Below are 144179 nucleotides of genomic sequence, written 5' to 3' on the forward strand. Positions count from 1 at the left end.
TATACACTGTACTAGTGCCGACATTGTGCATGCTCTGTTGCCTGTGTCTATGTGCCTGTGGTTCTGTCAGTGTGATCATGTGATGTATCTGACCCCAGGAATGTGTCAATAAAGTTTCCCCTTCCTGGGACAATGAATTCACGGTGTTCTTATTTCAATTTCCAGGAGTGTATGTCCGGATACAAGTACTTGTTGAGAGGTGGACCACTTTATTTCTGTCAGTGATGAAAGCTGCTGTTGTCATTCACTGCTCTTTCTTGTTGGTTGTGCTTGTCTCTGTCATTTTGCCGCTGACATCACCCAGTTTTCAGACATGCACTTACAACCTGTGATAAACCCATTTTTTTCTAAATTTATTGGACAACAGACTGCTCCACAGGTGGAACGACGCAACGTAGTAAACCATCTATGTAAAAGTAACCTGTGACTCTTCAAATGGCAACTAATTCCCCTTGAAACAAATGATTCTAGCGTCTGTAGCGAGGGATCTTCTGTCCTTCACTCACGCTCTTCTGTCTTCCAATGCAGACGCACGGTTTGATAGGACGTGTAGTAATTCCAATGTATGCATATTTTGAGGCAATGTATCAGTTAAGCTATCAAATGTTTTTATTTAAAATAAGTCATTGTATCTACCTTGTCCTAAACTGTATTACCTGTGTCAGTGTCGACTTGAGACGAGGCAACTCGGAAGTCTTGATAAGGTGATGAAACTGATCGATCGACATTACAAGAGCCTATTTGCAAATTTTCATGATCAATCATACAGCCTGCTTTCATAATCTTTTCGTGATTTATAAAGTCCGATTACGACCTGTTGTGCGCACTTTTATGCACGCCAGTACTGGGTATCAAACCTTCATTACTGATACATGGTCTAGCGTCACGCAATTAATGAATGGTCACGAAAATTAGTTACGTCGAAATTTTAAACACGTTCTTTTACTCAATCGATTTTCTTTTTCACAACTTTTCGTCTTTCTTATAATATTGTTGCTCTCACGAATTCCATTAGTAAATATTTTTTGATGATTAAGTGCGACGTGGGGCAGAAATCAGGTTACCTTCCGTTCAGAAGGCTGTTGCACGCAGCGACTGTTATATTGACTTATAAATAATAGATTTCAGCTATCAGTCGTCCTTTTTAAATTTTATTGGCAGATCTAGATTTCAGCTAGAAACTAGCCATCCTCAATGCACTATCATTTTTGATCAATGCATGAAATGGCTGTTGGTAGGGCTTCATCGACAGTTCGTTGAGAATGGCTAGTTTCCAGCTGAAACCTAAATCTGCCAAATTCCCACGTCCGGGTTCCCGTGTTCGATTCCCGGCGGGGTCAGGGATTTTCTCTGCCTCGTGATGCCTGGATGTTGTGTGATGTCCTTAGGCTAGTTAGGTTTAAGTAGTTCTAAGTTCTAGGGGACTGATGACCATAGATGTTAAGTCCCATAGTGCTCAGAGCCATTTGAACCAAATCTGCCAATAAAATTTAAAAAGGACGACTGGTAGCTGTAATCTGTTATTTACAAATGTTATAAATGGCGAGGCCGAGTCAGGACGCGTAAACTTGTACTTTGTTTTCTTCTACACTGATCAGCCGATCATTACGACAACCGACCTACTATCGATACAGACCCTTCCAGGCGATAGCAGCTTTAGCCGGCTACGAGTAACTGCTAGTCAGACACACGCACGACGCTTGCAGTATCAGTGAGCGTGCAGTCCTTGTAGAGTGGGGAAGACGCGAGATCCATCTGAATTTGCCCGACGAAAGATTCTGATGGCCCGGAGGCTCGGCACGAGCATTTCGGAGACTACGCGACTTATCGGGTATTGGAATAGTGCTTTTGCAAGCAATTAAAGGTCTTTACATGGATAGTCAGGCAGCAGTTAGAGTTGACGGTAAATTGAGTTCATGGTTCAGAGTAGTTTCAGGGGTAAGACAAGGCTGCAACCTGTCTCCACTGTTGTTCATATTATTTATGAATCATATGTTGAAAATAATAGACTGGCTGGGTGAGATTAAGATATGTGAACACAAAATAAGCAGTCTTGCATATGCGGATGACTTAGTTGTGATGGCAGATTCGATTGAAAGTTTGCAAAGTAATATTTCAGAGCTAGATCAGAAATGTAAGGACTATGGTATGAAGATTAGCATCTCCAAAACGAAAGTAATGTCAGTGGGAAAGAAATATAAACGGATTGAGTGCCAAATAGGAGGAACAAAGTTAGAACAGGTGGACGATTTCAAGTACTTAGGATGCATATTCTCACAGGATGGCAACATAGTGAAAGAACTGGAAGCGAGGAGTAGCAAAGCTCATGCAGTGAGCGCTCTAGCTACGATCTACTCTCTTCTGCAAGAAGGAAGTCAGTACCGAGACTAAGTTATCTGTGCACCGTTCAATCTTTCGACCAACTTTGTTGTATGGGAGCGAAAGCTGGGTGGATTCAGGCTACCTTATCAACAAGGTTGAGGTTACGGATATGAAAGTAGCTAGGATGATTGCAGGTACTAGTAGATGGGAACAATGGCAGGAGGGTGTCCACGATGAGGAAATCAAAGAAAAACTGGGAATGAACTCTATAGATGTAGCAGTCAGGGCGAACAGGCTTAGATGGTGGGGTCATGTTACACGCATGGGAGAAGCAAGGTTACCCAAGAGACTCATGGATTCAGCAGTAGAGGGTAGGAGGAGTCGGGGCAGACCGAGGAGAAGGTACCTGGATTCGGTTAAGAATGATTTTGAAGTAATAGGTTTAACATCAGAAGAGGCACCAAAGTTAGCACTGAATAGGGGATCATGGAGTAACTGTGTAAGGGAGGCTATGCTCCAGACTGAACGCTGAAAGGCATAATCAGTCTTAAATGATGATGATGTTGATGATGATGGAATAGTGCTGTGGTGTCTTCAACACGTGCCGAGACCAAGATGAAACCACGTCCAGACGTCGTGGGGTTGGGCGGCTACCCCTCATTACGGATGTCTGACGTCGTAGGCTGGGCAGACTGGTAAAACAGGACAGGCGGCGAACTGTGGTGGAACTAACATCAGACATTAATTCTGGGCATAGTAAATGTGTGTCAGCATCCACCGGTGTAGCGATGGAAGGAGTAATGACACGATGAACCATTTCTGGCCTACTGCTGTCTTTCAATGACGTCCGACCTTCCAGAAATCGTTTATTCCATGAAACACGCGCGCACATGACATACTATATGAGCCGTGGCTGGCTCATGTTATGCTTTGGATTAAACCTTGTTTGCTATTCTGTGTTTAGTCTCCCGTGGTTATCGTGATTGTCCTGCTATCCTCTCTCTCCGCGAGTGGCAGCAGCGATGTGTATAGATACTCGCACCTTGTACTATCTTTGGCCTGGCGTTTATAGTTTCCGGCTGAGCTGTGGAAATCTCTGCGGCGCGTTGTTTGGCCGAGGCAGCTGCCGGCGTCCACGTGCGGTCGGAGTGTGTGGTGCTGTTCCCATTGCTACGAGCTCCGTGGCTCACCGATTCTGGACACGAAAGTTGAGTTTTGACTTAATCTATAAGCAAGTCACGACTGTTCACATTGTGTTGTTTGAATTTAGTTGTTGGTTCTTGCGACATTCCCGCGAGCAACAACATGCGTTTTCAAGTTGGCAAATTTTAGCCACCCTATCGTGGAGTTATTTTGAATTGAAGTACACCAGCGGAATCTTCTGCTTTGTGGCCGTTAACGTTCGGGTTATCTGCCCTGGCCGTTGATGTAAATTCAGGCAGTGTATTTTCCCCATCGTGTTGTCGCTGTCCAGCACGTTGTGTAGTTTGACAGCTCAATGGATAATTGGTTGTAGGCGCCAATACCTTCTACATTGTTCCATTGAACTCCCTGTTGTCTGCTGGTCGGGTGTAGCGGAAGTTATCATGTAGATGGGTCCGTTGACTGTCTGTCGGTTGGGCTGTCGTCGGATCGAGAATGGTTGGGCCGACTCACCTAAGCGAGCGTTAGTGTTTGAATTACAGGCCGACCCTCGGAAACTTCTGAGCGCCGTAGGGTGTACTGCCTTTTCTTATTTGTTCTTGTTGTTTGTATTTGTATGGCTTGTAGCCGATTTTTAAATTAAGGTTGTTTTGCCCTTAAGGCGCAAGATTGTTTGGGCCTTCAGTCTACTTTATAGAATTGTTTTATGTAAGGCCTTTGGCCTTATAAAAAAAAAAAATTTAATTTTGTTGAGTCTTAAGTGATGGGCCTTCAGCCGATTTTGAATTAAAGTTGTTTTGCTCTTAAGGTATCAGATTGTTTGAGGCTTCAGCCTAATTTAAAGAACTGTTTTAAGATAAGGCCTTTTGCTTTTTAAAAATTTAATAGTGGTTTGAGTCTTAAGAGATGGGCCTTCAGCCGATTTTTTATAAAATTAAAGTTGTTTTGCTCTTAAGGTGTGAAATAGAGGGAGGAGGAGGAGATTAGTGTTTAACGTCCCGTCGACAACGAGGTCATTAGAGACGGAGCGCAAGCTCGGGTGAGGGAAGGATGGGGAAGGAAATCGGCCGTGCCCTTTCAAAGGAACCATCCCGGCATTTGCCTGAAGCGATTTAGGGAAATCACGGAAAACCTAAATTAGGATGGCCGGAGACGGGATTGAACCGTCGTCCTCCCGAATGCGAGTCCAGTGTGCTAACCACTGCGCCACCTCGCTCGGTGGGTGGTGTGAAATAGTTTGGGCCTTCAGCTTAAAAGAAAGAACTGATTTAAGATAAGGCCTTCTGCCTTCCTGATTTTGGTTTGAGTTTTAAGTTATTGGCTTTCAGCCGATTTTAAATTAAAGTGGTCTTGCCGTTAAGGCATGAGTTTGTATGGCGTATTGAGCCGGTTATTAAGTTCCAAATTGATCCTGTGGGTCTTTTTTTTTTTTAATTTCTTGGCTCTTGTAATGTTTGGTCAAATAAAGTCGTATGGTCGCGTGTAGCTGACAGCCTCTTATTTTGGCCCCTTTCCACAATTTAAACTACCTGTCTTGTCCTGCGTGTTTAGCAGGGTGTATCACTATGTTCGCGTACATAGCAGACATTCTGTCATAAATTTCACTTCCTGACACTTCGCCGGCCAGTGTGGCCGTGCGGTTCTAGGCGCTTTAGTCTGGAACCGCGTACCCTCTACGGTCGCAGGTTCGAATCCTGCCTCGGGCATGGATGTGTGTGATGTCCTTAGGATAGTTAGGTTTAAGCAGTTCTAAGTTCTAGGGGACTGATGACCTCAGATGTTAAGTCCCATAGTGCTCTGAGCTATTTCAACCTGACAGTTCTTTCGCACTCAAAAACGGCACTAACCTCGCTGTTCCTGTGTCTCGGCCATCACAATGAAGTCGTTCGCACACACGGCTCGCTGGCATCGCGTCGAGCATGTATAACAAGAAATGCCACAGCTTTGAGCGTTCGCTCTGTTCCCCCCTCATTCCTAATAGTGGCCGCTTCTGTACACAGATCTACCTGAATCATCAACGCTGCACCATGTACGTAATACAGTATGAATCCTTTCATTTGACTGCCCCTTTTCTCGAAATCACAACACGACACAGTACGGTACTCATTGTTGAGCTGACGCGCAGTGATTTGGGCAGTCGGTCGCTTTCTCCCCCGGAACGAGACTTCCTCGGCGCCGGGCACAGGGCTTCAGCGACCCCTCTACCCCGTCCTCTCCCCACATAATCCCGCAAACTGCCTCCCGCCACCGCGGGCTCTCGCGTCCTCATGAAACACGATTGCGGTCGTAATCCGCGCACCCCAGCGCGGCGTTTGAAAAGAGCAATCGTCACGAAACAAGGAGCCATCACGGCGCGGGCTGCGGTCACCCCACCGCCGCTCTGCGTAAATCCGGGAACATCCGGCGGGCATTACGCGCCGGTTTATTTCATTCCAGTGAGGTCAGGAAGCAGCGCGGGCCGCCCGCTTGTTATGCACCCGGCGAGCAGCGGGACAGGGGGGGGGGGGGGAACACGGCAGGGGGTGGCGCTGAACGACGCTCGTTACGTACTGGTGGTGCTTGGCAACAGCGACAGCGGCGTCACGGAATAATATTTACTCCCCTCGAATGTTAAGAATGTTAATCAAAATGGTTCAAATGGCTCTGAGCACTATCGGACTTTATATATATATGTGATGATAGTAACTGTTCTCCAAAGAACAGATATCATTGATGACCGTGCAGCTTCTCTAGAATAAATGATAATTAATTGAAATCCTCAGCTGCTGACAGGTGTTGTTGATATACCTCCATGGGGAGAGCTGAAAACGTGTGCCCCGACCGGGACTCGAACCCGGGATCTCTTGCTTACATGGCAGACGCTCTTTCCATTCTTTTAAAAAAAATTTTATCGTTGGGTTTAGTCGTTGCGGACGTCACATGACATCCGTTAAAGTTCGTTTGTTGATCCTTCCACTCAGTTTTTTTTTATTACAGAGGCCAACCAGCTCTCTGACCGAACACGCTGAGCTACCATGCCGGCATCCATCTGAGCCACCGAGGACACAGATGAACAGCGCGACTGCAGCTACTTATCCCTTGCACGCTTCTCGTGAGACGCATATTCCCAAGCTGATTGTGGACAGCTTGGGAATGTGGGTCTAACGGGAAGCGTGCACGGGATAAGTCGCTGCAGTCCTGCTATTCACTGTGTCCTCGGTGCCTCGGATGGATAGAGCGTCTGCCATATAAGCAGGAGAGCCTGGGTTCGAGTCCCTGTCGGGGCAGACATTTACACACATTTCATAACTCTTGAAGTACGATTCTTGGTTTCCAACACCCTTTTCATAAATCAGAGTCCCTAACCACTACTCCTTATTCCTTACCTTACTCGTCGACACTTCTTCAATATTTCATCTTAATAAATATGTAGCATAATCAAATTTCTCATATAGCATCATCTTATTGTTCATAAACATACCTCAACAGCATAATACACATCGTCATCGCAATAATATCATAACATCTCAGTCAATTCTCAAAATCGTCGTAGCTTCCTCCAATAATTTCAAAACCTAAAGAAAGTTCTCTGCTCATTTCAATAGCGTCATCTACCTCGAACGTACTTTAAAAATCATGATCTCATACCAAATACATCATCCAAAGCCCTCATAGTATCACAATGGTTCCGAAAAAATATGAAGGTTCACAAAGTACAGACAAAATACAGTTTCATAAGTGTGAAGTTATCCAACTGTGAAATTGCGTAAACATGTGTCACTGTTGTAGTAAAAAAGTTTGTCTCTCCCACAGTTAAATGATCAGATAGCTGTGTAATTATGTGTTAGAGAAATATGGTACCGATGTGTGAAGTTGTGTAAGCAAATACCACAGTAGCTAGGGCTTCTTGTGCTTGCCAAACACATGGTACACAAAGTGAGCGTGTACCCCCCTGAGGAATAATGTAATTATACCCTCAGGTGTTACAGATTACAGCAATGGAATGAAATGTATCACGGAAAACTTTCTTTGTAATTCAAAAATCTTTAAAAATAAATGTTTTAAATACAAAATTAATCTCTCAAATACGTGTCCTGTAGCGCTAAATGTGCGTCTTGCTGTAAGATAATCTCTGTGGAAGTGTCGTAGTTATTGTCCTCCGAAAGCTAAGTTCTGCAGAAGTCAATGTACTTACCTCATGATAAACAAAAGTGAAATGCTTTGCGTATAGATTTCTTAGTTATTACGCTTATTGTTGTGATGAAGAAAGTACTGTGCTGTAACGTATTGTTGTGCTATGAAAGAGGCTGTCTCATTGTAGCTATACCACAAAAGTTACTACTAAAACATGTTTTACTTTCCAGAAGAATTCAGAAAAACTATGCAGATATAAAACAGATACACCGCAAAAGCAACATTGTAAATTGTCACTCATTAGTAGTGTCGTGATAAAATCGTGTAGCTGTCACATGAACTAACCACTGTGTCATCTGGTATCCCACAGAAAGTACTTTAAATCCAGAATGTATTTGCAAGTAAACCAAAATGTTGCATTAAAATCTCATTAGCAGTACTGGTAAATGGTCTAAGTATGTGAGCCTTATAGTCGTTACGTAATTGTGCAACTAACAAGCAAGAATGCACACACACAATAACACTGTCGTCTGTTCACAATAACAATGCATTCGTAATTTCTGTTTAAATAAGTTCTCTTGGTACTTGACTGGATATTTAACTTCAAACATTGTTCATGGTAACAGTTTCTAAACCATACTAGCAACGTGAAGTGAAACGTTTTATGGCAAAGACAAAGTTAAAAAGCAGATTATCTTTCAATAAACGGTTTTACACGTGAAATGTGGTGTAAACCTTTACTCTTCCTAGTACGCAGAGTTTCAACTTCAATGCAATTATCATGCGGTATTCGTCTGTAAAGAATACTGGAATTTTGCTCAAGGTTAGTGTCAATGTTAATTTTCCCTGAGCTAGCGGGCGCAGTTGGCTGCCTGCGGTGCAAGTCATTGTCTGTTTCTTTGTTGGCGCGCGCCATTACTGGGATTAGGAGACCTAACTTCTACAAATTCACCGTGGCGAGAAGGTCCTCCCCTGTTTAAATCCCGCCAGTTCTGATGCAGTTCAGGTCTGTCATTACGATCATATCGTCTGTCGTCATGTCGGTCGTTTCCATAGTTTCTTTCTTGTCGGTCACGTGGTGGAGAATTTCTCCCTGAGTCATAACTGCGCGCTGGACCGTTGCGTCTAAAGTTATTCTGTCTCCCTTGATAATAATTATTTTGGTTCCCATATTGTCTGTTTCTCTGATTGTCTCTGTGATAGTCATTACCGCCGAGAGTTGATCTTTCCCTGTAATTATTACTACTCTGCCAACGGTTGTCATACGGGTGGTGTCTGTTTCGGTCACGATTTACATTGAAAGAATAGCCTTGTCATATATTATTTCTGTCATCGCGGAATTGTGACGGATGTGATCTGTAATTGTTGTGCTCCTGTTTTCGCGTTCCGCGATTGTCAGTGTCAATTTCCAGTTCTTGTAACAGTCCCTGAAAAGCTTCAATGTCGTCTTTGCAACGTCCTGCCAAAATAGTATGTCGTAAATGTTCAGGTAATTTGATTAAGCAAATGCGTATGAGTTCTGAGGGGCTGTATGGGTTTGACAGGTACTGATTCTGATGCAACATGTCTTCAAAATATTTCACAAGATTGGAAAATTCAGATTGTTTGAAATGTTTCATCATTATGATGCTATGTTTTACTCGGTCTTGTGTAGCTTGAGACCAATATGCTGAGAGGAATGCATGGTAAAATTCTCCTTCACTGCGACAATCGTGCATGAACGATCGCATTCTTACAGCTGGTTCATTCTCCAAGTAGCCACACATAAATTCTAACTTGTGCTCCAATGACCAGTTGGGAGGAAAACAATGAGAGAATTGATGGAGCCACGCTTGTGGATGAATGTTGTTGGCAGAATTCTTAAACGTTTTGAATTTCCGTGTAGTAATGAACAGCTTATAGTCAAAATCATCGTGTCGGCGAGTAGCATATCGGTCATTGTTACGTCGTGTCGGCGATTCCATCTCAAAATTCGGTGTACCTTGCAATTTCTTTCATAATTTCCGAAGTGCCCTGAGTTATTATTTTGTGGCTGTTCCGTATTTCTATGTCCCTCTTCCCATATTGAAGCGCGAGTGGCCTCTGAAATACGTAATTCTTGTATTACCTGTGTCAGCTGATCTTGTACTTCCTGGATTTCTCTTTGGTGTTGCGTATTATTTTGATTCTGATTTTGTTTGAATTTCCTAATTTGTTCGCACTCTTCTGTGTCAGTGATGGCTACAGGTCTTGTGTCATTCAGATCATCATTTACCTTTGCAGATAAGTTAGTGAACTGATCTTAAAGTTCGGCTACTTTCTCCGATAGTGTACTTATTTCCTCAGTGTGTTTTTCTGAACCAAGTTTCAGAGTGTCCATTTGTGTTGAAATGGTATCTACTGTGTCCTTTAAGTTTTCTTGAGTTTTTGCAAGTTGCGTAACCGAATCGGCAGATGCAACTGAGTCAATTTTAGCTTGCAAGGTGTCGTGATTTTCATGAGCAATAGTTTGGAGTTCTTTTATGGCTGCTTCGTGATTCTGTAATGCATTTTCATGTCGCGAAAAAATAGGTTGAAAATGCTCACAAATTTGTGTTTTTACATCATTACAGATTTTTTGACATTTCGATTCAATGTTATGTAACTCAGTAGTTAAATCTTCACGTGTTTGTTCAAGCTTATGTTCCACTGAGTCTAACTTTTGAAGCTTTTGTTCCATTGTGTCTAACTTTTGAAGATTTTGTTCCATTGTGTCTAACTGTTGCTGTGTTTGTCTCTGGTGTTGTTCCATTGTCTCTAACTTTTGAAGATTTTGTTCCATTGTGTCTAACTTTTGAAGCTTTTGTCCCATTTGTTGCATTAATTGTAATAACAATGCACTGGTGTCTGAAACATGTTCCTCAGTGCTATTCGGCAATACATTTGAACCGGCAATATTCGCAGTTTGAAAAGCAGAAAATGTGTCTTGACTTATTTGAGAAAAGGGTGAGGACGCAAAACCTGAATCTACAGTATTTGCAAGATTGTGTTCTGTCATTTTGGATTCCTGAGGCAAGCTGTTGCCGACCGATCGATCGATAATGCTTCCCTGTTCACTAATTGTTTCACTGCCTACACCATTGATTGACGCCCGCTCCATTTCCCTATGCACAGTTACCAAATTACTACTTTGAATATTTGTTAATTCATTACATGGTGGCGTTGACACACTACTTTCGTCTTCACTGTTATTTCTCAGTTTACTTTGGAGCCTAGTATTACGTTTTTCACACGCCATTATTGTCACAATATTTCACACGACAACACAGAAAAACACAATTTGAAGAGCAAAAATAGGGGAACACATTAACATAGCACTGAAAATAATATCTAGTTAATTGCAAGCGTATCTGCGAAATACTTGGTGCAAATCTACATGCATGCCACAACTGTTTTACTGTACAACAATGAAAGGCTGCAACTACAAAGGAGATTCTCTCTACAATTACGCGCTAGCAATAAACAAAATCTACACTAATTACACAAACTACAAGAAAAAATGAGAAGATTCCAGTGAGATATCCTTGGCTAAGGGTCGACATATGAAACGTCCCCTTAGAACAATTATACACGACTGTGCTTAAACTGACACACAATATTTTTTAGCGCAACGCAATCTGACTTTCAGAAATCCCTACAAAGGAATGGCCATAACTAACATTAACCTGTACCTTTCACAAATCACTTACCTCACCAAAAATCTTCGTTACTCGAACTACTGCAATACAGCTAAATAAAAGATTCAAACTACAGAAGGCACTAACTACTGATAGGCATAGTTAGCAAATGAAAGATTTTGATAGAGAACAAACAATGTATTTACCTTAATAGTCATAATATATATAGCAATTCATGACAAATTTCAAAGCTCCGCCATCTCTCTCCCCACATCCACTACTGCTGGCAGCTCACCTCCAACTGCGCAACGCTACGCGCTGTTCACATGCAGCTGCCCAACACTACAATGGCAGACAACAATGCAAACTAGCCACAGACTGCACACAGCACAGCCAGTGATTTTCATACAGAGCGCTACGTAACGTTGCCAATAAGAAAACATAAACAGCCTACTTACAATCTTATTCGCCACACATTTCCAAATACGATCGCGCTTCTTGACTTCCATCCGCTCAACAAGGCTGTCACAAGACGAGAGGGGGGTGGGGGGTGGGGGGTGATATTTACTGCTCCCCTTAAGTCTTCCCTTGTATGTGAGAAGAAGTGAAAAAAGTTGTTGTGGTGTTGAGCCCGAAGACTGCTTTGACATAGTTATGCAGCTTGAAACTCCTTTATTTAAATGAGTGTGTCTGTACTTAAATTGCAGTATGAATGAGAAGATGAAACTTCTACGTTATTTGATTCTGAAACAGCTGAGTAAAACTGAATGTACTGAGCCAACTTTCTCTTTACTTTTTCTTATCATGTCAACACTGATCCACAATATTCTAGCACAATGCAATCTGACTGCTCAAAAAATCGCTACCTGACTTCAAATAATAAATTAAAAAAATGGCCCTGACTAAAAAGAAATCTTAACAATAACCTATACATTTCATTAAGCACTTACCTCACAAAAATCTTCATTACACAAACTACTGCCATACAGCGAGCGTCAGTACTGCCAGCTAAATAAAAGATTCTAACTACCAAAGCCACTAACTACTAATAGGCATGTGGTTAGCAAAGCAAATATTTTGTTGCAAACCAAATAATGTATTTTTTACCTTAATAATGTGACATCCAGTTCAAACATGAATATAAATCGTCATTGACATCCAGTACAAAGATATATAATCATGAATAATTTTCAATCTCCAAGTCGGATACTTCCAGATCGTTAGCCTACGCTAACACTTCAGACCTCTACCCTCCATCAATGCTAACTTCTCACATTTAACATCCAATACTGCTGGCTGTTCACCTCCAACTGCCCAACAGTACTTCCATCACTGCTGGTGACTAACTTCCAACTGCCCAACACTACTGGCGATTAACTTCCAACAACGAGTCCAACCAGCCACAGAGTCTCTTGCAAAGAAATCACAGTCAGAGATCCAATGCAAAGGGCTACACAGCGCTACCAACACAGAAGCAGCCCACTTACAAGCTCTCCATCCTAATCTCTCCTGGCAAGCCTCTTGAACTCTCAATAGCTATTGCAACCTACATTTGAAACGTCTTGTATTCAAATAAAAGCTTTGGTCTTGCTCTGCAATTTCTACAACCCCCTCCACCCAAGACACACACGGGTGTTATGGCGAAACGAGTCCTGTATCAATGGAGAGAGACAGAGGCGAGCGAGCGTGCCGGGACTTACCCCAATTCACTGCTATTAGGGCCACGCTGTCATAACGCGCCTGTGCGTAGCATACAAGAATTTCGCCATAATCTAAGGATGAAATTAAAATTTAAGGAAGCTTTTCCAAACTTTGTCAACATATGCTACAGTGCATTAAGGTTTAAACTGTCAAATCTCAGAGCGATCAGATGAAAATACATTCCTGGAAATGGAAAAAAGAACACATTGACACCGGTGTGTCAGACCCACCATACTTGCTCCGGACACTGCGAGAGGGCTGTACAAGCAATGATCACACGCATGGCACAGCGGACACACCAGGAACCGCGGTGTTGGCCGTCGAATGGCGCTAGCTGCGCAGCATTTGTGCACCGCCGCCGTCAGTGTCAGCCAGTTTGCCGTGGCATACGGAGCTCCATCGCAGTCTTTAACACTGGAAGCATGCCGCGACAGCGTGGACGTGAACCGTATGTGCAGTTGACGGACTTTGAGCGAGGGCGTATAGTGGGCATGCGGGAGGCCGGGTGGAGGTACCGCCGAATTGCTCAACACGTGGGGCGTGAGGTCTCCACAGTACATCGATGTTGTCGCCAGTGGTCGGCGGAAGGTGCACGTGCCCGTCGACCTGGGACCGGACCGCAGCGACGCACGGATGCACGCCAAGACCGTAGGATCCTACGCAGTGCCGTAGGGGACCGCACCGCCACTTCCCAGCAAATTAGGGACACTGTTGCTCCTGGGGTATCGGCGAGGACCATTCGCAACCGTCTCCATGAAGCTGGGCTACGGTTCCCCGCACACCGTTAGGCCGTCTTCCGCTCACGCCCCAACATCATGCAGCCCGCCTCCAGTGGTGTCGCGACAGGCGTGAATGGAGGGACGAATGGAGACGTGTCGTCTTCAGCGATGAGAGTCGCTTCTGCCTTGGTGCCAATGATGGTCGTATGCGTGTTTGGCGCCGTGCAGGTGAGCGCCACAATCAGGACTGCATACGACCGAGGCACACAGGGCCAACACCCGGCATCATGGTGTGGGGAGCGATCTCCTACACTGGCCGTACACCACTGGTGATCGTCGAGGGGACACTGAATAGTGCACGGTACATCCAAACCGTCATCGAACCCATCGTTCTACCATTCCTAGACCGGCAAGGGAACTTGCTGTTCCAACAGGACAATGCACGTCCGCATGTATCCCGTGCCACCCAACGTGCTCTAGAAGGTGTAAGTCAACTACCCTGGCCAGCAAGATCTCCGGATCTGTCCCCCATTGAGCATGTTTGGGACTGGATGAAGCGTCGTCTCACGCGGTCTGCACGTCCAGCACGAACGCTGGTCCAACTGAGGCGCCAGGTGGAAATGGCATGGCAAGCCGTTCCACAGGACTACATCCAGCATCTCTACGATCGTCTCCATGGGAGAATAGCAGCCTGCATTGCTGCGAAAGGTGGATATACACTGTACTAGTGCCGACATTGTGCATGCTCTGTTGCCCGTGCTATGTGCCTGTGGTTCTGTCAGTGTGATCATGTGATGTATCCGACCCCAGGAATGTGTTAATAAAATTTCCCCTTCCTGGGACAATGAATTCACGGTGTTCTTATTTCAATTTCCAGGAGTGTATTTGCCTATATACATTGTAAGTAGGCTATTTAGGTTATTCTACTGGTAACGCCACGTAGCGCTCTGTATGAAAATCACTGGATGTGCTGTGTGCAGTCTGTGGCTGGGTGGCGTTGTTGGAATTTGCTATTGTAGTGTTGGGCAGTTGGCTGTTAACAGCGCGTAGGGTTGCGCAATTGGAGGTGAGCCGCCAGCAGTGGTGGACGTGGGGAGTGATATGGCGGAGTTTTGAGAGCGGATGATCTGGACAGAGACAGTAAATTTGTAATATTGGATATCATGGACTGATATAGATATTATGACTTTTGAACACTATTAAGGTAAATACATTGTTTGTTCTTTATCAAAATCTTTCATTTGCTAACTCTGCCTATCAGTAGTTAGTGCCTTCAGTAGTTTGAATCTTTTATTTAGCTGGCTGTATTGGCGCTCGCTGTATTGCAGTAGTTTGAGTAACGAAGATTTTTGTGAGATAAGTGATTTGTGAGATGTATAGGTTATTGTTAGTCAGGGCCATTCTTTTGTATGGATTATTAAAAGTCAGATTGCGTTGCGCTAAGAATATTGTGTGTCAGTTTAGTGTTGATCAGAATAGAGAAAGAGCGAAATGTCTGAGTACTTTCAGTTCTGCTCAGCTGTTTGAAAATCAAATAATGAAAGAAGTTTATCAGCGCAGTAATTCATTAATTTTTCTAAGAGGACGTTACAACATGGTTTTAAATAAAAAACAAGTGGCACTGAATAATAATGCAAGAAAGCCAAAAATTGGTCGGAATGTGCAAATGTATGTTACAATCAACTGTTACAAGTTTCAAGTTGATACGAACAATATTTTGATAAAAATCGGAGATCTTATGAAAAATCGAAAACAATATTAGAAAGATGAAAATTCGAATGAAGCGTCAGTTTGATATAAAAGCCTCAACTATATGAGCCCATTGAGCTACTTCATAGTTTTGGGTAAATTTGCTGAGAACTTAAGTTGGAATAAAAACGTCCTTATTTGTAGTAGATTAAGTGTCATTTATATTAATGATTGAAAGTTTTTAATTTCAGTACCTGATAGAATCCGTTAAATAATAGAGCTATAACAAGTTTCAAGACTTTGATGTAAAAAAGAGTCAATACAAGGTCTCTCAAAGTTGTAGTTCAGAGATCATGTTCTACTGTCAGTTCCGTTCTAAAAATTCTAGACGGCAAAGTTTAAATGCAGGCGAGCTAAATCTTTTTCTGTGATTATAGCCAGCTTCATTCCGCTCATACAAAAATTACGAAGATTCTAACTTAACACACAACATGATGTGTGTCCGAGAAAGCGTCCATTTACATGCTACTACTTGGGAATAGAGCGAATGACGGCAGGTGTTTCCTTCGGCCGTCCTCTGCGCCCATATATAAATATGGCCTGAGAGGCAGTGACTTGACTTCACTTGGTTCCCAGCTATCATACAGTCCGTCTCAGATAAACGCCAGCTTACGCGCTGCCTCGGGTGAGATCACAACCTGGACGCTACTAAAGGCATGTTTTAGTAATAATAGAAAGTGAACTAATGAGGACCGTATACCGTCATGCATCGTTTAGATTTCTGAAAACACTTCACTTTGCAACCAGTTATCACAAGTTCCGCGTCGGTCAAACGCCGGCCTACGCACTGCCTTGGGTGACGTCACAGCCAGACTGCAACTAAACACATGTTTTCGCACAAATAAGAAGTGAAGTCGCGAGGACTGTGCACTGTCCTGGATCACTTACATTTCGCGGAAGTAACTGTTTGTGTGCCGCCGGTCATGTTAGCAAAACTGCGTGGCAAGTGGTGGCAGTATTCTCTAGTTTTGTGGCGAGCAATTAACTTTGATTATTAGAAGTCAGGGCGAAAGACCGTTTATTGGGAACTGCTCATGGTGCTGTTTATGATAGAGACATTATTATTATTATTTCTTTCCTTTCTCAGACGTTATGTCTGGTTAAAAATGGAAAGTGACGCGGACCTTGATCAAGCGTGACTTCCTTTTAACTGCACGGTATATTTTACATTGCATTTAGGAACTTTTGGGTAATTGAACATGTATCAATAATTACAGATTTCTGTAGTTGCATATATATGTTTGGATGTAGCTGTATTGCCTTGATGTACTGGTGGATATTGTGTGGTATGACTCCTGTAGTTGATAGTATAATTGGTATAAAGTCAACTTTATCCTGATGCCACATGTCCTTGAATTCCTCAGCCAGTTGGATGTATTTTTCAATTTTTTCTCCTGTTTTCTTCTGTATATTTGTTGTATTGGGTATGGATATTTCGATTAGTTATGTTAATTTCTTCTTTTTATTGGTAAGTATGATGTCAGGTTTGTTATGTGATGTTGTTTTATCTGTTATAATGGTTCTGTTCCAGTATAATTTGTATTCATCAATCTCCAGTACATTTTGTGGTGCATACTTGTATGTGGGAACGTGTTGTTTTATTAGTTTATGTAGCATGGCAAGTTGTTGATGTATTATTTTTGCTACATTGTCATGTCTTCTGGGGTATTCTGTATTTGCTAGTACTGTACATCCGCTTGTGATGTTATCTACTGTTTGTATTTGTTGTTTGCAAAGTCTGCATTTATCTGTTGTGGTATTGGGATCTTTAATAATACGCTTGATGTAATATCTGGCGTTTACTGTTTAATCCTGTATTGCAATCATGAATCCTTCTGTTTCACTGTATATATTGCCTTTTCTTAGCCATGTGTTGGATGCGTCTTGATCGATGTGTGGCTGTGTTAGATGATACGGGTGATTGCCATGTAGTGTTTTCTTTTTCCAATTTACTTTCTTCGTATCTGTTGATGTTATGTGATCTAAAGGGTTGTAGAAGCGGTTATGAAATTGCAGTGGTGTAGCCGATGTATTTATATGAGTGATTGCTTTGTGTATTTTGCTAGTTTGTGTTCGTTCTATAAAGAATTTTCTTAAATTATCTACCTGTCCATAATGTAGGTTTTTTATGTCGATAAATCCCCTTCCTCCTTCCTTTCTGCTAAATGTGAATCTTTCTGTTGCTGAATGTATGTGATGTATTCTATATTTGTGGCATTGTGATCGTGTAAGTGTATTGAGTGCTTCTAGGTCTGTGTTACTCCATTTTACTACTCCAAATGAGTAGGTCAATATTGTTATAGCATAAGTATTTATAGCTTTTGTCTTGTTTCTTGCTGTCAATTCTGTTTTCAGTATTTTTGTTAGTCTTTGTCTATATTTTTCTTTTAGTTCTTCTTTAATATTTGTATTATCTATTGCCATTTTTTGTCTGTATCCTAGATATTTATAGGCATCTGTTTTTTCCATCGCTTCTATGCAGTCGCTGTGATTATCCAATATGTAATCTTCTTGTTTAGTGTGTTTTCCCTCGACTATGCTATTTTTCTTACATTTGTCTGTTCCAAGAGTCATATTTATATCATTGCTGAATACTTCTGTTACCTTTAGTAATTGGTTGAGTTGTTGATTTGTTGCTGCCAGTAGTTTTAGATCATCCATGTATAGCAAATGTGTGATTTTGTGTTGTTCTCCTTTGCAACAGCCTTTTTGTTCTTCATTTATAATTTTTTTCTGTGTTGTATGTGTCATTAATTTCTGTGTAATGACTGAAGTTAATATTTTGTATATTGTTGGTAGGCATGTTATGGGGTGATATTTAGCTGGGTTTGCTGTGTCTGCTTGATCTTTAGGTTTCAGATAAGTTATTCCATGTGTAAGTGTATCAGGGAATGTGTATGGGTCTGCAATGTAATTGTTAAATAATTTAGCCAGAAATTTGCTATTTTATCTTTTCCAGGGGCTTTCCAATTGTGAGTAGAATTAATTGCTCGGGTGACTTCATGTTGCAAAATTATCACTTCAGGCATTTGTGGTATCATCTTGTATGTGTCTGTTTCCGCTTGTATCCACCTTGCATGCCTGTTATATTGTACTGGGTTTGACCATATGTTGCTCCAGAATTGTTCCATGTCTGTTATGTTTGGTGGATTGTCTATTTTTATGTGTGTGTTATCTATTGCCTGGTAAAATTTCTTTTGGTCTGTGTTGAATGTTTGGTTTTGTTTCCTTCTATTTTCACTTTTTTTGTATCTTCTAAGTCGTTTGGCCAATGCTTGTAATTTCTGCTTCTTTTCATCTAATTGCTCTATCGCTTCTTCTTGTGAGATTTTACCTAACCTATTTCGTTTTTTGTCTGATACTTCATTTCTTATAAATTGTGTTAGCTGTCCGATGTCTTTTCTAAGTTTTTCTATTCTGATCTGTAGCCTGTGTTGCCATGCTGGTTTTGTGGGTTTCTTCTGTGTATTGGTTGGTTCTGATCTCTGCCTAGTGTGTATATTTAGTGTAGTGAGTGCTCCTATATAAACCAGTAGTTGTAACTCTTCCATAGTTGTACTTTCATTTATTTTGTTGTGTATGATTGTGTTGATAGTTGTTATTGTTGTTTCGACTTGTGCGTTATTTGGGGGTCTATGCAAGAATGGTCTAATGTCTGCATTTGTGTCTTTGTATTCTATATATGTCAGCTGAAAGTGTTCTTCTATATCTAACATGTGTGCCACTTCGTGTTCTATTTGTGCTTGTTCTGGTGGCTGTCTTAAGATTTCGTTTTCCTCTGATTGTTTAATTGATGCGTGTTGTTCTTTGTTTGTGTGCTCTGGGATGTTTGAGTCAATTAATGTATTTTCTTCTTCTTCTGATTGCACATTAGTTTGTTCCAGTATTTGTTGTACTTGTTGTTTGATGTTTTCTAATTTTGACTGGGGTATCCTGTTATTTTTGATTATTACACGGATCTGATCAGCTAGTCGTTGTTCTGTTAAAATTTTTAATTCTGGGTATCTGGTAATAAATATTGTGTATACTTGTGATCTGTATCTTGGTTCCTAAGTTTGTTATTATTCTTATTATTATTATTATCAGGAATATTACTGTGGCCGGTCGGAGTGGGCGAGCGGTTCCAGGCGCTTCAGTCTGGAACCGCGCGACCGCTACGCTCGCAGGTTCGAATCCTGCCTCTGGCATGGATGTGTGTGATGTCCTTAGGTTAGTTAGGTTTAAGTAGTTCTAAGTTCTAGAGGGACTGATGACCTCAGCTGTTAAGTCCCATAGTGCTCAGAGCCAATATTACTGTGTTGTGCGTGTAAAATGTTCTTATATATAATTGAATCAGTTAGAACTCAAAACTTTTATTTATAATTATAGTTCCTGGTCCCGCTGAATAAACAGGGAGTAGGATCATTTCGTTCAGTGTATGTTGGATGTAAGTGTATGTTGACAACACAACAAAACACAGACCACAATACAAACTTAGAAGTACAACAGGAAACAGAAAACAGTGGTGTGCGAAAAAATGTGACGTGTAAAACAAATAATGCATAGTTCCTCAGAGCAACTAAAAATTAAATTGCAACTACCAGTGTCTAAAGAAGAAAAACATCAACGATGTGCAAGTAGACGGTATTTCCCGATGTAGGCGGTAAATCAAGCGAATATTACCGCAAGTAGAAACCAACATAGTGTTAACGAACAGTTTTTCGATCTTAAAGCAAATCCAAATGTAATCAAATACAGACTGCTGATGATACTTTGATGCTCAATAAAGAGAAACGCGTCTGTTGAAGAAACTCATTCCTTGTAGTTGCATCCACAGAACGAAAATACCCTCGAGAATTCTTTGTTTGTGTAGATGTTGACTCCCACAGTAGCCGACACAACAGTTACGTGTTATGACTCCGCAGCGCAAGGCCCGCAAAATGACGCATTAGGTGCTGTTATCTTCGCCGTTTGCCCCGCTTGATTATAGCTTGTCTCGATGCTTCAATGTAATATAAGCGGTGCTCTGCCTTCTGCAATACAACACTAGTAGCGCGCCCTAGACATAGCTTGTAACACGCCGCATGAGCTGGAAGTGATTCTCTACGTCGGCTCCGACTAATAACTTTAAAAATTTATATGCCCATACGGGAGTCGAATTTGCTGTGCAACAAATCTTAATCTGAATGACCTGACTTAGCTTTCAACAACTGACCTCCACAATGCGAATCCAGTATCTCACCACAGCTCCACCTCGCTCGGTAAAAGTCAGAAGTACATAATCTGATCAGAAGTATCCGGACACCACTACGTAATCCGGAATTGACCACTACATGTCGCGAGAAGTGGACCTGACAGTATAAAAGGAAGCAGGGAGTATTGTGTTCTGTATACAGAAGGAGTAATTGCAGAATGAATCGCTCTGCGGAGTTCAGTGACCTCAAACATTGGATCTCAACTGAGCAAAAGATCCATCAGGGTTAATTAAAAAAGAGGGGACATATTGGTCAAGTAGCTCTCCAAAATCCACACGTTTCTGCAGCCAGCGCAAAGCGAAGCTGAAGGTAGTGTAAAGAGTGACGCCGCTGGGAAATGGACAATTGAAAACGAGAGGAATATATGCTGTAGCAATTCAGTGGAAGGGTTTGGGTTTGGCGATTACCTGGAGACGTAACCGGCCACCGTGTGTAGTGCCAACAGTGAAATACCAAAGAGCCACGGAGGTGCATTTTTTTTCCTGCGCTTACCTTTTACTTATTCTGTATGGTCTTCTTCGAAATACTCTCCTCCACAACTGATTCACCGCTCCCAACGCCGTTTCCACTTCCAGAAGCAGTCTACGTATGCCTCTTTCAGTCTCGCGCGAAGCGCCGTCAGCGAATTTTCTTTTATTTCGTCTATCATTACAACTCTTCAGCATTTCAACCGGGTTTTTGACTTTGGGAAAATAAAAATGTCTGCAGGGGCCAGGTCTGGAGAGTAAGGAGGATGAAGCAGCACAGTGATTTCGCTTTTTGTGTAGTAGTCACGCACCGACAGCGGGTGCGCTATCGTGATGCAAGAGCCATGAATTGTCTCGCCACATTTCAGGCCGTTTCCTTCTGACATTTTCTCGCAGGGTACCCTGAACGAGAATCATCTTCCGTCCGGCCTTTTTTAAACGGTGTGAACCATTCCTAACACCGAATACGGCTGAAGCACTCATCACCGTAGGCTTCCTACATCATTTGATGTGTCTCTGTAAAGGTTTTCTTGAGTTTCACGTAAATTTCAATGCAGACGCGTTGCTCCTCTAAAATGGTTCAAATGGCTCTGAGCACTATGGGACTCAACTGCTGTGGTCATAAGTCCCCTCGAACTTAGAACTACTTAAACCTAACTAACCTAAGGACATCACACACATCCATGCCCAAGGCAGGATTCGAACCTGCGACCGTAGCGGTCGTGCGGTTCCAAACTGTAGCGCCTTTAACCGCTCGGCCACTCCGGCCGGCGTTGCTCCTCTAACTCTAAATTTGCAACCTGTGCGGTACAACGCTCTACTCAGTACAGATCTGAACAATAACTAACAGACGTACAACAACGAAACTTCCAGCAGTTACTCATTAACCACAGGTGTGTTCAGGGGTGCCAGGCTTCAACCCACCATTGGCGCGAAATTACAGATGTTCCTGAATTTTTTGATCATTCCTAGTACCCTGTGAGGCAGTAGTTTGTGAACAATAACATTCCTGACGTGCACCCAGAGACCCGACCTGAAGGCGAAGTGAGCAAGAAAGGAATTACTTCCTGGCAGCGGGACGGTACGGAAGAAGCCTTCGACTGTGGCGGCTGGGCGGCTGTCCGTATGAGTCGCCAGTGTTTCAGATGCCACTGTATGTTGCAGAGTGCGATTTCTTCCAAATGGAAGCAGTACTACGAACACATCAAATGGCTTCAGTGCTAAGCCTGTTGACAGGACTGTACTCAGCAATCCGTGTCTGCTCGCCATATATCCGGCAGGCGCTCGGCCTAATGTTTTCGATATCTGTTTTTTGATTTGGTTTTTAACATCATATTCGACATTTGTGTCGTGACTTCAGCACAACCCAGAAACTTGAAGATGCTCTATGAACGAAACTGATTGCAGCGCAGTATGTGTGTAATAATACAGCTGAGGTGTTTTCATTACTCATTAAAATGTCAGGATTGGATCTTTAACAAAATGATTTGACGGCCACTGGGTTATAACCGCTGTTCCTGTCGAAGGTGGCAGCTCAGTTTACAACATTTCACGCCATGTGTACCCCAAACCACCTCCAAATGTAACCATATATTCTTCCTTCTATATCGTACATGGACAATAGGTAGAATTTCATTATTTCTTCTCCATCTACATCTACATACATACTCCGCAATCCACCATACGGTGCAACTAGCATCTTCTCTCCCTGTTCCACTCCCAAACAGAACGAGGGAAAAATGACTGCCTATATGCCTCTGTAGGAGCCCTAATCTCTCTTATTTTATCTTTCTGGACAGCAACTTCTCTGTATAAAGGAAATTCATTGTATTCGAACTGAGAATATGTTCGAGAATCCTGCAACAAACCGATGTTAAGGATATTGGTCTGTAATTTTGAGCCGGCCGCGGTGGTCTAGCGGTTCTAGGCGCTCAGTCAGGAATCGCGCGACTGCTACGGTCGCAGGTTCGAATCCTGCCTCGGGCATGGATGTGTGTGATATCCTTAGGTTAGTTAGGTTTAAGTAGTTCTAAGTTCTAGGGGACTGATGACCACAGCTGTTAAGTCCCATAGTGCTCAGAGCCATTTGAACCATTTGTAATTTTGAGGATCCGCCCTTCTACCCTTCTTATATACAGGCGTCATCTGCTTTTTTTTCCAGTCGCTCGGGGCTTTACGTTGGGCAAGAGATTCGCCATAAATGCAAGCTAAATAAGGAGCCAATGCAGTGGAGTACTCTCTGTAGATCCGAACTGGAATCCCATCAGGATCTGGCGATTTATTTATTTTCTACCCATTCAGCTGCTTCATAACCCCAGGGATGTCTATCACTGTGTCCTCCATACGGGAATCTGTACGAGACTCAAACGGCGGTATGTTTGTACGATCCTCCTGCGTGAAAGATTGCTCAAATGCTAAATTTACAATTTCAGCTTTCATTTTGCTTTCTTACGTTGCCAGGCCAGACTGACCAGACTGGATTGAAGCCTTCGACCAGCTTACCGATTTTACGTAAGACCAGAATTTTCTTGGGTTCTCAGCAAGATATTTTGCTAAGGTATGACGATGGTAGTGGTTGAATGCTTCGCGCTTCGCTCTTTTTACAGCAGCATGAATCTGTACTAAATTTTGCCTGTCCTCATTCTCCCGATCTTTCTTGTACCGCGAGTGCAACTGCCTTTGGTTCCTGAGCATTCTCCGAATTGCGCTGTTAAACCACGGTGGGTCTTTTCCGTCCGTAACCCACTTGTTCGGCACATACTTGTCCAGTGCGTGATTTACAATGTGTTTATCCTCTATAGTGCTCCATTTTCAATGACAAGTAGGTTACAGTAACTACCAACAAAAAATAGAATAAATCTTGTCATGAGCACCTATTTAGTTGATTGGCGACTCCGTGTTGTCTTGTGCACTACGACCAGATAACAGGTATACTTGAAAAAAGAGACAGCATTGGTCGTATATTTTTTACTATCGTTTTTTTTTCTTGGTCGTATATTTTTTACTATCGCAAAATCGATTTTCTGTCACTGAGTGACCATCTTCAGTCCTAGAAGTTAAAAATTTTTTCACATTACGATCAGAGAGTACAACATAGAAAATCACAATTACATCTGCATATGAACATAACACTTGTTAGAAACAAACCTATATTGTATAACTTAAATTAGGATGCACTGTTGTCACTAAGCTTACGGCAATAACATAGACTGAGGTCGCTGTTTACCTGCACTTGTTCAGCAGACCTCGGTGTGACGGGGCTTGACACGCCCTCTATGTGACATGTGTTACGTGAAGACATAGTATTACTGGTTTTGCGAATTATTAACACTAAATAACTCTTGTACTTTTGTGAATGGTGTAGTACTTCAAATTTAAAATGTACGTACAACACATAGCAGACGCAGGGGAATATCTAAAATACATTGGCGTATTGTTTTTTATAAACTATAAAACATAAAATAGATCGATGATAAGTTGTTAGAGTGCAGAACATATAAAAAGCAAAAGATAATGCAAAAGAATAATAAATGAATAACATAAAAAAAGGCGTAACACAGGTTTTTTAAAAAACATAATACCCACCATCTGGCGTGGGAAGTCAGAAGTACAACGTTAGTAATTTACGTAACAAACGTTAATACCAAGGAGTCAAAAATATAAAAAATAATAACGTTGATACCAAAGAGTCAAATATATAAAAAATAATAACAGTACGAAACTGCCGTTACTTAATAATTAAAATGCCGTGCAAATATAAGGAGCGAACAAGTAGTATACATCAATCATCGAGAAACCATCATGAGGAAGGACAAGTAATAGTGTCACTTATACCAAAATATACATCGTACTTTAGAGAAATTAAACATAGATTATGCACGATATGCAGCACTTATTCAAATAGCAAAGGATAGTAAAAAATATACGACCAATGCTGTCTCTTTTTTCAAGTATACCTATTTAGTTGTCTAATCACCATGGACGAATAGTTATATAATCATTATGACCTCGAGGCAAGGGAGCAAAGCAAACAACGAAAATATGTTGATTCAATATCGCCAAACTAGACGGCTACCCATCCTCGTGGAAGGTGACTAACGTTATTTTGGACTGTAATGGTGTTGTACTAATACATCAAGCTCTTAAGTGTTGACGAGGTTACGGGAGCCTCCAAAGAATAAGCGTCGCGGAAAGCTGTGTGTTTTTGCTCCACAACGCCCTAGGTTACTCCAGTAGGACACAAGCGCACATGCTTGTTCTTTGGGCTCCGTAGTGTTTTGGCATAGCACCCAGTGACTTCTTCTTCTTTCCTCCGACAAAGAAACCACCGCGCGGCGAGCATCTGTCCACGACGCCGCCCTCATTTGTCTGTAGCGGCTGAAATTAGTCATGGTGTTGGAAAAAATGGTTCAAATGGCTCTGAGCACTATGGGACTTAACATCTTAGGTCATCAGTCCCCTAGAACTTAGAACTACTTAAACCTAACTAACCTAAAGACATTACACACATCCATGCCCGAAGCAGGATTCGAACCTGCGACCGTAGCAGTCCCGCCGTTCCGGACTTCAGCGCCTAGAACCGCAAGACCACCGCGGCCGGCTCCTGGTGTTGGAAACTGAAATTGCATCTGGTGGTGTAAATGAAGTTGAACGTGTGAGAACTGCACTGTGCGCTCATCGTCTTTCTTCCACTTAACTAGCTAAGTACCTAGCGCTGGCCGAACATGTATTTCTTCCAGTTATATTAGTCCATCTTCACCTTCCCTCCTCTGTCCATCGTCTCCTACCCCCACTCAGTCGATCTCTTCCTCTCTGCCCCTTCCAAATCTCATCCTCATCCCTTCTATCTCCTCCTCTCCCCTCTCTTCGTCCACCTCACCCTCTACTCCCTTCCCTCTTTCTGCCCATAGCCTCTTGACTTTTTCCTTTCATTTCCTTTCCCCACGTCTCTGTCCATCTCCTCCCCTCTCTCCCAGTCACTCCTCTCCCTATCTCAGCCCATTCCTCCTCTTACCTTTCTCTGTCCATCTCCTCCTCATTCCTTTCTCTGTGCATCTCTTCCTCTTCCCTTTCTCTGTCTGTCTTCCCCTCTTCATCTGTCCATTTCGCCCTACCCCGTAATTTCTGTGTGCATATCCTCTCCCCCCCTCTCTATCTGTCAATTTCTTTCTCCCCCCTTCTCTCTCCACGTGATCACCCCCCCCCCCTTCCCCATCCAACAGGAGGTTGCTGATTCTTACCACCACAGTACTTTTTTCCAGGCAGTAAGTAATACCTATACCATCTTTGGTTGAAATCGATCATTGGATTTAGGAGGAGCTTCTTTTCCGCGGCTTTACTCGCATACCCACGTGTCACATGTATTTCACACATATTTAACCTACCTCACACATTTGTATACACATATTTAGCTGTATCTCTAGCGACTTTCGCCCTACATTTTCACACAGTTCAGTGTTTACCACATCTTGTCTACTGAAATATGTATCGTACAATGATACTATTTTGTAGTTACATCGAGTTATACGTGTGGACACTGTGTGCAAGATGTATTGCGAATGGAGCCAGTAGTAAGGAATCAATAAATTAAAATGTCATGCTTGATGCAGCAGTTTTTCACGATTCTCAGTGTATATGATGTCATATATCCTGAACGATGTGTCGCAAAACGATGTATTTTTGCAGGCACTTTCAGAGGTATACGTGAATACTGTCTACTAAATGTGCTGCGAATATAGTTATTATAAAGAAGTGATACACTAAAGTGCCATAGTTTCCCTGCACGAACAGAGAAAATGTAGTAAAGGATAACTTTTTTTTGCTTTCATCATTTCGTGGGGATGTGCGCAAAGACAATCTCGTAAGGGTATGAGATTAGGAATTATGTGTAAAGTTTCTTGTAAGTCACAAAGAGCTCTCTTCCAAAAAAAAAAAAGAGAGCGGCCACCGCCACCCCTTTCAGCGGTAGGTGGTTCTTACTCTCACAGTGGTTCTTTCCAGACAACAAACAAGTGATATGTGTATTAAGTTTGGTTGAAATCGATGCAGTGGTTCAGGAGATGTGGAACACACATAGATACAGACAGGCTGAAGAGCCGAAGAAACTGGTACACTACCTAATTCCGTGCAGGGCTCCCGCAAGCATGCAGAACTGCCGCAACACGACGTGGCATGGACTCGACTAATGTCTGAAGTAGTGCTAGAGGGAATTGACGCCATGAATCCTACAGGGCTGTCCATAAATCCGTAAGAGTACCAAGGGGTGGAGATCTCTTCTGAACAGCACGTTGCAACGCAATCCAGATATGCTCAATAATCTTCATGTCGGGGAAGTTTGGTGGCCAGCGGAAGTGTTTAAACTTAGAAGAGTGGTCCTGGAGCCACTCATTAGCAATTCGGGATGTATTGCATTGTCCTGCTCGAATTACCCAAGTCCGTCTGAATGCACAATGGACATGAATGGTTGCAGGTGATCAGACAGGACGCTTACGTAAGTGTTACGTGTCCGAGTCGTATCTAGACTATCAGGGCTCCCATATCTCCCCAACTGCACACGCCCCACCCCACTACAGTGCCTCCACCAGCTTGAACAGTCCCCTGCTGCCATGCAGGGTCCATGAATTCGTGAGGTTGTCTCCATATTCGTATACGTCCATCTGTTCCACATAATTTGAAACGAGACTTGTCCGACCAGGCAACGGGTTTCCATTATCGACAGTCCAATGTCGGTGCTGAGGGGCCTAGCGGAGGGGGAAGGCTTTGTGTCGTGCAGTCATCGAGGGTACACGAGTGGGGTAGCCCCGCGGTCTGGGCCGCCTTGCCACGGTTCGCGCGGCTCTCCCCGTCGGAGGTTCAAGTCCTTTCTCTGGCATGGATGTGTGTGTGTGTTGTCCTTATCATAAGTTAGCTGAAGTTAGATTAAGTAGTATGTAAGCCTAGGGACCGACGACCTCAGCAGTTTGTTCTCATAGGAACTTACCACAGATTTCCAAAATTTTCCAATGATTCGCACGTTGACACTTGTTGATGGCCCAGTATTGAATTGTGCAGCAATTTGCGGAAGGGTTACACTTTTTTCACGCCGAATGGTTCTCTTCAGTCGTGGTTGGTCCCGTTCTTGCAGGATCTTTTTTCCGGCCGCAGCGATATCGGAGATTTGATGATTTACCGGATTCCTGATATTCATGGTGCACTCGTGAAGTGGTCGTACGGGCAAATCCCCGTTTTATCGCTACCTCGGAGATGCTGTGTCCCATCGGTCGTGTGCCGACTATAACACCGCGTTCAAACTCACTTAAATTTTGATAACCTGCCATTTTAGCAGCAATAACCGATCAAACAACTGCGCCAGACAGTTGTTGTCTTACATAGGCATTGCCGACCGCAGCACCATATTGAGCCTGTTGACATATCTGTATTTGAATACGTGTGCCTATAGCAGTTTCTTTTACTGTTCATTGGGTACATAACATAATACATACGTACATACACAAAATGCATGTATGTGTGGATGCATGAATTCATCATGGCATCACTTTTCGGCGTCTCCTCGTCGTTGAAGGGGGGCATCACAGGTCATTGACATCACCCTTTTCCCGCTCGTGAGTGAACTGGCGCGAACTAGCCTCAGCCTCGCTATGTTACACTTCCGAATGTAACAGCTAAACAGCGCTTGTCACTTCTTCAGTGAAAGCCTCCGAAAACCTTGTACAACTCGGCAGAATAAAATCTTCATTACGTTGAATGTACCTAATTTTCCCCTGTTAATTCGTAATACATCACAACGGCGTCACATTACTGAAGTGCAAAATGTTCTCTGGGTTCCCTTTAAAAGGGTGTGCTGTTACGAAAGCATTATGTTAGTGTCAAGTGTCTGTGTTTCCTTACGCACAATTTATCACTAAGTTTTGTTTAGAGAAATTTTGTTCAGCGTTAATTTCTTTTGGGGAAGAGCTCCAGTGTTGAAGAACGGTTTTAACGCCTCCCTAAACCCGCCATTATTCAGTGCATCCCCCGACGGCGAGCCTCAGATCTTCTTTTTTATATTTTTTCAAGAGGCGGATGCCGCCTGTGGCTGTTGGCTCTTATTTCCATAATAGGACGGGACAAAGTAATACTTCAAGCCGGCGCGGTGGCGGCGGCTTCATCTAAATTACCCGGTGGTATCTGCGCCAGTCGGCTGGAAATCGCATTAGCGGTAATAGGATTGGCGCGCCGCGACATATGCTGCCGCCGCCGCCGCCGCCGCCGCCGCCGCAGGGTGCACAGCCACGCGCGGCCCTCCCTTGGCCCTTTTATTGGTCGCGCGCCGACGCGTCCCGCGCCGTAATTGGCCGAGCGTGAGGCGGTCCGCGTTCGCATTGCTCGGGGCTTCCCCGCCGGCTGCGACTCGCGTGGCTCGGGGCTTCCCCAGCCGGCGGCGACCCGCTCGTTTGATCCGCGTCGCCCCCTCGGACACAGGCCGCACGTCTCGCCGCATTTCCATACTCGGATGCGCATTCAATTCCCGCCGGGCTTTGTGGCCTCTGTCACAAGGCGACTCGCCCTCCCCCGACCACATGCTACCGCAAAGTGGCTAAAAGAAAGGTCGCCTCTTTCGATAAAAATAAAAATAAAAGGAGGTTATTAATTACGGTCAACGAAGACCATCTTTGGTTCGTGAATACAAACGCTTTTTTAATAAGTCTTGCAGACTTAAGTATGGTCTAGTAAGGCCTCTTATTTTCTGACTGTATCTGACTTACATGTCTTCGCTGGCTACATGTGTCAGAAAAGCGTTTTCTCACAACTTTTGAAGTGTCTCAATTAATGTCTGTTGTATAAGATTGTGTAAGTAGGCTGTTTATGTTTTCTATTGGCAACGTCACGTAGCGCTCTATATGAAAATCACTGGCTGTGCTGTGTGCAGTCAGTGGCCAGTTTGCATTGTTGTCTGCCATTGTAGTGTTGGGCAGCGGGACGTGAACAGCGCGTAGCGTTGCGCAGTTGGAGGTGAGCCGCCAGCAGTAATGGATGTGGGGAGAGAGATGGCGGAGTTTTGAAATTTGTAACACTGGATGTCATGAACTACTATATATATTATAACTATTAAGGTAAATACATTGTTTGTTCTCCATTAAAATCTTGCATTTGCTAACTATGCCTATCAGTAGTTAGTGCCTTCAGTAGTTTGAATCTTTTATTTAGCTGGCAGTAGTGGCGCTCGCCGTATTGCAGTAGTTCGAGTAACGAAGATTTTTGTGAGGTAAGTGATTTGTGAAAGGTATAGGTTAATGTTAGTCAGGGCCATTGTTTTGTAGGGATTATTGAATGTCAGATTGCGTTGCGCTAAAAATATTGTGTGTCAGTTTAAGCACAGTCATGTATAATTGTTCAAACGGGACGTTTCAATTGTGGTTTGTAATGTGATAAAGGCATAAATATTTACTTATCAATTTATTTTTAGTATTTAATTTACCTTGAGCATCTACTAGCAGAAGCCAGAACAAAATGGCAAACCTTTGTTGCAGCCCTATGCTCCACATAAGGCCTGAAAGGCATTAATAAAAAATAAATATAAGCACCTCTACTTGTATACAGGGTGTTACAAAAAGGTACGGCCAAACTTTCAGGAAGCATTCCTCACACACAAATAAAGAAAAGATGTTATGTGGACATGTGTCCGGAAACGCTTAATTTCCATGTTAGAGCTCATTTTAGTTTCGCCCACCTACGCTCAATGGAGCACGTTATCATGATTTCATACGGGATACTCTACCTGTGCTGCTACAACATGTGGTTCATGCACGATGGAGCTCCTGCACATTTCAGTCGAAGTATTCGTATGCTTCTCAACAACAGATTCGGTAGAGGTAGAGGCGGACCAATTCTATGGCCTCCACGCTCTCCTAACCTCAACCCTCTTGTCTTTCAGATATGGGGGCATTTGAAAGCTCTTGTCTACGCAAACCCGGTACCAAATGTAGAGACTCGTCGTTCTCGTATTGTGGACGCCTGTGATAGAATACGCCATTCTCCAGAGCTGCATCAGCGCATCAGGGATTCCTTGCGGCGGAGGGTGGATGCATGTAACCTCGCTAACGGAGGACATTTTGAACATTTCCTGTAACAAAGTGTTTGAAGTCACGCTGCTACGTTCTGTTGCTTTGTGTTTCCATTCCATGATTAACGTGATTTGAAGAGAAGTAATAAAATGAGCTCTAACATGGACAGTACGCGTTTCCGGACACATGTCCACATAACATATTTTCTTTCTTTGTGTGTGAGGAATGTTTCCTGAAAGTTTGGCCGTACCTTTTTGTAACTCCCTGTATATAGAAACAATCAGGAACCAGTTGCGTAAAAGAAAAATTGTTTCCTTGACCGGCTGTGCCATTCTTCAGAAGGCTGTGCAGAAAAATATGCCACAAATAAGCAGAAGTGAGATAAGAATATTAAAATTAAGAACGAAAGACTTAAAATTTTTTAAAAAATTTCAGGATAAAAAATGTACATGGTTATACACTGATGAAGCAAAACATTATGACCACCTGCTTAATAGCTTGTTTGTCAACCTTTGGAACGAATCACATCACTGATTCTGCATATCAGGGATCCAACAATATGTTGGTATTTACTCGGTGATGGGTCCCGGGAGGAATCAGACGGATTCCACAGGATTTACACGAGGCGAGTTTGGTCACCGAGACATCAAAGTGATTTCACTATAATGCTCCTCAAATCACTGTAGCACGGTTTTGGCCCCAAGACACAGACAATTATTCTGCTGATAAATGACATCGCCATCAGGGAAGATATCAGGCATGAAGAGACGCCGGTGGCTCGCAGCTCTCGGCGTATCTTCAATTACTACCGTAGGTCCCATGCAATCGCAAGGCATAACACTGCTGCCACCAGCCTGCATCCGTGGCGCGCAGCACGTTTCGAGCCGCCGTTCACCTCGCTGACAGCGTTTGTGGGGACGGCCATCGACCTAGGGTAGCAAAAACGTGATTCGCCCAAAGAGCCGACACGTTCCCACTTATCAACGATCGAATCCCGATGGTCCCGTACCCACTGCCATCGTAAATGACGATGTCCTTGGTTCAACAATTGAACGCGTAGGTCTGTAGCGGAGCTCCAAGTTCAACAATGTACAACGAGCGGTGTGCTCCGAAACACTAGTGCGTGCACCATCATTGTGATCTTTCGGCAGAGAGGCCACAGACGACCATCTATGTTACTTTACAGAGCAGACAAGCCTCTTTCCGTAGATATACACGGTTTTCGAGACACTCGTTCAGAAGCTCTGCGTAATAATAATCAGCCCTATGTCAAAGTCGCTTGTCTCAACGAATTTCCCTATTTTCTGCCCATGCCAGGGTGATCCCCCATTCGTGTTTGCTCCGCTTACATAGTTTCATTATTGTGTCATGACAATACAACGTCACGAGGCGGCATCCAACGTCACGGTGCGCAGTGGTCACAATGTTTGTCGCCGAGACATAAGCGAGAGTTCACTATAATGTTCCTCAAACCACTGTAGCCGGCCGGTGTGGCAGTGCGGTTCTAGGCGCTTCATTCTGGAGCCGCAAGACCGCTACGGTCGCAGGTTCGAATCCTGCTTTGGGCATGGATGTGTGTGATTTCTTTAGGTTAGTTAGGTTTAAGTAGTTCTACGTTCTAGGGGACTGAGGACCTTTTGACTTATCAATGTAACTATCACATCATTTATATATCACGGTGAAGCTGGGAACATTGGACACTTTCTTATATCCCACAAATATTCTTCATAGTTTACATTGGGTTCAATGCGCAACACTGGTTATAACAGGTTTTGATCCTAATATGGAATCCAAACCATGGAAATAGTAATAACATAAACAATGCAACCAGTAATAGCTAAAACAGAAAAAATTACATTCGCTTTCCAAAAGTAAAAATGTAGAGAGGCGGGTGGCGACTGACGGTAGTGAGTTCTCTGAAGATGACAGTGAGACCCATGGTTTCTGAAGGTGGCATTGGTTCTCTCCTAGTGTGCTTCTTAACTTGCATGTTACAATCCTGCCTTCGAAATTCCAGGCACGAATACTGCTGAACTGACAACATGTATTACGTGCTCCCACGTCTCGCAGTATGAGAGTACATCCAGCATTGTCGAATATTGTTTTGGTGGCCCACGTATTATGCTATGGGGAGGGATAACATTGCATGGGGCTACTGACCACCAAATTTTCAAACAATGGTATACTCACCGGACAGCGTTATTGTGACACTGTACACTTTCCCCATGTATGTCTTTTTAGGGGTGCATTTGGAGGTGACATATTTTTACACATGACAATGCGCAGGTGGAGGAGCTCTTGGTACGAGCGAATGGACTGGCCTGAGCACTCAACCCACTTAAACAACAATGAACACGTTGGGGAGTCATATTGCACCAAGTCCACATGCACCAACGACCATTCAACAGTTGTCCGCCGAGCTGGTAGAGGAGTGGAACACCCTGTCACAAGAACCCGTTCCAAACTCGTGGCCAGCTTGAGAGCACTTTGCAGAGCATGCATTGGTGTAAGTGGTGATCCGCTCACTGTTAAAAATCATATCCTGATTTTTGTGATTTCCAAGGGTTCATCATGAATCGTTGTGAGTTCAGTGCAATTACTGTCTTAAAATAAAAGCGTCATTTCGGTTTTTCTTCCAGTTATCTCTTGTACCATAGTATAGGCTTCTTTCTATATATGGCCACTGTTTCGCCGGCTTACGCTGTTTGGTAGTGACCACAATCGCAAGCACAACCGTACTTGTGTTTTAGATACAGGCTTTAGAGTGAGTAGGGCTCTTCGACTAGTAATTAAAAAGCCTTCGGTCCCGGATTCGAAACCCGACGAACGTATCTTCGCTGAGAGTGCGGCAAATTTAGCGTTAAAGGGCTATGGCAGCAGACGATGTAGTGTAACGACGTAAGTTCTTTATAAATGATTTTCTTTCGACATATGACCATGTGTAGACTTCGTCACCTACGTCAGTTACAACCCACTTCAAAATTATTTATATTCTTTTTAAATTGTCTCAGAATGGTTCTTGAACGAAACTGCAAAACATCATTTGAGTCGTATGCACAGAATTTTGTCACTCGGGCCAATTGGTTTGCGTGAACTTTTTCAATTTAGATTTCGTTTGTTTCTCCTCAGAAATTATATTGATACACTTTATCTTGATTTAATCGATATTAGAATCACACATTGAATAAACTTTTGAGATTCAAAGTTGCGCTGAACGCTGTCAAAATTCAATAATCTTGTCAAATATATTATTAATCAATTCACATAATTCTTCATAAATAAATCCTCAGAACATGTATTTCAACTTTAGTACCATCCACTAGTTTATTATCTTCCTATATACAGACGTGAACCTGAGCCTTGACAAGATAGGACTAACATTTTCAATAAGATTAAACTTCCTATGATATCATTGTTGTACAAAAAAATTACATATTTTCATTTATCAGTTTTTAGAAGCACGACGAACAACTCGGTTCCAGGATTTTCTGTTGCTCTTTGGCTGTCGACCCGCGACGTATAGTGGCCAGCAATTTTCTCTCTGGTCCCGGCAGCGAAGATGCTGTCTCCGTTCGTTGCGCTGCCCTCTCCGTACATGTCACATAAAAAAATACAAAACTTTAGGCAATTCACAACCATTACAAAATATTACAAAAATACATAAACAAAACTAAATTAAACTTATATTCACCTGCAAACTGGGCTGACACTGGTGGATGGGTGACGCTTCAATTTCGTCCCACTACAACGACCGATGCGAGTGCCTTTGCTAAAAACACGACGTTGCCTGCAACGTCTTGTCTGGGCTCGTGACCACACTGGATGGACTGTAGACGTCTGGAAAACCGTGGCTTGGTCAGATGAGTCCCGATTTCAGTTGGTAAGAGCTGACTGTAGGATTCCAGTGTGAAGCAGAACCCACGAACTCATGGACCCAAACTGTCAGCAAGACGCTGTGCATGCTGATCTTTTTCGAGACATCACTCCTCTGGCTGGTTTGATGCGGCACGCCACGTATTCCTTTCCTGTGGCAACGTCTTCATCACAGAATAACCCTTGCAAACTATGTCCTCAATTATTTGCTGGAAGTATTCCAATTTCCACTACAGTTTTTTCCCTGTATAGCTCCCTCCAAGTAACATGGAATTAACTCCCAGATGTCTTAACAGATATTCTGTCATCCTGTCTCTTCTACTTGTCATTTTCCACAGAATCCTCTCCTCTACGATTCTTCGCGGAAGCCGGCCGCTCCTGGCCGAGCGGTGTCGGCACGGTAGCTCAGCGTGTTTGGTCAGAGGGTTACCTACCCTCTGTAACAAAAAACTGAGTGAACAGTTCAACGAAGAACCTAAATGGGTGTCATCGGACGTCTGCCCCAAACATATTCAACTAACAATAAACAATATAGAACAAAATGAGATAAAAAAGCGGTTCTAGGAGCTTCAGTCTGGAACCGCGCGACTGCTACAGTCGCAGGTTCGAATCCTCCCTCGGGCGAGGATGTGTGTGATGTCACTGGGTCCCACAATGCTGAGGACACCCCTTCGCTGTCTGCAAAATGGCTTGGCGTCGAATGGCTGCCTCAGCGACCCATGCACGCACTGTGTGTCAGCCTTGTACGGCAGTGGAGTTGTGGCATCGTCAGGATGGCGGCAGTCGACTCAGTGGTCTGCGTCCCTGCCAACTCAGCGCTGCTTGGTTGAGCCGCAGGCGACCAGCTGCGTGCTTCTCACCAGTGTGGCTGAGATCGCAGCGACAACAAGCGCCCGTGATCTGGCGTCTGAATCTGAGTCCCTCGCCTCAGGATGTCTCTGGCGTGTGTTGGAAGCCAGGACACCTGCCTGTGGTAATGAGGCATGCAGTGGCGTGCCGCTGGCTGGCTACGGATCCTGTCGCTGTGGACTGCAATGCTGGCACCCCATCTGCTGCTGCGTGTAGCTGGTGGTGAGACACTCCCCGCCATCCAGGAGAGCTGCCACACTTGAATGAATCTCGTTATAAACCTGCACCTATCTATACGCAGCTGTGTGCCTCTGTTTTGCCATACACGCCGCTTGGCTTCACGTACTCATAACGCGCTAGGTTGGCCAGTGGGCCCCTTCTGTCTGTGATTTGTGGCATGCAAAACCGCTACGATACTCTTTCAGCAATTTGACGGCCCTGTGGCCTCTATTCTACTTCACAACTTTTGGTAAGCATAATTCACTGCAATCTGGCCTACAACTGGCTGTCACTTGTGCTCAGACTATTGCACAAAACTAACTTTCCCTATCCTAAAAGGTGGTGCCGCTACAGCGCTAACCACTGCGTCACCCCACTCAGTCCTGCGTTAACCACTGCACCACCTGCACACAATGTTTATCGCAAATGGACAGACTATCTCGGCATGTTCCCCGTCTGACTGACACTGACACCTAGTGCCACCTATCGGCAGAACCGTCCCATGTCCTCTGTGCTCGTTAACTTTTAGATTCCCGCTGGAGGTCGAATGTAAATGAGCGCCCGCACTGAAGGTCCTGTATGCATTGCCCATCGAGTCGAATCGGTTACATGAATGCGTGTTGCCTGTTCTGTTTGACCCACCCAATTTACATAAAACAGCGGTGTGAATCCTGTGGAGTGTCTGTTCTTTAGGACTGGCGGAAAGTGATAAATGGCTAAGCAGGAATGACTACAGGACAAATGTAAGGCTGTAGAAGCACTTACAACCAGGGGAAATGTAGACATCATCTGTAGGAAGATTAAAGAGACCTATGGACTATAGAGAAAACAGCTGAGTGTGTACCAAGAGATCAGATGGGAAGCCAGCAGTAAGCAAAGAAGAGAAAGGTGGAAGGAGTAGAAAGGTGGATGGAGTATGTACAGAGTATTCCACAGTTCTTATTACAGACTTCTAGGGGTTGTAGATAAGGAATAAATGTATCGTTTAAATGTAAAACAAGTTCGAATATCGAATCACCTTCAGATAAATTTCCATTGTGACAATTTACGTGTGTAGATGTTTCAGCACTGTCTTGCGCACAATCTTACACCAAAAATTTTCAAAAATCTTGGGAAAAAAAGAAACGGACCCATATTTATGTAACTTTTCCATTTCTTCCATTTAAAAAGAGGATTTACTAACGATTATTGTAATTTTTGTGGAAAAGGCACATCAGCACAGGTGACTGAGTAGACTTCGACGGGTTGACAAGATCGAAGAAGTGAGATGGCGGTTACTTTATTGAAGAAAGTATTAGGCTTTAATTTTGTTGGTTGCAAAAAGATTGTATGTTACTGATCCAACGTGGAACTAGGAAAATATACCACTTAAACAGTATGTCAGTTGACACATTTCTTCCTCAACCTTATGACTGATTTCATGCGGTCGTCCTCGAATTCCTCTCCTGTGCCAACTACTTCAACTCGGAGAAGCACTTGCAACCAATTTTCTCAATTAGTTTTTGACTGTGGTGCAATCTCTGTTTTTGCATACAGTTTTTACCCCCAACAGCTCCTTCAAATACCATTACCGCTATATTTTGGCCTCTTTTATTATCAACCTGCCCATTGTTCTCGTCGATGTTTCTTCATCTCAAACGCTTCTGTCCTCTTCCGGTTTTTCCATAGTCCATGATCCACTTCGAAGCAACCCTATTCCTTATAACTTTTGGCTTTCTTCGATTTACTCTCAATCTGTAGTTGTGGTTATTAGATTGTTGATTACAGTTCTGCAAGTCCTGTAATTCTGCCTCACTTTCGTCAGGAATATGGTCAGAGAATCTTACCATTGGTATCCCTTCACCATTAATTTTAATTCTGATCCTGAACTTTTTTATATTTACGTCATTACTTCTTGGACGCATAGGTTCATTGGTGGGGGCGAAAGGCTACATACCTGTTTGTGTATCCTTTAAATCCTAGTATTTTGTTGTTGGTCCTCCATTATTATTTGTTGTCTCTCTTGCCTCTTGTACTTATCGTATATTAAGTAAATTGAAGGAGGGGGAGGGAGAAAGAAAAGCAACTAATGATATCAGCTGTATCGGGACTTCGTGCAGAATCTGCGGTGACAAGTGAAAATGTGTACCGGACTGGGACTCGAACCTGTGATCTCCTGTTTGCTAGGCAGTTTCTTTAACCAGTGCGCCACCCGGAAGCAGCGTTTATCACAAATGCACGAACTATCTCGGCACACTCCCCGGCCGACTCACACTTCCACCTAGCGCAACCTATCCCCTGCCCCCACTCACATCCTCCATATTAGATTCTTGCTGGAGGTCAAACGTAAATGTGCATCCTCATTGAAGGTTGTGGATTCATTGCCCATCGAGGGGAAAGAATTACGTGAATGCGTAGTGTCCGTTCTTCCGAAGAATTTCAGTCTTGCCCCAGTTTACATGTACTATCAATTTGTAGTATAATGGATATTGCAGTAATACAGCAGTGAAGTGAACATCCATCCCGGACAGATCAAAGTACTTTATCTTGCACAGTTTATTTCTCTTGGCAAATTTATCGCACGTGGCGGATTAGAGCGGCTTTTTTATCAAAGGAGCCTGGAGATCTGGAGCAGCGCGCAGAGTCGGCGGTGGGAAGGGCATCTCCCGATAAGCGGGGACTGATTAAACAAATGAAAGAGGAGGGGACGATCTAGTATCGGCAGACGACGCTGCGGGGTGGATCTGCGCACGCGCCGCGAATCATTACAACTGCTAATGGGAGGCACCGGAGGGGCGCAGTCCTCTGGGCGGGGCGGGGAGGGGGTGGGCATTGTCGCCCCGTGAGCAGTGGCTCCCCGGGGGCCGGAATCACATCAAACTTGCATACAGCCCGCCGCCCAAGGGCGCCGAGACTAAATAAAACATCGCTTAGCGGTCGCCTTTGAAATATGACGCGCATTAAACTTCATGGTCTCATTAATACAGCCTCCTTGGCGCACAGCAAACAAAGACTGGACGGCGCCCAAAATATTTGGATTACGCGGTCAGACTGTATTGGCTTCATGGTCCGCCTCGGCCAGGGTTTGTGTGGAGAGTAAATCCCACTGAATTGACGGTATCAGTCTATCAGCTGTTGTAGTTTACGGTTCGCACCCGTAGCTGATCAGTAGAGTTTTTGTTTAGTTTCTGCAATCAAACGACACCATTCGGTTGTCGATACAGCTTCTTGCAACCCGGTTTCATACTTCTTATACTGGTGCTATGGCCGGCTTCAGGTCATGCTGCGTCCGTAGTATTGGTGACCTTCGAGACCCCCCCTCTCCTGTTAAGCAATGTATACTCAGACTTTTTTGAACATGCAAGGATAAATAATGTTTCAGCGAAATTCTCACCTCCTCCCACATCACCATACCATAGACCTTCCTAACCGTTGGCGCCAATATGTCGCTAACAGCGAGCGGGAACGGTCGTTTCCTGTTTATTTGTGCGATTTTCAAACGCGTCATCAAATTAACGATCACGTCAAATGTGAGTTTGTAATGTAATATTGTTCCTCTCTCGCCATCATGTCACAGACCCGCCTATTCTTTGGTGCCAATATTTGGTGGTAACAACGAGCGTTAACGGTAATTTGCTGTTTATTTGTGCGATTATCAAATGTGTGACCAATGGATCATCTTGTCATGTGTGAGGTTCCTAATGTACAGAACGTAAAAAAATTCACGCTCTCGCACTCTACGGGACAGCTAAGAGAAGTTTATGGAAATGTGATGAATCAAGCTTCAGTTCGATAATGGTGCATCATGTTTAACGGTGGAGGAACCAGTATTTGTGATGAACGATCAGACCGACTTTTACTTGTGACTGACGAATATAAATAAAGGATTTAGGGAAAAATTTCCAATCAACTTTTTGCGAATAGGAGAGACCATAAATCTATAAATGTAGTGGCCTACCTTCATATCCTTCAAGGACTACATTGTATTGGTTACTTACTCTTTTTTCTTATTTCCCAGCAATACTGTGCTTCTTCAATATGATGCTAGCACACATTCTGCAGCGATGACGAAGGATTTGCTTCGGAATTTAAGTGGGGATTTTCTGAACATTCGTTTTATAGCCGGGACTTGGCCCCTATAGATTACAATCTTTTTCTGGAACTGAAGGCACTTTGTCTTTGGTGAGGGTAGAGAGGCAGAAAGCACGTGAAATGAGCACGAAATAAATGAAGACCTGGGTGATGTAGAATGAGGCTCGTTCTCTTCTACTTTCATATATCTGACGGTAACGACAAATAAAGTTTTATTTCGCTGACTTAAGAACTAATAGAAGCTGTTCCCTTTGATTTATGAAACCTTGTCCAATCGACGTTGTAAACATTAGACTGCAATTAAGTCTTAATATATCTATTCGCATTACGTGGAAAACCACGGTTTCAAAAATGGTTGAAATGGCTCTACGCACTATGGGACTTAACATCTGAGCTCATCAGTCCCCTAGACTCAGAACAACTTAAACCTAACTAACCTAAAGACATCACACACATCCATGCCCGAGGCAGGATTCGAACCTGCGACCGTAGCGGTCTCGAGGTTCCAGACTGTAGCGCCTAGAACCGCTCGGCCACCTCGGCCGGCTCAAAATAGGAAATTTGCTTACTATACTTACATTGTCACTACCATACCCTGTGGTGTCATATACTGCTTGACATTAGCGTTGCAACAAACTGAAGACAGCAAGCAACAAACGTCAGATCAACCTGCTTCAATATGTAAATGATTATTATGAGGAGCAAACAACTTCCTGGGCAGGGCAGCTACAGTTCAGACGCATTGTGGATAGCAATAACTATTGCACTCAATAACTATTCAAATTATCATAAAAATTACAACAATTAAAAGGTCAAAATGATGAAATGTTTCCAAAAGTCGCATAGCTGTGTGAACGTGCTTTATTCGCAATTACCGGTTCCACATCAGTATAGACGCATCTTCAAGTTAACAACTTAATCAAAGGAAAGTCGTTATTAGTGTTATGTCACTTGATTAACTGCTCTGATATCACAAAACAAGGCACATTGTGTTCCATAACTGGCAATATCGCAGATAGTTTTACAAAATTAGTGAAGTTTGACAGAAGTCCTGTTACAGCTAAGAAGGCTTCTGGAACTCGAATCAGTGTACATACGGGTTAGTACTTGGTTGCATAACCATTCACCTTAATTACAGTCGCACAACGTGATGGCATGGAGTCAAAGAGGGGAGCCAAACGATACAGGGGGATTTTCAGCCATTCTTTGATCAAAGATCGCAATAATTGATCGCAAATCGAGAATTCTTGTCGCCTTAGGGTTCGATCGAGTCCTTCCCACAGGTGTTCAATCGGACTGATATCTAGGCTTTGGCTAGGCCACTAAAACACATTTCCTCGCATCATTCTCAAAAACTCTGCGACATGAGCAGAGATGTGCTTAGAAAAAAAAAAGTTCAAATGTGTGTGAATTTCTAAGGGACCAAACTGCTTAGGTCATCAGTCCCTAGACTTACACACTACTTAAACTAACTTATGCAAAGAACAACACATAAACACCTGCCCGAGGGAGGACTCGAACCTCCGGCGGGAGGGGTAGCGCAATTCGTGACATAGCGCCTCAAACCGTTCGGCCACTCCGCGCGGCTCCGTGGAATCATTGTCGTGCTGAAATACTAAGTTTCGTTCCATTTTATCTTTGGCATAGGGGGAAAAAATGTGCGCTTTCAAGAGTTCATAGTATTTTAAACCATCCACAATGCCTTCAGTAAGCACAAGAGGGCGGTACAAGAGGCCCGAGTCCGAAGCTCGTGGTCGTGCGGTAGCGTTCTCGCTTCCCACGCCCGGGTTCCCGGATTCGATTCCCGGCGGGGTCAGGGATTTTCTCTGCCTCGTGATGACTGGGTGTTGTGTGATGTCCTTAGGTTAGTTAGGTTTAAGTAGTTCTAAGTTCTAGGGGATTGATGACCATAGATGTTAAGTCCCATAGTGCTCAGAGCCATTTGAACCAAGAGGCCCGACATCTGGACGGGAAAAACATTCTCACGCTACGGCGTTCCCATAGTCATACTTAACTTTGGGTACATCGCCCCAGACATCGTTTCTTATACTTGCCTAAATTCGAACATATCGAATCCCATGAGAAGAAAACAAATTAACCTTACTTTCATCGCTCCAGAGCACGTACAACTGCTGTTGAGGTGTCCGGTGTTCACGTGCTCTGACAATACCTCAGGTCGGGCTTTTCTGTTCTTTGCCGATATTAATGGCTTTTTGCTTGGGCGCCGGTGATGAAGATTAAACTTTCCGAGGATCCGTTAAACGATTTAATTAACAATTACATTCATTATCTTCCTCATTTTGCGTTCTTAGATTTCATGGACCTCTCAGCTCTTTCTTCGACAGCGTCCTCTCCATGTCCTATCTCCACCTCAGCAGGTAGCGTGGTCTGACTGATGTACAGTCAATGGATCGTTAGCCCTGGTGTCAGCACCTACGATTTAAAACACAGCCCACCAGAAGGGTGCTCTTTCCTTATCGTCTACTCTCAGTCGCGAATAAACTACTGATACCAAGGAGTAACATATTCTAGCAATGTTTGCTTCCTTTATCTCACTGGCTGTGAGCACCATGGGACTTAACATCTGAGGTCATCAGTCCCCTAGAACTTAGAACTACTTAAACCTAACTAACCTAAGGACATCACACAACACCCAGAGGCAGAGAAAATCCCTGACCCCGCCGGGAATCGAACCCGGGAACCCGGTCGCCCTTCATCTCACTCTTCGCGATCACGAGCCCACGAAATGGTTTTGGAATTTCTGTTGTTACAAAAAATTAATTTCTGAGGAACTATGCTAGTCACAGCTATGTGGTTTGTTGCAAATGGTAGCTTGACGCATTAAGTTATTTTTGGTGGATACCCATCCACTTGCGTATGCGGTTTTTGAAAATTCAGCTTAGCTCATTACATTTTTGTGGTTAACTGTTACACTTCCACATGTGTTGTGACAGCATCTGATTTATTTCCTCTCTCTCTTGTTACAGGTAGCGTTGTTAAGGAGTGATGCTGTCAGAGTGGCGTCTAAGAAGGAGAAATCGTAGTGAGTTGTTTGGTTTCATGAAACACGGTCGCCTATTACAGTTCAGGGACAGTGCCCAGTGTCTATGGTCGAGCTCCACCAGGTTGAAGGTTAGCAGAGGATGATATGAGAAGTTTAAAAACACTGGTAGTGGTGGTGACAAGCAAAGAAAGAAGTGGTAGGCCAGTAGTGAGTCACTGCTTTGTTGGTACCGTGCGTATAACATTGCAACGCTGTCCACGGATATCGGCGCATTGTGTTTTCGGAGAAACAGGCATACATCAGAGCACTGGGGTGAAGATATCACATAAATGGCTGCATTTGCATGCATAAAAAGTGCAAGTCCCGAAAGCTTTGAAGCCAGAGGCTGGCTAGGCCCAGACATATTGTGTTCGCTACGGACATGCTGGATCAAATCCATGCAGATAATGAAGGCTTTAATAAAGGTTGTTTTCAGACTAAGCGTCTTATCATAAAAATGGTTCAAATGGCTCTGAGAAATATGTGACTTAACATCTGAGGTCATCAATCCCCTAGAACTTAGAACTACTTAACCCTAACTAACCTAAGGACATAACACACATCCATGCCCGAGGCAGGATTCGAATCTGCGACCGTAGCGGTCGCGCGGTTCCAGACTGTAGCGCCTAGAACCGCTCGGCCACCGATAGAGGTAGTCCATTGCCACGACATGCACGAGACATAATCCCTCTATTTGGAATTTCGTTTTGTGTAGAGTGTTCAGGTCAGCTGTTTATAATGTGCGAGAAAGCGTGCATAGGCTGTGATGGAGGAGATGTTGGCAAAGACGCCGAGAGAGCCTGAAATCTGTTTGACATTGCGCCATTCGTTGGGGGCGCTCTGAAGAATCAAGTTTGCCAACACAGCTAGTAATTCTTTTTTTTACTATTTCCGGTTTCGACAGATCTACACTGTGATCATGCGATCTCTTAACATTATTACATGTACGTGCTTTTTAGAACACTGAAAGTAACATAGTGATGTCCGTCAAATTGTAACAAAAAGTGGCAGCGAACACCAAATTGTCACAAATATAATACCACAGAATTAAAATATATGTGTTTTGCTGATGTCCCAGCGTTTAGTGAAAATCTGTCGAAACCAGTAACAATAATAAAAAGAATTACGAGCTACCTTGCCAGACTTGACGATCCAAGAAAAAGAAAAATTATCGCCTAGACGTCCTATAGGCAACAAATGGAGCACACGTGAAAATGTGTCTACAAAAAAAAAGCGTTATTGGATAAGCAAAAAACTGCATAACTGCACAACTATATCTAGCGTAGTTCCTAAGATATTATTTACCCCTCGATACGTAGTGGTTTATTTTGACCAGATGTGGTATCTTTCCCTTCTTACTCTCTCCGATTCAGTTGTTGCCGACGACCTACGGAGTGTCACATTGCAAGCAGAAGATACGGATCTGTGATTCACGCCAGCGGGTGACACCTTGACGGCCCATCGCGTCCTCGGCGTCAACACTGGTGGGCCATATGTCGCCCCCGCGGCCCTTGCCCGCCCCTTTATCTCTTCCATATGTCGCGCCACGTTAAACCCGCGCACTTCACGCCGCGGCTGTCATTTGTATTTATTCACCACGCCCTTCCGACCGCGAAAGTCGGCGCCCTCGAGAGGCGCACCGGAACCGATGGCAGTGAAAAGGACGCGCCAAAGGGTTGTCCGCCGTACTCTGTCCCGTAGAACGGTCCAGCTGCGCCTCATTAGCAGGTCGCAAATAGGAGGTTACGGTCCAATGTACAGGGCCACTAGAGACAGGGAACGTCCCCGGAATGGGTGGCCAATGAAATCGGCCGTAAACTAGCTTCGAGAATGGTCCTTCTGCTCTCCTATAGAGATTTACTCAAACAACAGAAAACATAAGTACGTAATTCAAGCTCCCAAATGGTCGATTTTTTCCTGTCGCCATAATGCGTCGATTTCTCTCACTTTCTAATTATTCCATTCCTAACTGATTTATATACACTACTGGCCATAAAAAGTTCTACACCACGAAGATGACGTGCTACAGACCCGAAATTTAACCAACAGGAAGAAGATGCTGTGCTTTGCAAATGATTAGCATTTCAGAGCATTCACACAAGGTTGGCGCCGGTGGCGACCTACAACGTGCTGACATGAGGAAAAACGGTTCAAATGGCTCTGAGCACTATGCGACTTCTGATGTCATCAGTCGCCTAGAACTTAGAACTAATTAAACCTAACCAACGTAAGGACATCACACACATCCATGCTCGAGGCAGGATTCGAACCTGCGACCGTAGCGGTCGCTCGGTTCCAGACTGTAGAGCCCAGAACCGCACGGCCACTCCGGCCGGCGACATGAGGAAAGTTTCCAACCGATTTCTCATACACAAACGGCAGTTGACCGGCGTTGCCTGGTGAAACGTTGTTGTGATGACGCGTGTAAAGAGAAGAAATGCGTACCATCGCGTTTCCGACTGATAAAGGTCGGATTGTAACCTATCGCGATTGCGGTTTATCGTATCGCGACATTGCTGCTCGCGTTGGTCGAGATCCACTGACTGTTAGCAGAATATGAACCGATGGGTTCAGGAGATTAATACGGAACGCCGTGCTGGTTCCCAACGGCCTCGTATCACTAGCAGTCGAGATGACAGGCATCTTATCCGCATGGCTGTAACGGATCGTGCAGCCACGTCTCGATCCCTGAGTCAACAGATGGGGACGTTTGCAAGACAACAACCATCTGCACGAACAGTTCAACGACGTTAGCAGCAGCATGGACTATCAGTTCGGAGACCATGGTTGCGGTTACCCTTGACGCTGCATCACAGACTGGAGCGCCTGCTATGGTGTACTCAAAGACGAACCTGGGTGCACGAATGGCAAAACGTCACTTTTTCGGATGAATGCAGGTTCTGTTTACAGCATCATGATAGTTGCATCCGCTTTTGGCGACATTGCGGTGAACGCACACTGGAAGTGTGTATTCGTCATCGCTATGCTGGCGTATCGCCCGGCGCGATGGTATGGGGTGCCAATGGTTACACGTCTCGGTCACCTCTTGTTCGCATTGACGGCACTTTGAACAGTGGACGTTACATTTCACATGTCTTACGACCCGTAGCTCTACCCTTCATTCGATCCCTGGAAACCCTACATTTTAGCAGGATAATGCACGACCGCATGTTGCAGATCCTGTACGGGCCTTTCTGGATACAGAAAATGTTCGACTGCTGCCATGGGCAGCACATTCTCCAGATCTCTCACCAACTGAAAACGTCTAGTCAATGGTGGCCGAGCAACTGGCTCGTCACAATACGCCAGTCACTACTCTTGATGAACTCTGGTATCATGTTGAAGCTGCATGGGCAGCTGTACCTGTACACGCCATCCAAGCTCTGTCTGACTCAATGTCCAGGCGTATCAAGGCCGTTATTACGGCCAAAGGAGGTTGTTCTGGGTACTGATTTCTCAGGATCTATGCACCCAAATTGCGTGAAAATGTAATCAGATCTCAGTTCTAGTATAATATATTTGTCCAATGAGTGCCCGTGTATCATCTGCATTTCTTCTTGGTGTAGATATTTTAATGGTCAGTAGTGTAGGTGTATTTCTGCTCTTTCCAGAACTTTTTGGCTTCTCGCTTTAGCTGATGGAGCATTATTTGAAGAAAGTCATCTCTTTTAAATATAACAAATACTTCAAAGTGATTTTGTCGCGCGAATGCTAAGGAAATGTCTCATCTTGCGTATGAAAAACGTAAGAAAACGTGTATAAACTGTGAATTCAGATCAGTGATTCCAGAGAAATCATGCTGTTGTTGGAACGAATTGGAGGAAATGTATTTTCAAATGTCTTATAATGAAATATTCCCTTTTCCCTTTTTATAAAGAGGCTTTACTACTGAGTACTTTAATCGTTCAGGAAACTGACCATTCCTAAAGGAAAAATTACAAATATGGCTAAATACATGGCTAACATGTGCAGCCCAGTACTTTAATATTCTTCTAGGCACTCCATCATAACCATGAGAGCCCTTAGTCTTTAGTGATTGAATTATTGACTCAGTCTCCTTGTAATCTCCCCACGGAGATTACGAAAGCCTTTGCCATGCCGAAGAAAAAATGATAAAGCATCGGCAATTTCAGATTTTTAATACTGACAAAAGGGGGGTCCATCCGATTGTTTTTATTCGAAGTTTTAGAGGAGTTCTACCCAGAAATTGGTCGGAGTGGCAGAAGATCAGTTTCGTTACTGGGTATATACAAGGTTCGGGGGCGATATGGGCCTCGGATATGACTTCTGTTTGCTCGACCTATGACGATTTTGAGAAAGCGTTTTTAGCAAAGTTCTGGTCAGAAGGAGTACAGGAACGCCTAAGGCAGGAGGTGCTCTACCCAGAGCCTTTCTCCTTTTCGAAAGGAAGCCTTAGGAAGTATTTTGAAAAATATATAAATAAAACTAGATATTGGGACAGACCTATGCCTTTGCCAGACATAATAAACATACTTAAAGCAAGATTACCAACGAGCATCCGGAATCAATTAATTTACGGCAACGATAAAGACCTGGAGTCGTTCCTCACGACGTTAGATCATATAGATATTATAGAAGAGAACAACCAGAAAGCCCGTAACAACAGAGTCCAATATCGGGAGATAGAACCTCCGCCAAATGGTAGGCAAGGGAACGCACAGAGATCGATAAATAGTGGATAAACCCCTCAAAATCTCAATAATAATACCGGCAATAGTCTTGCGAGGGGCTATCCAAGGAACAACAGGAATGGGAAACGATATAATCCCGTATGGGGGAACGAAAGGAATTTCAGACCACAAGCTTGGAACAATAACAGTAATAGAAAGTGGAACCAACCGGGGGGAACAAACTCAAATAACCAACATCAGTGGGGACGGACATCCGTGAATCAACCGGTAATTACCGAAGTGACGGATGAGGTCAACCACCAGGTGAATCAAAATCCAACAAACTTGTAAGGACCCACTCGTGCCCCGGAGGAGCGGTCAACAATAGGTTGAGGGGCAACAGGATATGTATACCCATGCTAACGTATAATGATGGACGATTACTGGCTGATGAATTGACCGAGGACTTAGAACCCCAAGATGAGAATAGGGAACAGGTGGCAGTAGCCCAAGTGCAAGTCATTTTGGAAACTGTACCTATAGTGGCAGTTTTAGACACAGCTGCAACCACAAATGTCATTTCGGAGGCTCTATTCAACAAGATCAGAAATATAAGACGAGTACCAATTTTTCCAGTTCAAAATTGCAAAATAATAGGCGCCGTTGGGGCTCGATCGGCGAATGTAAAAGTGCAGTCACTACTTAGTGTAGAAGTAGGAAATGTAGCAATATTAAGCACATTCCTTGTGGTGAAAAATTTGGTGGTAGACTGCATTATCGGAGTCGACAGCCTGCGTCAATACGGATGCAGAATAGATTTTAAAACAGGAAAAATTTGGTTAGATGTAAATAAACAAGAAATTGAATTGGACTTGTTGAAAAAAGAAAGCCTTACCAGAAAATATAATAGTGGGATCAGTGTGCAAGTAATCAGGACTGCACGAAATTCTAAACAGCACGTGAATAATGAGTTCAAAGTCAAAGGAGATTTCGGTCAATTAGTGGATGAGAAGTTAAATGAATCGGACTGCATCACGGAAGATCAGAAGAAGCAGCTCAAAGGGTTATTATCAGCGTATGAAAACGTGTTTGATGAAAGGCCAGGAGTGATTAAAGGATACATATGCCATCTCTACGTTAAGCCGCACGAAACGTATTGTAGAACTTTCTATCCTGTTCCCTGGAGGTTAAAGGCTCAAGTTCAAAAGGAAATAGATCGCATGTTGAAATGGGGTTTGATCGAACCCTCTACAAGCCCATACTGCTCTCCATTGTTGGTTGTGCCAAAAGCAAATGGAACTGTGAGACTGGTACTCGACGCCAGGGAAATAAATAAAATTATAATTCCAGTGAGGACACACCCGGCAAACATAGACGAACTGACACAACGGTTCCAGGATGTCCAATATTTGACGAGCATCGATTTGCGGAGTTCTTATTGGCAAGTCAAGCTGGATGAGGTATCGAGGAAATATACAGCTTTCATTTATGCAGGAAGAAGTTACCAATTTACTGTAGTTCCTTTCGGACTCAACATTAGTGCTGGAATTTTTATAGCAGCGCTAGATTACGCATTAGGCCCAGAACTAAGAAGCAGGATAACAGTATTTGTTGATGATATGCTTATTGCATCGAAGACCTGGGAAGAGCATATTACTTTACTGAGGCGGGTGTTGGACGCTTTCAAAACCATGGGAATAACTGCTAACCTACAGAAATCACATTTTGCACTAAATAGAATCAAGTTCCTGGGGCATATAATTGACGCAAAGGGAATTTTACCGACCAAGGAGAAGCTAATGGCGATTAGTAAGTTTCCAACACCAAGAAATAGGAGGCAATTAAAAGGGTTTTTGGGTCTTGCATCATTTTTTAGAAGATTTATCACGAATCAGGCCATGAATGCAGCAGCACTGAATAGTTTGCTGAAGAAGGATGTGCCCTGGCTCTGGACATTAGATTGTCAAGAAGCATTCGAAGAGATAAAGAAGCAATTAGTAAATGCACCGCTTTTGTACCATCCGGACATGCAAGAGGAATTCTATTTGTCAACAGATTCGTCAAATGTGGGTCTTGGAGCGTGCCTTTTCCAAGTACGCAAGATAAATGGACAGCTTAACTTTTGTCCGATTGCGTTTGCTAGTCGTGTTTTGTCCAACTGTGAACGAACGTACACGACGACAGAATTGGAGGCTCTTGCGGTCGTCTGGGGATTTAAAAAATTTCACTATTACTTATATGGGTCGAAGACTATCGTATATTGCGATCACCAATCATTAACGTTTTTACAAACGTGTAAACTGTTACACCCCAGACTGGCTAGATGGACTCTCGCTCTGCAACAATACCAGTTTCAGATCGTACATGTCTCAGGGCAGCAAAACATTATTGCGGACGCTCTATCAAGGTCACCGCAGGGTTTAACCAAAGAGATTGAAGTAAATAATTCCTCAGAATTCCCGATATTGCTGCTGCAGGAAAATCCATATAAGACGTACTACATCAATTTGTGTGTGCATATGGCCCAGTTACAGAAAAAGGATGCTCAATGGGGAAGTGTCATTCAAAGGTTACAACAGCAACCTTCGGATCAGATTGCACATTATTACAAGCTAGTAAATGGCGTATTATTTTTCCGCTGTGGAAGGCCAAACAAAGTCCGTTGGTGTGTTTGTATACCTGAGGCACAAATAGAGAAACTTGTCTGGTTCACTCATTTGACCTGGGGACATTTCGGTGCGACAAAGTGTGCAGACAAGATAAGTGGGTACTGTTATTTCCCCAACATAAAGCGCAGAGTGCACGAGGTCTTAAAGAGGTGCATAATCTGCCAAAAAACAAAGCCGGATTCAAAAGGGACTAAGCACCCATTATGCTCTATAGTAGTACAAGAACCAAAAGGATTAATTTCGTGCGATCTGTGTGGACCGTTACCTACTTCAAGAGGTGGTGTTAAATATGTGTTAGCATTTCTGGATGTGTGCACGAAATACGTAAAGCTATACCCGATAAAGACGGCTACAGCAAAAGTAATTGTATTAAGATTAATAAGAGATTATCTTCCACATGTGGGTATACCAAAGGCGATCATAACTGACAATGCTAAAATATTTACGGGACTCCGGTGGAAGCAGACTTTGTTTCAAGTAGGTGTGAAACACGTACTAACATCATTTTACCACCCACAAGGTAATTTGGTGGAGAGGGTTTTTAGAGAATTCAATCGATTTATGAGGACGTATTGCCATAATAAGCAAACTGCGTGGGCAAATTATGTGGAAGAGTTTGAGCAAATATACAATAACATGCCACACTCCTCAACTGGATATACACCTCGTGAATTGATGTTCGAAGAGAAGGAGGAAAACTTCTGGACTCACCATATCCCCAAAACTCAGGAAACCGAGATGCCTTGGGAAGAAAAAATAAGACAAGCTATCATAAATATGACGAAAAAGGCTGATCAAAGAAAACAACGATATGACAAATTGATCAAGAGGGTACAGACATACCATGTCGGCGAGAAGGTACTAGTCAAACGACATACCAAATCATCCGTAATAAAGAAAAGTATAAAGAAGTGGGAGTTACTATATACTGGACCATACATTATCCTACAAATTCCGAATCCTGGAGCTTATCTGTTAGCATACCCGGGATCGAACAAAATAAAAGGGTTATTTCCTCATAACGACTTAAAAAGATATAATGAAGATTAGAAGATAGGGAGGAATGGTGTTCCGAGTGACAGAGATGAACGCTCGTAAAAAATATAACAATAAACTGTGTGTGTGTAATGTTAAAAGCCTTTAAATTGAAATAGTTAGTTAGTGACATAGAGTATAGAAATAATGACTAATTAGTACTATTGAGGGTTGTAAAAAAGGATAGTGGAGATAGGCTTCACCTGTGGTTTGGGTGAACATAGAACTTTAGCATTGCTAATGTTATCAAGATGTATAAAAGATCTGACTGACCTTCAAGAAGAATAAAATGTTTCCCTGCAAATGACGCTGAATAATCTAAAGAGGTTCGAGTGAAGATTCGTATATAATCTCATGTGAACGCTTAAATGTGTAAATATGTGAATTGTGGTAGTGAATCGTGAGTGACGGTTAACGCCGCAACGATTATTTCCCGCGCAAAACAGTTGACGTCAGCGCGAGAATTAAAATCGATATAGACGATACAGATATTCTTTGTAAGAGACTCGCACCAAACGCGAGGATAAATTGATTCATGTTGAACTTTAAAAGGAATAGGTGGTATAATTAGAAGCTAAGAGTTTTAATTTTTTATTGAATGATTAAAGAAAGTAGTATTCATAGATTCACTAGTAATTTAATGGTTCGTATTCATTTGGGAATTTTGTGTGAAAAATCCATTTCCATATATGAGCATGGATGAACGCCGTATGAATCAGAGAGTAAATGAAAGAAGTGAATCCGCATTCTTCAATGCTAATAACTTCTACATTTCAGCACTCAAGTGTAGAAATATATGTATTTAGAATAAAAAGTTTTTTTTGAGTATAGCTAAATTATATGACTTATCAAAGAAATATGGATGATGTCTTGAAATAAAATGAACTACACTTTCCATTATTCGATAATTTGAATCCAAAATCTATAGTCAGTTACATGAATCCTTTAAATTACGAAGAACAAATCAGTCACAGAAAATCTGTTAAAACTTTTGGACTTATAAGCACAAGTGGGGAGGCAAAGTCAAAAGGAGTATTCAAACGAGAGTAAATCGGATGATGCTTTTGGCAACATCATTAATTAAGAGTTGAATTCCTTGAAGTACGTCGTAACAAAAAGGATCCATGAAGCCACAAGGATTTTGCTTTCAAAAAGGAGAATCTTGGACGGTGCTACCTAATCAGTTCTCTTACAGGAAGAGTTTCCCTTTTGGTCATTGCTAATCCTTTTGGAATGAATGTTGCATGTGAATTCGAGTATCCCTGTCCCTTCTACTCTTCCCATTGTGGGCCGCGTAGAAGATCAACGACAGAGGGGGCCGCATAGAAGACCGACTACAGCTGTGGACGTCGGGGACATGCAAGACCCGGGGGAGTTTAGCACCGCAAGATATATTGTCCTAGAAGCAAGATTGTAAAACGCAAATTCACGTTATTTATTGTAAAACGTTTTTTTTTTTTTACTAGAGGCACAAACTACTCTTCTCCAAATCGTGGTACTAATTAGGCCCTATCTTTCCTTTAGAGATAAATTTCAAAATTATTTTTGTTCTTCTATAGGCTTTCCTATCTTCTATGTACCGTAGGCTGGGGGTCTAAGCTTAAGAGGTTTTCCAAGGTTTCCCTGCTTAAGAAAGTTCCCGAATGGGTAGACCCTGACATACGTTCATGAAAGATCATCTTCCTTGGTTGTGCATAGCAAACATAACACCTAGATGCACGTAAAAGTAATACAGCCGCGGTACCGGTCTCTTCATTTCTTCTGTCTTCCACATTTCTTTTCTTCGTCTAGTTCAAACACAATATTCTTTTTCAGTCGGAGGACTGACAATCATCACTTCCGGGTTATCCACGCTAATAGATAGCTCGCGAAGTGTGTTCGGTGAATAAAAATTGACCTCACAAACTTCGCTCGCTGCGAGGGGCATTGTAATCTCCCCACGGAAACTTACCCTCTACCACGCAATAATTAATAATGGTCAATCAAATCATCCACATTTATTTACGTATGAAAAGTATCTGAGCAGATTTTCTAGTAATATATGCGCCGACAGCTCGTCGACGCCAAGGTATTTTTCGAGTACGTTTATTCTTTGGAATAACAGAGGTACACAGATGTATGCTCCATGGTCATTATAATTATAGTTATAGAAAGAGAGAGAAAGGAACAGCTTCGGAAAGTATCGGTTGGAAGATTTTCGTATTGCAAAAGGAGATTTATTTACTCTTCTTCGCGATAAAGCGAGGCAGGAAAGTTTGTGCCGCTAGCGGGGTAGACAAAGAGAAAGAAGGACTTGTAAAAGTAAATTTCATGAGACTAAAAATCCACGGAAACGGAACATGTACGGAAATGGATTCAATATACAATTTTCCTCAGAAATAAGGTTTGTGACCATTTCATTTTAGAGTGAATGACGAATGCGTTCTCTGTCTGAATTGTTGATGATTGTCTGGGGCCTGTAATTAATTGGGAAGTTTCAGCTGTGACGAAGAGAGCCTGCAATCTCTGAGTTTTATTGAAATCGTCCAAAAAGGCTTCGTCCACATCTGAAATTTTAGATCTGTCGTAAACTGAACGAAGTGTTCAAAACGATCGATTTTTTCCCAACTGAATGCAGCGCTTAATAATAATAATAACGTATGTGAAGATCTTTTCTAGCAAGCCAGCCGCTGAATATTAAGAAGAAGGGCTCCACCAGAGATTTTAATAGGCTGATTTCATGTAACTTAAGACTTTCAGCAAAATCGATTTAAGTAGTAAGGGCATTCATTAGATCCTCCTCGTCAGTATCACAGAGGAGTATTTCAGACATCAATCTCGGAAAAGGCATTTTCCAAGGAAGTTGCACGGTTCCCTGTAGAAACTAAATTTTTATTTCGTTCACCAGCAATGCTCACAAAATGATTGTTAAATAGTGTACATATATTTGATTTATCAGTAACAGAAATAGTTTTACTACGAACTGGCTTTATACCGTCGACCTTGTGCTGCTGGCCAGAGACACTTCCTTCACAACTGACCATATGGCTTTAATTTTATCGTGCGAATTAGCTATTCTATTTGCATAACACATACTCTTTGCCTTCCTAATAACATTTTTAAGCAGCTTAAAGTACTGCTTGTAATGGGCTGTTGTAGCTTGATTGTGACTACTTCTAACATTTTGATATAAGTTCCGCTTTGTTCTACATGATATCCTTATCCCAGTAGTCAGCCACACGGGCTGCCTGTTACTGCTAGTACCCCGTTTAGAACGTTCTAATGGAAAGCAACTCTCAAAGAGCATGAGAAATGTGTTAAGGAAAGCAGTATATTTATCATCTATGTTATCGGCACTATAAACATCCTGCCACACTTATTCCTTGACAAGGTTAAAAAACTCTCTATTGTTGTTGTCTTACCATCTAATCTGTATCCTGGTAACGGAAGCCTCTGAATTGTCAGATTATTTAAGTGGTGCTCCGACATACCAATAATTCCAGAGTCAACATCTACAAGCAGTTTACTAACTTTATCTCTAATACCTTATACAGGGCAGTCCATTGATAGTGAAGGGGCCAAATATCTCACGAAATAAACATCAAACGAAAAAACTACAAAGAACGAAACTCGTCTAGCTTGAAGGGGGAAACCAGATGGCGCTATGGTTCGCCCGCTAGATGGCGCTGCCATAAATCAAACGGATATCAACTGCGTTTTTTTATATAGGAATCTCCATTTGTTATTTACATATTCGTCTAGTACGTAAAGAAATATGAATGTTTTAGTTGGACCACTTTTCTCGCTTTATGATAGGTGGTGCTGTGATAGTCACAAACGTATAAATACGTGGTATCACGTAACATTCCGCCTTTCCTCTCCTTCCCCCCCCCCCCTTTTTCCCGTCATCTGACCAGTTTCCCCCCACCTGCTCTCGGATGTGGTATGTCGTATTTGTGCCAACTTTTAGCGCAGTGTTTAAGTGAGTGTTCGGTGTTGTGCGTCCTTCCACAGTGTTGCGAACAGAAATCATGCTGTCGCTGGGTGTGCTTTTTATATCTCTTGCGAACAGAACCCAGACTGTCGCCGTGTTTTTTTAATTATCTGTCTATTGTTTTTCTGCTTCCTGTGTGTTTTATTAGCTTCGTCGACCCTGTGTTTTATGTTTTACGCTCCAGAATTTTCTGCCATTTTTACCTTTAAGTCACCGATTTTATCGCCAACTGTTATTATTTTTTATTATCTTCATCTTTTTAAAACAAATTCTGTAGGCTGAAGAGCGGCGTAATAAGCTGCTGCCAGCCCGCCCCCTTTAGGGGGAATCGAAACCCAATAAAGGAAAAAAAAAACATTCCGCCAGTGCGGAATGGACCGTTTACCAGTTGCGGAAAAGGTCGATATCGTGTTGATGCATGGCTATTGTGATCAAAATGCCCAACGGGCATGTGCTATGTATGCTGATCGGTATCCTGGACGACATCATAAAAGTGTCCGTACCGTTCGCCGGATAGTTACGTTATTTAAGGAAACAGGAGGTGTTCAGCCACACGTGAAACGTCAACCACGACCTGCAACAAATGATGATGCCCAAGTAGGTGTTTTAGTTGCTGTCGTGGCTAATCCGCACATCAGTAGCAGACAAATTGCGTGAGAATCAAAAAATCACAAAAACGTCGCTGTTGAGAAAGCTACATCAAAATCGATTGCACCCGTACCATATTTCTATGCACCAGGAATTGCATGGCGAAGACTTTGAACGTCGTGTACAGTTCTGACACTGGACACAAGAGAAATTACGGTACGATGACAGATTTTTTTGTACGCGTTCTGTTTAGCGACGAAGCGTCATTTATCAACAGCGGTAACGTAAACCGGCATAATATGCACTATTGGGCAACGGATAATCCACGATGGCTGCGACAAGCGGAACATCAGCGACCTTGGCGGGTTAATGTATGGTGCAGCATTATGGGAGGAAGGATAATTGGCCTCCATTTTATCGATGGCAATCTAAATGGTGCAATGTATGCTGATTTCCTACGTAATGTTCTACCGATGTTACTACAAGATGTTTCACTGCATGACAGAATGGCGATGTACTTCCAACATGATGGATGTCCGGCATATAGATCGCGTGTGGTTGAAGCGGTATTGAATAGCATATTTCATGACACGTGGAGTGGTCCTCGAAGCACCATACCATGGCCCGCACGGTCACCGGATCTGACGTCCCCGGATTTCTTTCTGTGGGGAAAGTTGAAGGATATTTGCTATCGTGATCCACCGACAACGCCTGACAACATGCATCAGCGCTTTGTCAATGCATGTGCGAACATTTCGGAAGGCGAACTACTCGCTGCTGAGAGGAATGTCGTTACACGTATTACCAAATGTATTGAGGTTGACGGACATCATTTTGAGCATTTATTGCATTAATGTGGTATTTACAGGTAATCACGCTGTAAAGCATGCGTTCTCAGAAATGATTTCACAAAGGTACATGTATCACATTGGAACAACCGAAATAAAATGTTCAAACGTACCTTCGTTCTCTATTTTGATTGAAAAAACCTACCTGTAATCAACTGCTCGTCTAAAATTGTGAGCCATATGTTTGTGACTATTACGACGCCATCTATTACAAAGCGAAAAAAGTGGTCCAACTAAAACATTATATTTCTTTACGTACTACACGAATATGTAATAAAAATGGGGGTTCGTATTTTAAAAAACGCAGTTGATATCCGTTTGACCTATGGCAGTGCCATCTAGCGGGCCAACCATAGCTCCATCTGGTTTCCCCCTTCAAGCTAGACAAATTTCATACTTTGTAGTTTTTTCGTTTGACGCTTATTTCGTGAGATATTTGGCCCGGTCACGATCAATGGACCACCCTGTATATTTTGATGAAATATGCTAATTCCTTCTTTACTAGGAAACATGACATCCTCTGAAGGTGAGCCCTTAATTAGAGGGACTTTCTTTAAGCAGTTATACCTATCAGCTGACTTCAATCTAAAAAAGGTGGAGCTTTAACACCAACTACTACAGGAATTTTTCCATGAGCGTGAGAACCACCGCACGGTCAGTTTAACATGTCATGTATTCAAACTACACGGAAGAATAACACGTCGAGAAATGGAAAACAAAATTGAGGATCTGGTGGAAGATGTTCCGCGTGTTTTTAAGAACGGTAAGGGCACCGGTGAGGCTGTTCTGAAATGGCGCTTGATAATGGAAACAACATTCGTTCATAAGACTTGTCTACCTAATCGAAGTGTCTAACAACTTAAAACGAATTAAGGTGTCCAGAACATTGAAGCTACACGAAACGACGGTTTGGACGCTAAGTACGAGAAAAATGAGGAAGAAATAAATATGGAAGACCAAGAATGCAGAACGTGGATTAGAAATGGGATAAGTCAGGGGGGGGGGGATTAGAAATGGGATAAGATATGGGATGTAGCTTTTCGCCTCTACTGTTCAGTTTATATTTTTGTCTCTGGGCGGGGTCAGGGATTTTCTCTGCCTCGTGATGACTGGGTGTTGTGTGATGTCCTTACGTTAGTTATGTTTCAGTAGTTCTAAGTTCTAGGGGACTGATGACCATAGATGTTAAGTCCCATAGTGCTCAGAGCCATTTGTCTCTGGGGCTCGTCAGTCCTGCGACTGGTTTGATTCGGCCAGCCGTGAGTTTTGTCTTCACCTCAGAGCAGTACTTTCACCAAAGGTCTTCAATTATTGGTTAGGGTCTTCCCCTACAGTGTTTACTCTGTACAGATTCGTCTTGTATCAGAAACCAACCACATGCTAGCGGACGGTATTTCCTGAAGTACGTGAAAAACCAGGCAGAAATTACAGTAAGTCAAAACCAACAGTAAGTAAAAACTAACAGGTTGTAAAGTAACTGCTCTTCGACATAGAAAACAAATCAGACTGTAAATCTCTTTAATTACAGATCACTGATGATGCTTTATTTCAATAAATCGAAGCGTGCCTGGCGAGCAAAACACGCATTTTCGTGTAGTTGTAGCAACGGTACAAAACTATCGCATGAATTGTGGAAGTTATTGTCTAACGACATAACTCATGTCCCATCAACCTGCCATACCGAGGGAGTTGGCGCAGTGGTTGGCACACTGGACTCGCATTCGGGAGAACCACAGTTAAAACTCGCGTCCGGCCGACCTGATTTAAGTTTTCCGTGATATCCCTAAATTACTACACGCAAATGCCGGATGTTTCCTTTGAAAGGACAGTGTCGACTTTCTTCCCCATTCTTCTCTAATCCGATGGGACCGATGGCTTTGGGCGCAACCCCGAATCCCTCCGCGGTCAGAAAAATGGTACCGAATCCTCCAAAGCTCGCAAGGGTCTGAAAAACGAATCCTCCCGTTTGAAGCAGGTAGCGGTTCTAAACGTTATGAGTACTTCAAGCAGGCAAAGGAAAGCATGTGAAGTTGCAGTGGAAGATGCAAAAAAATTTCGTGTGTATTCTGAGTATGTTTAAAAGTTTTATCTTTTATCTTATTTAGGTATTTATTTTTAGAAACTGTAATCGTTTATAGTCTTGATTTCTAAATAATTATTTTATTAAAATAGCAAATCATGATTTCGCAATACATATTCTATCTCAGTTTTCATTTTATGAATTATGGTTACATTTCTAGTAAATCTATACATACAACAAATTGATAAGTTTCCGAGGTCTGCATATAGGAGATGGTTAATAAAACTTATTTTGAATGGTCTATAGAAGATTTTGTATGAGACTGATTTTACATAATGAAATCTGGAAATTTTACCAGCTACGAAATTTGCTACTTGCTGTTCCATAAATTTCAAGTGTGGGCAATTTCTTTCCTTTTTCTTAGTTTTCGACGAAGTTATTGCAATTTTAGAATCGATTATTTTTGATGGTCTTTCACGAATATCTCCTATGGCTTTTCTTTTTGGGTCAGAAATGATTTCTTGCCTCTGTATTTTGTTATGAACCATTTCTTCATGATTGTGCTCTTCTTCACACTCCAAGACATCCAGCTCCTCAACAGAAATAGTTTTGACAAAACTTCTGCATTCATTAATGTTGCACGTCCATCGCGCTAGAGCACCTTTCAGCAGTTTTTGAAAATCGAAGGTGTTACCTTTCAAAACCAACACTTTCCTTCCCCTTCTACTTACTGAAAATGTAAGCTCGTCTGAGGACATGTTCACCCTACAACGAACTGCCGCGAACTGCGAAGTGGCCGCAGGCATGCTCTGGTCATTAGCGCACACAATTCTCTGTCACACTGTGTCAGTTTGGGAGGTTTCGGTCCTGTTACCTGCTTACCTATTTGGTTTCGGGGGTATTCGGGGCTACGCCCATGGCTTCGCTGTTTGGTGCCCTTCCCCAAATCAATTAAACAATCTGTCGCTTTTTCTTGTCTCTGTTCTCCACATATATCTTCGACGGTTCTGCGAAGAACCTCATAATTTCTTATCTTATCCTCCCACCTAATTTTCAACAGCTTTCAATAACACCACGTTTGAAACTCATCGATTACATTTATGTCTCAAACGAGTGGGTTCTGATCTTTTACGGTTTATGCAAAGTCCATGCCACTCCAGAGACCTTTTGTTTCCGTCAGTGCTTCTTCGATACATAGTTTGGACAATTGGGACAAAAGTTTACATGCTTGTCTTATAACCATTCTAATCCAATCACTTCGTTCTTTGTATTCCATTCTTACTGTTCCCACTAGGTTCTTGTACGTATTGTAAATTACCTGAGTTTCCCTACAGCTTAGATCTTTTTTGCTGAGAGTTTCGAACATCATTTTACACTGTCGAACTGATTGTCTTGGTCGATAAATGCTGTGAACGCATCTTCATTTTTCTTGAGTCTCGCTTCCATTATCAAATGTAGCTTCATATATGCCTTTCTAACCAATCCTGTATCATATCAGTAACTTTGAGCTGTTACACTGATTGTACGATAATTCTAGCACTTACCTACCACTGCTGTTTTCGGGATTGTTTGTTGCTTTTAGAAATTCCGAATGATTCTTATCTTTCCCTTCCGCCTTATTTGATCGCAAGTCTCCCAAAGTCAGTAGCAAGAGCAGAACCACAACGACAATGACCACATTAGATAAACTGCAGCGTCGATTGTAAATACTGAAATCCTTTATTTGACAGATCGATTTCCGTCACTGTGTGACCATCTTCAGTGCAAAAAACACATAAGAACCATCAGACATGAGAATCTTAACACAAATGTGGCCCTACTTATAACCACCATCAAGAAATACAGAAACAAAAAATATATGAAGATACACAGATTCTCGTACATACCGTATTTTCCGAACTTTGTAGGCCCATATCATAATAGCACAACATTTTCAATGAGGTGTGAAGTGCACTGTGATGATACGGGCCTACAAGGTTCGAATAATTCGGTATGTACGAGAATCTGTGTATTTCTATATATATTTTTCTGTTTCTGTATTTTTTATGGTGACTATAAATAGGGCCACATTTGTGTTAAGATCCTCCTGTCTGACGGTTGTTATGAATTTTTAGATTAATGTCTTCACGTAGTGACCGAAATCGATCTATAAAAATAAACGATTTCAATGGTTACGACAGATGTTGACATTTATCCGAAATATGTTGACAATAATACTGTCGTAGTGCACACGGTTCCCATTGGAATTAGACAGATTAGGGTACGTTTAATCTACAGCTGCGATTCCGCCGCTAGTGACCGAGGATGAATGTGTGAAAAGTAAGAAACCAAACGTAAGAAAAAAAAAACGTTAAAGAAACGTCGGGCGATGATGCGGAGGTGAAAGGCTGAGTAGGTGGATGATGTGAACATAACACTTTGTGAATGAATCTTTGTTTCACCAGTGGAGCGTTCGATGTTTCCAAAGTTCATGGCCTTTTATGACTGTTGCTCCGCACGAGGGAAAGCTCTTACCAGCTAAGTTTCCTAGGCACGAGTTACGAGATCTACTGCAAGGCAGGCGGGTTCGTGTCCAGGTCGGGCTCACAGTTTTCAGTTGATTAGTTGGTTGGTTTGGGGGAGGGGACCAAACAGCCAGGTCATCGGCCCCATCGGATTAGGGGGGGGGGGGGTTGGGGTTGTTTGGGGGAAGACACCAAACTGCGAGGTCATCTGTCTCATCGGATTAGGGAAGGACGGGCAAGGAAACCGGCCGTGCCCTTCCAAAGGAACCATCCCGGCATTTGCGTGTAGTGATTTAGGGATATCACGGAAAACGTAAATCAGGTCGGCCGGACGCGAGTTTTAACTGTGGCCCTCCCGAATACGAGTCCAGTGTGCCAACCACTGCGCCACCTCCCTCGGTATGGCAGGTTGATGGGACATGAGTTATGACGTTAGAGAATAACTTCCACAATTCCTGCGATAGCTTTGTACCGTTGCTACAACTACACGAAAACGCGTGTTTTCCTCGCCAGACACGCTTCGATTTATTCAAATCATCAGTGATCAGTAATTAAAGATATTTACCGTCTGATTTGTTTTCTTTGTCGAAGAGCAGTTCCTTTACAAACTGTTAGTTTTTACTTACTGTTCGTTTTGACTTACTGTAATTTCTGCCTGGTTTTTCGCTTACTTCAGGAAATACCGTCCGCTAGCATGTGGTTGGTTTCTGATACAAGACGAATCTGTACAGAGTAAACACTGTAGGGGAAGACAGAGATTGGCACATATCTAACCAATAATTGAAGACGTTTGGTGAAAGTACTGCTCTGAGACGAAGACAAAACTCACGGCGGGCTGAATCAAACCAGTCGGAGGACTGATGAGCGACAAAGACAAAAGTTCTTGGACGAAACATTTCCCCACAGAGGGATCGATAGAGACAGTCCAACGTCATTGCCACGACATTCACCAGATATAATCCCTCTTTACTTTTTTATTTGGTATTTCGTTTTGTATAAAGTGTTGAGGTCAGCAGTTTATCGTGTGCACGAATGCGATAAGTACAGAGGCTGTGATAAAGGAGATGCTGGCAAAGCCATTGAGAGGGCCTGAGAATCTGTTTGATATTGCGCCATTCGTTAGGGGAGATCTGAAGAATGAAGTTTGCCACCAAGACAGATGGTATTTTTTTTTTTTTTTTTACCGTTGTCGACAGATCTACACTGTGATGATCCGATCTCGTAACATTATTAGATGTACACTCCTGGAAATGGAAAAAAGAACACATTGACACCGGTGTGTCAGACCCACCATACTTGCTCCGGACACTGCGAGAGGGCTGTACAAGCAATGATCACACGCACGGCACAGCGGACACACCAGGAACCGCGGTGTTGGCCGTCGAATGGCGCTAGCTGCGCAGCATTTGTGCACCGCCGCCGTCAGTGTCAGCCAGTTTGCCGTGGCGTACGGAGCTCCATCGCAGTCTTTAACACTGGTAGCATGCCGCGACAGCGTGGACGTGAACCGTATGTGCAGTTGACGGACTTTGAGCGAGGGCGTATAGTGGGCATGCGGGAGGCCGGGTGGACGTACCGCCGAATTGCTCAAGACGTGGGGCGTGAGGTCTCCACAGTACATCGATGTTGTCGCCAGTGGTCGGCGGAAGGTGCACGTGCCCGTCGACCTGGGACCGGACCGCAGCGACGCACGGATGCACGCCAAGACCGTAGGATCCTACGCAGTGCCGTAGGGGACCGCACCGCCACTTCCCAGCAAATTAGGGACACTGTTGCTCCTGGGGTATCGGCGAGGACCATTCGCAACCGTCTCCATGAAGCTGGGCTACGGTCCCGCACACCGTTAGGCCGTCTTCCGCTCACGCCCCAACATCGTGCAGCCCGCCTCCAGTGGTGTCGCGACAGGCGTGAATGGAGGGACGAATGGAGACGTGTCGTCTTCAGCGATGAGAGTCGCTTCTGCCTTGGTGCCAATGATGGTCGTATGCGTGTTTGGCGCCGTGCAGGTGAGCGCCACAATCAGGACTGCATACGACCGAGGCACACAGGGCCAACACCCGGCATCATGGTGTGGGGAGCGATCTCCTACACTGGCCGTACCACTGGTGATCGTCGAGGGGACACTGAATAGTGCACGGTACATCCAAACCGTCATCGAACCCATCGTTCTACCATTCCTAGACCGGCAAGGGAACTTGCTGTTCCAACAGGACAATGCACGTCCGCATGTATCCCGTGCCACCCAACGTGCTCTAGAAGGTGTAAGTCAACTACCCTGGCCAGCAAGATCTCCGGATCTGTCCCCCATTGAGCATGTTTGGGACTGGATGAAGCGTCGTCCCACGCGGTCTGCACGTCCAGCACGAACGCTGGTCCAACTGAGGCGCCAGGTGGAAATGGCATGGCAAGCCGTTCCACAGGACTACATCCAGCATCTCTAATCGTCTCCATGGGAGAATAGCAGCCTGCATTGCTGCGAAAGGTGGATATACACTGTACTAGTGCCGACATTGTGCATGCTCTGTTGGCTGTGTCTATGTGCCTGTGGTTCTGTCAGTGTGATCATGTGATTTATCTGACCCCAGGAATGTGTCAATAAAGTTTCCCCTTCCTGGGACAATGAATTCATGGTGTTCTTATTTCAATTTCCAGGAGTGTATGTGCATTTGCCTTAAGCGATTTATGGAAGTCACGGAAAGCCTAAATCAGGATGGCCGGACGCTGATTTGAAGCGTCGTCCTCTCGAATGAGTGTGCAGTGTGCTATCGACTGGGCCATCTCGCTCGGTCAGTTTTTTGTCAAATGACTTGTTGCTGTGGCACCGAACCGTTGTTTTCACGTCGGACTCTTTTGACCAGAGATCCACTTGTCGATATCGCAAAGACAGAGAAAAGCGCCGACTACGCGTGTCTCTTCACGAGCAGCTGGCTGACGTAAGGCATTTAAACGGTCAGGGGGCGACGGAGGCGGCGGCGGCGGCGACAGAGGCGGAGATCGGTGCGGGCGAGTCCGCACGCACTGACACGCATACACACACGCGCGCGCGCGCGCAGTGACACGCACATGTGGTTTGTGACGAAGCAGCGGCGGCCCGCGTGCCATTAGCATTTAGATGGCCTGCCGCGACGCACCGCCGCCAGCCAGCCGAGCCGCGGGATCGCCAATCTTGATGGCCGTCCAGACAGCTGGCACGGCGGGGTGACGTGTCGCAGCCGGAATAATGGCGACACACACACATACACGGACGCGCACACGCGTGCAGGCTGCGGCGCACCCGAGACGCCATTTACGTAACAATTAGAGATGGGCCGCGCTGATTCCGCGTCCCCGGCAGCACGCTGGCGCGTCAGGTTGCGCGCCGTAGCACTGCGCTGGTGTTGGTGGCTTCGGCGCGTGTGATTCCGAGCCGCGGAGCCTTCGCGGAGCAACACGGATCTGCGGCGAGCAAACGACGAGACAATATGGGCTTCCACACCTACCATTGTTCTTCAACTTGTACGTCCAGGAGTAGATTACGGGATATGAAAGAAGATTTTGGTAGGGGAATGAAGGTATGAACAGGACAGGTACAGGGTGTTTCAAAAATGACCGGTATATTTGAAACGGCAATAAAAACTAAACGAGCAGCGATAGAAATACACCGTTTGTTGCAGTATGCTTGGGACAACAGTACATTTTCAGGCAGACAAACTTTCGAAATTACAGTAGTTACAATTTTCAACAACAGATGGCGCTGCGGTCTGGGAAACTCTATAGTACGATATTTTCCACATATCCACCATGCGTAGCAATAATATGGCGTAGTCTCTGAATGAAATTACCCGAAACCTTTGACAACGTGTCTGGCGGAATGGCTTCACATACAGATGAGATGTATTGCTTCAGCTGTTCAATTGTTTCTGGATTCTGGCGGTACACCTGGTCTTTCAAGGGAGGCCAATCCACGCCGCCTCCTCTATGTTTCGGATAGCCCAAAGCAATCACACGATCATCGAAATATTCATTCAGGAAATTAAAGACGTTGGCCGTGCGATGTGGTCGGGCACCATCTTCCATAAACCACGAGGTGTTCGCAGTGTCGTCTAAGGCAGTTTGTACCGCCACAAATTCACGAAGAATGTCCAGATAGCGTGATGCAGTAATCGTTTCGGATCTGAAAAATGGGTCAATGATTCCTTTGGAAGAAATGGCGGCCCAGACCAGTACTTTTTGAGGATGCAGGGACGATGGGACTGCAACATGGGGCTTTTCGGTTCCCCATATGCGCCAGTTCTGTTTATTGACGAAGCCGTACAGGTAAAAATAAGCTTCGTCAGTAAACCAAATGCTGCCCACATGCATATCGCCGTCATCAATCCTGTGCACTATATCGTTAGCGAATGTCTCTCGTGCAGCAATGGTAGCGGCGCTGAGGGGTTGCCGCGTTTGAATTTTGTATGGATAGAGGTGTAAACTCTGGCGCATGAGACGATACGTGGACGTTGGCAACATTTGGACCGCAGCTGCAACACGGCGAACGGAAACCCGAGGCCGCTGTCGGATCACCTGCTGCACTAGCTGCGCGTTGCCCTCTGTGGTTGCCGTACGCGGTCGCCCTACCTTTCCAGCACGTTCATCCGTCACGTTCACGTTCACAGTCCGTTGAAATTTTTCAAACAGATCCTTTATTGTATCGCTTTTCGGTCCTTTGGTTACATTAAACCTCCGTTGAAAACTTCGTCTTGTTGCAACAACACTGTGTTCTAGACGGTGGAATTCCAACACCAGAAAAATCCTCTGTTCTAAGGAATAAACCATGTTGTCTACAGCACACTTGCACGTTGTGAACAGCACACGCTTACAGCAGAAAGACGACGTACAGAATGGCGCACCCACAGACTGCGTTGTCTTCTATATCTTTCACATCACTTGCAGCGCCATCTGTTGCTGAAAATTGTAACTACTGTAATTTCGAAAGTTTGTCCGCCTGAAAATGTACTGTTGTCCCAAGCATATTGCAACAAACGGTGTATTTCTATCGCTGCTCGTTTAGTTTTTATTGCCGTTTCAAATGTACCGGTCATTTTTGAAACACCCTGTATCAATACTAACGTTTTGTAACGGAAGGCACGATGTCTCTGGCATCCAACGGCCACTGAAAATAAAATGCGAGTAAGACTGCGAGGGTTCCGCAGGAACTTAATTCTGTATATCCACTCTTGCCCATAAAGATAATGCTGATACAGGGTGAAACAACGGTCTGGTGGGCGGTTTGCGGGTTTAAATCACCTCGGGGTATGACCATGCGGTGCATTTGACATGCGGTCATCGCACGGTGGCGCTGGCAGCAGTCCACATACGCAGAGGTGTGTTGGTGTATGTCAGAGTACGGTGCAGACGTTTACAGACGTGCTAATGGTGACTGTGTGTTGGAAATAGCTCAGAGAACACATAGTGATGACGCTATGAGGGGTAAAATTCTAGGGCGACTGGAGGTTGGTCCAACACAGTACGGGCCCTCCGTGTGCCACGAAGTGTGATCTCAAGATTATGGCAACGATTCCAGCAGGCAGGAAACGCGCTACAGTACGGGACGTCCACAGTGTACAACACCACAAGAAGACCGATATCTCACCATCAGTGCCCGCAGACGGCCACGGAGTACTGCAGATAGCCTTGCTCGGGATCTTACTGCAGCCACTGGAACAGTTGTCTCCAGACACACATTCTACAGACGACTGAACGGACATGGTTTATTCGCCCGGAGACCTGCAGTGTGCATTCCACTGACCTCTGGTCACACAACAGCCCATAAAGCCTGGTGTCAAGAACATATTACATGGTCATTGGAACAGTGGTCCTAGGTTATGTTCACGGGCGAGTCCGGGTATAGTCTGAACAATGATTCTCGCCGGGTATTCATCTAGCGCGAACCAGGAACCAGATACCAACCCCTTTATGTCCTTGAAAGGGACCTGTATGGAGGTCGTGGTTTGATGGTATGGGGTGAGATTATGAATGGTGCACGTACACCCCTGCATCTCTTTGACAGAGGAACTGTAACAGGTCAGGTCTGTCGGGACGTCATTTTGCACCTGTATGTCCGCCTTTTCGGGGGTGCAGAGGGTCCCTCCTTCCTCCTGATGGATGATACCGCACGACCCCACCGAGCTACCATCGTGGAGGAGTACCTTGAAACAAAAGATATCAGGCGAATGGAGTGGCCTGCCTGTTCTCCAGACCTAAACCCCATCGAGCACGTCTCGGATGCTCTTGGTCGACGTATCGCTGCACGTATTCAAACCAGTATGACACTTCAGGATTCATGAGGTTATCTCCATGTCCATCCCCTCGATACAATTTGAAACGAGACTCGTCCGCCCAGGCAACATGTTTTCAGTCATTAGCAGTCCAATGTCGATGATGACGGGCTCAGGCGAGGAGTAAAGCTTTGTGTCGTGCAGTCACCTAGGGTAAACGAGTGGGCCTTCTGCTCCGAAATCCCCTACCGTTGATATTTCGTTGAATGGTTCGCTCGCTGATACTTGTTGATGGCCCTACATTGAAATCTGCGGCAATTTGCGGCAAGGTTTACGCCTCCCACGATGAACGATTTTCTTTAGTCGTCGTTGTTCATGTTCTTGCAGAATCTTTTTCCGGCTGCAGCGATGTCGGAGATTTGATGTTTTACCGGATTCCTGATATTCACGGTACACTCTTGAAATGGTCGTTGGGGAAAATATCCACTTCATCGCTACCTCGGAGATGCTATGTCCCATCGCTCGTGTGTCTACTATAACACCAATCAAACTAACTTAAATCTTTATAGCCTGTTATTGCAGTAGCAATAACCGGTCTAACAGCTGTGCCAGACACTTTTCTTATATAGGCGTTGCCGACCGCATCGCCCTATTCTGCCTGTTTACATGTCTCTGTATTTGAATACGCACGGCTATATCAGGTTCCTTGGCGCTTCAGTGTGACACTGGCAACGTCTTGGTCCAGAGGAGGTATTCTAGAATGACAAAAATAAATTTTTTCGTGTGATACTATTACATGTAAACTACTCCGGATTTCTCTCTTTACTTGTACTGTGAAACTTTGCTTCTTGCCAAATTTCATGAATCTAAGTCAGCGGGAAGTACCCTACATATGAGTGAAATTGCGAGTATGAAAATATGTGACACAAATTGCCGTATCTTTTGATCACTTTGACCTAGAAGTTTAAATTTTATGCAGAGCAAAAGCACGATGGAACTTAGTATGTGATATACATTGCTGTTTCATACGTCTTCCCGTTCCTGAGAAAAAAGTGTCTTCACAGGCGGACAGATACACCATTGGATAAAATATGACAAACATTATTTTTTGTGTGATAAATAATTTAAACATTTTTCCTTTACTTGTACGGTGAATCATTGCTTCTTATGAAATTTTATGATTCTGGGTCAAGGGGAGTTCCCTATATTGCGTGAGTTTGCAAGTATCAAAATATGTAACAATGACTTAGAAACTTTTGATGTAACTCTTCAGGCTTTCCCGGCGATCTAATGACATCTTGGGTTGTCGGGTGTTCTGCCGGATATCAGCGTCGTACTTGCACGATATTTCGGTCACGAAGCTCGTAACCTTCATCAGGTGCGACCTGAGACTGCTCCTCGAAGACCTGCTAGTATCGTGTCGGACTTCTTTACCCCGGCGTAGTGCAACAGCTCGATGTGGCGTGGACCCAACAAGTCGTTGAAAGTTCCCTACAGAAATACTGGGGCATGGTATCTCCACAGCCGTTCATAATTGCGAAACTGTTGCCGGTGCAGGATTTTATGCACGAACTGACCTTTCGATTATGTCCATGGACCTGGTCCAGTATTTATGCCTATGGCCTTCCCCCTCCACCAACGGCTGCAGGCGCTTCCTCTGTGGTCCGCGCCCATTCCCTGTGACCTGCTGGGGCGTTGCTGCTCCGTTTTCCGTCCGCTGCGGTTCTAGGTGTTCCCTCTGCGGTCCGCGCCCACCAAACCCGCTCCTGGGGATTTCATCTACGGTTTGAGGTACCAAGCGTTCCCCCTGCGGTCCGCGCCCTCTCACCACGACCTGTTGGAGCGTTGCCGCTCCGTTTTTCGTCCGCTGCGGCTCTGGATGTTCCCTCTGCGGTCCGCGCCCACCAGTCCCACTTCTGGGTGTTCCATCTTCGGTCTGGTGCGCCTGGCAGTCCGTCAGGGGCTCGTTTTCCATCTCCATGTCTCTGGTTCTTCTGTTTTTGTGGTGTTGCAGCTGGCCCCGTTGCTCCTTTAACAATTCCAGAGCCGGATCCCAGGCTCTGCTTAGCTGGTACCCTGTGTCACGGTTCATAAGATCGTCAGCCATTTTAATTTCTATCGATTCTCTTATAAAACGGTTCCAAAATCTGGGTGTTTGTGCTAGAATCTTGGTATCTTCATACTTCATGGCATGATCTAGTTCTAGACAGTGTTCAGCAATGGCCGACTTAGTCACCTGTCTTAATCTAGTGTGCCTCTGATGTTCTTTGCACCTGATCTCCACAGTTCTTGTCGTCTGGCCAATGTAGGACATGCCACATTGACAAGGTATATTGTAAATCCCTAGTTTTCGTAACCCCAGGTCGTCTTTGACACTCCCCAGCAGTCCCCCGATCTTCTTGGATGGACAGAAAACACACTTGATATTGTGTTTACGGAGGATCCTACTGATTCTGGCAGAAATAGAGCCAGCATAGGGCAGATATGCCACCTTCTTGGATTCATCTTGGTCTTCTTCAGGAACCTTTCTCACCAAGGCCAGACCGCCGAAATCGAACTTCACAACCGAGGAGAGGCTTGCACTCAAGAAACTCCGGGAAGACAACAGCAATGTGGTACTGCCAGCAGACAAAGGGAACTCCACTGTCATCTTGCAACAGGTGGATTATGATGAGAAAGTACGCCATCTTCTGGAGGACCCTGCATACAGAATTCTGGAGTGTGACCCCACGGACAAGGTGGCCAAGAAGGCTAGTGCCCTCTTGAAGGAAACAGGGATGCCCGATAAGATCATCAGACAACTACGGGAAAAAGCGCCAGTGTCACCTAGACTTTATGGTCTGCCTAAAATACACAAGGAGGGCGTGCCCCTATGTCCAATTGTCAGTAATATTGGGGCACCTACGAACACAACAGCCAAGTACTTGAAAGGTATCCTGTCTCCAGATGTGGGGAAATGTATTCACCACATCCGCAACTCAGAAGATTTCCTGCAACGCCTCAAGCAACTGCACATCACAGATTCGGACATCATGGTTAGTTTTGATGTGGTATCGCTGTTCACCAGGGTCCCACTGAAGCATTCACTAGAACTGATTGCAGAGAAATTTGACGGTGCTCTGTTGGACCTGTTCAGTCATACACTGACATCCACGTATTTCCTGTACAGAAACCAATAGTACAAGCAAACTGAAGGTGTAGCTATGGGCAGCCCAATGTCCCCTGTGGTTGCCAACATGTTTATGGAGAGTTTTGAGGAGAGGGCATTGGAGACAGCCACATTTAAACCCACATGCTTCTTTAGGTATGTGGATGACACCTTCGTGATCTGGCCACGTGGGATGGACAGGCTCAATGAGTTTCTTGAACATCTTAACTCATGCCACCCTAATATCAAGTTCACGATGGAACTGGAGAAGAATGGCCAGCTGCCATTTCTGGATGAACTCATGCCACCCTAATATCAAGTTCACGATGGAACTATGCCACCCTAATATCAAGTTCACGATGGAACTGGAGAAGAATGGCCAGCTGCCATTTCTGGATGTACTAGTCCAGAGGAAAGCAGATGGATCAATTGGCCACAGTGTGTACCGAAAACCAACACACACTGATTTATATCTGCAGGCCAGCAGCTGTCACCATCCTGCACAGAAGAATGGGGTTCTGAAGACTTTGGTCCACAGAGCACGTTCCCTGTCAGACCAACAGAATCTACCTATAGAGATAGAACGTCTCAAAACAGTTTTCTCCAAAAATGGATACACGGACAGACAAATTGAGAGGGCACTCCAACCAGCCACTATACCACAGGTTCCTGAAGAAGACCAAGAAGAATCCAAGAAGGTGGCATATCTGCCCTATGCTGGCTCTATTTCTGCCAGAATCAGAAGGATCCTCCGTAAACACAATATCAAGTGTGTTTTCTGTCCATCCAACAAGATTGGGGGACTGCTGGGGAGTGTAAAAGACGACCTGGGGTTACGAAAACCAGGGATTTACAATATACCTTGTCAATGTGGCGTGTCCTACATTGGCCAGACGACAAGAACTGTGGAGATCAGGTGCAAAGAACATCAGAGGCACACTAGATTAAGACAGGTGACTAAGTCAGCCATTGCTGATCAGTGTCTAGAACTAGATCATGCCATGAAGTATGAGGATACCAAGATTCTAGCACAAACACCCAGATTTTGGGACAGTGTTACAAGAGAATCGATAGATATTAAAATGGCTGACGATCTTATGAACCGTGACACAGGGTACCAGCTAAGCAGAGCCTGGGATCCGGCTCTGGAATTGTTAAAGGAGCAACGGGGCCAGCTGCAACACCACAAAAACAGAAGAACCAGAGACATGTAGATGGAAAACGAGCCCCTGACGGACTGCCAGGTGCACCAGACCGAAGATGAAACACCGAGTAGTGGGATTGGTGGGCGCGGACCGCAGAGGGAACATCCAGAGCCGCAGCGGACGAAAAACGGAGCGGCAACGCTCCAACAGGTCGTGGTGAGCGGGCGCGGACCGCAGGGGGTACGCTTGGTAGCCCAGACCGTAGATGAAATCCCCAGGAGCGGGTTTGGTGGGCGCGGACCGCAGAGGGAACACCTAGAACCACAGCGGACGGAAAACGGAGCAGCAACGCCCCAGCAGGTCACAGGGAATGAGCGCGGACCACAGAGGAAGCGCCTGCAGTTGTTGGTGGAGGGGGAAGCCCATAGGCATAAATACTGGACCAGGTCCACTCGAGGAGCAGTCTTAGGTCGCACCTGATGAAGGTTACGAGCTACGTGACCGAAATATCGTGCAAGTACGACGCTGATATCCGGCAGAACACCCGACAACCCAAGATGTCACTTAGAAACTTGTCTTGCTATGGAAGGCTATTTCGTTCGGCTTACTCGTAATGTCCTCTGAAGTATGGTCGTACAGTTGACATAGAGAAATAACACTGAACACTCGAAAACAAAATTTTTGGGAAAAGCTAGGTTATTCTTTATCCTAAAAAAAATAAAGCCTATGGGATCATCTTACATCAGTACTCAGGTTCAGCAATGAAAAAACAGGGAATTTCTTGAAGATGTTATACTACACGATGACAAAAGTCGTGGGACAGCGATATGCACATATACAGATGGCGGTAGTTTTGTGTACACAAGGTACAAACGGATAATACAATGGCGGAGCTGTCATTTATACTCAAGTGATTCACGTAAAAAGGTGTCGGACGTAATCATGGCCGCATGACGGAACTAACAGACTTTGAACGTATAATGGCAGTTGGAACCAAAAGCCTGGGATATTCCATTTCAGAAATCTTTAGGGAATTCAATATTCCGTGCCTCACACTGTCAAGAGTGTGCCGAGAATACAAACATCATTTCAGGCATTACCTCTCGCCAGGGACAACGTAGTGGCCGACTTCCTTAGCAGCGGCGTACGCGTAGAGTTGCCATTGCTAACAGACAAGCGACACTGTGTGACATAACCGCAGAAATCGATGTAAGATGTACGACGAACGTATCCGTTAAGACAGTGCGGCGAAATTTGGCGACCGACGTAAGTGGCTTTGCTAATATCACGACATCGCCTGTTGAGCGCATGACGATATCGGTTGGACCCTAGACGACTGGGAAACCGTGGTCTGGTCAGATTAGTCCCGATTTCAGTTGGTAAGAGCTGATGGTAAGGTTCGAGTGTGACGTAGACCTCACGAAGCCATGAACTCCATGAACGAGAAACAGTGCAAACTACAGGTGGCTCCTTAACAGTGTGAGCTGTGTTTAGATGGAATGGACTGGGTCCTATGTATGTTCAGCTACTTGGAGACAGTTTTCAGTAATTCATGGAAGTCATGTTCCCAAAAAGCGATGAAATTTTTATGGAAAACAATGAGCCGTGTCACCAAGCTAAATTATGGCGACTGGTTTGAAGAACGTTGTGGAAGTTCGAGAGTGGTTTGGCCACCCAGATCGCCAGACATGAATTCCGTCGAACAGTTATGGGACATAATCGAAAGGTCAGTTCGTGCATAAAAGCATGCACCGGCAACACTTTCGCAATTATGAACGTCTATGGAGATACCATGCCCCAGTATTTCTGTAGGGAACTTCCAACGAGTTGTTGGGTCCACCCCACATCGAGCTGCTGCACTACTCCGGGGTAAAGAAGTCCGACACGATACTAGCAGGTATCCCGTAACTTTCGTTGCCTCAGTGTATCACAACATATTTCCTGGGAAATGAAGGACGAATAAAAACTTACTAAACACATATCAGTAAACAGACTATATACTAAAAATTGCACGACACACAGCTTGCGTACAGCTGACAAAATGAGTACAGTAAATCAGAATATAGTTTGTGATGATCTGTGCCATATACGGACCTTTTTACTGTGAATTGTTGAATTATTTCATGTTTGAAATGAAACTGAATTTTCCCATGAATAATGTAGAAAAATTTAGTGTTACTCAGTGCTGAATCGAACGTCAGCAGCGAATGAAGTACAGAAATCTAGAAAAATCTACTGTTGCCGAACGGAGCCTAACGAATAAGCACAAAATCTTGTTTGGACAGAAACGGATTCTAGACCACAATTGACACTCAGTCGTCAGAGAAAAAAAAGAGGTCCTGTAAATCGAGATGTTTGTGAGGGGACGGGGGTAGGGGAGGAGGGCGGAGAGTCGTTCGTCGTTCCACACACTGTTATTTTCTTTTGAGCCGTAACTATCGACACCAAAGGAAGATACTTTTTTTCTTTTTTGGGGTCATGAGCCATCTGTCTGGTTTGATACGGCCCACCACGAATTCCTCTCCTGTGTCAACTTCATCATCTCACAGAAGCACTTCCATCCTACGTCCTCAATTATTTGTTCCAAACTTCACAGTTTCAATCCATTGGAGGTTTCTAATCTGTTATAACCAGGAATAACACAATAACCTCTTCAGTCTGGTTTATTAAATCACAAATCGCTTTTTAACAATTATGTTAGCCAAGCGTCTACCCAGGCTCACACTCAGAAGTAATGCATAATTAAAGTTTGGTTATACCAATGTCCAAGTGCGCATGGTGGGGTGCACGTCGCGTAATTATTCCCAAGTCCAGTGAAGTTCAGTCTCTCCAAGTGAAGTCGCAAGATTTCCGCCGAGCAGCCAGGTGGTGCGGCGAGTCATCTACAAGCAGCTGTAACACGGCGTACTGCACTTCCCGCTGAGAACTGTCGTTTGCACTGCACTGCACTGCACTGCAAATCTCTGGTTACATCTACCAGGAGTGAGACAGGCTAAGCAGCAAAGCTGCTGCTCCTGTGTTGACCTCAAGAACTATTGTTTGGCCTCACGGTTAGGATTGGCCTAAGTGAGCGGCCGCGTGGGGGCGGACGCTGCGTCAAAAGCGTCATAGGGGCTGCGGAAGAAACTACTCCCGCAGCAGATCAGGCTAACGCGTGGTCGGCATGCGGTGGACTTGGTGTCCCAGTCCGCGACTGCCAGAGTGTTCTGCAGAGGCATTGAACACCCTGGCGGACTGCCTGAAGCGATCCAGCAGCAATGGGACGCCAGCTTCCTCATGAAGCAGCCTCGTGGAGTAACGAGGCGGCTTGTGGAGAGCGAGTCGCAGCGCCCGATTCTGGACACGCCGGAGCATCGCAACGTGCGACGGAGCAGCATTGCCCCACACGACGGCGGCGTACTCGAGTACCGGCCGGACGAGGGCCAAGTACACGGTCAGGCCGTGCCGAGGGGGGAGGGTGGATGCGGGGTTCAGCAGCGGGTAGAGCGCCCGGAGACGCCCAATGGCCCGCCCCCTGATGTCTCGGATGTGCGGCAGCCAGGTGAGACGCCTGTCCAGCGTCACACCGAGGTATTTGCCGGTCGGTGACCACGGGATGGGGCCTCCCGAGATCGAGACAGGCGGCAGGGCAGGAGGCAGCCGTCTCCGAGTGAAGACGACCTCCTGGTTCTTGGCGGCGTTAAATTTGAGTCGCCACTTGGTGGACCACGCCCCCAGGACGTCGCAAGCTAGTTGGAGTCGGCGGCACATCGCGACCACGTTCATGCTGCGGGTGAACAGCGCAGTGTCGTCGGCATAAAGAGCCAACTCCGCGCGCGCCACCCGCGGAGCGTCAGCGGTGTACAAGGTGTACAGCAGGGGGCCGAGAACCGACCCCTGAGGTACCCCCGCACGAATCGGCCGGTCGGTGGAGGTGCCGCCGGCGGCCCGGTCGTGGAAGGTGCGGCCCGCGAGGTAGGACCGCAGCAGAAGAGCGTGTGACGTCGGGACCCCATGTACAAGGAGCTTGTACACGAGGCCCTCGTGCCACACGGAGTCGAACGCCTTGGAGACGTCGAGGAGTACCGCCCCAAGGTACTCCCGCGACTCCAACGCCCGCATCGCCTGTTCCACCAGGCGTAATAGCTGTTGCGTGGTCGAGTGGCCCGCCGGAATCCGAACTGCTCCGCTGGAAGGAGCCCTTCGGCAGTGACGTGGCGCGACAGCCGCTCCACGTACAGTCTCTCAAAGATCTTGGACAGAGACGGGAGCAGGCTGATCGGCCGGTAGTGCTCCGCCCGACGCGGATCCTTGCCGGCCTTGGGGATAGCCACCACTTCCGCGTGTTTCCACGCGGAAGGGAAGATCCCGGAGCGGAGAACGCAGTTGAAAGTGCCCGCTAGTGATCGATGGAGTGCCGGCGGCAATAATCGCAGGAGGCGGTTCGTGACACCATCGGAGCCACCCGCCTTCCTGGGGTTGAGGCGGCGGAGCTGGAGTCCAACCTCATCGGTGGTGATGGGTGCGATCATATCGTCAGCGGCCCTGGCGGCGAGGAAAACCGGCAGGCGGTCTTCCACGAGACGGACGTGGTCGGCATCGAAGACGTCCGCGATCGGGCGGAAGTTGTCGGCGAACACGTCGGCGAGGGCGTTGGCCTTGGCGTCTGGGTCACAGACAACCTCGCGGCCGACGTGGAGCGGAGGAACAGGCTGATGGCGGCGGAGGAAGCGCTTGACGGTCCGCCAGGCACTCCCATTAGTCGTGTTCAGGGTGGCCACAAGGCCAGCCCAGTCACGGTTCCGGTGTCGGTCGACAGCGGCCCGGATTTCGCGCCGTGCCCGATTGAGGCGGCACTTGGTCGCAGGCTGGCGAGTGAGCTGCCACTCACGGAAGAGACGGTTTTTGGCCGTTATAGCCTCCAAGATGTGCGGCGGAAGCTGCCGGGACATCTCGCGAGGCCGCCGCGGCTCTCGGGGAGACGCAGCGGCAGCAGCGCTGAGAGTGTGCCACGTAAGGAAGGCCAGCGCAGCATCGGCCCCCTCCAGGGCAGGATCTGGAGCACCGTCGAAGCGACCGAGCAGTTCAGCCCGAAATCGGGCCTCGTCAATGCCGCGGAAGGTGCGGCGGTCAGGCGGCAGGGAGGCGCCGACGACGTCCATGTCGTAGACTAGACCACCGGAAGGTGGTCGGAGGACAGGGCGCAGCGGACGGTAGCCGACGTAAAGTGCCCGACGCCTTTCCGGACTGCGACGTCGAGCACGTCGGACTGGCCTCTGTTGGGGAAGAAGGTGTGGTCAGATGGACCCAGGACGACAGCGCCGTGACGTTGAGTGATGCGAAGAAGGCGCCGCCCGCTGACGTTGGTGACTCGAGAGTTCCATTGCGGGCTCTTGGCGTTCAAGTCACCCGCAATGAACAGTTACCCACGCAGCGTCAGCAGGGCATCAAGGTCGGCCTCCAGGAGGTGGCCCCTCGGTGGCCTGTAGACGGCGACGAAGGTAATGACCCCCGCCGTGGTGGTGACAGCCACCCCAGTGGCCTCCACTGCAGCTAGAGGCGGCATCAGGACTGCATGGTGCTTCAGCGAATTCTTCACATAGATGGCGGTGCCACCGCCATGGGTGGGCCGGTCGGTACAGTAGCAGCGATAGTTCGCCACCCCAACGGCCTCACCAGGTTTCAGAAACGTCTCGCAGACGAGACAAAGGTCTATCGCCTCATCCCGGAGGTATTGCCAGAATTCCCCTTGTTGGGGAACCAAGCGGGCGTTAAAACCGCACACTGTGAGCCCATGGACATGCTCATTATCCATGGCGGTCAGCAGGAACAACGCCGGCCTGGAGGGCGGACGTGACGGCGGTGACGAGCACCGGGAGCTGCTCGAGCAGCTGGCTCAACGAACGCAGGAGCGTACGGAGCTCAGCTGCATCGGGAGCCGTGGGGGCCCCCGGGGGCGGCCTCCAAGGCAGGAACAGCACGCTGCGGTGGGACCGCAGGAGGCGGTGGTTGCGGGGGCACAGCCCGAGGGGCAAACCGCCGTCGCGCCAGCGGGGCATCAGTCGCCGGACGTTCCGCCGCGGGGGCGTTACGCCGCGGCCGTCGGCGGCGCCAGCGGGGGGCGGCAGCTGGTGTGGGAGGCGTGGGTGCAGGGGCAGCAGCCGCTGCGGACAAGGCAGGCAGCTGCGGCGCAGCCCCAACGGAGGCAGCAGGCCGCGGTGGCAGCGGCAGCTCGGGAGGCCTTAGGGGCCTTCTTCCGCGGCCGAGCAGTGTCGGAGGCTTGGGGGCGGACGTCAGAGTCGGCAGCCGTGTCAGGACGGCGCTTCCGGAGCGCACGAGCATCGTCAGCGTCACGTCTGTCTGCGTCAGCAATGGCCTCCGCAAGATTTGCGTCTGGCAATTCGTCGTCGCTGGCAATCACGGCGGCCTCTTGAGCTGGCTTTGCACCCGCCCAGACCGCGTTAGTGCCCTTCGCGCAGGGCGGGGCAGAAACTGGCGTGGCTACGGGTTCTCGCTGTTGCAGAGCCGTAGGAGCAGCCACGAGCGAACCGACCTCTTGCATGGCCGGCCTCTGTGGCGCACCCAGTGAGACCGCCGTCGCCAGGGACGCAGACTTAGCGCCTGGCTAGGCCCCCACTGGCTCACCTGCCTCCTGTCACCCCGTGCCCGGCAGTGCAGCAGCCTTCCGGATCCTGCAGTAGGCAAGCACGGCAGCTACGTCGTCCTCACGACCGGGGTAGTCACCCCCATGCGCAAGCTTGTGCATGCGCACGAGCATGCGCTCCTGGGAGCGAGAAACGTCACCAGAAGAGACATCCAAGTCATTGTCAGGTAGTCGGCGCCGGTTCGTCATAAGTGGGGGGCCGGATGGGGCCGCCGACGGGAGCAACTCAGTAGCCTAAGCTGACCCCGCCGGACAGCGATCCGCCACACCCTTCGCTCGATCGTCAAACACGTCCTTTCGCCTCGACATCGCAACTCGAAAATGTGCCCGCGTCGACGCGTGGACCGTCAGAACTGTCGTTTGCGGCGGCGGCCGGGTTTATATAAGGCTTGCTAGTTACTGGAGCCGTCGACTGGGGTCGCTGTTTTCCAGGGAAAACCAATCGCAATGTTTCCTGGCGTAGCCAATTGCTGTGTGCAAGTGCGGCCAGCGATGTATTTGGCGGCCGCGTACTGGAGCGCGTTGTTCGGTGTTTGTTAGAAATGGTGTATACCACATAATCAAACTCTCTGAAATACTTTAGCAGGTGAGGAGCCGCGAACTATAATGTGACAGGGAACAAAAACCTAACAATCCAGGTTATACAGATTTATTTAAGGAAACTTATAATTTCAACAAGTGAAATTTGTCATGTTCAAATGAATACAAGAAAATCGGCAATAAAGATTCACTATGTGTAGTTCGAGCAATATCCATCTGAGGTACAAAATGGTGACACTTCGTAGAGCTTCTGTCTCAGATATTTCAGTTAAGCACAGTATGAGTTCCTATACTACTAGAAGAGACAGAAAAACATTTCACTTAATAAATTTTCCCAAGAAAGCCACACCAAGCATCTATAAACATTTAGCTAATACATCATATAACACGTGTAATCACAGCAAATCAAAAGTGTCAATGGCACTAAAAAACTTTAAATGCAACCATTATGTGGGTCAAATAGTATTAAAATAAAACTGTCATAAATACTTAGCGGTTGTCTCATTAAAATAGCGAAACGTAGTCTTAAGTAGAATGCATATCTCAGCCAAGAGAGAACGTACCAATGTCCGCAACATACACAGCCTGATTTTAAGCTGCGGTGAGTTCCATAAAATAACCTATAAATAAAACTTCGCGAAAAACACCCACATATATTCAACTAAAACAGCAATCAGTAAAATCTGAGTACCAAACAAATTTCACAACAGAAAATTATGTAATAATCATAATTACTAACAGGGTTCAAACTCGATAGACATGAACCAGATAACCGCCCCGAATAACTGTGTAATAAACAAATAATTCTATCAGTGCAATTTAGTTAAGCTGAAACCAGTTACGTCACGACATAAATCGATTTAACTCAGATTATATAACACACACAGTTTCAACAATCATAGGTACAGCCAATATCTCTGGATAACAGTTCACCTACGTCTACATAGACACTCCGCAAGCCATCGTACGGTGCGTGGCAGAGGGCACCGTCTACCACTACTAGTCATTATTTTTCCTGTTCCACTTGCGAATACAGCGAGGGAGAAACGACTGTCTATATGCCTCCGTATGAGCTATAATTTTTCGTATCTTGTCTTCGTTGTTCTTTAGCGCCATGTATGTTGGAGGCCGAACAATCGTTCGGCAGTTAGCTTCAAATTCCGGTACTCTAAATTAACTCAGTAGTGTCTTTCGGAAAGAACGTCGATTTCCCTCCTAGGATTGCCGTTTGAGTTACCGAAGCATCTCCGTAACACTGAAATCGACCATTCGCCTTCCTAACCACACTTCTCACATGCTCATTGCATGTCATATCCCTTTGCAATGTTATGCACTGATATTTAAACGACTTGAATGTATAAAAAAATGGTTCAAATGGTTCTGAGCACTAAGGGTCGTAACATCTGAGGTCATCACTCCCCTAGAACTTAGAACTACTTAAACCTAACCTAAGGACATCAAACACATCCATGTCCGAGGCAGGATTCGAACCTGCGACCGTAGCGGTCGCGCGGTTCCAGACTGATGCGCCTAGAACCACTCGGCCACACCGGCCGGCCTTGAATGTATCAAGCAGGGCACTAATAATACTGCATTCGAACGTTACAGGTTCGTTCTACCTACTCATCCGTGTTAACTTACATTTTTCCACATTTAGAGCTAGCTGTCGTTCATCCACATTAACTTAGATTTTTCCGCCGGCCGCAGTGGCAGAGCGGTTCTAGGCGCTTCAGTCTGGAACTGCGCGACCGCTACGGTCGCAGGTTGAATCCTGCCTCGGGCATGGGTGTGTGTGATGTCCTTAGGTTAGTTAGGTTTAAGTAGTTCTAAGTTCTAGTGGACTGATGACCTCAGATGTTAAGTCCCACAGTGCTCAGAGCCATTTTTAGATTTTTCCACATTTAGAGCTAGCTGCGATTCATCAACAGTGCGCACCAAATTAGTACAATAAGGACCGATGACTAAGTGTCACTAATTCGACTTTGCCCATGAATTTTGTAGAGAGAAATAAAGTTCCAAGGACGTCTTCCACCACAGTCAAGCGACGATCTTACCTATTGTGCAAGTTGGTGGAATAAACTCACACCGACGCTCAAGGTTATATTCAATTTCGACAATCGGTGACAGCTTCCATGCCCCAGATGACTGCCAGCACCTGTCACTGAATTCCACTGCTACTGTTAGCGAGGTAAACAGCTTAGGCTGGGCTCATGCTTGTCTGTTAAGTCTTTACGGCAGAGAGCGCGCGAGCCCATTGGCGGGATGCAAAAGAGGCGGCTCCTTAGCTAAACACCTTTAGTATCAGCTGATAGTTGTCCATACGTACTGAAGTGGTCTCCTGTACGTTTTTCCAAAGGGGTACAGCGACTAACGGAGCGACCGCACTTTTTCCAGTGTTCCTCTCGTGCTGTACTGTGCGCCACAAATCCAGGCGCTCACAGCAGAGCAGGAGTCGTGGCGTGGCGTTAGTGACCATTAGCGTGATGCACGCCCTGTCGTGTCCGACACGCTTTTACCCGTGTCCTCTTCCGCCGCCCACACACGGCTTCCCCCTACTAACGCTCTCCGCCGCCCCCCCCTACACGAGTAACATACCACGTGCCGGGACACACGACACGCGACACGGGCTGGAATGCCGCCATCCATACTCATTGGGGGGCTTTTAAGCGCTGATGCCGCTGACCGTGTACCAGCTTTCTATTATTTAAACAGTTCCGCGGCGCGCTAGCTGTCGCGTAAAAAACAATTTTTATTCCCTCGGCGTCCAGGCGCGGAGCAAATGTTGACGAATGTGGAAACAAACCGGATTTTTTAAAAAAACACGTGTTCATGATTTCTCGTTCCAGAGTGAAATGTTTATGTTGGCACCGTTGTTGACCAGCTTTTCTAAGCGCCGCGCCGCTTGTGCCACCCGGAATGCTGTCGATACTGCAGTCCCGGTGTCAGGCGTAACTGCATTGTTTTTCTACAATCAGCAGATATATGGCGGGCAAATCGGAAGCGCAGTTGAAAACACAGCCCTTTTATTTTCGAATGAAATAATAACTTTGTTTCAATTTCGAATTTATTGCTGTGGTAAAAATTTTTATCGGCTTGAAGGACAGTGCCTGCCGCAAGGCATTCAAATTTAAAGGCTTTTCACCTGAATTCAGAATAACGAGGTTAAATTATTGAAGAGCCAATAAAAGAGTAAATCATATAGATTTCAGTTACATAATGAAACGAATTAAGCCGGCTATTTGATACTACAACAATGCTTTAAGCCGAGTACCGGGTACTACAACATTTACTTGCCGCGTATCAGATACTTCAATACTCTTTTGCAACCTGTAGATGAAGCAATACATGCTGAATTAGTATCTTTGATATTAATGCTTATACAGCTTTATAATGTTGCACGTATTCACATAGTAAGGAAAAATTTCGGATATATAGTTATTAAAGGATGTTTGCGACCATCTACACACCTAATGACAATATCTTGAGAAGCAATTTAATTTTGGCTATACATTGATTCACTTCTACAGCATCTTGTGTAAAAACCAGAAAAGTCAACCAAACTGTTACTGAATACGTGCTACTACAAAATCTGATGAAACACTTAGCTTCATAATTTAGGCATTTTTATTACCTTTAGATACTTTACATCTCAGTGAAGGGTGTAGAGGACAGAGTAAACTTTGTACGTTTTAGACGATGTCAAAAGTGTTGAATTGGGATGAAGTGCAAGTATTAATTATAGTATGCCAATTTTGTCTAAAATCGAAATTCTGAAACACACTTAATTCATACAAAAACTGATATGCATAAAGACGACCGTACGAACAACTGGATTGACTTTGGACAGGTGCGTCAGCTTCCACACGGAAAATCGTGTGTTACCCGTCACGTTGTTATGAGAAAGACGTTGTCTGTAATTTCTTCTTACGTTAAAGTGTTGAAACTTCAATGATAAGTGGAGCCAGAAGCACCAATAAACCATTAAGAATAGTGAAGCTAACGGTATTTTCTTAATTTGCTATAATTAAGATCGCGAAAAAAAGGTAGGCAAATTTCTTCAAAGCTCTGACTATGAATATTAGATACTAACTACACTGTTTCCACTTCTACGAGGTCATGAAGAAGAAATCTAAATATATCGTGCTCCTTCGTTTTCTTCAGCGAAAAAGGAGCCCATAGTGCTGAACTCACGCCAGACCTGTAGCCGCATGCAAATCTTCCACCGATATTTTGAAGGGAAAAATTTCGTTACTTGATAAGGACATACGATCAAGTACTCGCAATTTTTCTGAAAATAAAGAAGATCCACAGTAATTTATGGATCACTGCATTATCGAAAAGATATTTAATTTGCCAGATCTTTTTCGTTTTTACCTGAGTTGCCATTTTCTTTTTACCGGTACCTCGCCAACCTCCCTGGTTGTTACCGTCAGCTGTAACTGCTGTCTCTCTAGATTGGAACTAATCTGTAAGAGCTACACATAGCTTTTCACCATGGAAATCTTTTCCCTGCAATGATAAACAGTAACACAGTCAACAGAAATTAGAAAACAACAGAGGCTATATCATAAAGTCGAACAGTTTGGGCAAAGAAAATGTAGTAGCCATCTATCTACGAACAGTGAGAAAGGACTGAGATGTTTCCCGACATGATGTAAGTAAACTGAGTTCCGAATAGCAGGCTTTATTTAAGCTAAAAACTATCAAGTTTGCCAAAAAGCCTGAAGGATGATAATTTTGCCGGCCGCCGTGGTCTAGCGGTTCTGGCGCTGCAGTCCGGAACCGCGGGACTGCTACGGTCGCAGGTTCGAATCCTGCCTCGGGCATGGGTGTGTGTGATGTCCTTAGGTTAGTTAGGTTTAAGTAGTTCTAAGTTCTAGGCGACTTATGACCTAAGATGTTGAGTCCCATAGTGCTCAGAGCCATTTGATGATAATTTAAAATTAAATAATTTAAATTGTCCCAAAACGTAACCACGTGATGAAGTTATTTTCAATCCCCTTACCGTGCAAACAGTAACAAGAAAATGTTTTATTTTGTGAGGTATGGATGTACTCTCGCATATCTTGACCTGTAGTGTAACTACTTCATATGGAAGCTCATTCATGATGTAAGCTGTTGAAGATGTTCTAGACTATCAGCCATGTCAACTAACGTATCAGTTGATACGGTCGTCTGCCAAATTGACAATTTGCACAGTGTAGAATAGTTGGCACAGATGTATTGGCATGTATTGCTTGACAGTGAGTTAAAAGGCGTAACAGGCCTGTTGTAATCTTTTTCTCAACCTTAACAAATAGACGTTACTTTTAAGGTTTTGTAAATAAACCTCTCTTTGATTTTCATTTTACGCATTAAAAATGGTCAGTGATGCATGTACAGTGGGAAAGTGTAATCTGAGTGATGACAGTCGTCTGAGATGTCATTGGCAAGGAATATTCACACTTTCAAAGTGCTTTCATCTCTCTCCGGAAGTCGATAATGTACTGTGTAAGGGCAACTCAGTCGACATTAGAAGGAAAAGCCACGTGGCCGACCTTGTAGAGTCCTAAACTCATGTTATGGCAATACCAGATACTATCCAGGAAATCGGACGTAAATGACTGTCTAAAACGTGGCAAGTGACACCAAGAGTAAACAATAACTTGTGTTTTTCATTGCACACTACTACAATGAAACACAAGAATCGTATATTCTGAATTATGGTTATTGAGGAAGTACGAATAATCACATAACTGGTTTACACCGCACCGTAGTATCTCGGTTCCTCAGTGCATCGTGTGTTTCCGTTATGTGTTCTGTGTTATTACGTAAGCGCCTGTATATAATTCATTTCAAAAGGAAGTGTTTTGGGGAACAAATTTCCTCGCATGTACAACGATTGCTTTCTGAAAGCGACATGCATTGCAAGTGCATTGGGTAAGGACCACGTCCAGGCACAAAATGAACCATGCCTCCGCTGGAGTTGACATGGCGAAACCGTAACCACTCCCTGATGTTGGGGAAAAATGAATAGATTCGACGGGCCTTACCGCTCTCGTCCCACTCTTTATGCCAAGTGTCCACTCGCCAATTGCCGCCCATTGTGGCCAAAAGGTTCTAGGCGCTTCAGTCTGGAACAGTGCGACCGCTACAGTCGCAGATTCGAGACCTGCCTTGGGCATGGATGTGTGTGATGTCCTTAGGTTAGGTTTAAGTAGTTCTTAATTCTAGGGGACTGATGACCTCAGACGTTAAGTCCCATAGTGCTCAGAGCCATATGAACCATTTGATCTGCAACACTGTCTCAGGTCTATCCGTCATCAGTCAGTATGTTGCAGCCCGATATCTGATAGTTACATCAATCGGGTGTATTCCAAGCGATACTATACAGACTGAGTAAAACAACGAAGTGTAGCCAAAGAGTAATAACATCTTTCTTTCTTTTGCTTGTTCCTTTTTTCCACAGTGACGCAGGGTCGGTATGATTAATCGTATTTTTCAAGGTTAAGTTAAGGGGTGGCCGGATGCCCTTCCTGCCGCCACCCCATACCCCCGGGACGGAATTAGTGTACCCCAGCTGTCTGCGTCTAATGTAATCTATGGAACAGAGTGAATGTGTTCAGACGTCTGCGAGCCGTGTAACTGAGGTGGGATGTGGGGACCAGTCCGGTATTAACCTAGGGGGATGTGGAAAACCGCCTAAAAACCACATCCAGGCTGGCCGGCACTCCGGCCGCCGTCGTTAATCCGCTGGGCGTATTCGATCCGGGGCCGGCGCGCCTACCCGAGTCCAGGAAGCAGCGCATTGGCACTCTCGGCTAACCTGGCGGGTCCAAAGAGTAATAACATGCTATGGTATTAAAGTTTCATTCGCGTCCTACTGTCAGCGCTCACGGGAGAGTGTTCTTTGACCCAGAGCAAACGGGTGTGAAGTGCTACGTGTACACAAAGCAGCTGTGAAGATCTTGCAGCTCTATACTATGAGGAGTAGAACTGTAACTGCGGAACTTCACAGGCTGGCCCAAGAGTTTAACATTGACGTCATCTGGATTCAAGGACCACACAGTGGAAATGAGAAATTATTATGTTCCCCCCCCCCCCCTCCTCCGAAAAACTCAGATAACAGGAGATAGAGAGGCTATGGCTGTTATAGTGATAATGGTCAACAACTGCCAGACTACAAAAATCACACAGTTGTGCAACAGACATATTGTAACAGTAGAGGTCACCAAGGGTACAGACACATGGGCACCAGTGTCATTATATACCCAGTACTCCCATACAATTCAAACATACACAGACATGATTCAACAGATAGCCCTTTATTAAAGAGGGAAGAAGACGATTGTTACAGCCGACATCAATGCATCACCCACCTTGCGGCATTGTCATCAGACTGATGACCGAGGTCACATCGTCAACGACATCCTAAAAGCTAACAACCTGTACATTGTCAACAAAGAAAGACAACCACCTACATACGTGGGACATGCTGGAGGCAGTAGCAATATAGACATAGCTATTTTTAGCCATATAAATGTAAACATAGAAATATATTGGCGTGTGTATCTGAATGTAACTAAAAGTGATCTTAATGCAATCATCACTTACATCAACACTACAGCACATCATACACCATCATCAAACAAATATATGTTGAGCAGGGCAAATAGGGAGAAGATTCAAAACTAGGTAAGAGATAAATTGCTGGAAAACGTAGATGAAAGTGAAGACGTAAGGGCATATAGACTTAAGCAAATATTACAAACTGCCCAAGGAAAATAAATACCGACTTCCACTAACAAGCGTAAGACAGATGCTCCCTGGAGCTCCGAGCTATCTAGACTAAGACAGGATATGAGACGCAAGAAAAGGCTCTACCAGAAGGCTATTACCACCCGGAACAGACGGATTCGACTTCAGGAAGACAGGAACACAAAAACTAAATTCAAAACTGTACTAGTCACGACTAGACGAGAACATTGGGAACACTACATCACAACACATTTACAACAGAACACATGGGGAATATCATGCGAACTTATAACTGAGAAAATTAAGTCTCCTCTTGTCCTGGCTACGCTAAGGCAGAATGACGGAACTATGACACGAGGACGGAGACAAACAGCGCAATATCTACTCGACGATCCACGAAGAAATACACAAGTACACACACACCTCCGGGAGGACAATGTATGGGGATTACACTACAGAAACCGTCACCTGCCCGTTTGGCCGAGAGGAGGTCGCACTAGCAGTTGCTAGCTTGAAAAACAAGAAAGCACCAGGACCAGACCATCTCGACAGCGAAAACAATGCCCCAGCTCTCAGGTCTCACGATAACCCCATAGTTAACAAATCTAATAAATTATGCCCTCAGACTGGAACGGATGCCTCTACTCTGGAAAACAGTCGGCACAGTAGTTATTGAAAAATACGCATATAAGGACCCACCAGAAACAAAATCGTACCGACTAACTTGTTAAATCTTGCGTGTTAAATACATTGGATAAAATCCATGAGAGGCTACTATGTAAGAGCCTCCAAGGTCACAGGGAGTTCCATGGCCTTAGTCAGCACCAATTTGACTTTAGACTGGGGAAACCTGTTTACAACGCGTTTAATCGGGCTTTCCAAATTGTAGAAAGGACATTACAGAAGTACGCAGTTGTGATTGTTATTGACATTGCTGGCGAGTTTGATAATCTTTGGTGGCCAGCAATGTTTTGAACGATTTAGAGAGCTACACGTCCCCGTATCCCTGCACAATAGTCTTCGAGAATATTGCAGGAGCAGAGTGACTGGGTGGTAAGAGGGCAACCGCAAAGCAATAAAAAGGGTTACCAAAGGATGCCCACAAGGCTCTATATGCGGACCCGTCTTTCGGGTACCATAATTGAACAGCTATTGAATTTAAACGAGGGAGATGAACGTTTAGACGAAATCGTCGCGTATGCTGGCGATCTGTTAGCTGTCTTATCAGCCAACACAAGAGTAATGTTGGGAAACAAGGCCAGTGATACGCTACACACAATACAACAATGGTGAAACCAAAACAAATTATCCATAGCAGATCAAAAAGAAACTGCCTACATAAAACTTAAAGGTTCACTACAACGACATCTGGCAGTTAAAATAAACAACACAAACATAAAACGTGAAGGATTAACTAGATATCTTGGAGTACACACTGACGAACGAAACAGCTTCAGCGAACTCAAACGAATAATCACAAGCAAATCAGAAAATGTACTTCACAAACTAGCGACATTAAAATCGACAAGATACTGACTGCCACTCACGCACATAATAATGTACCACTGAGTACTTTTCGAGTCGGTATTGAGCTTTGTAGCTAGTGCATGGGCACACAGCACGCTCTCGTCATGAACAGGGTCACTGTTAGGCGGGGGCAGAGAAATGTGCTACTTAGACTATCTGGGGCGTTCGGCACTACATCAGTCGATTCGCTGTATGTGGCGCTTGGAATAAACCCGACTGATATAACTTTCAGATATCGGGCTGCAGCGTACTAGCTGAAGATGGATAGACCTTAGAGAGTGTTGCAGATCACTGGGCAGCGCATAGAAATTGGCGAGTGGACACTTGGGATAAAGAGTGGGACGACAGTGATAAGCCCCGTCGAGTCTATTGATTTTTCCCCAACACAGGGAGCGGCTATGGTTTCGCCATGTCAACACCAGCGGAGGCATGGTTCATTTTGTGAGTGGACATGGTCCTTACCCCATTCATTCGCAATGCATGTCGCTTTCAGAAAGTAATCGTTGTACATGCTAGGAAATTTGTTCCCCAAAACACTTCCTTTTGAAATTCATTAGATACAGGCACTTATGTAATAAACAGAACACACAACGGAAACAACACACGATGCACTGTTCAACCCAGATACTTGAACACAGTTGAACGCAGTCACCTACAACATCTCTAAAGCAGAACATGACATATACAGACAGCCCCATCAATACAGAAGTCGCAGAAGACTAAGACAGGTCGACATAGATAGCCCCAGTAGATCCAGTACTGACAATGATACGAATGACGCTGACGTAACATAGACACACAAAATACACGTAACATAAAACACATAAACATGCACAACCGCCCACGTGAACGTTAGTCAAAGATTGTAATTTATATCATCTTATTAATGAATCTAATTAAAGGTAGGATTAATTAGAATACTCAGTGTGTAGATATTGCTGTACAGTCCACGTTAAACCTGTATCCTACATTGTTAAATCGTTACGTAAATGAACACATTATTGTAAGTGTAGTAATATGAACTTAATACAAATTTTGGATAAAGTAAGCAAGCACAATCAAACAGTGCAAATACACAACAGAAAAAGATCATGCATATAACGCTATTATACAGAATTCATGGGTTCACTATTCAAAAACTCTAGTTTTATTCTGCCAAAATGTTTTTACAAGAGTGGCTTGTTATTTCTCCTACAGCTAGGAACAGTATATAATTTATGGTTCAAATGGCGCTGAGCACTATGGGACTTAACTTCTGAGGTCATCAATAGCCTAGAACTTAGAACTACTTAAACCTAGGTAACCTAAGGACATAATACACATCCATGCCCGAGGCAGGATTCGAACCTGCGACCGCAGCGGTCGCGCGGTTCCAGACTGTAGCGCCTAGAACCGCTTGGCCACCCCGGCCGGCAACGCAAGAATCGTCGGGAATAAAAAATTTCGGAAGAAGTGGAATACTGAATTATGAGGAATGTTTATGCGCGTTTCAAGTTGTATGAGGCTTAGATCGTACGATAATAAGGAAGGAGAAGCATACAGCTGTCAGACGCAATCCCATTGGTTTTTATTACTCTTGTACGAGTATATCTAGATTTCGGCTACAAACAGCCATCATGAGTGCTTGGTGTTATCGCAATACGTGCTTTGTTAAACAGAATACGCTGGACAGCTGTAGTAAGTCTAAGCCTTACATTTTTATATTGATAATATGTTGCACTTGCACAACTCGCAGACTCTTAACTAACTTTGATTCTATAAGGAACTGTTGGGCGCAGCAACCGTACACTATTAGGAAGGTGAGGCACATAGCAACCAGTATCAACCCCGTTTTTGATACTCTTGCATATCTACACTGATGTTCATAAAATTAAGGATAATTGCAGAATGTGGTGCCTCAAAACGTGGCACCGCACAAAACTGGCGCTAATAGCATAGGCACATAGGGAACACACACAACACAGATCTGTAAGTCAACGGTATTGGTGACAAGTTGAGAAAACTGTCCCGAAACACATGTGCTACAAAACGACACTGTTTCTTGCGCATATAACCCGACATCAATATGGAATATGATCACCATGCGCACGTACACAGGCCGCACAACGGGTTGGCGTACTCTGGATCAGGTGGTTGAGCAGCTGATGGGGTATAGCCTCCCATTCTTGTACCAGTGCCTGTCGGAGCTCCTGAAGTGTACTAGGGGTTTGAAGACGTGCAGCGATACGTCGACCGAGAGCAGCCCAGACGTGCTCGATGGGGTTTAAGTTTGGATAACAGGCAGGCCACTCCATTTGCCTGATATCTTCTGTTTCAAGATACTCCTCCACGATGGCAGCTCGGTGGGGCCGTGCGTTGTCATCAGTTAAGAGGAAGGTGGGACCCACTGCACCCCTGGAAAGACGGACATACTGGAGAAAAATGACGCCCAGATACACCTGACCTGTTACAGTCCCTCTGTCAAAGACATGCATGGGTGACCGTGGACCAATCATAATCCCACCCCACACCATCAAACCACGACGTCCATACAGGTCCCTTTCAAGGACATTTGGTATCTGGTTTCCGGTTCACGCCAGATGAAAACCCGGTGAGCATCACTGTTCAGACTATACCTGGACTCGTCCGTGAACATAACCTGGGACCACTGATCCAATGACCATGTACTGTGTTCTTGACACCAGGCTTTACGGGATCTCCTGTGACCAGGGATCAGTGGAATGCACCTTGCAGGTATCCGGGCGAATAAACCTTGTCTGTTTAGTCGTCTGTAGACTGTGTGTCTGGAGAAAACTGTTCCAGTGGCTGCGGTAAGGTCAAGAGCAAGGCTACCTGCTGAACTGCTGCCAGCGCCACCTTGCGATGACCGCAGGTCAGATGCACCACATGGTCATATCCCGAGGTGACTTAAACCCGCAAACCGCCCACCAGAGCGTTGTTTCACCATGTATCAGCATTATACTTAATTTATGAGCATGAGTGTGGATTTCAGCTATAAATGAACATCTTCATTGATTGCTGTGTGGCTCTCCTTCCTTAAGGTTCTTCGGCCGCTGTGCGCAGCAGTTCCTTATGGAATCGAAGTTGGCGATAATAAATTTCACAGTAGGCAATTCTGTTTCAGAGAGGCACTTGGGTAACGGAGTAACAGCTTCCATTGCTAAATACAGTGGAGAGGGCAGATAGGTAGAAGGGATCCATTGAGGGCCTCTACGTTGAGAAGGTTCTGGCTACTGACTTGACAGGAGAAATTGATGTCAAGACATCAGAATTAGAGTTTGAAAGAGTCTTACAATAATTGCGAAGATCATGGCAGAAGGAACAGATAAGATGCCTTCGGAATTTCTAAACTCATTGGGAGAACGATTATTCAAGTTTGTGCTTGTAGTCTATTGGACCGAAGGCTTACACAATAATACGTAGGGATTTCAGATAGTAAGTCACACATGTCTTTCCGTGCTAAGACCTTTGAGTGCGTGCGTTGGGTTTTCTGTAGAGACAGTTCTGCGACGATACGGATAAGAATGTATCACTTTATGAGAGTGAAATAGCGGGGCAACTGGAAACGTACTCAAAATTTGACGTACGCGGGACAGTACGATTCTCATGTTTTCATAAGGTGAGATTCAAAAAATGGTTCAAATGGCTCTAAGCACTATGGGACCTAACTTCTAAGGTCATCAGTCCCCTAGAACTTAGAACTACTTAAACCTAAATAACCTAAGGACGTCACACACATCCATGTCCGAGGCAGGATTCGAACCTGCGACCGTAGCGGTCACGCGGTTCCAGAATGTAGCGCCTAGAACCGCTCGGCCACCACATCCGGCAGGATGAAATTCAACAGCCGTTAAGTATTTCATAAAACGCATTTTAACCATCCCATTAGTCATCTACTGGGTTCGGTTATTAGCCATCATCCAGGATGTCAGTCAACATCAACACTAAAAAATTATGAAAGTACAGTGCAAACCCAACAAATATATGGGTGTAAAATTCCACCTGTATACTTACAGGGTGCAACAGACGTGTTAAAAGCATCCCATATTCCTCCGAAGCTGAACAATATCGAAATTAGCAAGTGAAATTGTTTAACCACCTGACACAATTTGTCTTAGCATACTGACAGTCATTTCTCATGTCAAATACGCAGACATCACGGGAACAACGAGACGAACAATTACTGGAAAAATCCTTCAGCAGTCAAGTAATATCAAAGATAGTGCATTTGTACTGCATAGGTTTTACATCAGTGGTAAAGTTAAGCAACAGAACAACTTTACCAAAATCTTTGACTGAAAGTAGACAAAAACAGAGAAACATTAATACTGAAAGTTACAGTGAAAGCAGTCGCAAGATAAAAGTGAAACCACATAACAGTGAAACCAGATATGTTTACGACAGCAAATGTGTACACGTGGCTCAGGGTGCACAACAAATTACGTAATAAAAAAATTACTACTGATACAGGTGTACACATTTGTTGTTGCAAACATATCTGGTTTCACTGATATGTGTTTCCACTTTTATCTTGTGATTATTTTTACTATAACTTTCAGTATTAATCTTTCTCTATTTCTGTTTACGTTCAGTCAAACATGTTAGTGAAGATGTTCTGTTACTTCACTTTACTATTGATGCAAAAGTATGTTGTTATGTTACCTATGCAGTACAAATGTACTATCTTTGATATAACTTGGCTGCTGATGTGTTCTTCCAGTAATGGTTTGCTTTGTTTTTCCTGTGATGTCTGTGTATTTGACAAGAGATACAACTGTCAGTATTCTAATGGAAATTATGTCAGGTGGTTATACAATTTCACTGGATAATATCGATATTGTTCAGCTTCAAAGGCATATGGGATGCTTTTAAATAATCTCTTCTACCTTGGAAGTATACAAATGGAATTTTGCACCCGTATATTTGTCCCCCCCCCCTTCCCCCCCATGAACCATGGACCTTGCCGGTGGTGGGGAGGCTTGCGTGGCTCAGCGATACAGATAGTCGTACTGCAGGTGCAACCACAACGGAGGGGTATCTGCTGAGAGGCCAGACAAATGTGTGGTTCCTGAAGAGGGGCAGCAGCCTTTTCTGTAGTTGCAGGAGCAACAGTCTGAATGACTGACTGATCTGGCCTTGTAACATTAACCAAAACGGCCTTGCTGCGCTGGTACTGAAAATGGCTGAAAGCAAGGGGAAACTACAGCCGTAATTTTTCCCGAGAGCATGCAGCTTTACTGTATGGTTAAGGATACAGGGTACTTTTATGGCACAATATTATGTAAAAATCAACACCCATTTCTTTCAGGCACTGTTTATAATTTGTATGTTTTACAGATGTTTTTGGTTGATATCTGGTAATGCAGCACACTTTCTAAACAAATTAGAAGTATTTTGAATATTTTTGAACCTGCTTAGGGTTACTAAAAAAATTACAAGGAAATTGATGCAATATTTTTTCCAATATGCTTCCTCAAATTGAGGTACCATTTAATCCAATGTTAAACATTTGAAGGAGACAGATATTCATGACATGATGGTTGAGCTACTAGACCTATTTAATTCCACCTATTATATATATTACAGGGATAAAAAATTATCATATCTTACATTTTAATTTTTATAATTTTTTTCCTAATAAAAATGTTATTTTTCCTATAATTTAGTTGATTCTGCAATAAAGCTTACGTCTACTACATAAGATTAAGCTATCGCAAGTTACAGTAAAAATTAGAGCAATACTTTATAAACCTTAGGAATATTTGTACCTGCATTGTAAAAAATACAACTTGTGAGAATTTGCAAATGAAGATATGAGTCCAATTAAACTGTGCTGCAGAACATTCCTGAAGCATAATCTTTACCCTGCAGCGTTTCTTCATCTTCAAGCTTCCTCTTGGCATTCCTTTTAGCACTTCTTGTTTCTTTGGTAACTTGAAGAGCCAGTCTTTCAGCTTCATGCACCCAATTTCTGTCACACGCAAGCAGTTGATCTTCCATATTAGAGCCACATTTTAATCCTAAATTTCTCAGGACTTCCAACTTTTCTGTCTCTCCATAACTGAAATATATCACTGCATCTAGTTCACCAACTTTTAATGTATTTGGTCCTACACAAACATTATTGGGTAATCTTTTCCATACGCAATAGTCGAAACTTTCATTTGTATTCTTAGTGCCCCATGAACACATTTACTAAGCAAAACAGGGTCACTCAGGTCTCTAAAAATTGGTTTCTTTTTATTCATAACAGGCTCAGGAGGAATATACTTATGATGGTATGTTTGACCACTATCTTATGCTTATTGGTAACCAAACCAAGAATATACTCCTTTAGGGTGAAATCCGTGAACAGGGTGGACACCTGCGGACAGCTTCAGAAAGTAGGTGGCCCATACAGCTTTTCTCATTGCTGTAACGTCATTCAGAGGTGCATTTCGTCTAATGGCTTGTCCAGAAGAACTCTTAAGAAGGTCTATTTCAGTTTCTGTCAATCTACCTCGGCCAGACAGAGATTTTCCATCGGATAGTAATTTTCCTTTCATTTCTATTTGTAGATTCCTCAATCTAGCACCCATCCTATTTTGCACATATCCACGACACTCCAGTTTTGTTTCCGAGGTACCACCATTAACATTGAACTCATTTATTTTATTGAAAGCTTTTGAGTCCCCACTGCCTCGATACTTTGTATATCTGACGTTATAAAGGGCACCGACCTCTGAGCTCCATCACACTCCTTACCTCCACTGTAACTATTGTAATTCTTAGAACACTGATGTTCAATATGTCCTTTAGTGTTACCATGGCAGGTGTGGCAGTACTTAGATAAGCACTCAACATCAACAACTTTTCCATTCTCCAGAGAAGTAGCCTTTACAACACAGTTCAAGGAACGATATCCTCCACGTTGTCATGTCCCACCAAGTGCAACAGCAATGTCTCTCGTTCCACTAATATTTACAGTTTCTTTTACTGCACCTTTCATAGATGCTTTGGACACAACTGTCAAGGCGCCTAAAAGTATTTTTACGTACTTGCTGAATCTACTGGGAGGAGGAGGAGGAAGGTCCATCAAACCACAAAACGTTTGAGCAGCCTTTTTTGCTTTTCCCATGGCAAGCATTGCATACATTAACTTCTAATTCACATTACATGAATTATGCACAATATTCGAAGTTATTATCGAGTTAGATTTATTGCAGGATCTACACAGAGCAACTAATTTTGACGCTAAACCCTTCCTGCTACTTTGTTGTACAGTTATTTCCAGACAGCCTACACCATGAGATTCTTTATATTTCCCCACTTCCTTTATCAGAGAAGATAGGATGCCCACATCAATAACAACAAATCCATTACAAACAGCGTCATTGTTAATACAAAAATTTGAATCACCAGGAGACGTACCACGTGGGAGATTCTCCCTGATGAACTGATACATAGATTACTTTCAACAGTGTGGCTTGCTTTGTTAGAGAACTGGTTACCACGGAATTTCCTTTTATTGATTTTCTTGATGCGTGGCATAGTTCGTATTTATTGCACACTAAATGATATGTACTTCCTCAAATATATGTAGCACTTAGGCAACAAACATTCAGTAACACGTGAACAGTGATCACTCTGCTTCAGCGAAACGAAAGTAAATACTAGCAAAGATAATCATTTACAGACACTAGAAACCTGCACTGTTATCAACATGTACAATGTATTAATTCGTATAATCGCTGGAAACAGAAAGTTTACAGTTTTTTCGAAATAATACTGGTTCTTATAACAGAAATAAAGGGGAAGTGGTGGCATACATGCCCGTAACTTTAAAATTTGGTATATATAGGTCATTTTTCATTTGAAACACTATTTTTTATATATCAATGTAATCAGGAAAGACTATAGAATTTAATAGCCATAAAAAATTTCGATTTTTCCGTCATTTGTAAGTACCCTGTATCCTTAAATGATTATGGCGTCCTCTTGGGTAAAATATTCCGGAGGTAAAATAGTCTCCCATTCGGATCTCTGGCAGGGACTACTCAAGAGGACGTCGTTATCAGGAGAAATAAAACTGGCGTTCTACAGTTCAGAGCATGGAATGTCAGATCCCTTTATTGAGCTGATAGGTTAGAAAATTTAAAAAGTGGGAATGGATAGGTTAAAGCTAGATATAGTCGGAATTAGTGATGTTCGGTGGCAGGAGGAACAAGATTTTTGGTCAGGTGAATACAAGGTTATCAATACAAAATCAAAGTGGGGTAATGCAGGACTAGGTTTAATAATGAATAAAAAAAAGGAAAGTGTGTAAGCTACTACGAACAGTAAGTGAACTCATTACTGCAGCCAAGGTAGACACGAAGCCCATGCATACCACAGTAGTACAAGTTTCTGCCAGCTAGCTCCGCAGATGAAGAAGTGATGGAAGAAATGTACGATGATATAAAAGAAATTATTCAGCTACTGAAGGGAGACGAAAATTTAATTGCCATGGGAGACCGGAATTCGATAGTAGGAAAAGGAAGAGAATTAACAGTTGTGGGTGAATATGGAATGGGGTCAGAAAAGAAAGAGGAAGCTGCCTGGTAGAATTATGCACAGAGCAGTACTTAATCATAGCTATCACTTGGTTTAAGAATCGTGAAAGAAGTTGTATACGTGGAAGAGACCTGGAGACACTGAAAGGTTTTAGTCAGATTACATAATGGCAAGACAGAGATTTAGGAACCAGGTTTTAAACTGTAAGACATTTCCAGGGGCAGATGTGGACTCTGGCCACAATCTGTTGGTTATGAGCAGTAGATTAACACTGAAAAAACTGCAAAAAAGTTGGGAATTTAAGGAGATGGGACCTGGATAAACTAAAAGAACCAGAGGCTGTAGAGAGTTTGAAGAGAGAGCATTAAGTACCAATTCACAAATATGAGGTGAAAGAAATACAGAAGAAGAAGAATGGGTAGCTTTGAGAGATGAAATAGTGAAGGCAGCAGAGTATCAAGTAGGTAAAAGACAAGGGCTAGTAGAAATCCTTGGGTAACAGAAGAGATACTGAATTTAGTTGATCAAAGGAGAAAATATAAAAATCATGTAAATGAAACAGGCAAAAAGTACAAACGTCTCAAAATGAGATCGTCAGAATGACCAAACGTGGCTAGGCGGGGATGGCTAGAGGACAAATATAAGGATGTAGAGGCATATATGGGTAACATAGATACTGCTTACAGGAAAATTAAGGAGACCTTTGGATAAAAGAGAACCACTTGTATGAATATCAAGAGCTCAGGTGGAAAACCATTTCTAACTATAGAACGGAAAGCAAAAAGGTGGAAGGAATATACGGGGTGTTACAAAAAGATACGGCCAAACTTTCAGGAAACATTCCTCACACACAAAGAAGGAAAATATGTTATGTGGACATGTGTCCGGAAACGCGTACTTTCCATGTTAGAGCTCATTTTATTACTTCTCTTCAAATCACATTAATCATGGAACGGAAACACACAGCAACAGAAAGTACCAGCGTGACTTCAAACACTTTGTTACAGGAAATGTTCAAAATGTCCTCCGTTAGCGAGGATACATGCATTCACCCTCCGTCGCATGGAATCCCTGATGCGCTGATGCAGACCTGGAGAAGGGCCTATTGTCTCACAGCCGTTCACAATACGAGCACGAAGAGTCTCTACATTTGGTACCGGGGTTGCGTAGACAAGAGCTTTCAAATGCCCCCATAGATAAAAGTCAAGAGGGTTGAGGTCAGGAGAGCGTGAAGGCCATGGAATTGGTCCGCACCTACCAATCCATCGGTCACCGAATCTGTTGTTGAGAAGCATACGAACACTTCGACTGAAACGTGCAGGAGCTCCATCGTGCATGAACCACATGTTGTGTCGTACTTGTAAAGACACATGTTCTAGCAGCACAGGTAGAGTATCCCGTATGAAATCGTAATAACGTGCTCCATTGAGCGTAGGTGGAAGAACATGGGGCCCAATCAAGACATCACCAACAATGCCTGCCCAACCGTTCACAGAAAATTTGTGTTGATGACGTGATTGCACAATTGCGTGCGGATTCTCGTCAGCCTACACATGTCGATTGTGAAAATTTACAATTTGATCACGTTGGAATGAAGACTCATCCGTAAAGAGAACATTTGCCCTGAAATGAGGATTGACACATTGTTGGATGAACCATTCGCAGAAGTGTACCCGTGGAGGCCAATCAGCTGCTGATAGTGCCTGCACAAGCTGTACATAGCACGGAAACAACTGGTTCTCCCGTAGCACTCTCCATACAGTGACGTGGTCAACGTTACCTTGTACAGCAGCAACTTCTCTGACGCTGACATTAGGGTTATCGTCAACTGCACGAAGAATTGCCTCGTCCATTGCAGGTGTCCTCGTCGTTCTAGGTATTTCCCAGTCGCGAGTCATACGCTGGAATGTTCCGTGCTCCCTAAGACGCCGATCAATTGCTTCGAACGTCTTCCTGTCGGGACACCTTCGTTCTCGAAATCTGTCTCGATACAAACTCAAATGGGCATCTGCCAAGTCTGCATTTATAAACATTGCACTGACTGCAAAACCACATTCGTGATGAACACTAACCTGTTGATGCTACGTACTGATGTGCTTGATGCTAGTACTGTAGAGCAATGAGTCGCATGTCAACACAAGCACCGAAGTCAACATTACCTTCCTTCAACTGGGCCAACTGGCGGTGAATCGAGGAAGTACAGTACATACTGACGAAACTAAAATGAGCTCTAACATGGAAATTAAGCGTTTCCGGACATATGTTCACATAACATCTTTTCTTTATTTGTGTGTGAGGAATGTTTCCTGAAAGTGTGGCCGTACCTTTTTGTAACACCGTGTATAGAGGGTTTATACAAGGGTGATGTACTTGAGGGCAATATTATGGAAATGGAAGAGGACGTAGATGAAGATGAAATGGCAGATAATATATTGCGTGAAGAGTTTGACACAGCACTGAAAGACCTAAGTCGAAACAAGGCCCAGGAGTAGACAACAGCCCGTTAGAGCTACTGATAGCATTGGGAGAGCCAGCAATGACAAAACTCTTCCATCTGGTGAGCAAGATGTATGAGACAGGCGAAATATAGTAATTCTAATACCAAACAATCCAGGTATTGACAGGTGTGAAAATTACCGAACTATCAGTTTAATAAGTCACGACTGCAAAATACTAACACTAATTATTTACAGACGAATGGAAAAACTGGTAGAAGCCGACCTCGGGGAAGATCAGTTTGAATTCCGTAGAAATGTTGGAACATGTGAAGCAATACTAAACCTACGACTTATCTTAGAAGACAGTTTAAGGAAAGACAAACGTACGTTTCTAGCATTTATAGACTTAGAGAAAGCTTTTGACATTCTTGACTGGAATACTCTCTTTCAAATTCTGTAGGTGGCAGGGGTGAAATACAGGGAGCGAAAGGCTATTTACAAGATGTACAGAAACCAGAAGGCAGTCATACGAGTCAAGGGGCATGAAAAAGAAACAGTGGTTGGGAAGGGAATGAGACAGGGTTGCAGCCTATCCCCGTCGTTATTCGATCTGTATATTGAGCAAGCAGTAAAGGAAACAAAAGAAAAATTTGGAATAGGAATTAAAATCCATGGAGAAAAAATAAAAACTTTGATGTTTGCCGATGACACTGTGATTCTGTCAGGGACAGCGAAGGACCTGGAAGTGCAGTTAAACTGAATGGATATTGTCTTCAAAGGAGGATATAAGATGAACATCAACAAAAGTTAAACGAGGATAATGGAATGTAGTCGAATTAAATCAGGTGATGCTGTGGGAATTAGATTAGGAAATGAGACACTGAATGTAGTAGATGAGTTTTGCTAATTGGGGAGCAAAATAACTGATGATGGTCGAAGTAGAGAAGATATAAAATGTAGACTGGCAATGGCAAGGAAAATTCTTCTGAAGAAGAGAAAGTTGTTGACATCGAATGTAGATTTAAGTGTCAGGAAGTCTTTTCTGAAAGTACGCTCATGAAAAAAGTTTTGTGTCCCCTCGGTCCCGAGAGTTCCGGAAGCTGTTCAGGAAACTGGAGTAGAGATCAACACAAACATCATTTCCTCCCTTTTTATTGCTCATGAAAACCACACATACAATGAAGTGATCCAGACTGCTGTACACACCGGTACGTCTAATGCACGATGTCGTTGTCCTGTAGGAAGACATTCACAAGATGTGCACGATGGGGGCGTGAATTGTCGTCCCCTGAAGACGAATGCCTCGCGATTATGCCTCCGATATGGTTGCACTATCAGTAGGAGGATGGCATTCACACATCGTACAGTCGTTACGGAGCCTTCCGTGACCACCAGCAGCGTACGTCGGCCCCACATAATGCCACCCCAAAGCAGCAGGGAAACTCCGCCTTGCTGCACTCGCTGGGCAGTGCGTCTAAGGCATTCAGCCTGACCGGGTTGCCTCCAAACACGTCTCCGACGATTGTCTGGTTGAAGACACACGCGAGACTCATCGGTGAAGAGAACGTGGTGCCAATCCTGAGAGGTCCATTCGGCATGTTGTTGGGCCCATCTGCATCGCGCTGTATGGTGTCGTGGTTGAAAAGGTGGACATCGCCATGGACGTTAGGAGTGAAGTTGCGCATCATGCAGCCTATTGCGCACAGTTTGAGTCCTAACACGACGTCCTGTGGTTGCGCGAAAAGCATTATTCAACATGGTGGCGTTGCTGTCTGCTGTCAGGGATCCTCCGAGCCATAATCTGTAAGTAGCGGTCATCCACTGCCCTTTGGCAGCCTTCATGTCCTAACAACATCGCTTTGGTTCACTCCGAGACGCCTGGACACTTCCCTTGTTGGCACAAAGTAACAATGCTGACGCTATCGAACCGCGGTATTGACCAAAAAGGCATGGTTGAACTTTAAACAAGACGAGCAGTGCACGTCCTTCCAGGTGAAATGATTGGAACTGATCGGCTGACGAAACCCCTCCGTCTAATAGGCGCTGCTGATGAATGGTTGTTTACATCTCTGGACGGGTTTAGTGACATCACAGAATAGTCAAAGGGACAGTGTCTGTGATACAATATCCACAGTCAACGTCTATCTTCAGGAGTTCTGGGAACTGGGGTGGCGCAAGACTTTTTTTGATGTGTGTATTTGTATAAAGTGTAGCCCTGTATGGAAGTGAATCATGGACGATAAATAGCTTAGACAGGAAGAGAACAGATGCTTTCGAAATGTGGTGCTACAGATGCTCAAGATTAGATGGGTAGATCACGTAACTAATGAGGAGGTACTGAATAGAATTGGGGAGAAGAGAAAATTGTGTCACAACTTGACTAGAAGAAGGGATCAGTCGATAGGACATGTTCTGAGGTTTCTGAGGCATCAAGGGATCACCAATTTTGCGATGGGGAGGGGGAGCTTGGAGGGAAAAATTCGTAGATGGAGACCAAGAGGTGAATACACCAAGGATATTCAAAGGAATGTAGGTTCCAGTGGGTATTTGGAGATGAAGAAGCTTGCACAGGATAGAGTAGCATTGAGATCTGCATCAAACCAGTCTGAAGTCCACAACAACAACAACATATTTCTTGGGTCTAGTTTTGTTTGCATTGTACTTACATAATTTTTAATATTTGTGTTGATACACATCCTGGATGGTGCTTGCCGGTCGGTGTGGCCGAGCGGTTCTAGGCGCTTCAGTCTGGAATCGCGTGACCGCTACGGTCGCGGGTTCGAATCCTGCCTCGGGCATGAATGTGTGTAATGTCCTTAGGTTCGTTAGGTTTAAGTAGTTCTAAGTTCTAGGGGACTGATGACCTCAGATGTTAAGTCCCATAGTGCTCAGAGCCATTTGAACCATTTTGGATGGTGCTTAATAACCGAAAGCAGCAGATGAATAATGGGACAAATAAATTGCTTATAGTTAAAATGCGTTCCATACGATAAGATTTTTGTCGACAAATCGTCTAAATTGCAAATAGATTCCGTAAAATTCTGGAAATATGTGGGCTAAGTGTAATGTCTAGTCGTAGTGAATGGTGCCAGCAATTTGACCAACGCCACCCAGAAATGGGTAATTCTGATCAGAAAATAAGAAATATTTTCCACCACGCGATTTCCATCTTTTCCGCAAACTGAAAGAACATCTGTGAGTAAAAAGATTTACGAGCGATGAAGACGTTCATTCAGCCGTTCCCCAGTGACTCTGCACCCAGGAGCCGATTGCCACAGTCGAGGAACTGAACGTTCTAGTAGTTGTTTACAGGGATTTGGTGACAATGCTGGAAGGCAGTGTCATGCGTCTGTGTCTCTTTGGAGTGTAATGCAGCTGTTTGGCCTGCCATGATAATACATAACTTCCTTTTTGAAGTCCGCTTTTACCGTTTACGCAATAGTCAAGATATCATAGGCAGATAAATACGACAACTATATTCACAGATACCTGTGTTATTAAAACGGTCCCTACAATAATGTAATTTTTCTCTTTGTGGTCAATAATTCCGGAAATTTGTGCCTGTCTCGTTGTATTAAACGAAAATTCCCTCAGTGTTCGTTTATCAGCGCGAATAACTTCAGAATGGAGAGTGGGGGACGAAATGCCCCTTGGCGATGCTGCGGCCCAGGGTAGGTCAAGGGTGCGTTAATGAAGAGGGATGGAGGCTGTGTTAATTAATACAGAGCGGCTGGCGTCTGGCCACGCCACTACACGTAGGGGTCGCCTAGGCTGTCCCGCGCTACAGCAACCACGTCCAGCAGGAAGCAAAGTACCAGTAGCGGCTTCTCGTTTGAAAATTAAGTACATAAAGTGTACGTTCATGACTACCATCTGTCCATACTCCTTTCAGATGAAGATGAAGATTCTACAAATGAACTTTACACCACATACCTAACATGTTCTACATGAAGTGCTTCCAAAAAATATTTACGGACTCAGAATACCATGCTGGGATAGATAAAGAGCTGTTAACTGCGCCGCCCTTTAGCTTTCTAGAGCAGTCCAGTTTTAAAGGATTCCATCTCGGCACTCTTGACGTTATTTCTGTTTTTAGTAACGTTAGTGTTTCTCATCGCCTGGCCACTGAATCATAACACCGTAAAGTGAAGGAGAGATTTTTTGGTATAGTATCCGTTGCCAAAGACTTTGTGCTGCGTTGCGGAAGGTTTTCTGCTGTTTCAGATTCCGCAAATGCCTTAGCGATCATTAGACGTATTTCAACCAGCTACTGTAACGTCTAGTAGAAAAAAAAAACATATTATGTAGTAACGAGAAAATTATATGTATCATATTGTGTTATTGTATAAAATTATGTATTTTTTTTATTTATTTTAGAGGATATCTGCGTCGGCGAGTAATGAAACCGCCACAGACGATAAATAGCAAACAAAGATTAGAATAGGTAACTAGTATATAATACTTGACGAACATTAATTTCTCTGTCTTCTTCTTCTTGGAGTTAAGCGAGTAGGATATGCTGTGACGTTGTATTGGACGCTAGCGTAGCATTCTTTTGTCAAGACTGAAAGATGTACGCCATTACGTGCGCATTTTAAAGGTGTGTATTTAAATGTTTGGATAGAGTTATTTAAATGAAACTTGCATTATTAATTGTTATAGCCTGCTTGCATATTATCCCATCCCGTTGAGACATTTTTCAGTTATTTAAAATATTATCTGTGGTTCCAAGCTGCGCGGCGAACGAAGGAGCCGCTGCCGCGGCGTATTCAAACTACCTCAAATAGAATCTATCATACCGCAAGGAAGCGGGAAGGTAACAGTGAAATAATATTATTTCTTTTAGCTTCCGGACTTGCAGTGCAGAGCAGCAGATTTTATGATGTGTTGCAGGTTGACGCGGGCTGCTGATAATATATAGCTAACAGTACAAAAAAGATAATGTACCTTCAAAATCTAATAGGAATTTTGCTGTGCTCGGTTCTGATCTGGCAAACTTTATAGTGAAAACGTATTTTTTCAATAAGAGTCTCATGTTCTTGTGCTAGTCGTGGTATTGAATGGTGTTTTACCGAGAAACAAAATCCACTGCAAAATCTTGTTGTTGAACAATCATACGAACTGTAACATCAGTATTCATAACAAAGTAATTTTCATTTTCAATAACCATAAAGTAGGGAAGATATGTTGATTTTTAGAATGAGTTACAGTCACGAAAAATGTTCCTTTAATAGAAGGCCAGATACAGAACAATAAGAACTCAATATATTCTGTTTTGTTAAATAAGTAATGATGATAAAGAAATTCATAGCATAGCATTACTAAAAGATATTTCGCGGCTATTTTCATATATGCGTTGTTACGCAAGCAATAATAATAATAATAGAAAAGAGTAGCATAGAACATTATAGAACAAATTGACGCGAAACTGTCGCCCAAAAACGTGGGGCACGAATTTGCAGTGGCCACAAAAATAAAATTTTTATGTATTTTCCTTTCAGTGTCTATTGTTATATATGTATATATGTATGTATTTAGTGATAAATGTATGTATGTGTATCATGATTAGTGCAATGTATTAATGAATGTACAAACACTCTTTCATGAAAAAACGCACTACTGCAAGCGAGTCAGAGGAGACGATCCTGATAGTACTGAGAAACTGTAACGACTACGTAATCCGGGGGCAGCCGAACCCCGAGATCAGATAAACTAAAGGTAAGACTACAGTGTAGTTGTCCTGTTTGTAGAAGCTGAACTCCAGTGAAGTGATCTCATATCGCTAGTGGTGTGCGTAGTTTGATGTTAGTGTCTATGACAGGACAAAGTTGATGGTAGATAGTAATTTTTAGTGTGCAGCGTAGTGTAGATAAATTAACGTATTTCCTGTGCAAGTGGCAAAACTGTTAGATCTTGTGTTAGAGTAGGCAATTTAGGAATATGGTTAAATTGCGTAGTCAACGTCCGAGCAATATGGATACTGAGGAACAGCAATTAGTTAGTGCAGGAAATGTAGAAACGGGTACCTTAAGCAGTACAAGTACTCTCTTTGAGGATATACCATGCGAAAATGTGAGGGCAGGGGCACAGGAAGTGGTACCACAGCCCACTAGTGCTCAAGGAGATGTAGATAAAGAAATTGCACCAACCCCAGAAAAGCAGGAACCAGAGAGTGGTAATCTGCCTGGGGGGTATTCACTTCAGGCGATATTAGAGCGCGTGCTGGATTACCAGGCAAAATTTGCGCAACAGCAAGCTGAGCGAGATCGCCAGCAAGCTGAGCGAGATCGCCAGCAAGCTGAGCGAGATCGGAAGCAAGCTGAGCGAGATCGCCAGCAATCTGAGCAGGACCAGCAACTTGCGCAATCGTTAGAAAATATGAAAAAGGAGATTGCCGATATGAAACAGAATTATGAGTCTATACCTAAAGCCGTGCAGGAGTTGACGGTACAGGTCAACAACCTGCAAGTAGCAAATACCAACAGGGTAGACGAGATAGGTGTCTTAGCTAACCGAGTAGAAAAGCTAGAAATAGATTCCACACAGCTTGTAGAGCAGAAGTGGAACGAACAAGCGAATAAAATTGAAACCGAATTCAACTCATGGCTAGAAGCGAAGGAGAGTGAAATCGACAAAAATATTAATTCTAAGGTACAAGCAGCCATGGTAGATAGAGATGCTGAATCGTTCAGTACCGCAGTAAATAGTCAGGTACAGAATGATGTGCAAACCATCAAACAAATACTCAGTGAGGATATTCCGCAGTGGCAAGTGAATATTAGTAAACGGATATCCGACTTGGAAAAGGGTTTAGCACAAAGCAGAAAACATCTAGAATATGAAACTATGTCGCCAACAGCCAATGTTTTTGGCAACGCACAAACTTATACGCGACACAACAATGGTGAAGCTGTAGGCGATAATGCGAAGAGCTGTAGCTTCAGTTCGGAGCACACAGTCCATGTCCCAGGAGCAAATCCATATAGTCCAAAAATATTAGTTGAAGAAAGTTTAATCAAAAATAGGCAGTTTCAAACGTTTACTACTGAACGGAAGTCAGTACATCCAGTAGTATTCATAAAAAGCTTTAAAAATATCTTGCCTAGTGTGTGGAACGAAGCACAGAAAATTCAATACGTAATGTCATACATTCAGGGTGATGCAGCGTTGTGGGCTACGGAAGTAGCAGACAGCTGAATGACGTATGAACAGTTCGAAAGGGCGTTTTTGTCGAAATATTGGTCGCCTTGTATACAACAGCGGCTAAGAAAAGAAGTATACAATCCCGAACCGTACTCACCCCGTCTTGGGAATTTGAGACGGTATTTTGAAAAGTATATAAACAAAACGCGCTACTGGGACGAGCCGATATCACCAAGAGACATAATAAGACTCCTAAAATCACATTTACCCATTCATATCAAAGAGAAAGTAATACACGTACCAGAGAGCGACATGGAACACTTCCTGTCTGTTCTAGATTCAATAGACTTAATCCAGGAGGATGCAAAAGCAGCGTGTGATCACTCGCGGAATAATGGATTAGCGTGTAAACATGACAGAAATAATAGTGCACAAAACCACAACCATGGAAATGGTGGGAGTGGTAACAAGCGGCAAGAGCATTCGCAAAATGGTAATAATGGGAGAAGTCAGAACGGGTATGGGAAACCAACATATAACAAAAAGCGTCGATTTGACGACCGGTACGACTCCGGAATGTCAGGGACCAACCGCTGGAAAAATGCGCGAGGTCAGTGGCATAGCAATTATAGTGACAGTAATCGCAACTGGAATCAGAATCAGCGAACAAGCCCAGAGCGACAGGGTAATGACCGGTACGACAACAACAGACCGCTACCGCAAAACGCGCCTATTGCGCAGTCGTGGCGGCCTACAAATCAAAGCGTACACATAGTAGAGGTTGCGGACAATAGCCGTCCAAGTACCTCACAAGCAAGCAATCCAACAAACTAGAATCGGCCTTGATATGCTCTCCATCGCTGGCCGAGGGGTGGAGTGAGAGCAACACGAATGACAATAATATACCTGGAATATGTATGCTGCGATACAACGACGGTATCAGTATGGTTAAAGATCTACTGACCGAACCGCACGAATGTAAGAAAGATAACAATGAAAATGTGCAAGCCATAATAGAAGCGAAAATCAATGATGTTGCAGTGAATACAATCATCGACACAGGTGCCTCAGTAAGTGTAATGTTTAAAGCGCTGGGGAAGGGACGTAGCATACCGACTTTCCCGGTTAATAATTGCAAGGTGTCTGGAGCCATAAGTGCACAGAGCCAATTAGTTAAGTACCAGGTGCAGGTGGAGATTTGTAAGGAGGGCGAAGCCATAGTGAGCTCGTTCCTCATTGTTAAAGGGTTAAAGGTGGCCTGCATTCTGGGAGTAGATTTTCTCCGTGAGAGGGACGCAGTGATCGACCTCTCCTTGGGGAAACTGAGCATAGTTAATAAAGGTAGGAGGATTGAATTGTCTATGATGAAATCGAAGGAGGTACTTGTGCCATGTTGTAATCGAATGAATATCAAATGTAGGAACCCCTGGGTACTACACCTCGATGATTTTTCACATCTAGCAGACCTCTATTACCCGAATTTAGAGGATCGAAATTTTGAAACAAATGTTGAGGCATTTCAAACTAAAGTACAGGAATCTGAAGGTTTAAGCAATATACAAAAGCAACAGTTGACGCAGCTGCTATCGGAATATACCATGGTATTTACCGACCGACCAGGAATAGTCAAAGGGTACCACTATCACATAGAGGTGATGCCCCACAAAACATACTGTCGCGCAACTTACTCCATCCCTTGGTCGAGGAGAGAAGTAGTGGCTAAAGAGATTCGGAAGATGTTAAGAGTGGGATATCATTGAGCCCTCTTTCTCCCCATACAGTAGTCCTCTTGTAGCAGTGGCGAAAGCCAACGGAAAAATCAGGCTAGTGCTAGATGCGAGGGATATTAATAAAATTATTATACCTGTCAGGACTCGCCCAGAAAATTTAGACGAGCAGATACAAAAATTTCATGGAGTACAGTACTTGACCTCGGTCGATCTTAAAAGTTCGTACTGGCAAATCCCACTTACACCGGAATCAAGGAAGTACACAGCCTTCATATTCGGAGGGCGAAGTTACCAATTCAAAGTACTTCCCTTCGGATTGAATGTGAGTGCTGGAGTATTTATTACTGCTCTAGACACGGTACTGGGTCCAGACTTGTTAGAAAAAATCACAGTATATGTTGATGATCTTGTAATCGCTACTGCTACTTGGGATGAACATATGGAATTGCTGCATAGAGTATTAGAGAGATTTAAGCAAGCAGGTGTGACAGCAAATTTAGAAAAGTCAAAATTCGGACGAAATAAAATTAAATTTTTAGGCCATCTTATCACGCCGCTTGGTATCAGCCCAGACAACAAAAAACTAGAGGCGATCAGAGTATTTCCGAGTCCCCGAACTAAGAGACAATTGAAAGCGTTCATTGAACTTACGTCTTTTTTTCAGAAGGTTCGTACCTAATCAGTTGTTAAATGACACGTCATTGCTAAATCTACTACGAAAAAATGTGCAGTGGGTTTGGACTGACAAATGTCAACAAGCTTTCGAAGCGATTAAAACCGCCCTGCTGAATCCACATATTTTGCAGCACCCAGATCTGTCAAAAGATTTTTGTCTTGCGACGGATTCGTGTTCCTATGGCTTGGGAGCGTGCCTGTTCCAGTGGGAGGAAGGCAACGACCCGGCAACAATAAAGATTATCAGTTTTGCCAGTAGGACTTTAACTAGCTGCGAGAGAGCCTACTCGGCAACCGAACAGGAAGCGCTTGCAGTAGTCTGGGCTGTAAAAAAGTTTAATTACTATCTACATGGGAAGGAGATTAGAGTGTATAGTGACCACCAGGCGTTAAGTTTTTTGATGTCATGCAAGCTATTCCATACCCGACTGAGGAGATGGATGCTTACCTTACAAGAATACCGAATAAAGATTATGTACATAAACGGTCAAGATAACATAATAGCGGATGCTCTGTCGCGGTTGCCGGTAGGATTACCGGAATTAGCAGAAATGCTAGATCAATCCGCCGAGTATAAAGTGCTTTTAGTACGTGACAATACTTACAGGAAGGATTTTTTTTATATATGTAAAAATATGTTTGAATTGCAGAGATCAGATCCGATGTGGAAAAAAATCATTAATAATATTGAAAAGGGTGCTAACAATAGAGATGAGCAAGGTTTTAAGATTGTGAACAATATTTTGTATCATAAACTTGGCACGAAAGAAGACTGCTGGGCAGTATGCATACCTAACCAGTCTGTAAAAGTTATAATATGGCACACGCACTTGGCGTGGGGCCATGCAGGGATCGGGAAGTGTGCAGAAATCATAGCGAGATCCTGCTACTTTCCCCGAATGAAACACCAAATTCAGGCAACCGTTAGGACTTGCGTTATATGTCAGAAAGCAAAACACTATAATAGGTCCACCAAATTTGAACTACATCCCATAGTTCCACTCAGGCCGCTTCAATTAGTATCTGTGGATGTAGCAGGTCCCTATCCCATGGCCAGAGGAGGTATGAAATATATACTGGCCATGTACGATATTTTTTTCCAAATACTTGGCAATTTATTGTATAAAATCAGCTACTGCCAAAACCATTGTCAGACGGATCAACCAAGAATACTTGCCTCAAGTGGGGAAACCCGAAGCCATAACGACTGATAATGCCTCTTATTTCACGGGTCGCACTTGGAAAAATTACCTACGGGAACAAAGTATACAGCATATTCTGGTATCCCGGTTCCATCCAGAGGCAAGTTTAGTCGAAAGAACATTCAGAGAATTGAATAAGTTCCTTAGAATTTACATAGGGAACCGACACACAAAATGGCCTGAGTTGGTACCTAAATTCGTAGAAATACACAATTTAACACCCCATTCAAGTACGGGATACCCACCAGTAGAGATATTGAAAGGGGTTAATGAGACACAAAGTGAATGGCTCACTCCTTTACCGAGCCTGCCAGCCAGGGCAGAAACAAGGGAGGAAAAGATAAAAAAGGTATGGGACAACCTAACTAGCTGTGCTACAAAAAGAAAAAAGAAGTACGACCGAGGTATAACTAATAAACAGAAATATAACGTAGGGGACATGGTACTTATTCGTAACCACCCTAAATCCTCAGCCACCTTAAAGCAAAGTAGTAAGTGGCAATTGTTATATTCAGGGCCTTTTGAAGTAATAAACGTGCCACACGACTGCAGCTATTTGTTAGCACATCCCCATACGGGGAAGATAAAAGGATTGTATCCACGTAAAGATGTAAAGTTATTTATTCAGTGACATGTCACATATAAGTAGTAATAGTTGTAAGAAGATTTCAATTGTGTTTTAGAATATAAGTATGTTAGGTTTAAGAAAAAATTTGTATGTAATTAAACTTGGAGGAAGTGGAATCAGTAAAGTGAGCAATAGCATACAAAGGGAAGACTTTGTTTACAGACAATTAGAGTCATTAAAATACTATATGCTCATCAAGCAACGAACAATCTTCTTGTTGATAAAGTGAGGGTTAATTTCTTGAATCATTTTCCATGTGTAGTATGTAAGTACAATTAATGATGCAATCTCATATAGTAAAGTAATAGATGTAATGGTATTAGAATTAAGAAACCCTGAGAGAGAGAGTCTCTATTAGCCAAAAATTGACTTTGTAATATGAAACAATTATGTGATGTAACGTTTGTTGCCAGTAGTGATCTGAGAACGACACTGGAGCAGAAGCTAATCAAAAACAAACCTGTTCCGTCTAAACTCCGCTTTGTATGTATCGATGCTTCAATTGAAGCCTGTGTACTTGGTACACACCCTTGAATATTAATTACGCGATACGCGAATCAAGTTAATCAATGCGGAACCTACATTGTAGTCATGTAGGAAAGATCATTAAAAATAACGCTCGTACTAAATGAAGTATTTATTGAGCAATATGCCCAAGTCAAGCTGTCATGCACATGGTAAAATCTGTTTGCTAGATGGGTGATAACCAGGCAAGCTACACTAAAAAAGGAAAGGAAAGCTATGTACCAAAAATAACACACCTTTAAAAAATTACAAAAAGGCCATATACGCCTAGTAATAGCATTAACAATGTGTAGTGACAAAGTAAAAACAATGGACGCAATGTAGATGAGAGTGATTATGCTAAGAACAGTTCAGATGCATTAAAAAGAAACTGTGTGCATAAACAATTGAGGAAAGGACGGAATATTGTGTGTAGTAGGGACAGAAAATGACTGTTGTATCTGCACCAATATATACGTCGATATAAGTCAAGTGTTGAGTGACAGACTGTCATAGTTCAGTGCTCAACGAACAAGAGACAGTGTATAAAAACAATAGTTATTGATCCGTTCGGAGTCGATTCAAACAAACATCGCTCGACGGAGACATTTAGTATGTGTGAACCGAAACATTCTCGCGTGTTGAGAGACGCTCTGGCAGTGTATCAACCGTGAGAGCAGGTGAAAGTGTGTAGTACAATGTGCGTGTGACGAGCCCTGAATACCAGTGTCACAATGCCACAAGAAACCTGTTATCACGCCAAAACATCCTGTGCATACCAGTGAAGCGACGGCTTACTGAACAATAAACGCTTTTAAACAAGTTGCATTTTCTTCCACAGCTAGTAATCTGTGTCCATAAAGACAGTTCACCGTTGTGGAATATTTGTTTCATGCGCTACGACGAGGAGCCATGCGGAGAAGCAGAGATGAGTGCCGTGCCGCCAGCCAGCCGGTCGCGGTAAACCACTGCAACACGCCGACATTGGTGAATGGTTCGGCGCGGTTCGCAACTGCTTGGGCGCCACGTCAGCACGACGTCGCTGTTACTGAGAGCCGGTCGTCGACCCCAGCGGGCGTCGGCACGCTGCGTTCCAGACGACGCTACTCAACAATTGCTTCGCGCAGCACGCTCCGTACATTGTTGTCATTCAAATGAACTATCAACTATGTGGTTAATGTACTAATATGAAAATGGTTTATTAGACACGAAATGACGTGACAAACATTTTTTTTTTTTAATTACGGGGTGCAGACTCAAAATATTCATTGGTTCAGTGATATATAGATATAATATGTTTTCGTCATGTGAATGAAGTAAACTCGCACAAATGCCAGAACATTATAGAACAATTGTCGTGAAAAAGTGCAGAGACAATCAATTACATTTATGTAAAACTGTTTAATGATTGACTTTCATTGCAACACAGAACACAAATGTGAAAAAGGGTAAAAGGTACATTTGTAACAAAGAGACTAAAAGTTTAACATTTTGTCATAAATAGCCTTTGTTAGCTGTGAACATTGGGTAAAGTCTGAATTTTTTGTGATGAACAATCAAACTGTGTGTTAAGACAAATCAGGTGAGATGACCATGGCTCCAGCGCAGTTTTCCCAGGTTTTCTGACGGCACGTAGCCCGAATGGGGGAGCTAGATAACTGTAATGACCCTGGGACAAGGTTTACGGTCACCTCGCTAAGTGTAAGAACACTATAAAGAGTGTAATTAAAACTATAGTGCAAAAGAACTAAGAAGTGAAAAGTGGATGTTCCAATCAAGGTGACAGACAATAACCAAACAGATGTTAGTGGCAGCATATTGCCGAACATTCTTAACGTTAGTCAATTGCTGCCAGGGGGCATTGTAACGCCTAGTAGAAAAAAAAACATATTATGTAGTAACGAGAAAATTATATGTATCATATTGTGTTATTGTATAAAATTATGTATTTTTTTTATTTATTTTAGAGGATATCTGCGTCGGCGAGTAATGAAACCGCCAGAGACGATAAATAGCAAACAAAGATTAGAACAGGTAACTAGTATATAATACTTGACGAACATTAATTTCTCTGTCTTCTTCTTCTTGGAGTTAAGCGAGTAGGATATCCTGTGACGTTGTATTGGACGCTAGCGTAGCATTCTTTTGTCAAGACTGAAAGATGTACGCCATTACGTGCGCATTTTAAAGGTGTGTATTTAAATGTTTGGATAGAGTTATTTAAATGAAACTTGCATTATTAATTGTTATACCCTGCTTGCATATTATCCCATCCCGTTGAGACATTTTTCAGTTATTTAAAATATTATCTGTGGTTCCAAGCTGCGCGGCGAACGAAGGAGCCGCTGCCGCGGCGTATTCAAACTACCTCAAATAGAATCTATCATACCGCAAGGAAGCGGGAAGGTAACAGTGAAATAATATTATTTCTTTTAGCTTCCGGACTTGCAGTGCAGAGCAGCAGATTTTATGATGTGTTGCAGGTTGACGCGGGCTGCTGATAATATATAGCTAACAGTACAAAAAAGATAATGTACCTTCAAAATCTAATAGGAATTTTGCTGTGCTCGGTTCTGATCTGGCAAACTTTATAGTGAAAACGTATTTTTTCAATAAGAGTCTCATGTTCTTGTGCTAGTCGTGGTATTGAATGGTGTTTTACCGAGAAACAAAATCCACTGCAAAATCTTGTTGTTGAACAATCATACGAACTGTAACATCAGTATTCGTAACAAAGTAATTTTCATTTTCAATAACCATAAAGTAGGGAAGATATGTTGATTTTTAGAATGAGTTACAGTCACGAAAAATGTTCCTTTAATAGAAGGCCAGATACAGAACAATAAGAACTCAATATATTCTGTTTTGTTAAATAAGTAATGATGATAAAGGAATTCATAGCATAGCATTACTAAAAGATATTTCGCGGCTCTTTTCATATATGCGTTGTTACGCAAGCAATAGTAATAATAATAGGAAGGAACGAACGAAGAGACGACGCGAAACTACGCGCATGGAAGTGCTAGTGATTCTTTTATGGTTATCTATCATTCTTACTGTGTCATGCTTCATGCTTCGACGTATTGCTAGAGGAGGGCTACGAGTGCACCTGGATGGTTTGTTAACCTTTTATGGAAATAAATTATATTTGCGCTTGACAAAATATCCTGTTTCAACACGTCGTGTAATACGTAACGTAAAATGTAGGGGATTTAATAAAATCATTTTCTACGCAAATGCCAGACTTTCTGGTATAGATTCTTTAGATTTCGCCATTTCGTTATGTTGCCACACGGCCGTTAACTTTATTTTGATGTGTGGCAGTGGAATGAGCTCCGCACAAGTGTATTTATAGTGATCGACTAACACTGTTTCACCACAGAAGTCAAGACGCCAGATGCGTCCTCTTCAGAATAATGTTCACAGCCAAGTAGCACGAAAAGGAAAGACGACTCTCAAATTGCAGGTTCAGGGTATACCCATAACCGAAACTGTAATGGTCCTAATCTACAGAGAAGTGTATGGCTTGATTACACCAAACTGCATTAGGTCTATTTTATATTTTCCTTTTTACTGTCGATGCCATACAGATGACATTCAAGGTACTACGGATACACTAAATAGCCTGCGGAATTATCGCCTTTCCTATAGTCCGTTTAGCCAGTTGAAGTGGACTTTGCGTTGTTGCATCGTGTTCCTGACATATTCAATCAAGCAAAAAGGTTTATAAGTATTTTTGTTACATTCCATCCCGACCAGTGTGCGACATATGTGAACATCAAGTAAAATAAATGCATGTAATTTATAAAAAAATATATTTACTTATGTTTCTGTTTTACGTTTTGCTCATTTTCTAAGGTGGGGTTTGACACACAATCTTTGAAAGATATTTCTTCGCATTTTTAGTCACTTAGTAGCAACAGATCAGCTGTTCACGACTAACTTTCTACAGACAAATCAGGCAAATGACCAATATCTTCAGCTGAAAGCTAAACACAGACTCCCACAATTGACGTGCAACTCCAATATTTATAATCTTAGCTTTCCCATGAGAATTTTTGTGCAACAATAACTTGTTAATAGCAATAACTTTATTGTTAGGACATATATTCTGATAAAATTATACATTTTTAGACACGTGAGAATTAGGGTTATAAGAATATAGTATTGATTATTCAAGTATAATGCAATTTTACAAAATAATATTCCAGAATGCGAAACGTGAAATCATGAATAAATTTTTTAAACAAATAATTTTTAGATAAAGAAAATTGTTCTCTCAGAATTGGGGAAAAGGAAGTTTCAATTGAGGAATTCAAGGCTTGTACATACAATTTCACATGTGTATAAATTTTAGGTAACACAGATTTTCTAGATATCATAATTATATCATATTTGTTTTAATAAAATGTTTTTAATAAAACTAACTACATTACTAAAATCACGAGACTGCTGACTAAATACTGAATAATGAACTTTAATATGAAGCATTTTTAATATAAATTCGACAATTTCTGGAACATATGGATTACACATTACGTATTTATTAGACAGTGTTGAAGAAATATAATGTCTTATTTCGATTATTAGTTGAACTTTCGTTTTTAACTACTTCCTTTACTTTAAAATAAATGATGTGATTGTGAACCTTTGTTATGCGACTTTCACAGGTATGATTTTGCGGCAGGGGCTCGTGAAATTAAATACTATGAGACATTCTAAACGTAAGCAATTATTAATTTCAACACAAACTTTTTTAATGGTCACCCTGCAGTGTTTCATAAGCACTTAATAACACGAAAAATCACAAATTGGATGGGGTTCGTTGCATCGCAAAACGTCAATCAATCCCCCAAAAATTGCAAACCAAAGTTGACGCTTGAAATAATTAGAGAGACTGTCACCAAAATGGCACAAGATCCGCACAATTATTATCCCAGCGTTACCATAATAGACATCATCTGACCCACCCTACCTTCATGAATATTGTTAGAAGGCCTCGCCCGACAGGATGCATGTCTCCACTACCGCGGATATGGAAAAAAAGAGTAACACATGAAACAGCAGTACTAACTGTTCTGGCGGCTGTTGGAATAAACCCTCATACCAGTTCTTGTGAAACTGAAAGACTGGTGGGAATCTCTCGAACAAAGGTGCTGCACATTTTTCACCCGTGCCACGTGTTGCTACATCAAGGTCTTCGTAGCAACGACTATCAAATTCGAAACGTCAGCATACCAATGTGCACTACTGGTCATCGAAAAATCGACATTGGCTTCAATTTGTGGTTTGGTATTGTAGGATAACACATCAATGGTCCGTATTTCACTGACGGCACTCTTAATGGGCGACAGTACGGGCGGTTCTTGAAATGTACATTTCCTGGACTGATGAAAGACGTACCTCTTTATTTGCGTCAAGTTATGTGGTATCAGCATAATGGAATATGCCATAGTGGTAAGAAGTACACGAAGCCAACAATCCCAAATCGATGGATAGGACGGGATCGCCGGACCTCGTCCCCATAGACATTTTGTCTGGAGACATGTGAAAAATGTGTTGTATCAACAGGTTCCAACTACAATGGACAACGAGAAAGCCAGTATTTCCGCTGCATATGCTGCAATAACGCTAGGAACACTGATAGCTGTGAATCGATTTGTGCTGGAGCGTGTACTCCGGTGTTGCTACGTAAATGTCGATCTCCTCGGAAATACATTGTAGCGCTTCTGCTATGAGAAATGTGATTGCATACTGGCGTACATTGCGAGTGTTTCTAAGAAGACGTATGTTTGTTTGGTAGGTAATATTGTGTGTTTATGTAATCGTTTCACCATCTGCAAAAGTGCAGTAACGTAGTCTTTACAAATATTCAGTGACATGTCCGGTGCGTGTCATGTACCATTATGTGATTGATGTACAACTACGTACAAGTAGCTTTACCCCTTTGTTATATCCTTTGTCAGCCATTAATTATTTTTACTCTGGCTGGTGATAGTATTTCGCTACCGTTATGTACATTGAACGGAATGGACAGTGTCTTGAAAGGAGGATATAAGGTGAACATCAAAAAAAGCAAAACGAGGATAATGGAATGTAGTCTAATTAAGTCGGGTGATGCTGAGGGAATTTGATTAGGAAATGAGGCACTTAAAGTAGTAAAGGAGTTTTGCTATTTGGGGAGCAAAATAACTGATGATGGTCGAAGTAGAGAAGATATAAAATGTAGACTGGCAATGGCAAGAAGAGCGTTTCTGACGAAGAGAAATTTGTTAACATCGAGTATAGATTTAAGTGTCAGGAAGTCGTTTCTGAAAGTATTTGTATGGAGTGTAGCCATGTATGGAAGTGAAACATGGACGATAAATAGTTTGGACAAGAAGGGAATAGAAGCTTTCGAAATGTCGTGCTACAGAAGAATGCTGAAGATTAGATGGGTAGATCACATAACTAATGATGAAGTATTGAATAGAATTGGGGAAAAGAGGAGTATGTGGCACAACTTGACAAAAAGAAGGGACCGGTTAGTAGGACATGTTCCGAGGCATCACGGAATCACAAATTTAGCATTAGAGGGCAGCGTGGAGGGTAAAAATCGTAGAGGGAGACCAAGAGATGAATACACTAAGCAGATTCAGAAGGATGTGGGTTGCAGTAAGTACTGGGAGATGAAGAAGATTGCACAGGATAGGGTAGCATGGAGAGTGTGGTGTCACCGCCAGACACCACACTTGCTAGGTGGTAGCTTTAAATCGGCCGCGGTCCATTAGTACATGTCGGACCCGCGTGTCGCCACTGTCAGTAATTGCAGACCGAGCGCCACGACACGGCAGGTCTAGAGAGACTTACGAGCACTCGCCCCCAGTTGTACGGACGACTTTGCTAGCGACTACACTGACGAAGCCTTTCTCTCATTTGCCGAGAGACAGTTAGAATAGCCTTCAGCTAAGTCCATGGCTACGACCTAGCAAGGCGCCATTAACCATTTCTAGAGAGAGTCTCACTTGTATCATCAAGAATGCCGTATACAAATGATGGATTAAAGTTAAGTATTCCAGCAGTTACCTACTTTTCTTTATAGCATTCATTACGTACCCTGTTTCAGACCTACCGCCCACCTGCGTGAGTTGACGCGTGCATTTCGGCCTCCTTCACCAGCTATATAGCAGAGAGCTGCATCAAACCAGTCTCAGGACTGAAGACCACAACAACAACAACATGTACATTCTAGTACTGTAGAAAAGATCCATAAAGCACGAACGAGTAAACCCGATCGTTATTTTTTGCATTGTGTGTGACCGGCCTTTTGTATTGTTTCCATTCCACCGATTAAATATAAATAGCAATAAGTAAAGCATTTCTCGCATCGTAGTACGGCAACCAAATCGCGATTACGGCTAACGTGCGGTTCACACTTGCTTCTCCGGATGTGCAATACCGGCACGTTCGTTTATTTCAAGCGTTAACTTGAATTTTCAGTTTATTGGGGTGTAATTGACATATTGAGATGCAACAATTGCCAGTCTCCTTTTAATTTTTCGTGTTATTGTTTGCCTAAAATACACTCCTGGAAATTGAAATAAGAACACCGTGAATTCATTGTCTCAGGAAGGGGAAACTTTATTGACACATTCCTGGGGTCAGATACATCACATGATCACACTGACAGAACCACAGGCACATAGACACAGGCAACAGAGCATGCACAATGTCGGCACTAGTACAGTGTATATCCACCTTTCGCAGCAATGCAGGCTGCTATTCTCCCATGGAGACGATCGTAGAGATGCTGGATGTAGTCCTGTGGAACGGCTTGCCATGCCATTTCCACCTGGCGCCTCAGTTGGACCAGCGTTCGTGCTGGACGTGCAGACCGCGTGAGACGACGCTTCATCCAGTCCCAAACATGCTCAATGGGGGACAGATCCGGAGATCTTGCTGGCCAGGGTAGTTGACTTACACCTTCTAGAGCACGTTGGGTGGCACGGGATACATGCGGACGTGCATTGTCCTGTTGGAACAGCAAGTTCCCTTGCCGGTCTAAGAATGGTAGAACGATGGGTTCGATGACGGTTTGGATGTACCGTGCACTATTCAATGTCCCCTCGATGATCACCAGTGGTGTACGGCCAGTGTAGGAGATCGCTCCCCACACCATGATGCCGGGTGTTGGCCCTGTGTGCCTCGGTCGTATGCAGTCCTGATTGTGGCGCTCACCTGCACGGCGCCAAACACGCATACGACCATCATTGGCACCAAGGCAGAAGCGACTCTCATCGCTGAAGACGACACGTCTCCATTCGTCCCTCCATTCACGCCTGTCGCGACACCACTGGAGGCGGGCTGCACGATGTTGGGGCGTGAGCGGAAGACGGCCTAACGGTGTGCGGGACCGTAGCCCAGCTTCATGGAGACGGTTGCGAATGGTCCTCGCCGATACCCCAGGAGCAACAGTGTCCCTAATTTGCTGGGAAGTGGCGGTGCGGTCCCCTACGGCACTGCGTAGGATCCTACGGTCTTGGCGTGCATCCGTGCGTCGCTGCGGTCCGGTCCCAGGTCGACGGGCACGTGCACCTTCCGCCGACCACTGGCGACAACATCGATGTACTGTGGAGACCTCACGCCCCACGTGTTGAGCAATTCGGCGGTACGTCCACCCGGCCTCCCGCATGCCCACTATACGCCCTCGCTCAAAGTCCGTCAACTGCACATACGGTTCACGTCCACGCTGTCGCGGCATGCTACCAGTGTTAAAGACTGCGATGGAGCTCTGTATGCCACGGCAAACTGGCTGACACTGACGGCGGCGGTGCACAAATGCTGCGCAGCTAGCGCCATTCGACGGCCAACACCGCGGTTCCTGGTATGTCCGCTGTGCCGTGCGTGTGATCATTGCTTGTACAGCCCTCTCGCAGTGTCCGGAGCAAGTATGGTGGGTCTGACACACCGGTGTCAATGTGTTCTTTTTTCCATTTCCAGGAGTGTACAATATAGGATGTCAAATTAAAAAAAAAAAACTTAATTTTGTGTTGGAACTATGATTTGCGTACAGTTTAGAATATCTCAGAGTATTTACGTTCATGAATCCCTGCCTTACATTCATACCCGTGAAAGTCTTTTTCAGTATCTGTTGTTGGTCCACAAATATTTTCACTGAAACAGTTAAGTGGGTCACCCTGTATGTGAAACATCTATTTTGTGCTTGACTATAGCTCAAAATAAATCCTTCTTATTAGCTACAACACAATTTGAATGAAATATTCAGTTATATGTGATCACTGCAATCAGTTAGTATCGAGAGCTTCCATGAACATTGGTATCGGCTACAACAGTACTGGAAATTTAGCTACTTCCCCCCTCCCTCCACCCCCTCCCAAGCTAAATACCAACCCTGAATGTGGCCACAGTTGTAGATGTATACAGTTTCCAGGCAACAGCGCATACAGCAGTCTTTTGCACTTTGTATTTGAAATCTGGCGACAATGCCGACTGATATGAGACATGACGGACCTCTCGTCCTTGCATTTACTGGGAATCTATCATGCAGTGAAGTATCCAGTGCGATTATGAATGTAACAAGAGGAATAAACTTGGGTGCACTGGAGTACAGACATATCAGAAGCCCATCACTTGCAGCACCCTAGAGCAATTTCGAATACTGTGACGTTGCTGGTGGGAAAGGAGTTGGTCCCAAACGATGAGTATGGAAACATCAGTCGCACAGAAGATTGACGTACATCATCTTGTAAACGTTAGACGGACGTGAGCTGCCATCTTGTTAAATATCCTAAAGGAGGTACATCACCAAAATATCCCAAAATGCCGGCCGGTGTGGCCGTGCGGTTCTAGGCGCTTCAGTCTGGAACCACGTGACCGCTACAGTCGCAGATTCGAATCCTGCCTCGGGCATGGATGTGTGTGATGTCCTTAGGTTAGTTAGGTTTAAGTAGTTCTAAGTTCTAGGGGACTGATGACCACAGATGTTAAGTCCCATAGTGCTCAGAGCCATTTGAACCATTATCCCAAAATGGGTCTACACTTTATACATCATCAAGATATCCCAAAGGAGATCCGCAAATACACTCATATGGAATTTAATAAATAATTTGAGTTTGGCTCCTAAAACTTATGGCCCATTACAAACATCGCTATTTATACCCCCAATACTCTGTGTTCTCTGTGTCTGCTCAAAGTGTATTAGAGTATCACATGAAAATTTTAAGTAAACAGCCAAAGAAAGTTTAAGGATTTTTACTAAGAACGATTCCTCCTTATACAGTGAACAGCCAGAACATTATGGCCATCTACCTACTATCGATATAAACTTATCCAGGCGACAGCAGCGGCTCCTGGGGAGGAATGACTGCTGGTCAGAGACACGCACGGTGAGCGTGCCGTCCATGTTTGGACTGGGGAAAGCGCGCGATCACTCTGAGTTTGACCGAGCGCAGATTATGATGGCCTGGAGGCTCAGCACGAGCATTTAGGAAACTGCATGACTTGTCGGGTGATTGAGGAGTACTGTGGATTGTCTTCAACACGTGATAAAACCACGTCCTGATGTGAGGCGACACCTCATTACAGATATCGGATGTGATAGGCTGGGCAAACTGGTAAAACAGGACTGGCGGCGAAAAGTGGAACTAACACCAGACTCTACTTCTGAACGAAGTAGAAGTGTGTCTGAAAACACAGTGGACGTAACACCCCTAAAGACGGGCCTCCACAGCTGACGACCTATGCCTGTGCCAATGTTACCATGATGACATCAGCAACTGCAACTGAAATGGGTGCTTGACCATCGGCACTGAACGTTCGCACAGTGGCAGAAAATTGCATGGCCTGATGAATCCAGATATCTTCTTCATCATGCCCACTAGAGGGCGCAGAATCCGTCGTCGTCCAGAGGAACAGCTCCTTGACACCTGTACTGCAGGACGGAAACAGGCTGGGAGCGGGGTCCAGTGGAGCTAGTGCAAGACATCATGACGGCCAAGGTGTATCGCACATTGTTGCAGATCACATATACCCCTTCATGATGATCATGTTTCCCGATGGCAGTGTCGTTTTTGTGCCACGTCACAAGGCCAGGATTATGACGGAGTGGTTCTAAGAAAAGATGTGAACCCGATCGAACACGTCTTTGATGTGACTGAACATGGTGTCAAAGCTCATCGCCCCTCTCCCCAAAATTACACTCCTGGAAATGGAAAAAAGAACACATTGAAACCGGTGTGTCAGACCCACCATACTTGCTCCGGACACTGCGAGAGGGCTGTATAAGCAATGATCACACGCACGGCACAGCGGACACACCAGGAACCGCGGTGTTGGCCGTCGAATGGCGCTAGCTGCGCAGCATTTGTGCACCGCCGCCGTCAGTGTCAGCCAGTTTGCCGTGGCATACGGAGCTCCATCGCAGTCTTTAACACTGGTAGCATGCCGCGACAGCGTGGACGTGAACCGTATGTGCGGTTGACGGACTTTGAGCGAGGGCGTGTAGTGGGCATGCGGGAGGCCGGGTGGACGTACCGCCGAATTGCTCAACACGTGGGGCGTGAGGTCTCCACAGTACATCGATGTTGTCGCCAGTGGTCGGCGGAAGGTGCACGTGCCCGTCGACCTGGGACCGGACCGCAGCGACGCACGGATGCACGCCAAGACCGTAGGATCCTACGCAGTGCCGTAGGGGACCGCACCGCAACTTCCCAGCAAATTAGGGACACTGTTGCTCCTGGGGTATCGGCGAGGACCATTCGCAACCGTCTCCATGAAGCTGGGCTACGGTCCCGCACACCGTTAGGCCGTCTTCCGCTCACGCCCCAGCATCGTGCAGCCCGCCTCCAGTGGTGTCGCGACAGGCTTCAGCGATGAGAGTCGCTTCTGCCTTGGTGCCAATGATGGTCGTATGCGTGTTTGGCGACGTGCAGGTGAGCGCCACAATCAGGACTGCATACGACCGAGGCACACAGGGCCAACACCCGGCATCATGGTGTGGGGAGCGATCTCCTACACTGGCCGTACACCACTGGTGATCGTCGAGGGGACACTGAATAGTGCACGGTACATCCAAACCGTCATCGAACCCATCGTTCTACCATTCCTAGACCGGCAAGGGAACTTGCTGTTCCAACAGGACAATGCACGTCCGCATGTATCCCGTGCCACCCAACGTGCTCTAGAAGGTGTAAGTCAACTACCCTGGCCAGCAAGATCTCCGGATCTGTCCCCCATTGAGCATGTTTGGGACTGGATGAAGCGTCGTCTCACGCGGTCTGCACGCCTAGCACGAACGCTGGTCCAACTGAGGCGCCAGGTGGAAATGGCATGGCAAGCCGTTCCACAGGACTACATCCAGCATCTCTACGATCGTCTCCATGGGAGAATAGCAGCCTGCATTGCTGCGAAAGGTGGATATACACTGTACTAGTGCCGACATTGTGCATGCTCTGTTGCCTGTGTCTATGTGCCTGTGGTTCTGTCAGTGTAATCATGTGATGTATCTGACCCCAGGAATGTGTCAATAAAGTTTCCCCTTCCTGGGACAGTGAATTCACGGTGTTCTTATTTCAATTTCCAGGAGTGTATTAGGAGTATGCTGTAATAGACGGCGAATTTTGAAGAGAAACGAGTACACCACAAAGAGGCGTTATTGATTTTTTTATGTGCAGAATACACACAAATGATATATGAGATAGGATAAGTAATCAGATTGTTGTTTACAGAAAACATCGTCACTCGGTGACTGGAGAAAAATGAAAAAGAACTTAGTACATCCACTTGGCAGCTGTATTTACATGTGTATCAATGCAAAATAATAAAGAGAGGGACTACAGTAGTACCCGTTGAGGTACTAGTTGTAAGCGCCTGAAGTACATTCGTTCATTAGAATATTTGGGGGCAACGCTAAGAATCTTTAAGATATGGGATGGATTCAATTTTCGACACAACTCGCCGTATAACCATTACCCGTGGCAGTACAGTAAAGTGCCCAGTGTCGCGATAAGGAAATAAACATCTAACATTCACGTGCCCCACGTGAAGATGAGCCTGGCAATGCTCGTACGTGCATCGACGCCAATGAAAAAACGGCTTAAGACTTAATCGAAGAGCTAGAATGATTGGGTTATTTAGTATAGGAAAAAGTAAATGACTCAGAAAATATTTCATGCAACTTAAGATCGGCTACCTAGCTTACCCCGTATGCACGTGATGTAGATAATCTAAGTCGGATTGTCTGTTTTAAAGTGCAAGAAATATTTTTCAAGCCAGTTTTATTTTTCCCATCCTGTGTTACGATGTGAGCCGTTGTTGCGGTCGAAAGGATCTGGGTGAGAGTTTATAAGACAGATCGCCGATGATGTGGAGTGCGGCAGGGCTACTGAAATGAAGAGCGTAACTGAGAAGAGAGGGAATTGTGGTTAATGACAGATTGACGACACTCTAGAAGAATTATTGCCGTTTTCGTTTATGATAGTAGTTTCGAACCTTACTCGTACGCACTCGATTGCCGTCTGCGGACCAGGTCTTCGTAGTTACCGCGTCGCCGCTCCAGATGCCACCAGCGAAGCGCAATGCATTCGCAGCGCGACAACAGACAACTCAGATTCCTGTCTCGCGTACCTTATGCCTCAAGAGCGGCGCTCCTCTGAATGCAACGCGGCCACGCAATCATTTCGCGGAATTTTCTATGACGCAGTTTGCCGCCGGAATGAATGTCGCGACGTGGCGCGGAATTTGGAATTTATCTGCGGCGCGTTCGTTCCCGCCCACATCTCTCCCCCCCGTGCGTCTCCCTCGCTCTTACGTCGCGGAGGAAGCGGGCGAGCGGAGGGGGCAGGGGTGTGCGGCGGGGGCGGCCACCAGCGGCTGGTCCGGCGGCTCAGCTCGTATAAAAGCGGCCGCAGTCTATACGGCGCGCGGCAGCAAATCCTCGCGCCCAATTGGCAGCCATTTGTATTCGGCGGCGAGGGTGCGCACGCCAGATAAGCCCCGGGCGAGAAGCTATTGAGTTAGCTGACCTCCCTCGGCTGGCGCGATTTCCTGGCTCGCAAGCGCGGTCGGTCGGTCGGTCGGTTCGACCGTCGCCTGGGACCCCCCGGTCGTACACCTGCTGCCCACTTCGCCCGTCGGATCCGGAACTCGTCTAGACCGCTGGACGCCTGAAGCTAATCGAGTTACGTGTACGAAGCGATGACAGTGATTATCAAAAACTCGATCGGCAGTCTATCGAAAGTTGTTACCGGATTCTGAAAAAGTGGGGCGATGGCGAGGAGCACAGCTGCTTTCGAATTTTGATGCCAGCCTTCGGCAAGGTGATTATAAAGCTTCCTGCAAGACAGGCTCAAATCCATCGTCCGCCAGCCGAATTAATATTCTTCTTCAGTACCTGACCAATTCCACGAGCCAAGGACAGTCCCAAGACCAGTTGTCTTTCTCCCAAATAACAGTTTCTTTTACAGGGACTGTTCGAAAAGTAAGGTCCGATCGGGCGCGGAATGGAAATCACGGTCAAAATCAGAAATGTTTAATTTACAACAGTTCGCTACGCCTTGTAGTTACTTCTCTACATAGTCGCCGCTCCGACTTAGACAGTTGTTCAAAATGGTTCAAATGGTTCTGAGAACTATGGGACTTAACATCTGAGGTCATCAGTCCCCTAGAACTTAGAACTACTTAAACCTAACAAACCTAAGGACATCACACACATCCATGCCCGAGGCAGGATTCGAACCTGCGACCGTAGCAGTCACGCGGCTCATGTCTGAAGGGCCTAGAACCGCTCGGCCACTGCGGCCGGCCGTCTTTAGACAGTTGTCGTGGCGTTGTACCACCTTTCCAAGATCCTCATCACACCTCATGTGCTTTCCAACAATTCTCTTCGCTGGCCTGTATTTTGTAGTCGGTGTCAGAATGTTGTCTTCGTAGTCACGTTTCATATGAGCAAAGATGATCAGCCAAGTATGTGCGGTGGGTGACCAAACATATCCCATCGAAAACGCTGCAGAGGCAACATTGTCATGAAGGAGAAAATGCGTGACAGGTGTGGGGCTGTATGAAACCAGGAGAAACCTCGCAGCTGGCAACCATACGTGGCGGGAGACACTACTGTTATAAGCAGCACTACATGATCACCGGCCGGAGTGGCCGAGCGGTTCTAGGCGCTACAGTCTGGAACCGCGCGACCGCTACGGTCGCAGGTTTTAGTCCTGCCTCGGGCACTGATGTGTGTGATGTCCTTAGGTTAGTCAGGTTTAAGCAGTTCTAAGTTCTAGGGGACTGATGACCTCAGAAGTTAAGTCCCATAGTGCTCAGAGCCATTTGAGCCATTTTACATGATCAGATTTTACGTGCTCAGAATTGAAAAGAGCTGCGTGGTAGAATCGATAGGCATACTAGAGACACTTCCCAAAATATCTCTGCAAAACTTCATTAGATTTTCAGTCTCTTTTCCATTTTGTGACCTGTCTGACCTTATTTTCTGAATAGCCCTCGTAGGATGAGTAGATATCAGTAACCAGATACTGGAAGTACCACCAATAACCGGGTGAACAACCAAAACCCAGTCCCTTTCTTCGCCTTTTTACACGCCTGCAGCGTCTAAGAAAATTCTAGTCACAGCCCATGATTTCGTTAAGTTAAAACATACCAAATATTTCGTCAAAGTAGACCTAAATGTCAAAGACGTACTGCTCTCATACCAAAATAGACACGACCAGTGAGCACATCTAGACGCACCCTGTTAGTCTACGTTATATCTTTGTCTAAAGTGTGCGTCTATTCTTGTGTCAACAGTTGCCAAGATAATGGACAGTGACTTTCAGAAGTCAGAAAAAGACGCTGCAACGATAGCACCCACACCAGTGAAGTACGTAAGTGTCCCGTCTTTAGGTCGTTACAGTGTCCATACTGGCATCATCTGTCACGACGGTAGTGCATTATCGAATATGACATAGTGAACCACGACCCAGGAGTTGGAATTTGCTGGTAAGTGCTTAGAAACAAGAAAATGAAACGCGTCCAGTTGCTTCAGCCGGTTGTAAGGGGGCCACTAGAAAGACTACGCAGACACTTTGTGTTCAGAGCTTAAATGGAAAACATTTACCACAGTCTCTTTTATCTTGGGTGGACCGTAACGGGAATGTAGTGCCTTCGAAATACGCCTATCATGTTACAGATGTATAAAATGAGACTACGAAAGAGTATTTATATTCATAAATATGTAAGAAACAGAACATGTTATAGAAAAACAAAACAGGAATATGACAAAACCACAATGCAATGCATTAAGAAAAATGAAAAAACAAAATACCATGGTTAACAAATTACTGCATTTATAAAAGGTTGGTCAATAAATCGTAAAAGCGTTTCTATTTGAACTCAGTTTGTTCATTGCGAAAGGCTGCTTATTGTAGGGAACTAAAACATAGTTTAAAAAGACGCAGTCATCCTGCACAGTGCACATATCTAGCGCTGTGTGAATTTCTTTATGATCGTCCGCCGTTTACATGCTTCTTCTTTCTCAACGCCCATTTCATGTGTCACACCACTTAAACTCTTAAAATTCAACTTTGTACAATCACATCGTTTTCTTTTAATTTTATTTTCTAGATTACGCTGCAGAGGCGACACTGTGCAAAGACAAAGATTCTTATGTACAAGTTTTGTAAGTTTTAACCTCCCACAAACCATGGACTTTGCCATTGGTGGTGTGGCTTGCGTGCCTCAGCGATACAGATAGCAGCACCATAGGTGGCATAGAAATTTAGGTACCAGATTTTAAATTGTAAGACATTTCCAGGGGCATATGTGAACTCTGACTTCAAGTTATTTGTTAAGAACTGTAGATTAAAACTAAGGAAATAGGAAAACGTAGGAAATTAAGAAGACGGAATCGGGATAAGTTGAAAGAACCAGAGGTTCTTGGGAGTTTCAGAGGGAGCATCGGGTAACGACTGACTAGAACAGGGGAAAGTAATACAGTACAAGACGAATGTGTAGCTTTGGGAGATAAAATAGTGGAGGCAGCAGAGGAGCAAATAGGTAAAGAAACAAGGCCTAGTAGAAATCCTAGTATAACCCGGAATATATTAAATTTATTACAATTATTTAATGAAAGGATGAAATATAAAACCGCAGCAAACGAAGTAGGCGAAAGGGAGTAAAGAGTCTAAAAAATGAGACTGATAGGAAAATGGTTAAGCATGAAGGGCTAGAGAACAAATCTAAAGATACGGCAGCAAATATCACGAAGGAAAAAATAGATACTGCCTACAGGAAAATTATAGAGGCGTTCCGATAAAAAAAAGAAGCAGCTGTATGCATATCAAGAGCTCAAATGGAAAACCAGTGCCAAGCAAAGAAGCTGAAAGGTGGAAGGAATATATAGAGGGATTATACAAGTGAGATGTACTTGAAGTCAATATTATAGAAATTGAAGAGAACTTAGGTGAACAGGAGATGGGAGACACATACTGCGAGAAGAATTTGACATAACACTGGAAGTGCTAAGTCGAAACAAGATCCCGGGAGTAGACGATATTCCGTCAGACCTACTGATAGCCTTAGTAGAGCCAGCCATGACAAAACTCTTCCATCTGGCGTGTGAGACATATGAAACAAGCTAAATACCCTCATAATTCAAGGATGTAGTAATCCCAAATCCAAAGAAAGCAGGTGCTGATAAGTGTGAATTTAATCGAACTATCAGTTTAATAAGTCTTGGTTGCAAAATACTAACATGAATTCTTTACAGAAGAATGGGAAACTGGTAGAAGTCAATCTCGGGTAAGATCAGTTGGTTTGTGGAGAGATGTGGGCATACGCGAGGCAATAGTGACCCTACGACTCATCTTAGAAGATTCGGTACGGAAAGGGAAACCTACGTTTATAGCTTTTGTAGATTTAGAGAAACCTTCTGACAATGATGACTGATATACTTTCCTTGAAATTCTGAAGGTAGCAGGGGTAAATTACACGGAGCAAAAGGCTGTTTACAACTAGTACAGAAACCAGACGGCAGTTGTAAGAGTTGATCGGCATGACAACGAAGCAGTGATTGAGAAGAAACAGAGGCAGGGTTGTAGCTTATCCCCGAAGTTACTCAATTTGTACATTGAGCAAGCAGTCAAGGAAACCAAAGAAAAATCTGCAGTATAAATTAAAACGCAGAGAGAAGAAATAAAAACTTCGGCGTTTGCCGACGGCATTGTAATTCTGTCAGAGACAGCAAAGGATTTGGAAGAGCAGTTGAACAGGATGAGTAGTGTCTTGAAAGGGGTGTAAGATGAACATCAACAAAGCAAAATAAGGATAATGGCATGCACTCGAATTAAATCAGGTGACGATGAGAGAATTGAATTAGGAAACAAGATAGTTACAGTAGTAGATGTGTTATGCTCTCTGGGCAGCAAAACACCGATGATGCCCGAAGTAGAGAGATATAAAGTATACGCTTTGGCGAGAAAAGTGCTTCTGAAGAAAAGAGATTTATTAACACTGAATATAAATTTGTAAATTTAAGGATTAGGAAGATTTTTCTGAAAGTATTTGTGTTGTGTGTACCCATGTATTGGAGGTAACATGAACAATAAACACTTTATACAAGAAGAGAATAGAAGCTTTTGAAATTTGGAGCTACAAAAGAATGCTGAAGATTCGATGGGTATATCACACAACTAACGAGGAAGTACTGAAAGGAATTAGGGAGAAAATAAATCTGTGGGACAACCTGACGAGAAGAAGGGGTATGTTGATAGAATACATTCTGAGATATCAATGGATCACCAGTTTAGTACTGTAGGGAAGTTGAAAAGTCCCCTTAGAACAATTTCTGAATTACTGCGCTGATAAACCTCTTACACTATTTGCTTTTCAAACAGCTGAGCAAAACTGAACGTACTCAAACATTCACTAAAGTGACACACAATATTTTTAGCGCAACGCAATCTGACTTTCAATAATCCCTACAAAACAATGGCTTTGACTAACATTAACCTATACCTTTCACAAATCACTTACCTCACAAAAATCTTCGTTACTCGAACTACTGCAATACAGCGAGCGCCACTACTGCCAGCTAAATAAAAGATTCAAACTACGGAAGGCACTAACTACTAATAGGTATAGTTAGCAAATGAAAGATTTCAATAGAGAACAAACAATGTATTTATCTCAATAGTGTTCAAAAGTCATAATGTATATAGCAGTTCATGATATCCAGTATTACAAATTTCAAAACTCCGCCATCTCTCACACCACATCCACCACTGCTTGCGGCTCGCCTCCAACTGTGCAACGCTACGCGCTGTTCACATCCAGCTGCCCAACACTACAATGGCAGACAACAATGCAAACTATCCACAGACTGCACACAGCACAGCCAGTGATTTTCATACAGAGCGCTACGTGGCGTTACCAATATAAGAACCTAAACAGCCTACTTACAAAGTCATATATGGAAAGCAAGAGGTGAAAACAGTAAGCAGGTTCATAAGGATGTAGGTTGCAGTAGGTATTCGGAGATGAACAAGCTTGCACAGCATAGAGTAGCATGGAGACTTGCATCGAACCAATCTTTGGACTGAAGATCACAACAATATGTAAATTTTATTTTCATTACATTACTAACAATTTATTTGTGTTTGTTTCATACAATATAAAATCGGCAAACCATGGAACAAAAATTTTGCAAGCTTAAGAGACAAATAATTATTAAGGAAAGAAATCATGTAACCAAATCACAATCATAAGCAAAATTTTCAAAAAATATTGTGGACAGCAATCTACGTTATAACATGAAACGAAAGGTAAGGTCAACATTCTTCAATATTTCGTACCGAGCATTCCTGGTGCGGTGAAACAGTTAACAGACGAACAAGCACAAGGAAAAGATTATGTTCGTAAGCTAGATATCGATGCAGACACCATTACTGCTGAGCAAGAAACTAAGATTAAAATTCAATTTGCAGCACAACAAAGTTTTTCTAAATATTTTTCAATTAAGGAAACAAATATAAATGAACAGATAGGGTCCGAGTTGCCAGTAGTAGTACAACAGTCTGATACCAAAGTCTTGTCTCAGAAACTGGATTAAACCAATTGATTTAGGTAAAGATTTTTTGGAGTGGTGAGATGGTGTTATGTCACAAGTTAGTAGTTTACAGCAGGAGCAGTCCATTGTAGGACAAAGGGTTCCTAACTCACCACCATTTGCTGTTAATATCAGTAGTGAAAACGTTAGTCTTACCTAGCTGATAAAATATGTAGGAACATTATAAATAACGTAGATCTGTCATCCAAGGATGCATCTTATTGTGTGAAGGCAGCACTATATTTACAGTCAATTTTATTACTTGAACACTAGTACAAAAACGAACAAATTCAGATGTTCATAACCAATGTGAATAACAATAATAGCAATAGGTTTTTGTGATATCGTAAAAGTACACACATTTTCTGGACAGAATTGTAAGCTTATTGGGGCTATTTCGGTTAGGTTGCGGAATGTCAAAATCCAAATGCAGGTGGAAGCTGTAATAGGAAATGGAGTTATAAAATTCCAATTCCTAATAGAAAGTGGGTTGATTGTAGAATGCATTTACAGCAATGATCTCATAAGGGAGAAGGATTCAGTGGTCCTCAGACACATTCTTTCTAAACATCCATGATCAAAATATTGGAGCTAACTTGTAAAAACAAAGACAGAGCATAGTAAATACTGCCAAGGCTTGAAGGTAAAGTTTTTTAAGATGAAGACAGCATGTGCCAATAGTATACATTCAAACAATAATCTGGTTGGAAATATTAAAAACAAGTAAAACATAAGACTGTAAAGTGTGCTATCACTGGCACCTTGCAACAAGCAGAATTACAGAAACTGCTTTTAAAGTATGTACATATGTTTAAAACAAGTCATTAACATGTAACAATATAAAATGGGAGATTATCCCCATAAAGTATACTCTCAGGGTACATTTTCTATCCCAAGGACCAAGAGAGCGGCACACTAATAAAACAGGGCAAATGCTCGAGTGGAGAGTTATAAGGCCCTCATTGTCATCATATTGCAGCCCTGTACTACCTGAGGCAAAGCCTCGTGTAAACGCTAACCTGAATGAGATTTTCACTCTGCAGCGGAGTGTGCGCTGATATGAAACTTCCTGGCGGATTAAAACTGTGTGCCGTACCGAGACTCGAACTTTGCCTTTCGCGGGCTAGTGCTCTACCAACTGAGCTACCCAAGCAAGACTCACGCCCCGTCCTCACAGCCTTACTTCTGCCAGTACCTCGTCTCCTACCATCCAAACTTTACAGAAGCTCATCTGCGAACCTTGCAGCACTAGCACTCCTGAAAGAAAGGATACTGCGGAGACACGGCTTAGCCAGAGCCTGGGGGATGTTTCCAGTATGAGATTTTCACTCTACAGCGGAGTGTGCGCTGATATGAAACTTCCTGGCAGATTAAAACTGTGTGCCGGACCTGGGTTTCTATGAACAAAGTTGAAAGATTGGTGCACCTGCCTTGAGATTAAAATGCACGCTTAATTCTTCGATATGTACTATATTTGTTGCGAGGACCATCTGAGGTAGTGCACCTTGCATCTACCTAAGCCTAATCCACTTCCCACACATATTCTGCAGAGATTTTAGCGCAGAGACCAAAGGCTTGTTGATCATTAACAAATTATTTAAACATGCAGTGGATAAACCGGATGTTGATATGCAAATTACAGACGTGTACGTATCGCTAAAAGTGGCATCATAAACGTGGGAGATTTTTTATTCCTTTTTAATACAGATATTTAGCACCCTCTCTCGTTCGCACTACACATAATATCGTAAACATAGTGCATTTAATTTGCTTACAGCGAGGACAAGATGGGGAAAGAAGTGATCAGGATGAATTAACATCTAAATTGACTTCATTTAAATTGGACTTTTTTTGTTTTTTCAAAGAAACACTAAATCTGACATGCTATGTATGGGCTTACGATTCTCAATTAATTTTCAATGCACAAAAAACGTTTACTATAAAATTGATCCCTTGTTGTTGTTGTGGTCTTCAGTCCTGAGACTGGTTTGATGCAGCTCTCCATGCTACTCTATCCTGTGCAAGCTTCTTCATCTCCCAGTACCTACTGCAACCTACATCTTTCTGAATCTGTTTAATGTATTCATCTCTTGGTCTCCCCCTACGATTTTTACCCTCCACGCTGCCCTCCAATACTAAATTGGTGATCCCTTGATGCCTCAGAACATGTCCTACCAACCGAGCCCTTCTTCTGGTCAAGTTGTGCCACGAACTTCTCTTCTCCCCAATCCTATTCAATACTTCCTCATTAGTTATGTGATCTACCCATCTAATCTTCAGCATTCTTCTGTAGCACCACATTTCGAAAGCTTCTATTCTCTTCTTGTCCAAACTATTTACCGTCCATGTTTCACTTCCATACATGGCTACACTCCATACAAATACTTTCAGAAATGACTTCCTGACACTTAAATCTATACTCGATGTTAACAAATTTCTCTTCTTCAGAAACGCTTTCCTTGCCATTGCCAGTCTACATTTTATATCCTCTCTACTTCGACCATCATCAGTTATTTTGCTCCCCAAATAGCAAAACTCCTTTACTACTTTAAGTGTCTCATTTCCTAATCTAATACCCTCAACATCACCCGACTTAATTCGACTACATTCCATTATCCTCGTTTTGCTTTTGTTGATGTTCATCTTATATCCTCTCTTCAAGACACTATCCATTCCGTTCAACTGCTCTTCCAAGTCCTTCGCTGTCTCTGACAGAATTACAATGTCATCGGCGAACCTCAACGTTTTTATTTCTTCTCCATGGATTTTAATACCTACTCCGAATTTTTCTTTTGTTTCCTTTACTGCTTGCTCAATATACAGATTGAATAGCAGCTGGGAGAGGCTACAACCCTGTCTTACTCCCTTCCAAACCACTGCTTCTATACAAATTGTAAATAGCCTTTCGCTCCCTGTATTTTACCCCTGCCACCTTTAGAATTTGAAAGACAGTATTCCAGTCAACATTGTCAAAAGCTTTCTCTAAGTCTACAAATACTAGGAACGTAGGTTTGCCTATCCTTAATCTTTCTTCTAAGATAAGTCGTAAGGTCAGTATTGCCTCACGTGTTCCAGTATTTCTACGGAATCCAAACTGATCTTCCCCGAGGTCGGCTTCTACTAGTTTTTCCATTCGTCTCTAAAGAATTCGTGTTAGTATTTTGCAGCTGTGGCTTATTAAACTGATTGTTCGGTAATTTTCACATCTGTCCACACCTGCTTTCTTTGGGATTGGAATTATTATATTCTTCTTGAAGTCTGAGGGTATTTCGCCTGTTTCATACATCTTGCTCACCAGATGGTAGAGTTTTGTCAGGACTGGCTCTCCCAAGGCCGTCAGTAGTTCCAATGGAATGTTGTCTACTCCGGGGGCCTTGTTTCGACTCAGGTCTTTCAGTGCTCTGTCAAACTCTTCACGCAGTATCGTATCTCCCATTTCATCTTCATCTACATCCTCTTCCATTTCCATAATATTGTCCTCAAGTGCATCGCCCTTGTATAGACCCTCTATATACTCCTTCCACCTTTCTGCTTTCCCTTCTTTGCCTAGAACTGGGTTTCCAGCTGAGCTCTTGATGTTCATACAAGTGGTTCTCCTATCTCCAAAGGTCTCTTTAATTTTCATGTAGGCAGTATCTATCTTACCCCTAGTGAGATAAGCCTCCACATCCTTACATTTGCCCTCTAGCTATGCCTGCTTAGACATTTTGCACTTCCTGTCGATCTCATTTTTGAGACGTTTGTTTTCCTTTTTGCCTGCTTCATTTACTGCATTTTTATATTTTCTTCTTTCATCAATTAAATTCAATGTTTCTTCTGTTACCCAAGGATTTCTACTAGCCCTTGTCTTTTACCTACTTGATCCTCTGCTGCCTTCACTATTTCATCTCTCAAAGCTACCCATTCTTCTTCTTCTGTATTTCTTTCACCCCATATTTGTGAATTGGTACTTAATTCTCTCTCTTCAAACTCTCTACAGCCTCTGGTTCTTTCAGTTTATCCAGGTCCCATCTCCTTAAATTCCCACTTTTTTGCAGTTTCTTCAGTTTTAGTCTACAGGTCATAACCAATAAATTGTGGTCAGAGTCCACATCTGCCCCTGGAAATGTCTTACAATTTAAAACCTGGTTCCTAAATCTTTGTCTTACCATTATATAATCTATCTGATACCTTTTAGTATCTCCAGGGTTCTTCCATGTATACAACCTTCTATCATGATTCTTAAACCAAGTGTTAGCTATGATTAAGTTGTGCTCTGTGCAAAATTCTACCAGGCGGCTTCCTCTTTCATTTCTTAGCCCCAATCCATATTCACCTACTACGTTTCCTTCTCTCCCTTTTCCTACACTCGAATTCCAGTCACCCATGACTATTAAATTTTCGTCTCCCTTCACTATCTGAATAATTTCTTTTATTTCATCATACATTTCTTCAATTTCTTCGTCATCTGCAGAGCTAGTTGGCATATAAACTTGTACTACTGTAGTAGGTGTGGGCTTCGTATCTATCTTGGCCACAATAATGCGTTCACTATGCTGTTTGTAGTAGCTTACCCGCATTCCTATTTTCCTATTCATTATTAAACCTACTCCTGCATTACCCCTATTTGACTTTGTGTTTATAACCCTGTAGTCACCTGACCAGAAGTCTTGTTCATCCTGCCACCGAACTTCGCTAATTCCCACTATATCTAACTTTAACCTATCCATTTCCCTTTTTAAATTTTCTAACCCACCTGCCCGATTAAGGGATCTGACATTCCACGCTCCGATCTGTAGAACGCCAGTTTTCTTTCTCCCGATAACGACGTCCTCCTGAGTAGTCCCCGCCCGGAGATCCGAATGGGGGACTATTTTACCCAAGAGGACGCCATCATCATTTAATCATATAGTAATGCTGCATGCCCTCGGGAAAAATTACGACCGTAGTTTCCCCTTTCTTTCAGCCGTTCGCAGTACCAGCACAGCAAGGCCGTTTTGGTCATTGTTACAAGGCCAGGTCAGTCAATCATCCAGACTGTTGTCCTTGCAACTACTGAAAAGGCTGCTGCCTCTCTTCAGGAACCACACGTTTGTCTGGCCTCTCAACAGATACCCCTCCGTTGTGGTTGTACCTACGGTACGGCTATCTGTATCGCTGAGGCACACAAGCCTCCCCACCAACAGCAAGGTCCATGGTTCATGGGTGGGGCCCTTAAGGTGAATTTAAACACCCAAACTAGATTTATTCACCCTTGTACAGTGCTGGTCAGTGTGAGGAAGTGACAGTTGTACCTGTGTTCAAAAACAAGGAAACATTCTTTTTTTCAAAGGTCTGGAGGTATATTCCCAGCATGTTACTGAAATTTATCACACACCAGATGGTGCGACACAAAAGTTGATGCCAGGATCTGATATCGTTCTTACTTAAGCATGCTTCATCTGCATCTTAATTCCAGCACAGAGAAGAAAATATGGCTCAAGCAGCTAAAAAAAGAAAAAGGTGAACCTTCCATTGATGTAATGCTGAAACAAAATCCTGACGATTATTTGTTTTGGCTCCAAAACAATGAACTATAAGAGAACCACTATATGGTTGTGTCATAGCCAAAAGATAAAGTTTTATTCCCAAAAAACCTATTCGCAGGGTTAAGGTTTCACGTGACAGTTGAATATCGTTGTATTTATTATAACACACACCATCATTTTATTATTAACTGCGATTACTGTGATAGGGTTCAAAAAATGGCTCTGAGCATTATGGTACTGAACAGCTATGGTCATCAGTCCCCTAGAACTTAGAACTACTTAAACCTAACTAACCTAAGGACATCACACAACACCCAGTCACTGTGATAAGGAACAGACTAAGGATCACATGCTTGGCTGAAAGCCACAATAGCAAAATACTACTCTCAAAGAAAACTACTTAAAATTACGGAATTCCATACGCAAATGGTATACCATCATGTTTATTATAACATTTTGTTATCTTTCTACAGTGGTAAGAGACAGCAAAGGGACCTCAAGCCTGGCTGAAGGGCACAATAACAAAGTCGTGGTTCACAAGGAAAACTATTTAACATTACGAGGTTTCATACGCATTTCCACACTAAATATGTTATAATCTACAAAACTGTCGAAAACCTTACATGACATCTACCAAAGTTTGTAATCTGGAGCTTGAAATTGAAAAAGCGAACATAATCGCCGTGGTCCTTTGTCCCAAACATTAAGAGTGCACTTACCAGCAGCCAGAAAGCGAATGCCCCATGTGGATAAGTCCTAACGTTCTGGTCGAGGCGTTGGGCAGGGACGGGGGAGAGGGGGTGGTGGGAACAGTTATCAAGTGACCTCCACAGGACATAGAAGAACAGTGGTTCGACCACGCCGTCAGGGTGCCCTCTCTATTCCCAGCACCGCACTGAGTTGGCAGTACTACATCAAACCATACCAGGCTACCAACCACGCTTGACTCTGCTGGAGTGAGTTTTGAACTACTCTGTTTTTTGATTGGTTTCTCATTCCTACGGGAGGGATGAAAGGAAATGGGGCTTTGAAAGGACAGAAAAACAATAAATAAATAGAGACAGGCGATGTGTTAGACTGGAAGAGTACCAAATCGAGATATACACAAAGCCAGCTTGCTAAAGAGGAAAGAATTTCAACACAGAAAATGAGCAGCGGTTTATCTTCTAATAGAAGACCAAACTCAAGCTTTTTTTAGGTGTGAGCTGTTCTATATGGAGCTGGTATTCTAAAATCCTATTAAAACTATTGTATACTGGCAAATAAGATACTAATGGTATATATAATACAAGCACAACTGCTTAACAGGCCACAGTGATTCTTCACTCCAGTGAAACCAAGGAGTGGGTATGTATCTCCATTTGTAGGACATGATAGCTCACCACTGGAAAATAAAAAAGCTAAATTCAGCGAAAACATGAAATTATTCTGATAACTGATATGAGAAAATGTAACGAGCATCCTACTGGTTTCCTTAACTACCAAACAATCTGCAGATATCCACCTAACAAGACTGTTTCACATACTATATGTCAAGCCCAAGAGTTGCTAAGTTCAACAAAAAAAATTTAAGTAGAATGCTAATCACTATATCAATAAGGGAATCGACACCAAAACCAAATATAGAAATTTATCATTACGTGACAATAACCATTCGAAGATACTGGTGTCAACTTGTCTACAACGCTGTTGGTCATTCCCTATTCATTTTTTAAAATATCAGCTAGATCACTTGTAATTTCACAACGAACACAACAAGAAAACATATAAAAGGAACGTTCAGTATGGAATGAAACACATTTTTTTCTCTGCCAGTTTCGGTTGGAAAAATGCAGAATTTTTCATGGTAGATCGTGGAATATTTCCGCTTTAGCTCTATAATTTCATGAATTTCCGATAGGTGGGGCGCTATACGTAACCTCGAAAATGGCGTTTGTAACTCAGAGAGCTGTCATTACGTTTCTTTTGATCGAAAACCAAAGCATCCCAGTTACTCATAGGCGTGGTAGTAAACAAAGACATGGGGAGTTTCTGGGCGACGTGTCTGTCATTAGCTCAACGAGATAATTCACACCTATCTGATCACCTACTAAGCAGCCGGCCGCACACGCCTGTGACTCGTGCAGTGTTATAACGTGCTGACACTGTCATTCGAGGCAGTCAACGGCCCACAAACACCTCACTGCACAACTGCGTGTCTCTGTTGGTAGATATGACACACATGACAATCAGTTGGGAGAACAAAAGGTGGGTTCCTCGTTGCTAATAGAAGACTAGAAAGAGCAATCAGAATTCTACCATTATATACTATACAATAAAAATTCAAATTATAAAACACAAGTAGAGGCCTACACATGAAAAATAGATCGCACCTGACACAATCATAGAATGAAGGCTTTCACGACCAGATGACACAGCTGCTGGTAAACCTTTAGGGATGTGAGGTCGTGGTCCAACACATTCTTCTGTTCCTGGCGTTTCGTCCAGGACTGCGTTGGACATCCTCAGAAGCTATCCTTCAACAACAAAACAGAATGAAAAAAGAACCCAGAACACGGATATTAATACATAAAAGCCGGCCGAAGTGGCCGAGCGATTCTAGGCCCTACAATCTGGAACCGCGCGACCGTTACGGTCGCAGGTTCGAATCCTGCCTAGGGCATGGATGTGTGTGATGTCTTTAGGTTAGTTAGGTTTAAACAGTTCTAAGTTCTAGGGGACTGATGACCTCAGAAGTAAGTCCCATAGTGCTCAGAGCCATTTGAACCAATACATAAAACGTAAACATCGTTGACTCTAGTTACATCTCTGAAAAAACACGTGCCTGCTTTCATGCTTTACCTTTGTATATTCCGCTGCGATGTCACTTTACCATAGTAATTACTTTACCATTGTTTAGTAGAACAAATGAGCACCATCTATCCCTTTCCCTTGCTTTTATAGACTCTGAAAAAGCCTTTGATTCGATCAGTCACCCAGCTATGTTTGGGACTCTCAAAGATCAAAGAGTAGAACAGGGCTATATAAAAATACTACATAACATTTACAAAACCTCCACAGCCTTTGTGAGTGTTGCCGAAGATACTGATGAATTATCCATTGAAAAGGGTGTAAAGCAAGATGATTCTATAGCTCCCAAACTATTTTCAGCAGGCTCAGAGAAAGCTATGTCTAACTTGAATTGCGTAGAAAAGGGAATTCAAATTCTCGGAAAAAGACTGAACAACTTGAGGTTAGCGGATGATATTGTCCTCTTTGAAAATGACATAGAAGAGCTTCAAGTAGTAGTTAACGAACTTGCATTAGTCTACCCTGAAGTTGGACCAAAAATGAACATTGATAAAACCGAGACAATGAATGGACACCTGAAGGATATATATCAGTTGGAAGAACACAACTACAAAAAGTCACAAAATATATCTATCTGGATCAACTGATAAATATGAAAAGAGATTTAAAACCAGAAATATTACGACGAATTAAAATGGGCTGGCAAGCTTGTGGGAGGCACTCTTCAATTGTGAAATCTAAGATGTCAGTTGAGCTGAAGAAATCTATTCTTGACCAATGTATATTGCCAGTAATAACTTACGGCTGCGAAACATGGACATTAAGCGAGTTCATTGTTACGAAGCTAACCGTAGCCCAAAGAGGAATGGAAAGATCAATGACGGATTACACGAAAGAAGACAGGAAGAGAGCAGTTGAAATAAGACGAACAACGAAGGTCACCGACATAATGGAAAGAATGAATACATTGAAATGGCAGTGGGCTGGTCATGTTGCTCGAACAAAAGATGGTAGATGGTCTAAACAAGTCCTAGACTGGAATCCAATTTACCAAAAAAGACCTAGAGGAAGACCACCGGACAGGTTGTAACCTCCCCCTCACTTACCGACCTTAATGACAGTGAAAAATGAAACCGCGTGTACCTAATGGGAGTTTTGGAAAAGCAATCGTCACCGAAGTTAAGCTGTCAGTAAAGAGGGAGGAAAGGGTTACATCTAAATGAAAGGAAATGTGCTAATGAAACTGGTGGAAATTAATTTTGAAAAGGGGTAAAGTTAATAAAGAAAGTAAATGTGCAGCCGTTACGTTAACAATTAACTAGCGGTAATTAGGTATTTGAGATTTGGGGGAAATCACGGTCGCCAGTCCTAAGGACAATTACTATAGTAACTGAAAAAGAAAGGTTATTACACATATAATTAGCACTAGAAGCGTGGCAACTGAAGGTTGACACGTGTAGTGTGAAAACTGAAAGTTTGTCAGAAGTAATAAATTTCGCTACACCCTGACTTAATTTAGCAAAGAATTAATAAAACCGGAAAATCGAAAGTTAATTTAGTGACTGAAGTTAATAGTGAGCTTTCTTTCTGAAGCACATTGAAATTCAGTAAAATACGGTTAGTCTTGGACTACCTCAACAATCATTTCAAAAAACTACTTGAATCTACGCAATTTGGAAATAAGAGATTTAACTTTGAACTTGAATTAAATGATTCTGAACAATTAACAATAGTAAAATTTAGTACGTACCAAGCTGAGCTGCAGTCACAGGTAAGCTAAAATACGATAACAAAACTCGCACTCTTAATTTGTGCTTGTGTAATCTGAATATTGTAGCCAGCTAACTGAACTTTGAAATTAAAGCAGTGAAATAGAATTAGCTATATTACTTTAGTGCTGGCGTTTAAATTTCAACGACACTCGGGTTCATTTCGGAAAAGGAAGGGACCCTGCTTGGTAATGCAATTGGGACAATGAGCAACAAAGGTTCATGCTAAGTTGCTGTTATTATAGTTACGAAAATGGTACAGTTTGAAAAGCTGAGGTCTGCCATACAGTTCTAAAACTTTACTTGCTTCCAGTCTTCCTTGATGGTTGATTGAAGGTTTGAAGCCGTCGATCGAGGAGATGGCGACAGTCACTCATTGTCGGCCGTCGCTGTTGCAGAAGCTGGATGTTGGCGCGCCTTCTTCTCGACACGGTCACCAGACGAAACGGGCTCTTGATGTGCGCTAGTTGATGTTTCCCGTCCGCGACACCCTGTCAGAAACTATCATCGCAAGTCGAGCGCAATTACATGCTGCCAAACCCCGAAAGCGCGGCAACTCGCGGGAGCGTCACACAACACACCTGCTCCACTCGCTACTCCCGCCAGACTCCTTCCCTCAGCCCGCGCTCCACGCGGCAGAGTTCACTACCAAAGATCCTACACACTTTGATTCTTCACACGACCTATCGACGTAATCGTTCGATAGCAGTTTTCCCTAGGCAAGACCCAGCGTAAAAATACAAATAATATTTACGAAACAAACCAATTATACATCGACATAAATGCATAAATATACAAATAGTAAAACAATTACAATATACAAAGAGACAGAAATGTCATATCTTGAGGTAACAAAGCAAGGAAAAAAAATAGTACAATAGATGGAAATAGGAGGATATGCATTTCCGGCGTTACACGTGCCCCACATTGTCTGAGGATGTTCGTGTAACGTAAACAGACTCAGAAAATGTCCCAAAAAAGAAACAGCGGAAATGCATATGCTCAACACATCAAAAAAAAATTTAGCATTCGTCTAATTAATCATAAACCAATTTTTAGACAATAATAATTGAGTGGAGACACTCCTAATCTTATTCCACTCTGTCATCTTGCACAAAATAAAACAGGTTGACAACATATCAAAATTCATAGAAAACATAGAAAATGGTTTAGCTATTCCAAAATCATTAAAATTCGTAACACTATAAGAAATGGAATACTATTTGCAAAATTGATCAGAGTACATGGTCATAAAAAACAGGTATATCAAAATACGCAAACTAATAATTAATTACATAGAATACACAATTTTATGTAACCTTTTCATAATTAATATTCTCGTCATGTCCAATTAACGCTAAACAAGAAAATAATATACAGCAGATAAAATAAAACATAAATATTGACAGCAGAATCCTTTCACATCAGCTGTCCGGGAAGAAAAGCAACTCCACATTCCGTACTCGCGAGTACAAAGAATGCCGACAGCGGAACAAGAGCCGACAGGGACACAAGAGCCGACAGCGGCTCGGTCTTTCCATTATTGTTGCGCCCGCCGGTGCGGCACGCTTGATCTCACTCCCCCTTGTAACGGCGTTTCCAGAACGTCCGTTTGACTGAATTCTTTCGGAAAAACTCACTCCCGAGTAATCTCAAGGAGTCCATAAACACTATCACAGCGGATAACTCAACACTGTCCATCATGACACGCATGTACTAGCCTGAAACTTAAAACAGCGTCTAAGTACATCGGCAATGACTAATGAAACACACATTCATGAAATCTGAGAGCTAGTTACAAAAGCATATTTACTTTCCTTAATCTACTGTGACTCAGCTGAAAACTGGCAGCTTGGATTTTTAAATTGATTAATATTCAGTAACTCCTAAATAATTTAATCAACATCAATTACTTATTAATTACAACTTCTTTAATGACCTCTAGGTCAGGCAAAAGCATCGTAACATGGCACATCCTTAAATCTTACACTCTATATTTACATACTGTACAAGTTACCCATTGTGTGGTATTAATCGATCCTAGGTTGGTACAATTTCAAGTCTACAATATTCCGTATACCTAATCGTTTTCCAGAGCTTGGATACTCTAAGCAATAAGCATTTGTGTGAGGTATACCAATGACTTTATATGGTCCATTATAAACAAACTTAAATTTAGAGATTTCATTGTCTATATCGCTCGATTTCTCATGAGCTTTTACAAGTACTAAGTCTCCGATTGCAAACTTAGCAAAACGCGCTTTTGCGTCATGACGACGTATGCGAGCATCGGCTTTTAGCTTCATTACTTCTCGCAAACGATCTTTTTTCACACCAATACTAATGTCAATCCGTGGAGGGAATTTGATTATCTCTTCCAATTCACTTTCTACACTTTTGTCACTGCCGAAATTCCTCACGTTACGGCAGTTCAAATTCATTCCTACGTCAATGTCATCCGGCCAGTTAACAATGTGTATAGGTTGGTATTGCTTATGCACACCGTCTCCTGCCTCGTCAAAACTAACTACTATCGTTTTATCTTGTGACGTACATGTCAAAGTTTTGCTTTCGCAATTAATCACTGCACGGTACTTTAACAGCCAATCTAACCCGATAATTACTTCCGTAGTCAAGTTTGGCACGACGACAAACTCTTGTTCAAATCGTGCCCCACCTATCTCGAAGTTGACAAAAATCTGTTTTGTGACCGGTTTACTGGCCTTCCCAGTAGCACCGAT

This window comes from Schistocerca cancellata, chromosome 2 (genome assembly GCF_023864275.1).
Source record: "Schistocerca cancellata isolate TAMUIC-IGC-003103 chromosome 2, iqSchCanc2.1, whole genome shotgun sequence".
Taxonomy (NCBI): domain Eukaryota; kingdom Metazoa; phylum Arthropoda; class Insecta; order Orthoptera; family Acrididae; genus Schistocerca; species Schistocerca cancellata.